Source organism: Chinchilla lanigera, unplaced genomic scaffold (assembly GCF_000276665.1).
Source record: "Chinchilla lanigera isolate Chin_1 unplaced genomic scaffold, ChiLan1.0 scaffold00139, whole genome shotgun sequence".
NCBI lineage: Eukaryota > Metazoa > Chordata > Mammalia > Rodentia > Chinchillidae > Chinchilla > Chinchilla lanigera.
The window spans coordinates 2,149,873-2,275,597 of NW_004955540.1; the positions used below are offsets into that span (position 1 = coordinate 2,149,873).

Genomic DNA, 125,725 nt, shown 5'->3' on the forward strand with positions numbered 1-125,725 from the left:
GCGGGCCGCAGCCTCGGCCGGCCCGCCTGGCCCGGGAGTGCCCGACCACCGCCCTGCGGCGTCAGACCCGGGGGGCGATGCCCGCTACAGAGCGAAGGGGAAGGCAGACCACCGGGCACGCAGCGTCGACAGAACAGCCAGCTTCTCGCGCCTGGCCGGAGGACTACCAAGACAAAGCCACCCCAACTCCCAGTCCGCCGTGGGGGGCCGTGCCCACTGCCCACCGAGAGCCCTGCTCAGGACGCACATCGGAGGAAAGCAAATCCTTCCAATGCACAATTCTCTTTTTTGTCTTTGCATTTAACCAGGTTGTATACCAAGCACTTGGAAACTGTAAAGCTGGGTTAGGCCGCACAGTCAGCCCTTGTATCCAGGGAGATTGTCCAAGAACCCTTAAGGATTCCGGAGTCGGGCGGCTCCTGTGGAAAGTGCCGCAGGATTTCGTACAGCCGGCACGCATCCTCCTGTGTACTTGAAATTACTCTAGATTAGTTATAACGCCCAGTACAATGCAAATACAGTGTAAATCGCTGTTATATGTATTATTTGGGGAATAATGACAAGGAAAACGTCGATGCATATTGAATACGAGTGCACCCAGCTGACATTTTTCTACCTACAATTGGTTGAAGTAAGGATATAGAATCCAAGGGTCCAGGAGGCCTGTTGTATTCCTGTCCTCCAGGAGTTCCCGGTCGAGTGACGGAACTAAACAAACGAACATAAAAATGCATACAGTGAAAGGTGACAAGAGATCAAGAAGAGACTGACCCCTCAGCGGTGTAGGCCTGTGATGAAGACTACTTTGCTCTCTCCCTGCCTCCTTTCCCTCCCTCACCCTCTCCCTCTTCCTCTCCCTCTTCCCTTCCTTCTTCCCTCTTGCCTTCCTCCTCCTCTGCTTTGGCACCAGTTCATGGTCTCCTGCGTCTCGCTAAAAGCTGTCTGCTTGGTTTACTGCAACGCCAGCAGCCCAGAGTCTTCCCAGTGTAGGGTCAGGCCCACAGGGCAGGTTTGTCCAGGAAAACAATTTCAGTTGCGTAGTGCTGAGAACAGTGTCCTCGGCTGAATTGCTGCCAATTATTTGGTACCCGGTACAAAGCATGACTTACCACCACTTGAAGAAAAACGGCTGCAGACTTTAAGCAATATGCGTATATGTTTAGCATAGCAGATTGTGCCAGCCCACATAAATCTGTTTAGAGATCATGCTCACAGAGCAACTTGTTTTTATTAAAATAAACTCATTTATAAAAATTGTAAATATGGCTGATTTTAACAGCTGCGTGGCTCCAAAAGTAAGTTTTTACCCATGGATTGGCAAAATGAAGAGTCTACTTTTTTTTTAATGCATATGTTTTGCAGTTTGTCATACACAGACTAGTATGTCAAAACTTCAGTACTGTGACAGATAAGTTGCGCAGCGGGTTTTCAAAAGCGTGGTGCTTTTACTCTTCAGAGCTTCTTCCACCTTTGGAACTATATATATATAGAATAAGCTTTGAATAAAAAGTTCTAAGCACCAGTATCATCTGAAGAAGAGGCTTCCAAAGGTACTTTTCTGTAGTAGTTTTAATCTGTTATTATTTTCCCTTTTTCTGCCTTTTGTGAAGAAATCTTTTTTAAAAATATGGTACCATGAAACAGATCAGCTAAAAAGACATCAAACTAAGACTCTTTGAACTTTTAAAAATGGTTAGGTGAACTTGAGAATTCAACCCCAGTGAAGAGCTCCAACAGTTTTCTCTAATGGCTACTTCAGAAGGTGAAGGAAAGTGTTTCTGTTAAGAGTACTTTAGCCTGAGCAAACTTTCAATTTCTGGTCAAGTCCCTTCCCGTTGGTCTTAGTGCCTGCTCTGCGAAAATAATGTTATTGACAATAACAACAGTAAAAGCAGTCAGTATTCTTGGTACTTATAAAGTGCTCCATCCTCTACCTCCCCTCTTCCTATATCTAGCATGGGAGTATATAACAAGAAAAATACAGAGGAAAAAACTAATTTCCCAGCATAGATTCAAGGAGTGACATTATGACAGACTTTATATTTTAACCATGGTGTCACCTGGGTTGGTTCACTCATTGATGTGTAACTCTGTTTTTACCAAAAAGTTTAATGAGTGTGTTAAAACTCTGCAGGTCTGGAAAAAAAAGTGCGGTATAGTGTGTATGTGTGTGTGCATGTGTTTTGAGAGATCAAGTTTAGGGCCTCAAGCATACTAGGCAAGTATATTACTGAGCTATACTCCCAGCCCTTTCTTAAACTTTGAAACGGTTTCCACCAATTTGTGCAAGCTAAGCTCAAACTGTGTGATCTTCCTGTCTCAGTCTCCCAAGTAACTGGGATTACAGGGGAGTACTGCTATACCAGACTGCAGTATATCCCTTCTGCTCTAAAATCTTAAGGGACCTGCAATTGTAAAGTGATACTAGAATGAAAAAGTGGGGCTGGGGATTTAGCTCAGCGGCACAGCGCCTGCCTGGCAAGTGCAATGTCGCGAGTTCGATTCCCAGTACCGGGGGGCGGGGAGAAAAAGTGCAATGATTCACTGTGTTGAAAAGTCTTAGCAAGCTGGGCATGGTGGTGCACACCTGTAACCCCAACACTTGGGAAGCTGAAACAGGAGGATCATCACAAGTTCAAGACCAGCCTGGGCTACAATGTGAGCCCGTATCAAGACCAGCCTGAATTGCATAGTGAAACTCTGTCTGAAAAAACAAAAAGAAAAGAAAAGAAAAGAAAAGTCTTAGCAAAGAAGTCCAAGCAGCAGTGCTTAAACTTTAATGTACATGAAAATTAGTGGGGAACTTTGTTTAAAAATAGATTTTCAGAACCCACTCCCAACAGAGTGAAATTCAGGGGGTCTTGGATGAGATCATGAATTTGTACTTAGCCAGTAACCTTTATGTAAGTGAGCTGCAGACCTCACTTTGAGAAATATTGATCTAAATAAATGCTTATAATTAAGGGAAAACTTAGTAAGACAGTCACTAGCACGTCAAGTCCTTGATCCTCCATCACTCGCTAACTTATATCAAGCAGTTGTAGCTGTGTAACAAAGCCACCAAAACTTAGCAGGTTAGAGGACTAAAAAGTTCTGTAACTCGGAGTCTGTGGGTCAGTTGGGTGGTTCTGCTGATCTGGTCCAGGTTTGGCTGATCTGGGTTGGACCTGTGCAGGTGTCTATGGTCAGCAGGTGGCTTGACTGGGGCTGCCGTCCAAGAGAGCTGCATTCATGTACACAACAGCTGGCTCATGCACAGTGGCCTCAGTCACAGCTCCAGAGGTTGGCTGGCTGTTGTTCACATGGACGACTGGGCTATGGGTCTCTCTTGCAGTGGAATATCCCAGACTCATTTCCATGCAAACACGGGATTCTAAGAAGCTTCTTGAAGCCTTGAAGATATCTTGGAGCCCAGGCTCCGAGCTGACACATTGTCATTTCAGCCCCTGGCCCAAGCCAGTCTGGAACATGACCCAGCTTCCACTTCTTGATGAGAGCAGCTGCAAAGTCACAATACAAAGGACGAGGATACAATTGTGACATTTCTGTCATCAATTTACTATACTATGTCACTGTTATGGTTTGCATCAGAAATGGCCCCCAGCCGGTCATGGTGGCGCATGCCTATAATCCAGCACTCAGGAGGCTGAGGCAGGAGGATTGCCATGAGTTTGAGACCAGCCTAGGCTATACAGTGAGACCTGTCTCAAAAAACAAGAAACAAAACAAAATGTCCCCCAAAATGCCCACATGTTCAGAGGTGGGGCTTTTAGAAAGTAATTAGATCACAGGCACTGACCCTGTCAGTAGAGTAACCCATTGACAAGTGTACAGTTGCATGTGTTGCTAGGTCGTAGGAAGCAGTCACTGGGAGCGTATCTGAAGGGTGACCTTTCCCTCTTTTTTATTTTTATTATTTATTTATTTATTTATTTGACCATTCTCTCTTGGCACTCTTGCTCTTTCACTGCTTCCTGGCTACCATCAGGTGAGCAGCCTTCCTCTGCCATCCCCTCCACCGCAATATTTCTGCTTTGGAGTACTAATTATGGACTGAAACTCTGAAATTAGGAGCCAAATTAAACCTTTTCTTCTTAATTTTTTTTTTTTATTTTTAAATTTTTTTTTTACCTTTTCTTGTTTAAATTGCATATGTCATGACTTTTGTTCCGGCAATGGAAAGCTAATACAGTGACTAAAAGCAGTTTTCTTGACCTCTCTTATATCTGCTTTTACTCATGTATAAAACGAAAATAATATTAGCATATTGGAGTTCTGTGTCAAAAGGTTGAAAGCTAATGCAGAAGGTCTGGCTCCTCCTGATTTCTCAGAAAATATTAGCCATGCTGATGCTAATGGTGTCTTCTAGGGCCTCTCAACCTGAGAGGTTATGCATTTGTCCAGCTAAGAGACAAGGCTGATTTTATGTGGCCCCTTGGGAAAGAATGTTGTCTCTAGTTCCCTTACTCTAGATATCATGGGTTCCAGCTAATGTTTCTGGGTGTGGGTTTGGCAACCCACCAAGCTAGCTCAGCTTAGGAGCCAAAGTCCCTGTTTATGCCACATGCCCACTCTGTCCTCCCCTCTGACTCCTTTTAAGACTCCTCTAGAACACAGCCCAGGCAAGTGGCCTCAACCCAAAAACCCAGTACAACTCTGCAGCTCTGTTCATTACAGCTAAACAGCATGAGTCCAAAATCTAGGGAAAGAATTTCATTGGTCCAGCACAGGTTTTCCTGGAAGATCAGTTTAGGGCTATGCTGGAGGTGTAGCTTAGTGCTTTTATAGCATTCATGAGTCTCTGGGATTCTGTTCCCAGCACCATGAAAAGGGCTGTGGCACAGTCTTGAGGGGAAAGAGAAGCTCCACGCAGGCAGCAAGGGTCGTGAGCCAGGGCAGTTCCTTCGGAAGACAGCTGTGAGCCAGCACACATAGTGATTCACCTTTCTTGGACAAACACAGCCTTCTGTCATATTTGAAATTACCTTCCTGTCAAACACTCAAAGTACTCAACTTCAGGGACCTATAAATATCCATCCTCTTCCCTGATGTTTCTTGATAAAGTGGGGCATGGTGGCTATTTTTTCACCAACACTTTAGGTCTCTCACAGGTGTTTAACCTAGGGCTGCTATAAAAAGGTATCGTCAGCTGGGTGACTTAAACAGCAGAGTAATTTTTCTCACAATTCTGGAGGCTAAGAGTCCATTACCAGAGAGGATTGGGTGCATTGAGGGATGGCCGTAGGCTACAAGTCCATTATCAAGGCTTTGGCAGGCTTGGCTCCTTCCCAAGGCTGCAAGGTGCAGGCCTCTCTGCTTGGCTTGTGGACCGCAGCCTTCTGTCTGTATCTTCACACTACTGCTCCTTTGTATATATATATATCGATTTCCAAATTCCATCATCTTCTAAGGACACCAGTCACCCAGGATTAGCCCTCCCCTGCCACCTCATTTTAACCTGTTATCTCTGCAAAGATCCTGTCTCCAAACATGGCCACTGGTACCCCGGGGGTTAGGAGTGTAGCAGAGGAATGCTGGAGAGACACAGTTCGTCCCATACCGGCAGAAACACAGTCACCACTCTTCAGAGTGGAGAGAGTATCTGTCTGTTTGTCTCTAGGTGTCATTGCTAGGCTTGTCTACAGTCCGCATGTGGGGTGTTCTTCAGTGCCGGAGAAGAATCCAGTAACTATTCGCTTTCTATGTCTGTAATTTATGAAGTGTTTTTATAGCTCCACACCCATTAATAAGTTGTCATACTGGATAATTTTTGGAGGCTTTTTATATTATCAGGACTTTGTTTTAAACCAGTGGTGGTGAACCTGTATCATTGAACGCTCTAAAGGATTTGCCACCACCGTCTTAAACTCTTTTTTTGTAAGATTTCATGTAAACAAATAACATTTTATTTGTGTTTGTATTGCCTAAAGCAATGGGTTTCAACCTTTTTAGACAGCAGAACCACCCGGTGCTTTGGAAAAATAACCATATCCAGTCTCACCCGCCCAAAGATTCTTGATTTATTTGGTTTAGGGTGGGATTTAGTCTTTTTTCATTTGTATTTTTTAAAGGCCACACTCTGAGGTCAGGGCTCTGCTGTATAACAGAATATAATTTTTCCAAAAAGTCTCATAAGTTGTGGTACCACATCCTCTATTTTATAGGTCTGAAAACTGAGGTCTGGGAGGATTGGCTTGTTCCAGTTGCGCCAATGATACAGGCCAAACTGCAAAGACTTCTGGGTAGCAGAATCCTGAGTGGGGCTGGAGTTGGTCAGGACTTTTCCCTGGGCTTGACTTTGTAGAGGAAGCCAGCAAGGAAAAAGAAAGACACTTCAGCTGTTGACCACCTTTTAGAACAAATCTCACAAACCCACCTGCACGCAGATTCTTCTGTCACAGCGCCAACATCCACCATGTGAACAGATCACCTCTGTCAGACCAGACTGAGCTCTGCTGCCATAACAAACCCCAAACAAGGCTTAACTTAGAATTTATTTCTCACTCCTGAAGGCTTTGGGAGCTCTTTGTGATGCACCAGGACCACTCTCTTCCAGGTGGTGACTCAGGGATCCAGGCTGTGGCCTCCTTCTGGCCATATCCAGAAAACAGGGGAGAACAAATCTAGGTCTTGGTTGGGAGCAAATGTTCCGCCATGTTACCTTACCAAGAGGCATCACTGTGTCCAAGAAGACTGAACCTATGTTTGCCTCCTTTGCCAGTGCACAGTGAAGTCCATCCTTCTGTGCTTTGGATAATAAAGTAGGAGGCGAATGGAAATGGAAACTCTTTATTGAGCCATGAGGCAAGTAGGTGTTTAGAGGTGTTAGAGATCTAGGTCCACTCTGACATAGTTTGCTGTTTGTTACCTCTTTGGAGGGCAAAGACATACCTCATTTTTCTCTCTCCTAATACCTTCCATAGTAATGTGTATGTCCACATATACACAAATCAAGGGAATGTTTATTGAACAAGACAGCTATAGTCCCTATTCTCATGATTATAGTTAAAATAATAACCCTAATAATAATTTGTGGGGTCTTGTCATTTGTAACTACCATGATCTTGTTTCCTGAATGTTGTAAATTGTAAGTATAGGCCAATGAGCTTGGACTTCTTATTAGGTTAACTTCTCAATCTGTAGTCCACCTCCACTTCTTTCCTTCCTGTGTGACAGCCAGATGAGAAGTACGCAGTTTATACCCAGTAAGGTACGGTGGTGCCTCAGTTCATGAACTTAACTCTCTCCACAATTCTGGTCTCAAACCAAACTGGACGAGAACTGAATCAAATTTCCCCAGAAGGTCAACACTGAACTAACCACTGAGTTTGTTTCAGTTCTCGTCCAACTTGGCTGGTGATCAGATCTGTGGAAAGGATTAAGTTTGTGGCCTGAGATACCACTGCATACTACGCTTACAATACCTCCAAACATTAAACCCTTCTTTCTGACCGCGCAGGTACATTTGCAGACTTCGAACAACTCTTTTAAAATATATTCACCACTAGACAGTTGTGGGACAGTATAAAAATTTAAGAAGTATGTAGTTTTTCAGTTTCTATACAAGAGCACATTTTCCTGATCTTTTTGACTTTCCTTTAGATATTTCAGATTTCATAACCAAAAGCAATCGTTAATTTTTTAAAATTATTTTTATTACCAGAGGAATACAATCACTGCAGAAACTTTTAAAAATAGACAAAGTAATCCATTATTTCCCCCATCCTAGCCACTATTATTAACGTTTCAGCATATTTGAAGATGGGCTATTTTTCAGTGAAAGAAAATGTTAGGTTATCCCTGTTTCCTCTCCTACAAGCATAGCTGGTCTAAGAATATTAGGCGCCTGTCTTTTGGGGCAGATATTTGCATTTAGCTGGCATGTTAGAGATTATATTTCACACCACAGCTGTGGGGTGAAGGTTCAAAAGAGAACAAGGAATTTGTCTGAGTCATGGTGGCAATTTACATTTTCTTCCTAGTGGGGTGGGGAAACTTTGAAGAAATTTAAGGAACAAACAGAAAAGACACATATGCTGTGATCCTAAATATAAAACATGTAAACTGAGTGGAAAAAAAAATACAGAACATAAGATTGGAGATAACTTATTTTTCTTCCTAAGTGATTTAAAGCAAAAGCTTGCCTTTTTACAGACCCTGATTTTCCTAAATATCCACCACAGTAAATAGCTATAATTAGGATTCATCACACATAATCAGTTACCAAATTATTTCATGAATACATTATCTATTGCAGAGAGGCTGGGTTTCTCCCCCAAGTCAGTCTTCAAGCTGGGTGAAGCTTCACAATGGTCTCTCACACCAATACCGGCGGCTCACAATGTCTGCAGGTCCTGGGTACTGCGTCTGGCTCTCTTTGATCCCTGAAGCCTTTGAGCCCCTATCTTTTGAGCGTTTCAATCATCTTGATTCAGCATGTGCCCCGAAGGTATGCGGGTTCCAAGAGCTCCTCGCTGCATGCTAAGTGCTGTTCCCTGACTCCCCGCCAGACCTTGGTGTTGGCAGAGTGACTGCTCCAATGGAATGACTTCGTTTCCAACTTTTGCACACTAAAATTACATGGCCCAAACATTTTTCTTCTTAAAAACAACATTTAAAAACCCCACAGCATTGCAACAAAATACAACCATCTTTAAAGTGGGAAGAAATTTGAAAATAAAATTGTCATGCCATTACAAGTGTTGCTTGAGGAAATTAATGCTGGTTTGTGAGTTTCAATAGCTGAGAAAGCTGAGAAAAACAATTACTGTCGGAGCATTTATTTTCCTACTCTTGGTTTATAAAGGGGTGTCTTAGGTTGGACTCCCCTGAGAAGACCGCGGAGCGCAGGGGTTTACTTGTTGGTAGGGGCGCATGGGGAAGGGGGACAGGGCGGGGCACACAACACATTTCCAGGCTGTCCCGCCCAGAGTGAGGAGATGGCTGTCACCGCCCACACCCATCTCTTGCTTGCACCTGTGCACGGCTGTGTGCACTGTCTGTCTCCTCCAGACAGGAGGAACAAGTCCTCAGGTGCAGGCTAGCAAGGCTGGCAGGAGGCGGCCGTCCACTGACACTGGAAGGCTGAACACCCAAAGGGATGCATGGGGTACCCACAGTGTCTGCTTAAGGTAAGTTAAGAGGAAGGGTTTCTGCTGGGTTTGATGGCATCCCAGCTCAGCACTAGGGAGGCTGAGGCAGGAGGGTCACCATGAATTTGAGGCTGGCCAGGGCTCCATAGTGAGTTCAAAGCCAGCCTGAACTACATCGTGAAACCCTGTCTCAAAAAAGACAATATGAGTTTCAATCACTCAGACCTACTTGGAATCCTGCTTCTGACACTTATGTATGACAGAGTAAATGGCTTCATGTAAGCTTCTGTTTCTCTTTTGTAAAATCAAAATAATACTAGACCCTACCTACTAGGCCCTCTGGGGCTTCTGTAAGGATTCAGACGCATTGCAGTGTGTAAATCACACACAAAGTGAAAGCATTCAGATGTGTAGCAAACAACTGGCTTGGATGCACCCAGGATGTTGTCATTGAGCTCTGGCTTTGCTGCCTTATGACAGGAAGCTCCGGCTTGGCTGCTGAGCTTGTACGTCCTCATAACATGAGTTCCGCACAGCAATGTCTAAGTTATGACCTTGGCCTCTGACCAGAGCTAGCGTGGACATTGGGACCAAACCAATTCTTTTTGTGAGTGAGGGGAGGCCTGGATCTTGGAACTCAGTAGTCCGGCCTGGGTGATTTGGCTTCTCTGAGTCACATTACTGGAGCTGCTTTTCTTCCTCTGACTTGGTTTTTCCAACCATGCACAAGGTAATTTACAGCCTTTTCAAAATGTGCTTTTTTGCTCAAGTTAAAAAGAATTTCTGTTACTTGCAACCTAAGAATGTTAACCAAATAAAATCCATCTGGTATTTGCTGTTCTTTTTCTGTACCAGGGATTGAACCCAGGGCCTTGCACATGCTAGGCAAGTACTCTGCCACTGAGCTACACCCAGCATGGGACTCATTTTTAACCCAGCAATTTAATTGAGGCTGCTTGCTTCTTTCATCATTATTTATATGTAAATATGGTATTTTTTACTTGTTCCCAGAGCCAGTAAAAAACAAAATAAAACCCTGCAACCTTCCAGTTCATCCTGCAGTTTGCTGACTAACAAAGCTCAGACTATACCAGACTAAAAATCTGTCCTTCGTAGCCTTGAATGAGACAGATAAATCTTACAGAAGAGGCTTCTAAAAATATAATGAAGCTAATCTTATATCTAAAAAAACTAGATTTTTTTTAAAAGATGGGCTCTAAATTGTGCAGGCTGGCTTTGAACTTGTGATACTTCGGCCTCAGCCTCCTGCACAGCTGGGAAGACCTTTACACCCTCCTCCCCCAGTACTAGGGATCAAAACCAGGGCTTTGTGCATGCTACGCAAGTGCTGTACCACTGAGTTATCTCTAGCCCTTTAGCTAGGTCCTATTCTGCTTTTCTGAAGTTTGGGCTTTTCCTTGGTCACGGCACTATGCCCTCCATTTTCTATGAACCTCCTGCCTTCCTCTTCTGCTCTCTTATCTCTTACCTCATTAGATGTTTACTCATTTGTTAAACCCACTGTTACTCAGTGTCAACTATGCACCTATTGTGAGTGCTAGACCTATAACCATAGAATAAACTCAGTTCCTGACCTTAAAGAGCCTATGACTTTATGATGAGACAGATTAAATAAGTATTTTTAAAAATATAGAAATTATGAAATGTGTCATGTAAGAATACTGGGAGTTTAATGAGATTAAACCAGGTGTGGTGGTGCATGCCTATAATCTCAGCACTCAGGAGGCTGAGGCAGGAGGATCATGAAGAGTTCAAGGCCAGCCTGAGCTACCCAGTGAGTTTAAGGATAGTATGAACTACACAGTGAGACCTTGTCTCAAAACCAAAACAAAACATGAGAAATTAAAATAGGAATTCTCATTTAGAATGAGAAAGTCAGGAAGGTTCTCTAGGACAGCAACTTTATCCTGAAAACTGAAGGGTAGGATTATGGATAGATGAAAAAGACTGAAGAAATGGCATGAGAAAGCCCAGAGGTAGAACTGAAGGCAGGCCCAGTGTGGCTGGAATGTTGTGAACTGGAAGAGCAGGGAACAGGTGGAGATGGTTCACATCACAAGGCTCTCCAGAGGGAAGCACTGGAGCAGTACAGCAGTGAGAAACCCTGAGTTCTTGAACAGCCTCCTGGCTACTGGAAGGAATACAGCTCAGCGGCACAGTGCCTGCCTGGCAAGCACAAGGTCCTGAGTTCGATTCCCCGTATGAAAAAAAAAAATCCTGGCTACCAGGGGGAAGAATGGGGCACGAACAGAAGCAAGGAGGCCCTGCAGTGGATGTGATGTGGTCATGTGTGAGGACAGGCGGGGTGGTCAGAGCCTGTGTGGGGCAGACTGGGCAGGACTTGGCGATGGCTCCAAGCTTTGGCACTGGGACAGATGTGGAGGGTTTTTTTGTCTTTTTGAGACAGGGTCTCGCTATGCAGTTCAGGCTGGCCTTGACCTCACTTTGTAGCCCAGACTGGTTTTGAACTCGCAACAATTCTCTTGACTCAGCCTCCCCAGTGCTGGGATTAGAGGTGTGCACCACCACGCCCAGCTAGATGCAGAGTTTATTGCGGCGGCAAGGGACTCTAAGAGCAGCAGGTGTCAGGGAAGATCAGTGTATGTTGGTCGGTGGCTCAGAGGAGTGACATGGCCTGGAAAAGGGAAACTGCGAAGCTGAGTGATTGCTCTGTGAATGGTATTTAGGCTTGAGTGAGAGAACATCTGGAAAGTGTAGAGTAAGAATGGAGGAGAACCCAAGACCAAGACCAGGGTCAGCACAGAAGAGGTTGCTGTTAAAATTTATTTATTTATTTTTTGAGATGGGGTCTTGATATGTAGTTCAGGGTGGCTTTGAACTCACTATGTAGTCCACGCTGGCCTTGAACTCATGATGATCCTCCTGCTTCAGCCTCCTGAATGCTGGGACTACCACACTCAGCATGGGTCACCACACCCGGCCATTAAAATGTTTAAAAGACAGGGCTGGGAAACTGCGTGCAGTGACATGCGCCTGTAGTTCCAGCTACTCAAGAATCTGAGGGAGAATCATTTGAGTCCAGGAGTTTGAGACCAGCCTGGGCAACACAGGGAGACTCATCTCAAAACCAACATATTACAAAAAATAGGGCTGGGAACTGGACTCAATGGTAGAACATGTGGCTGGCATGAGCAAGGCCTTGGGCTAAATCTTCAGTGCCACAAAACAGATATAAAGTAATCATATAATGATAGAAGACAGAAAAGGAACAGCCATGGAATCCAGAGGAAATATGTGTAGACATGTCAGAGCAGGCAAGAGAGAGAGAAATGTTTGAAGAAGTCCATGGATACCACTGCATGGGCTGATGCTAAGTGGCAGAATACGGAGACCAGGAAGTGCATGTCTGACCCGGAAGCACAGCTGTGTCCTCAGGCCCCCTGAAAAGGGGAAGAGTGGTGTGAAGGAGCGTTCCTGCAATTGCCGTGCCCTATTATGGTTGTGTCCTTCGTGCTGGCCAGATGCCCTTTGGCTTGGAAATCTGCAGTGTTCCTACTCCAAAGTGAGATCTTCTCCCTCAGGTAAACTTGATTAAAAAATAGAACAAAGTAGATTAAAAAATAGAACAAAGACTGAAAGCTGCTTTTGTGTCCTGACACCTTCGCACAACCACCCTCCCTCCTGAGGTAAACGCCCCTCTGGGGTGGGCTGCAACGGCTGTCCGCTTCACCACCGTCACTTCTGACAACTGTGCCTCCCCGTGCTCTACCACTTGTAACTCTGGCTTTCACACGTCTCCAGCATCGGTTCAGTAATTCAGTCTGTGTGCACTCTGGTCTCCTTGTCCTCAGCAGCTTATAGGGAAAGATGTTTCCTAGAGTGCTGCACAGTAATGCTGTAGCTCTAAGAGTTTCATGGTAAATAAGGAGTTACCAAAATCACTGACTGGGCCCGTAGAAATCAAGGCCACAATAGACACCGTTTCATACTTTTAATAAGCAAGTATTGAAAAGCCCGACATGACACAGTCTCTTCCGCATTACAGAGGCGGAGGAGTGGTGCCACTATTTTGGAAAGCAGGCATCACCTTCACGTACGGTGTGACTGCAGGTGGCTGGGTTTGTGCCTGCAGCCCACACCCCCTTCTTTAGCCTGCTTCACCTCTACCGAGGGTGGCTGACTGGTATGAATTGCAAGATTTACGAGGCAGCTCACAGGTGGGAGGAGGGCGAGTCCACACTGGTTGCCACAGGGTGAGAGGCAGCAGAGTCCACAGTAGCTGTCTGTGCTGAGCCGGAAAACCCTGGAGTAGCTCAGTGAGAGAACGTGGAAGCCACAGAACGAGAGGGACCGGAGTGCAGCACCAGCCCAAGGCCGAAGGCCTGGAAGCTCCCTGAGCCCCTTGTGCAAGTCTCAGTTGAAGGTTGACTAAATGAGACTGATGTCCAAAGGTGACGGGCACCTTCTTCTTTCCCCTTTCTTCTATCCAGGCTGCACACCTATTCACTGGTGCCACCCAATCTGGGTAGGTCCTCCCATTTGGCATCCACAGCCAGACAGAACTCTGCTTCACTAATCTGGGAGGTTTTACTCCAACCAAGCAGCGTGGTTGAAAGACTGCCCCATGGTGGATACTGCGGATGCAGAAACCCATTAGGACACTGAGGAAAAAGATTGCCAGGTGCCATCTTGAAATACCCATTCTTTCTCCATTCTCTTCTTCCCTACAAGGAGGCTGTGGGCAGTGTTCTCTGCTGGAACATGATGTTTCTTGCTTCCATTGTAGCAAAATGTGACTACGTGACCAAGTGCTGGCCAAAGATACAAAGGGAAGCGTGTTTGTAGAAAAGCTTTTCGGAAGCGGAAGGGCAATGGCACTTTCTGTGCCGCCTCCTTTCCGGGAGAAGTACGTAAGCACTAAAGTTTGCCACAACAGCTGGGGCTCCCAATCACCTTGCACCAGGTGGACCTAAAGATGGACGTCACACCTAGTTTGTGATCTGGGAGGTGATGGAGAGGAAGGGAGGCAGTCAGAGCCACTTTTTAAAAAGTTTCTTAGTAAGGCCCACTTTCGAATCAGGGCTCACTAACGACTCGAGTTGTAGACAGGTGCTCCGAAGGACTGGCAGGGACTGGACAGTAGGAAGAAAAGTAGCAGTTTCAAGTATGAGTTGAACAAAATTGGAATCATTCAGATTTTCTGATAGTGCAGGGGCACTGGGGCAGGGGAGAGCAGGAACACTATCTCTTTACAGTTCGTATTTTCCATGTTTGTGGTAGGCTCAAAATGATCCCCTGAAAGATCCTTGCTGTAATCCCTGGAACCTGGGTTAGGTAAGATTAAGGGTGCTGGCGGCGGGGAGGTTGTCCTGAATATCCTTGTGAGCCCTAAATCATGTGTGGCTTTACACAAGGGAAACTGAAGGAGGTTTTTACCCATTAGACAGAAGGTGGCCAGCCAACAAAGCTGGAAGCAAGAATCAGATTATCCCTGGGATAAGGACTGTAGTGCTGCTACTTGGCATTGAGTTTTCTGTTGTAAACCACCAGATCTGTACAACTCCTAGTGAAGTCTCCGCGTCAGTAACACAGCCTTACCTCCAAAAATGTGCAACGTTGTAAGCATAGTGCCTTCTCCTCACCTCAGAGCATTTGTTCACCCCCTCCCTCACCAGCAAGTTCCACTGCCCCACCCAAAAGCCCTCTTGCTTATTACTCTGGACACGAGAGACAGTCCAGGAAGACCGAAGCAGGACCTGTAAACTACACAGTACACCCCCTTGCTCAGTCACGTGTATTTCCTATTGATTCTGTTCCTCTAGAGAACTATAGTAAGACAACTGGGTTTTATATCAAATATCCTTTATAATAAAACGTACCACTTTAAAGTTGTGAAGTAGCTTCAAAATTCTGACGGAGTCCAACCCAGTTCTTCTGCTGGTAGTGTTTGTGGTGGTCAATGTGAGAAATCCTTGATAAATCCAAGGTCATGAGTGTTTGCTTTTGTTTTCCCCTAAAATGTTTACTGTTAGTACTAAGTTTAGGCTTTCGATTAATCTATTTTAATGTGGATATCCAGTTGTTCAAACACCAATAAAAAATACTGCTTTTGAAGACTGTCCTTTCCCCATTTCATAAACGTGGGCATCCTTGTCAAAAATCAATTGATTAAGCCAGGCATGGTGGCACATGCCTGTAATCTGAACACTCAGGAGGCTGAGGCAAGATGATCACCATGAGTTTGAGGTTATCTTGGGCTTCAGTGAGTTCATGGCCAGCCTGAACTACATCACAAGACCCTGTCTCAAAAAATCAAAACCAAAAAACCCAAATGGCCATAAATTGGTTTTCTGGACTTTTCTTTTCCATGGATCTGTATGTCTAACTTTATGCAGGTACCACACTTCTTCGACTGGTATAGCTTTGCATAAGTTTCAAAATTAGAGTGAACCAGTTTCTTTCTCAAGATTATTTTTGGGGGAGGATATTTGGGGTACCTTGCAATTCTTTATGAGCTTTAAAAATGATTTTCCTATTTTTCAAGAGGCAATTATGACTCTGATAATTTAAAAAACTGAAGATTGCTGTCAGGGTTACTGCCATTTTATACCAACATTATGTCTTCTAATCCATACCTACAGTATATCTTTGTTTACTTAGGACTTTCTTTTATCAGCAATTTTGTAGGTACCGTGTAAGTTCAGCACCTTTATTCCTATTTTAGATGCTACAGGTGAAACTGCCTGCTTTCTCCATTTCTTCTTGTATTAGTCATCCTAATGTATACAAATATAACTGATTTTTCTGCACTGATTTTCTATCCTGTACCTTTGCTTAATTCATTTATTGGTGCTGACATGTTTTTTGGTGGATTCTTTAGAACTTTTTACATACAAGATTAGGTAATTTGTGATCAAAGTATTTTCACTTCCTCTCCAATTTGGACAATAACACTTTGCTTTTCCTAATTGTTACAGGTAGTCTTCAGCTTTGGGGAAAAAAAGAGAGTATTCTAACTATGCAATTTCAACAATGCATTTAAACCCTATGTTCCATTGTAGACATCACTTTAGGAATCTGTAGAGAGGATGCCACAGGAAGGACAGTAAATACTGCAGTCTCTGTAGCTTAAGAATGCATACTCACATAAACATTCTCATACCAACAGCATTTTAACTATTTGTCGAGACCTGGTTTCATTAGGTTGTGCAGCGCAGTCTCAAACACCTGCGCTTAAGCAAGCCTCCTGCTCAGCCTTCTGAGGAGCTGGGATTACAGCTGCATGCCACCACAGTGGGTAGCTCAATAGCATCTTAAATTATGCACAATATATGAAATAATTTTTTAATTTGTTTTGCAGTTATCTTTAGTATGTTTTAAAATAACAAAAAATTGAGAAATTTCTACCTTCCAAATTTACTACAAAACTAGTATACCCAAAATGAAATCCTAGTTAGGCCAGGTCTGGTGGTGCCCGCCTGTAATCCCAGCGCTCAGATCACTGTGAGTTCAAGACCAGCCCGGGCTACAAAGTGAGCCCAAGGGCCGGGGAAGCAGCTTAGCTGTGGTCCTCATTGTTAGCACGCGCAGGGCCCTGGCTTCCGTGTCGCGTACCACCAGCAGCAGACACATGTGAGTCCTCACTGCAGGTCACTGGTCCCTATTCTTTGCAGACAAGGTTTCCAACCAAAGCTATTTTACAAACTGAAAGTAAATGTCCACCCTCCCCAGAAAAGAATTTGCTTATGGAGGCAATGATTTTAAGAAATGTATTTTTGGTATTGGTGATACATTTTATATTTATATATTTGTATATAAAAGGTATCTATAGAATATAAGCTACACACAATTATAGAAAGATATAAACACTTTTCAAATACAAAAATTGTGTGCTATTACAGACCTTTAGCAAGGTAGTTACACATTTGTTTTATATATAATTATAAAAGCCAAAAAAATAAAGAAACTTTATTAAGCCATATTAGGGAATTATAAAAATGTTTATCTAAAAACCCTCAATTTTGGTACTCAAGTCGAGAATGTGGTGCGGCCCTGCAGACACTGGGCCTTGGGCGCTGGCTCTCTGTGGCAGACGAGGGGAGCGGGAGGCGTGGACAAGCGACCAGGCAGGGCCGAGGGGTGGCCGCGCATCTGCGACTGTGCGAGCAGGAAGGGAGATCAAAAGTGCTTCATATGCAAACTGCAATGCTGTTCATTATTCTTAAGTTCATTATTGTTATTCTAACAAAATAACTTTATTAAGAGCTGCTAAACTTCCACTATTATATTACAGTGCCTTGTCCAAGCAAGCTTAGCATATCTGTCCGTTATCTTACACGTGCACATAACGGTCAGGGAAGTTAAAGACACTTTTCTGTTTTCATCTTCTCCTTTAAGATGCAGGATTTCATCTTGCATCAGTTACTCTGTGGACACATGAAAGGTGAATGAAATAGAAACTGCATACAGAAATACTCGATGTGAAGACATCACGATGCCGAACTGAAGTTTTCTACCTCTCGCTCCATTTTCTATATAAAGGGTAGGAAATAAAATGAGTAAGTTTTAATATGAAAAAAATGAAGACATAATTTCATTATTTTTTTCCCGATAAGCACCCTTATAACACTTATGTATATGTATAACACTGAAAATAAAAATCCAGCTCAGTATGTAAGACCGACATAAACTTTTACTGATGGGACTTTATGTTATTCACCAGTTGACATAGGGCAGGTCCCATTTTATGTCCTGCAGATAGTGGTAGTGTAGATATATCATCCAGTATCTGTTTTTAAAAAATTAGCACTTTAATAATGTCTATACAGTAGACTGATTAAAGACAAGTAGGTCTGTCTTTAAAAATCTATCTGGGGTCAGGTGTGGTGGCGCATGCTTATAATCCCAGTAACTTGGGAGTCTGAGGCAGGAGGATCACTTAAAGGTCAGCCTGGATTGCATAGTGAAAACTTGTCTCAGACCAAAAAACAAAAAGAACAAAAACTGAATCCTATCTGAAGCTGGGTCGGTGGTACACAACCTGTAATCCCAGCACTCAGGGTGCTGAAGCAGGAGCATCCCTGTGAGTTTGAAGCCAGCCTGGACTACACAGTGAATTCATTTCAGACTAAAACTATGTAGCAAGATCCTGCCTCAAAAAAACAAAACAATCTCAAAAGGAGCTGCACATCCTCATTACAATCCATAACAAATATGGTACCTGAATAAGTGTTGTTTTATCATAGTCCTTGCGATGCTGATAGATACACTGGCTGATGACTGCGTATAAATTCTCCAGCTGAAATATGTTGTAGTCTTCACTTTTGCTAACCACAGTCTTCAGAAGATTCTAAAGGAAAATACAAGTATTGCTGAATGTGAGATAAATTCCTTGACAGAAGCTGACTGTAAAGTTGAGGTGTTTTTAAGGACATAAACCAAGAAGAGGGCACACCAACCACCCGATGGGAGGGGGCAGTGCTGGCACCTGTCATTACAGTGCTCTGTTCAAACACACTGTTTCGGTCAGTTATTCACACATGGATGTAGTGTTACCACTGTTCTGTGATCCTGGCCTTTGGCGTGGTAGTAACTACTGGGAAGGACTCTGCCAATTTCAACTCTAGCCACAAACCTTTACTGACAGCTGTTGGGTGTGGAAGTGCATGCCTATAATCCTAGCACCAGGGAGGCTGAAGCAGGATCACCTCTGATGATCATGATCAGCCTGAGATACAAAGTGAGTTCAAGGCCAGCCTGAACTACTGTATTTCTGTTAAAGTAAGACCTAACTGGAAAATAAGCCTTATCATGATTTTTTCAGATGTTTGTAACATAAACACATGACATACTGAATTATAAATATTAATAAAATTATTGACATTAATATTTAAATAAATAATATAAATTATAACTAAGTACTCGTAAATACTCAAGCAGGCACTTTTTTTTGTTTTTGTTTTTTGGGTTTTTTTTTTTCCAGTACCAGCAATCGAACTCAGGACCTCACGCTTGCCAGGCAGCCTGCTGTGCTGATGAGCTAAAAAACCCCAGCCCCCAAGCAGGCACTTTCGGACGAGACATAAATACCTACACAAACAGATGAACTTGAGACATACTGCTGAATGACCAACTGGAGCACAGACAGTGCTCAAATACTGTGCGCACTGGATAATGACGACGTGGTTGGGTCTAATATGGACCCTCATGGTTCAGCACATGTGTGTTATAACAGATGTACTTAATGCATTCGTGTGAAATAAATGTTTTCTGAGTTCTGGTGTCTGCAATTTTTCGTCGCCTTTGTGTGGACCGTCGTTCGTTTTTGTTGTCACTCTTGTCCTATAAATCTTTAACACTGATTTAATGGCAACTTGTGAAGCCAGCCTGCAGAAGGTCGTGCCTTGGGTGAAGAATTCGTGGGATCAGATCACTGACAGCTGTGTTGCCCGTGCACTACGAGCAGGCGCATGGGCAGGAAGCGCTCACTGAAGGACAGCTCTACTGCTGGGCCTGAGAGACTGGGGCCAATGTTTCTACAGGAAATGGAGTCATGAGAAATTCAGGCCAGAATTCAGGTTGTAGAGAGTTATGATGAAGTTCCAGAAGATGACTGTGTGGGAATAAACGCTGACTTTTGTACATGAAAAAATAAGACATCCCCAGAAAATAAGCCCTACTGCATCTTTTGGAGCAAAAGCTAATACAAGACCTGGTCTTACTCCCAGGAAATATGGTACATATAGGAGCAAGACCCTGTCTCAAACCATCCTCTTCCCTGAAAAAAATCTCTACAAATTTAAAAATACCATTAAATTAGAGGAAAAAAAGTAACTTTTGCTGTGTACTCTATGGCAGTTTAAGTGTATAATTATTTCAATTATGTGAAACTAAAAAAGGTACTAACCACATAATTGGTAAACTACTTTCACACTTCAGGGTTTTTTTTAGTTTGTTTTGTTTTTTTAGAATTTTCCATCTGGGGTGGTGGTATATGCCTGTAATTCCAGCACTCGGGAGGCTGAGGCAGGAGGATCATTCCAAGTTTGAGACCAGTGTGGGCTACAAAGTGAGCTCAAGGCCAGCCTGAACTACACAGCAAGATCCTGTCTCAAAAAAGATGAAGGAAGAAAAAAAAGAATCTTCCAACTATGTGTTTTTTCCCCTCAAGATTAAAATGATAAGAGTCATTCCTACAGGCTTTTAAGTGTTGCCTACTAAGATAAGCCATTTCAACTAAGTAAAAATCAACTGAAATGCCAAGTCATAGACACAAAACAAACATATGGAAAGATAGCAGTGGTGGCACAGGGCTGTAATTCCAGCACTCTGGGAGGCTGAGGCAGGAAGACTGCTAAGTTTGAGCTCAGACTGTCTCTCACAAAAAAAAAAAAAAAAAAAAAAAAAAAGCTATAGATGCAACTCAGCAGGAAAGCCTTGGGTTTACCCCAAGAAGAACAAAACAAAATAAGGTGTGAGAACAATGAGTTAGATAAATACATTAAAAACTATAAATCAAGCTAGGCATGGTGGCTCATGCCTGTAATTGCAGTCCTTGGGAGGCTGAGGCAGAAGGACTGCCACAAGTTTAAGACTTGACTAGATTACATAGTGAGTTCAAAGCTAGCTGAACTACATAGCAAGACCCTGTTTCAAAACAACCAATCAACCAAAGAAATCTCAACATCAAAACTATGAATCAACATGCTCGTTATCTCCAACCACCTGTCTGTGTGAGCATGCATCCCTGGGGGCCGTAACTTGTCCACGCCCAGTGGACGCCCGCACTATCCCGCCGGCCCTGCTCAGGTGGGCTGGGTCACCATAGAAAGTGTTGGTGGAGGAAGTGTTGGTGATAGCCACCTGGATTGGCTCTGCATGGAACACCTGCACCCCGAGTGCAGCAGAGCTGGAGGGGTTACCACAGCCTCCCAGTGCCACGCAGCTGCTACCTCTGCACCCAAGATCACGGCGAACTGCACAAAGCCCATTTTCATAGTCCTGAGACTTCTAAGGGCATTCGGGGCCACAGTTTTTTTTTTTCCTTTTCTTTTTTTTTTTGAGACAGGGTCTCACTATGCAGTTCCGGCTGCCTTTAGCTCATTTTGTAGCCCAAGCTGGTCTTGAACTTGCAACGATCTTCCTGCCTCAGCCTCCGGAGTGCTGGGATTACAGGCGTGTGCCACCACGCCCCGCACGCCACACAGTTTTTAAAGGGACTTTTCAGAGCAACTTTCTTTTGAGGGCGGCTCCAGCCACGCCGTCACCTAGCAGATCTCTTCACTCAGCACACGAAGCTCCCCAAGCTGTTGGGGCAGGTTCCCCTTGCCGAAAAGGACTTCCTCCTAACACACCATGCTCTCAACTGCACAGAGAACTCATCTCTCAAAGATGCTACACTGGTTCTATGTATCAGCAGATCCCAAACACTCAGGCTCATCACTCTGCTATGACCCCGGGGTCCCGCCACACAGCCGTGGGCGGAATTCCTAGCCTAGGGCAGGAGAAAGAAGGGGAGCAGAGGAAGCCGACAGGAGGAAGGCTTTGGTTTCCCTTGCGCTTCCCACACCGCCGGCCTGCCGCTGGGCCGTCTCTGCAGAGCACCGGCGTGCGCAGGGAAGGCTCAGGATCTCAGCCACATACTTTCAGGCGCTCGTGGTCCACCACGAGTAAGGGAGTGGGCTGAGAGAGAATCGCCAGCGCCTTCTCAACGCTGATGAGCTGCTGCTGCTCGACTTGGGAGCGTCTGGCTCGAGTCATTCGCAGAATGCACATTTCTAAAATGAAAACTTAAATAATTATTATGGGTTCACAGAAATGATGCATGAGATATGTATTATTCAAGTTAAAAATAACAGGATCCAGGTGTGGTGGGACACTCCTGTGAGTCCAGCATTCAGGAAGCCAAGGCAGGAGGAGTAATGCAAGTCTGAGGCCAGCCAGACCTTCTCTCCAGGAAAAAGTAAGTTTACAGTGCTGGCTTATTAACTCTTTCTTTGTTTTTTGGTACCAGGAATTGAACTCGCGCTTGCCAGGCAGGCACCGTGCTGCTGAGCTGTATCCTTAACTCTTTCTATTGTAAGATTATAACACCGACACACACTCAAAAATTAAGTACAATCTGAGTATTTCATACTGTACTTCAGGGGGATTCTCAAAAGACTGGACTCGCTTCTGTGTGGGCACAAGAGTCGCAGAACTTGAGGAGTGGGGAGGGACTCAGAATCTAACATAAGGAGTTTGGCATGGTGGCATCCAGGCGCTCTGGGAAATTGAGGCAGGAGGCTCTGAAATTCAAACTCAGCCTGGGCAACTCAGTGAGAACAAATCTCAAAATAAAAGACATAGCTCAGGGCAAAAGGCCCTGGTTCAGTCTCTTATTACTGTCAAAACAAATGAACAACCTGAAGCAGGGGCTGTAAACTCCCACCATGGGCAAACCCCAGCCCACTACAATGAAAGGGACAAGAGCACAGCCACATCCGTTTTACCTACGTCAAAGCAGTTTCCCAGCAGGGCTGAGCTTTTGTGACAGAGGCCCAGGGCCCGGCCTTTCAAAGAACAAGTCCACTGATACTTGGTCTAGAACAATTTATTTATAAATGAAAAAAATGAGGTAAGGAAACAGAGACTTTCTACGATCGTATGTTTAAGTATCCTAAGGGCCAGGACAAGAACCTCCTGATATCTAAGCACTGTCCCTTTTAATAGTGGCCTAATGATAAAAGATGATTTAAGAAAAATCAAATAATTCTGATTCCAAGTAACACCCACTAAACTGCCAGGAGATTTAATATTTACAGTAGCCATTTTAGGGCGGGGAAAGTAGCTCAGTTGGTAGGGTGCTTTGCTATATCTGAGGCGTGTGTTTGATCCCTAACATAACAAAATATTGTTTCTGAGACAAGAGTCTTGCTATATAATTCAAGCTGGTGCTGAACTTACTATGTAGCCCAAGCTGGCCTCGAACTCACAGCAATCCTCCTGCCTCAGCTTCCAAGTGCTGGGATCACAGCCGTGCGCCACACCCGACCAAGCATCCATGCTAGAAAGGGTATGTCCTAGTCAATTGTTTCCATGACTATTCACATTTGAACTCATTTAGTCAGTACTTTTACAATAAAGTTTGGACCCTGCTCCCAATCTTTTCTGTATGACTAAATAATGCGACACTTTCTCAAAACCTGAACAAATCTTTTCAGGGGCAGTACTGAACACAGTCCTCGAGCATGCTAGACAAGTGCTGCACCACTGAGCCCCACCTCTAACCCCTCCAAAATCCAAACAAATCTATTGCCAAAGGGTCAAGAAGATGCCAATGAGGACAACTGTGACCGTAAGAGTGAATACGACTGGGCCAGGGATACAACTCAGTGGCACAGCACTTGCCAGGCAAGCATGAAGTCCTGAGTTCGATTCCCAGTACCAAAAAAAGAGACAACACGAAAGAGTGAATATGAACCCTCCTGAGCTGACTGCAAGGAGAGATAGAACGACAGGGGTGACTAGGACCTGTTCTACTCCACTCAGCAACCACCGCCCGAAACCGCCTACCTTAAAAATGAGAGCAGCCTGCCTGGGTTTTAAAGCTGAAGACCTGGGCCCTGGGTTCCATGCTTTAGATGGAGCCTTTCCATTTAATCGGTAAGACAGCTTACCACACAGCATCTACCTACCCTGGTTTTGCAGATGAGTGAGTAAACAGGCCACCAGGCTGAGTACCTGCCTAAGTGATCTGGGGGCTCAAATCCAGGTCTGTTCAGTGCCAGGTGTCATTAAGAGAACAGCGATTTACTAGCTCAAAGGTAACTAAAGTTAAGTTTTATTTTTTGAAATGAGCTAACATCTGTATTCTGAAAGGCAAGCAAAGGCAGTAAGCCGCTATGTAATGAGGCATTTAGGAACTCTAAGTGAAATGTCTTATAACTGAGACTCACCTTTTGCTTCATTCTCATCAGAAATATCTAGTATCTGAGAGCCAGAAACATTTCCATTGCAAACAATCTTCTCTTTTCTCAGTTCTATACATGCTGCAGCCTTCTTGGATTCCAGCTCATTCTCACTATTCCACGCACCAGAGTTATGATCTCTCAGTTTGGCCTTGCTCTCAGAGGCAAGCTGTTCCTTCTCATTTTCTTCTACTGAAGACTCTCCTGTGTGCGGGTCTGCCCCATTCTCATGCTGGTCTGCACTTGTGTCTCGAGTTTCTTCCACATCGCTTTCCCCCTTGCCATCCACCACGTTCTGGCAATCGTCTTTTGCCTGTGAAATCTTCCTCCGCTTTGTTATGGTGCCTAAGTGCCACTTGGACTTTTTGCGGTTTTTCCTTTTCAACTGAGCTTCAAAGAGTAAAAAAGAAAATATGATCCCATGACTTTCTAAATTCTAAGAAGAATAAAGGAAAGCTGGAGATCTGAGACAATAGAATTTGGTGAATTTTTTGTATGGTTGGAAACCAAAGTGGAATACTGTGAGAAACTGGAGAAGCTGACGAGGCTAAGAGCACAAAATGACCTGCCATCCTAAGGAATTCAGAAATTATTTTTGCAGTTCAGGCTGGCCTTGAGCTCACTTTGTAGCCCAGGGTGGCCTCGGACTTGCAGTGACGCTCTTGCGAGTGCTGGGTGTACAGGCATTTGCCACCACGCCCGGCTTCCTGCCACTTTCTGAGGCTGCTCTGGATCCTCTTTCGTGCATATCTACAAGGTCTGGTCGGACACACAGGGAGTGCTGCTGTCTAGTGCCATGCAACAGAAAGGCAGGCACAGTGTGCCTCAGCCACGCACCACACTGGGCCCTGTGCCACTTCGGGCTCTTCCTCTCAATAAAAGGACCACAAAGGGTAACATCAGGGCAATTGATACTGCAATTAAAGGCATTCATGAAACAGCTCCCAGAACTGCTTCAGAGTGTGACAAGAATGGTAGATGTGTGTCTGAAGAGAAAGGGAGCCTCCTCAGGAGGTCTAATAGCAGCGTGTGACTCCTGAACTTGAGTCCCAGCCCCCCCACTTAATGGCAACGTCTCTCACTGTAAAAACTTTTTAGGTGGTCCTGGTGGTGCACGCCTGTAATCCCAGCATTTGGGAGGCTGAGGCAGGAAGACTGCTGCGAGTTCGAGGCCAGCCTAAAATATACAGGGAGACTCCATCTCAAACAAAACAAAGCACCTTAATATTCACCATATTTTTCAACCATGAAAAAGGGGCCTTCCTATCCTTTTCCATTTTTTTTTTTTTTTTGAGGTGGGGGGGAGGGATGGGAAGTGTCTTGCTAAATCACTACACTGCCCAAGCTGGGCTTGAACTTGCAATCCTCCTCCCTCAGCCTCCCAGAGTACGGAGATTAGAGGTATGCACCATCACAACCAGCTAGGAGTTTAGATTTTATCTTGAATATTTTTTTTATGAAGTGACATGATCTGATGCAGATTTTCAAAAGATCATTTTGGCAGCAGTGTGAGAAACTAGAAGAAATGCAAGACAGAAAGTGCCTAGATTTATTGAGTTTTTAATAAACACTAAGAACTCTTTTAAGCCTGTGAAACAGACTTTTGAAAATTTTTTCTTTTCTTTTTTTTAGTACCAGGAATTGAAGTCAGGACCTCCCACTTGCCAGGCAGGTGCTGTGCCACTGAGCTACATCCCTGGCTCTGTGAAACATACAAACTCAGTGAAATTTTACTTTAACCCACTAAGGTTTGCTACCATGAGCATCATCATATTACAGATAAAAAAATGAGAGCACAGAGAGTATTTTGTGTAGGCCAAATAGCAGAAATGAAAGGGGAAATGGAGGATAAATGCGAGATGAAGAATGTGGATTCCAAAGGACGCAGAAATACCTCAATACTGGGACACAGGAAAGAGGAGGGTGTAAGAGCCGCTCCAGGGTGTGCACTGCCGCCCTGCACAACAGTCCTTGCCGTGATGAATATGATTATTTACGCCTTAAGTGGGACTAGGTGACAAGGGATCCAACTGAGTCTGAAACACATATGGCAGAAATCCCTTCAGCTCCGGACACATACACGCTAGGGTAAGTGGAGAAGAAATTTTACAAGGGAGGGAGTAGCCTTGAAACAAGTGAAAGCAAAGGAAGCAGCCTGCTTTTGGGGCAAGAGGCTGCCTGCAAGCAGAATGCCCTGCACTCTCTCAGGTTTGCCCCACCAGAACTGTAGGAAAGGCCTCTAGACTCGGACATCCACAGCGGCTGCCTCACAGCACACCCTTCCATGACCACTGGAGAGCGTTCCCTTTTATTCTAATAAACACACATCTGAGGAATAAAAGAGATGGGTGTGGAGGTGCACACCTGTAATCCTAGCAGCTGGGAGGCTGAAGCTGAGGCAAGAGGATCGCTGTGAATTTGAGGCCAGCCTGGACTATATAAGCGAGTTCCAGGCCAGCCTGGACTACACAGCAAGACCCTATCTCAAAAAACAAACAAGTAACAACAACAACAACAACAACAACAAATTTTACAAGGGCTAAATAGTTTTGTTTACTCTGAACTTTTGAAAAGCATTCTTTTGGTCTTTTTGAGACAGGGTTTTGCTATACAGCTCACAAAGGCCTCAAACTCCCTTAATGTAGCCTCAGCCTCCCAAGTGCTGGGATTATAGGTGTGCTCCACCATCCCTGGCCTAGTTTGAGATTTGATTGACACATACTAGACATATATAAAATCCTCAAGATATAAACATACAGTGACTATCCACAAACAGAAGAAATCTACATAACCAGCACTCAGATCAAAAAACAACAAGTACCAACGCTCAAAGTTACCCTCAGTTTAGTCATAATACCCAGGGTCAACACCCGATTCCTGGCACTGAGGGTTAGTTTTACCTGTACCTGAATGCAAATATGTATAAAATGTGTCTAACATTTAAAAAATATTTTTAAGCCAGGCATGGTGGCACATGCTTTTAATCCCAGAACTCAGGAGGCTGAGACAGGAGCCCCAAGTTTGAGACAAGCTTGGGCTACAAAGTAAGCTCAAGGACAGCCTAAACTGCACTGCGAGACTGTCTCAAAAAACAAACGAACAAACAAAACCAACTTTCTAAAGTGATTCTACGTTGAGAAACTCATCAACACTGTCCTGAGTGACCGGTTTTAATTACTCTCACTGCTGCACGATGTTTTCTCAGGAAGCCCATTTCCACAGATGTGCTTGCTGCTGGCGTGACTGAAAGCTTTCTATAGCAGAGGCTTCTTGTTGATTCTCCCTCACTGTCCTTTCTTTCCCTTTCGTGGGAGCTGCCCCCTCCCACAAAAGAAGGGCTTCTACTTTAGTGCAAATCAACTGCCCTGCAGAAGATAGATCTGTAAACAGCAGAAGGCTCTGACTTTACGTAGGCTCTGACAAGGCAGGGAGGAACTGAGGCTGCAAAGTGGGAAAACGATGAGAGGCTGAGAAGCTAAGCCGAGCCCGACACTCACGGGCCTCAAAACACAAAAACTAGAACGAAAGGCCTGCCAAGGCGGCCAGGCCTCAGAAAATGTGAGGCTTTTTTCAACTGGAGACCTGGAGTTACACCCTGAGAATACGGTGGGGAAAGGAAACAGAAAATAGAGCAGCATTAGTAGGAAATGAAAACCATTTTCAAATCAAGTCAATTCACAACTGGTGAGCTGAGACTCAGTGGCACAGCATAAGCTTGGACTTGAAGAAGGTAAGGTTCTCTCACTGTTAACGAGATCAGTGTGATTTATTGTATTAATAAAACAGAAGGAGAAAGGACATGGCATTAGAAGAGAATAAAGCTTCCAATTTCATAAATGAAGATTAGCCAGGAGCACTTACTAGGCGTGCTGGAAGCCACAGGAGTAGTGGGTGTCTGTAGTTTTTCATTCTGGTCTGGGTCTGATCTTCTGTCGCCAGAGGGAGTGGAGTTTTGCCGTGGCATCACGTGGTAGTAAGATGGGGCGTACTTGGAGGAGCTACAACCTTACAAACAGAGACGCAGGGCTTCACAAAAGGGTTCCTACACCTCAAAGTCACACCACGGGTCAACTAAAAAGCTCCATACACCGGAAGCATCTTTTCTGATACCAAACGCCTGTCCTACCTCTTTTCTTTCTGGACTCCTGAATCTCTTCACACAGTTTCTCAAAGTCTTCATCAAGTTCTTCTTTGATTATCGCATAGGCAGTGTCTCTCAGGGCACAGGCTCTGTGCCTAATGAGACGATCTAAAAATGAATAAACAAATGCAATTAATTTTCCCCACTCAATAGCTTAGCAAAATAAACTTAACAGATTAGATTAACATACTGTGGTAGTCAGTATAATTCCTTATTTTTACCGTAAATATAAACACCAGGAAAATCCTGACCTGAGGGTGTAAGCACTACGAGGGGGAGCGTGCTTTGAGGCAGAAGGGAGGGGATGTGTGACTGCATGGCTGTGTGGCTGCTGGGTCAGAACCTCTCCCAGGGCACCAGGCTGCCACGTTCACGTTCAGGTTATGGATGAAGGGGTAACTATAGCAATGTAAGGGGAACGCAGCAGGCTGCTAATGTGGCCTGAAGAACAGGACGGGCATTCATTCCCAAAGGGTGCTGCCTGTCAAAAATGCAAGGTCTTCGGCACTGTACCCTTTACCTAAATCATCAGAAACCGTGGCAACTGCGGCCCAGAGATCTGTATTTTAAAAAGTCTTTCTAGAGATTTTGATGCCCACTGAGGTTTGAGCACCACTGGTCCGAAGTAACTGTAGACTGCCTCAGCACAAAAAGTAGCAGCACTGAAAAGCCTCTGCCTCTAGGGCAGTGGGGAGGTGTTCCCAGCTGGCTGGAAGAGATTGCCAGTCTTAACAGTGTCCACCTTGGGAGGAAGGAAACAGAGGAACTGGATTGTTAAATGTTATTAGCATCATATTGTTATGTTTGTAATAAAAATTGTAATGGTCTTAGGTTAAAAATCTTTTAACATCTATTTTGCTATTGCCAGTATGACCTTTCTAAACTTTACCTTCCTCATTGGTAGAATGGGGAAAGGTGGCTGTGATAAGCAGCACTGTCAGTGTAAATTACTATTTATAAGACAGTACCTGACATAAAAATCAATCCTCAGTAAGTTTAATCAGCCCCAACAACCCCCGGAACAACAAAGCACTAATATTCACCTCCGGGATCTCTATCGGGATTGTACTCTAAAGCATTACTACAGATTAGGTCAATATCTCTCAAATAGTCTTTCACAGTCAGATACTTGTGGAGATCAATTTTACTGATTACAGATGAAAGGTCCATTGGTTGCTTTATCACCGTGACATAATCAGGAACCTACAATTCAAGCAAATGATTAAATCACTAAATTAACTCTAAACATTAAAACCATTTGACGTTTCTTTGTTAGGCAATATAATGCATAGAGAATAGAGATAATGATATTGTAACATGAATGCTTTGACTCTAAGGGTGTTTGTCTATTTCTGTTCTTCAGCAGGTACACCCTCTAGTACCCGCCTATTTTCCATTCCAACTGGCACCCATCTTCAACGTCCACCTAAGACCTGACCTCCACTCAGTTCCCTCTGTGCCGCTCATGGTAATACCACCTGGCATGTGACATTCTCAACTCTCGGAATGTTTGGCTTGGGCAGAAAAACTCTATTCTCTGCAAGAAAGGACAATGTATTATACATACAATTAATTAAGTTTCCCTGTGCTTAGGACACTACCTCAATTTGTGTTTCCACATAGAGAAACCCAGTTCCAAGTGCAGCAAGGAACTCCATGAACTGTCCCTGCAGTTTGGAACACATCTGACCAGGTAGTAAATTAATACCTCAACAGGGTCTACGGGCTTAGTAAACGCTCGGAAGCGTTTGTCGATAGCAAGCCTATGTGTGACATTTCTTAAGAAAATCCTCAGTTCTCTGAAAGTGTCTTCCTCTTGCTCTTCCAGTTGTTTCACTTCTTCTGCTGTCAATGGTCTTGGCTCGGGTGGTGGTGCCACTGGCAGGACCTCCAACACCTGTAAAACTTTATGTGAAGGGAAGATCTTAGTTCCTACTCTTGCCACTACTGTGGGTAACAAATGACTGAATAGCACTAGGATCTGAAGGGTTATCTGCAGCCTCACATCTGCCAGGAACCTAGGAACTCAGAATATGGAGGACCACCATGACCTACCTACCTACCTACCCCACATTTCCTCTGGAAATAACTGGTAACTCGTTACTTAAAACAGTAACTCCTCAAAGTCATTGCCTCTGTTCCATTTTAAGATAATTTAAGACACTATTAAGGCCAGCTTGAATTGCATAGTGAGACCCTGTCTCAAAAGGACCAAAAAAAAAAAAAAAAAAGAGAGAGACTAGCTTAAACTCATATTCACTGAGTACAGACAATTATAAGAAGGAATATGAGATCTGTCACAATAACTGGCAACTTACTAAGGGAGTAAGGAACATAATTACGATATTTTGGTGTCTGTTTGAAGAAAAGTAAGATGGGCTAATTAATTCTGCCTACATGAATCAGGGAAGGCCTCATAATAAAAACTCAAATTTTAATAAAAGGTCAAGTAGATCTTACAGGCAGAAATGGGGTCTATGCAAATGTTACTGACAGTGAAATTTAAGAACGGAAATATGTACATAGAGAATATTTTCTAACAAAAACAGGTAAAGGAAAGGGAAAATGCCAAAAATACCCCCAGAAGGACAGACTGGGGCCATACTATGAAACATCTTGTGTACCTTAAGAACCGTATCTGAACAAGAAGCACAGATATTCTCAGCAGCCACTGTATCAATCTCATTACAGAAGCTTTTGAACTTGCACTACTATACAGCTGTCAGTACTATTAACTTCCCAGGACCCGGGAGGCTGAGCCAGGAGGATTGTTGTGAGTTCAAGGTCAGCCTGGGCTACAAAGTGAGTTTAAAGCCAGCCCAAATTGCACAGTGAAACCCCATGTCTCAAAAAGACAAAAAATCCTAAAAAACAACTCCCCATAGTTAATTACCACGTTCTCAAAATTGCTGTATATTAAACTTTGATATGGTTAACTAACCTGCTTTCTTTTTTGATACAGGAGGCTTAGCAGCTTGTTTTAGAATTAAATCTTCAAAAAATTTTGTCCGTTCTTCTTTGCCTGGTAGCTGGACATTAAAAATCTCTCCATAATCATGGGTAAATAATTCTTGTACCTTAAGAATATAATGTAAAAAAAAAAAAAAAAAAAAAAAGAATATAATGTAATATATACAGAGTAAATGCAATGGCAAGCTGTTACATACATCTCTAATAAAATATAATCAATTTCATCAATAATGTATATAATAAGTTGTTTTTAAACAAGTCTTTTAAATATTCTAGATTTATGTGTAACCTATGTATACAATAAATTAGCAACTAAAAACCATACAATTTATGCATAAACATATGTAATAAATTAGGAACCCAAAATGCTTAAAACACAAGCATTCAAACTGTAATACACAGCAACTGACAATATTTTATTTAAAAGGTTTGGGATTAATTCACTTTTACAACCCCATATAACATGTGAAACATGAAAATGAGTGGTTGTTTAATGAAAATTTCAGGCGAAAAATAAACGGTGTGGGCAAGGGTATGGAGCAACTAGAAACACGGACTTCGGGCAGGAATATAAAATGGGGACCTGGCTGAGTGGAGTCACTCGGAGACAGGGCTGCAGGGAGAAGATGGAAAAGCCTTGAGCGATGAACATAGTGGAGACCTCGATTAGAATGAAGAAAGCAGCACACAGAAAGGTGAGCAGGAAAACACAGAATAGGACAAGAGTCGGAACAGCAGCAGGAGGAAGGGCGGGGTCACTGGATGGGGCTGGGCATCCGCTGCGGTGCAACCACGCTTTCTGCTGTTCCAGGAGGGCCCCAGGCCATCCCCCTTCTGCCTCTGTGGAGCAGTTCTGGGGGTTTTACAGCCAGTGGTACAGGACACAAGGACTTTCATCTCTTCAAGGACGGAATTAAACCCAGGTGGGAGATAAGGACTGCGGGTCTCTGCTTTGCTTTTTTTCCCCCCCTTTCTCTTTTATCCTCTGCCAAGGTTAAAACTATTGTAAAGTTGTCTTTAAAACTGCAACACTAGCTGGGTGTTGTGGCGCACTCCTATAATCCTAGTACTCAGGAGGCTGAGGCAGGAGAATTGCTACAAGTTTGAGGCCAACCTGAGCTACACAGTGAGTTGAAGCCCAGCCTGAACTGCATAGTGAAATTCTGTCTCCAGAAAAGGCAAAACAAAACAAAAAACAGAACTGCAACATTACTGGATATATCCTGGGAACTCAATCCCTAAGGAACGGCACTCATGCCACTGTGTGTCTCTGTTGGTTGGTGTTGGGTGGTTTTAATGGTGGCGTTACAATTCAAATGGCATTATTACAGCATTAAAGGTTTTTTTTTTCTTAAACTGACCTTGTTCCCACAAACCTCATTTGTGTGTGTGTGGGTACAATATTTTAAAATAGTGTCTCTGGTGTAAGAAACCAAAAAATGTATATAAGGACCAAAATGTATAATGGATACTGTGAAATAGAGGGAAAATGTTCAAATGGGAAGGGGAACTAAAGAGGAGGAAGTGGGAATGAAGGAAGGAAGGAAGGAAGGAAGGAAGGAAGGAAGGAAGAGAAGGAAAAAATGGGAACAAAGCTTCTGTAAATAGGGAGGGGAAGAAGGGTTGGAAGGAGGGCAGGGGGATGAGGGGAAAACAATCAAGATGTATCATGTACAGGTACAAACTCCCTGTGATCAATTCAATCATTATTCATATCTAAAATGTACCAATAAACTTAATTAAAAAGTAAAAATAAATGAATAAAATGGTACATTTGCTGAAAACAGTGCGACATGTTCTAAGAAGTGAAACAAAATTACTATGTGATTCAACAATTCCATGAAAGCAAAAATTCCAAGGGATGCGTGTATAAATGACAACAGCATTATGCACAACAGCAAGAGGGAGCGCAGTCCAACGTGCATCCCCAGCTCAGTGCACAAGCTGGTACACACACACCGGAAAAGGACTCGGCCTAAAGAGGAACACAGTTTGGACACGGGACACAGCACGGAGGAACACTGAGCCAGAAACAAAGGACGGTTTCATATTCCTCTTGCAGCAGCAACTAGAATAAAGCCCTGCAGTCAGACAGTGAGAGAGGAGTTACCAGGGCTAGGGAAGGAAGGAGCAGGGAGTTGTCATTAATCCCTAAAGGCACAGTGACCCAGTTCTGGAACCATGGAACATAATGCAATGTGTTTTCTTCAAATTCTTGCTCCTTGAGCTTTTCTAAGTAACACATGTAAATTTCATGAAAAATTAAAAAATCTGGCTTCTTCGGTATAAACTGGTTAACAGGGACAGAGTCTCTATGTCAGATTGAGTGGGGTCTGGGGTGAATGAGGTCTGGGATGAGCGAGGTCTGGGACGTGCAGGGGTGACAACACTCAACACGACGAGTGCACCCAATGCGCTCAGTGGGACGGGACGGCAGGCTTGGCTACGGCGAGCACGGCGAGTTCTGTTAGGTGTACTTTAACACACACACACCACGAAAAACTGAAGGCATAACAGGCCTGCAAAGGTATTTCACAACAAAGCTTGAGACCTTTCCCAGCATTGCCACTGTGCTTAGGGACATCACTTGAAATAAATCCACTTCTCGTGTGGTCCAACGTTTACACGATGCTTTTTTGCCCTTTCTGCCTTGCAGGCTCTCCCATCCCCTAAGGTGACTGCTGTAACTCACGGTGAAATGCAATCCCGAATGCTAGGCCACTAATGCTAGAACCTCTGGGACGGAATGAACTGTCTCATAAAAGGGCCAGAGAAGCCTGGCTACTGTGATAAAAACAGCATGATACTGGCAAAAAAAAAATCCTGAAGATCAGTGGAACAGACTACAAGATGCAGAAACAACTCCAGACACACTCAGCCACCTAATTTTTGACAATGTGCCGAACACATTCACTGGAACAGAGACAGCCTCTTTAATAAATGATGCTGGGAAAACTGGCTTTGCACATGCTGAAGATTAAAACTAAACCTGTATCTTTTACCATGCACTAAATTCAAAATGGATCAAAGATCTAAACATTAACACTGAAACATCTACTGGAAGACAGAATAAGTAAAACTCTTAAAGACACTGGTGTAGGCAGAGACTTTATAAGAAAACCCTGATTGCACAGGAATTATCACAAATGATCATCAACTGGGATCTCTTATTAAAAAGCTTTTGCACAGCAAGGGAAACCACCAATAGAGTGAAAAGACAACTCACAAGGTGGGAAAAAATGTTTGCCAGCTGTTCCTCAGACAAAGGATTACTATGGAGACTGTATAAATTAAAAAAAAAAAAAAAAAAAAAAAAATCAAGCCTCCTAAATTTAAAGACCAATTAAAAAATGGGCATCTGAGATGAATACATATTTTTCTGATGAAGAAGCACAAACAGCAAATAAATATATGAAAAAATGTTCAACATCACTGGTCATTTGAGAGATGCAAATTAAAACACTGAGATTCCATCTCACCCTGGAAAAAATGGCTATTATCAAGAAATCAACCCATAACAAATGCTGGCAGAGATGTGGAGAAATGGAACCTTTCTCCACTGTTGGTGGGAGTGGAGACTGGTGCAACCATTGTAGAAATCAGTGTGAAGATTCCTCAAAAAACTAGGATTAGAGGTCCCATTTGACCCAGCTATTCCCCTTCTGGGTATCTTCTCAGAATTAAAAACATTGTACTACAGTGATGTATGTGCACCCATGTAAAGCAGCACAATTTGTAACAGTTAGATCTTAGAAACAAACCAAATGCCCATCAACTGAGGAATAGTTAAAAAAGATGTGGTATTTTTCTACAATGGAGTACTACTCAGCCATAAAGAAGGATTAACCTGGAAACTTTTATAGGTAAATGGATGCAACCTGAGATCAGACTTGCATGCGTAAACATTGTTTTGTTTTCCTAGTGCGAGAAGTTGAAAGAGTAAGATCCAAAATGTACAACAGATATTGGGAAATGGAAACAAACTGTTCAAAAGGGAAGAGAAATTGGGACGAGAGAGAGGAGGAAAGAGGGAAAATAAAGGAATATATATACATACAAGATAGTTAAAGATAGTTATACTACTAATTTCTTAATTCATCGAAAGGTTTATGCTAATATTGTTTGTACAATTAAATGCCTATATCTTATACTCTGAATAACTAATTTAAAGACAACATGTAATGTACTGATCACTGTTACTCTATTATCTTGTTCTGAAATTTTTTTTTCCCTTAAAAAAAAAAACCACGAGGGGCTGGGGATTTAGCTCAGCGGCAAAAGCGTAAGGTCATGAGTTCGGTTCCCAGTACCGGAGAAAAACCCAAAAAAAAAAAAAAAAAAAGATTCCTCTTCCACATGTTACCTCTTCTGGCAGAGAAGAATGGGGCTTGTCAGAAGTTGCAAGCAGTAGCACTGGAGCAAATGAAGGAATATTCTGTAATAATGTGGTGAATGTGGCCTTGAGTGTTGGTCCAACTACTTCCCACCACAAGTGAATATGTGGAACATAAACTATACTTGGTGCTGTCCTTTTAGCTTCACGGATCACCTACCAGAAATGGGGAAAACAAAACAAACAAGCAAACTCACCCTCAGTTGAAGAATAAGCACATCAGTAATGCTAACTTGAGTAGCCTGAAACAATGTTTCACTTCCCAGAATTATCATAGAAAACCCTAAAGTTTTAAAAATGTTTCCTCCCCATTCCCACTACTTCATTTTTAAGTGTTTCATTTTATTTTATTTTTTGGTACCAGGAATTGAACCCAGGACCTTGAGCTTGCCAGGCAGGTACTTGTGCCACCGAGCTGTATCCCCCGCCCTAAGTGTTTTACAAAAGTCTCGTTCTTAGGAAAACAGAATCGCTTCAAGAAAGTAGCAAAGCTAAACAAAAATACAAATATAAAATACTTTTGTATTCTGAAAATTAAATATAGAAATAGCAACAACAAAACCCACAGAGTATCCAATACCTTACTAACGAGTGGTCATTGTTCTAAGTACTTGACTCATTTAGTTCTCACAATAACTGTATTATTGTCATCTCCATTTTTCAAATAAGGAAAACAAGGCTGAGATCTAAACTTTCCTAAGGCCACTCCTCTATTAAGTGGCATTTCTGAGATTTAAATCTATACTCTTTAATGATCAAGCAAGTACACACAGCTCTACTTGATTAACCTGAAATTCGAAATCAAAAGAACAAAAGCCTGGCACACACCGTAATCTCAGCATTTGGGAGGCTGAGGAAGGACTGCTCTAAGTTTGAGGCCAGCCTGGGCCACCATATAGTTAGCTCAGGGGCAGCCTGAACTATAGAGCAAGACCCTGTCTCAAAAAAAACAAATTGAAACGCAAAAAACAACACCCCCCCCAACACAATGTGAAAGTCATAAGGTAATTCTAGTTTTTGTTTTTCGAAGACAGCTTTCTCCTACAGCTGTCTGTTTAGGTAACAAGGAAGTACCTGGGCACATGTTTCTTCAGGGGATGCAGCGCTGACTCCAAAGAGAACGGGAATATCCAGCGCATAGACAGTGAATTTTTCCAAAGTGTGGATGACAGCTGGTGCCAAATGTGAGCCCTGCCCAAATCCTGGTTCTCCCACGATTAACATTCTTGGTCGAAAAGACATGGGTTGGTAACAAGCATTTCTGAAAGAATGATCAATTAATTAGAAAAAACCAAAAGCTTAAATGTTTGCCCCAACTGACTAATTACAAGCCTCTGTAAGTCCAGCCTATAAGACCAGCCAATCACAGTTTCATAATTTCTGGTAACAGCTGACTACCACATATTTTGAACAGTACTTTTAAACTGTGAGAACTGTAACAAAATATTTGTGATACTTTAACTTAGGTAAAAAAGATTGGTTGCCATCTGTCATCCTATCAAACAAATCTTACTTATTTTGGGAAACTGACACCAAAAGATTTGCTTGCAAAGAAAGTATACCTATTCAAATGAAGAAAACTAAAATTTTCTTTTGCTTTATTAAACGATTTTTGAGAAGGTCCATTTTCATATAATGATGGAACATCATCATCACTGTACGCCAAGTCGCTTTCCAGAAGAGGACAGGAGATATCTACAAAACAGGACACATTAGTGAGCTTGCTTCAGGTAGCTTCAGTTAGCAAATCAGCATATCTCCATGAAATTCTTTAAAAATAAAAAATACATTCCAAATTTAAAACAGGTGAATTTGTAAAGTTCCTTCAAACTTCTCAGGAAAAGTACAAACAAACTTTTAACAGGTTCTTCTACAAAAAAACATTTCTGGGATGTATAAAAAATAGTGATGCTAATTATGGAAACTAGCTTTCAGTGCTCACTCAAGTTTTGTACCTGAGTCTAACGCTCTGTGTGCTTCAACTTCTGCATGTGGGAACACCCTCTGCAGTGCGTCTAGGATCCTGCACACAGTGCTTTGCAGGAGCGGCTTCACGATGGCAGACAGGGCCTGGCCAGGGGACGTCACAGCTCTCTGCGAGGCGGGTATCATCCTCTGCATCGCTACCTCAAAATCCTTGGCGGAGATGTTAATGGAAGAGAGATCCAACTGCAGCTTCTCACTAGTAGTATAGATCTGCGGGTAACGTCGACGCAGAGCACATAAAGCAGCTTCAGCGCATATAGACTTAATATCTGCACCACAGTAGCCTATCCAAAGCAAACGGAGGGGGAAAAAAAAAGCGAACAAAAGAAAACCTGAAAAGTCTGCTAAAATGGTCACAGATAAAAAAGTTAAAAATCAACCTACCCAGATATGGCAAAATAGTTATGAGTAACAAAACTAAAACTCATTTATGCAATGAACTTATATGGTGGTAATAGCCAGCAATGAATGAATGAATGAATGAATGAATCAATCAATCAATCAGTGAGTGAAATACAGTATGCGATCACTAAGTACTGCACAGCCTAGGGGTTAAGGGCAAGGGTTTAAAAATCATACTAGGTTGTAATTATTGTTTGTCATTTATTAGCTATGTGATCTTTGGAGAATTAACTTAGGCTCCGCAAGTATTTCTTCCTCCGTAAGCTGGAGATAACACTACCTCACTCACAGGACTGATATGAAAATTACATGCACAAAGGAAGCTGAACACAGTGACCAGGAAAACATAAATAAATACTCTGCAAAGGATAAGAATAATTATCATTATTATCTACTTTCCCCTCAAATTCTCCTAATGGCCAGTGTGCCAGGTATCTCTATTTGACACATAGGACTTTAAAGACGAAAACATGCCACAAGAGAAGAGAAACACACATAATCTGTGTTTCTTTAAACTCTGCGGGATTACACCTTGTTCTGATTTTGAAATGAATGTACTGTATCTTTTAACTGCTTAAAGCCATGTTTACCAACACAGTTTTCTGCCACTTCTTCTAGAAATATGTCCAGTGGTCTGGGATTCCAGTCCCTTGTGTGAATCTTCAGAATCTCTTTTCGAGCCTATGAATAAAAATAATTTAATTTTTTTACAGCTATAATAATAAAGTGCTCTCCAGCTTAGAATAATTTCAGTATAAACTACTGTCTGGAATTTTAAAGTAATTAATACTTGATATTAATAGAAATATAAATAGTCCAAAAGAGGAAAAAGAGGTATTTGTAAGAGTTCAAGGAACTCAGTTTTTGTTGTTAAACAGATTTGCATTTATAATGCCCAGGTTACATTCTTCACCCAAGCACATGAAAAAAATGCAATAATTACTGAAATATTGTTCATTCTGACACATTTTAAAAACAGTTTTAACAGTTCTACCTATATTTTCTTACATGGTTATGAAAAGCTTTAAGTGGCTTTAAAGTAATTGATTAAAATTATTATATGATGGTGTTCAGGAAAAAGTCAAGAATAATGAATTGGCTGAAGACTGACTACTCCTTAAGCCACTGAAGCAAAACTGACAACCAAAGGCTGTGCTTAAATGGCAAGAATTCTAAGAGGTAGGCAGTATTGTACTTACAGAAAAGAAAAATTACCCTCATGGGAGTCCCTTTGAGCTATCGTGATTAGATCTTGATACTAAACTCAAGAATCTTCAAATTTTTATCCTATCAAGACTTGTTAATAATAAAAAGTAACATATTTTGTCAAAATCTGAGTGATGTTATTAAACTCTTACATCTTTATCAGGTAGGCTAAAAAGGAATTCTCTGTCAAAGCGACCAGGCCTTCGTAAAGCAGGGTCGATGGAATCCAACCTGTTGGTAGCACCGATGACCACAATTTCTCCTCTGCTGTCCAAACCATCCATAAGAGCTAGCAGAGTGGAAACAATAGAACTAAATTCAAAAATAAGAGAGAAGAGATTAATACTATGAACATAATGTCATCCCGTGATTTCTTTTTTTAATCAGATTTACTATATTAAACATATGAACAAATTTTCTCAAATACCTAGTTAGTTTTTTCTTCTTTTTTTTGAGATAGGGTCTTGCTATGTAGTTCAGGCTGGTCCTGAACTCACTATATAGCCCAGGCTGGCCTTCAACTCAAAGCAATCCTCCTGCCTCAGCCTCCCAAGCACTGGGATTACAGGTGTGTACCACCAGTCCTGGCTAGTTACTTTCAATGGATTAAAAAAAAACCTGTAAAATAACATACTAGGTAGAACACAGAAGTGTTTCTGTTAATTCATAACAAAAAACATACATGATCTTTAGAGTGTAATAAATAAATCCTGGAAATGATGTCATAAAGCATAATTTCCGAAAGGAACTTAAGGATATAATCTCAAAATATTTCTAGTAGGAGCATGTACAAGGGACAGTTTTAAAAATTATCAAATATACCATTACACATGTATTAAACATAAAACACCAACATGAAATAGAATATACACAAAACGTTACAATACAGGATTTTGAATGTGGAGGTGGTGCTGGGACTGGGTCCACAGCCTTCACGCTGAGCTGTTCCCCAGACCCTTACCCTGAGACATAGCTGCCCAGAGTTGTCCAGGCAAGGGTCAAACAAGCGGTGCTTCTGCTTCAACCTCTTGGTGATGGGAAAATTGGATTTTAATTAAACTGATCTCTATGTTTTCATCAATTCAGCTGAATACTCATCAGAATTTGTATATTTCCACCCAACTGCTTTAAAAATAAAAAACACCACAGCCAGGCATGGTGGCACATGCCTGTAATCCCAGTACTCAGGAGACTGAGGCAGGAGGATGGCCAGGAGTCTGAGGCCAGCCTGGACTATATAGAAACACCCTGTCTCAAAAAAACAAATCACCAGGGCAGAGGATATAGCTCAGTGGGACAAGTGCCTGCCTGGCAAGCACAAGGTCCTGAGTTTGATTTACGGTATCAAAAAAAAAAAACAAAAAAAACCTCAAATCACCAAACAAAAATATCCCCAAACTTCACACATTTAATCCATAAATTTGATATGGGATTTTTAAAAAATACCATCACCCCAAAGTAAATAATAATAATTACCCTCTTTTCAAAAAAACCAAATTGTCTCAAAACAGCCTTTGTTTGTGTAATGTGGTGCTAGGGATCACACTCAGGGCTTCCAGCATGCTAGGTAAGCACGTTACCACTGAGCTTCACCCTCAGCCCCTCTAGTGTCCTTTATGTTTTATTTGTCAGACTAGGATGTTCACACAAGGTGGACATCACATTTAGTTATTTGTCTCCCACACTGTTAACAATTCCCACTGTCTTCACCTTTATCCCTCAGCATGCCATTTACTTGGTGAAAATCTGAGTTGTCTTACAAAATTTCATCTCACATTCTGGAGTAGGGTGATCGCTCCCTGATGCAGTCACTTAACATGTCCCTGCATCTTTCTATCTTTTGGTAAACTGATAGATCAAGAAGCTTAATAGATACAGGTTTACCTATTTGTAGCAGCGTATTTCATAGAAGGCATTTAGGTATCTGCAGGAGACATTAATCTTTATAGATTTTACACTACACTTCAGTGTACGGAACAAAAAACTACACGGTGTGGGGAAAACGGCAGAAAAGATGTTTGTGATATCAAAACTGAGAGAAAACTCAGGTTTTTGAAAGAGACCTTAAAAGTGGACAGCTAGAACATTTTCTAAATCTAAAAATGCATTTAGAAAGTCCTACACTTGCAGTAGACAATTTCATAAGCCATCAGGAAATCTACAAGGAATTTTCCAGCATTATAGCAGCTGCAAAGGAGAATTTTAGTAACAGATTTTTACAGTTCTGTATGAAGACAACCCTGTGTTTTCTTCTCCAAATACAGCCAAATATGAAAAACTTGATCTTTCCTGCTTAAACTAGTTAAGATTTTAGAAATCTGGAAATGGAGCTATTGGAATTTCAAAAAAGTTCTATGTGGAAAAATAAATTCTACAACCTGTGTGCAACACCTGAGAAGATAGAGAAGACAGGGTATGAAGGGAGGACAAGGACAGCACCGTTGCAGTTCAGAAAATAAAATCCTGAAAGCCTGGGATGTTCTGCCACATAATTTTAAGTCAATGCAGGCACTTGAGATTGCTTTTCTTGCTTTGTTTGGATCATCTTCTGCTTGTGAGCAGCTGTTATCACCTCAGAACTGTATCAAATCTGATTCAAGAAACAGACTAACAGATTCCCTCAGTGCAGTGCTGCAGGGTTGTTCTCAAAGCAACAAAGTATGAGCCTGGGTGTGAGAAATTATCAGCGTGCACACAACCACAAAGATCACATTAATAGTCCAAAAGCACCTCAAATGCAAACTTTTACCTTTCTTTTTTTTTTTTTTTTTTTTTTGGTTTTTCTCCGGTACCAGGAACCGAACTCACGACTTTGCGCTTGCCAGGCAGGCGCTTTGCCGCTGAGCTAAATCCCCAGCCCCTACTTTTACCTTTCAATAAAAAGCTGTTTGTATTATTGAAAGCTCTGTTATTGTTTTTCTTTTAAGAAAAAAGATGTTAATGTATGAGTTGTCTTTTCTAAACTAACACCTCAATGTTCAGGTTTAATTGCAGTGTTGGTACTTTCCAATAACTAAGTGGGTTTTGGGTTGCAGTTTAGGGGGTTGGTCTCTAAAAGGTTCGCCATCGCTGCCAGAGGGACACAGTAAGTCCATGACTTATGAGCAAGTTCCAAGAGAATATTCCTATTGCAGATTTGTTCCCAAGTCTGGCAAACTGAGTCTTACACAGTCCACTTGTGCAGGTTCACAACTGGAAGTCTGTAATTCGGGGATTCACTGTACTCATATAACCATGTATGTGGCCCAATTCACAGTGCCACGGGGCTCAGACACAAGACCCACCCACCTCCACCTCCACTGTGGATGAAGAAAACGTGGCATATAAACACACAGTGGAGTATCACAGAGCGGAGAAGAACAAAATTTTGTCAGCTGCAAGAAAATGGGTGAAACTGGGCCTATTATAAGCCACACACTGAAGAAGGGAAAGTATCACATATTCCTAACCTGTGACACCTACAAAAGACGATGTGAAAAGGGAAGCGAGGCTATTCGACAAGAGGAAAGGATGAGGGGAAGGACAATTTAAAAGGGTAGAAAGGGGGATGAATATGATCAAAATACATTACGCATACTAAAATCCAGTATTCTATAAAATTAATAGGGAACAATAAAAACATTTTTAAAAAATAAGGTGCTAGGGGCCAGGGATATAGTTCAGTGCTGCAGCACCTGCCCAGCAAGCACAAGATCCTGAGTTTGATTCCTGGTACCAAAAAAAAAAAAAAAAAAAAAAAGAAAAAAATTTTCCTTATCAGCATTTCTATCTTCATTTAGCAGCCAACAATAATTATTGCTCAGATCAAGGTCTCTCAACCTTAGAACTATTTATATTTTGGGCCACAAAATTATTTGCTATCACACGCTATCATGTACAGGGTTGGATGGTTGAAGAGTATCTCTGAGCTACACCTGCTAGACAGTCATAATCAGCCCCTTCAGTTTTGACAATATAAAATATTGGCAGGCCAGGCGAGCTTGCACACGCCTGTAATCTCAGCACTTGGGAAGAGGATGATTGTGGCTTTGAGGCCAGCCTATGCTACATAGTGAGTTCAAGGCCAGCCTGAACTACACAGTGAGTCCCTGTCTCAAAAACAAAGTAAGAAGTTGCCAGACATCAGACGTGTTCTCTGAAAGATGGGGGTGGGGAGTGTGTACAGGGCAGAAATTACCCATAGTTTAAAACCCCAGGGCTAGACCTACTATTTTGTAACAATCCATTTGTGTTTCTCACATGTGGTTTTCCTATAAAGAACTGCATTTCTTCATCAACTACTGAATTATCCTGAATTATGCTCTGCATAGCACAGGAAGAGGAAATGTTTGATTCTTTAACTTCATCAATTTTCAGAGCCACAAGCCAATGATTCAGAAACCTCTAGGGTGGTCAACAAGGTTTTTAAAAAACCATCACTAAACATCGACAGATTTCTGTGCTGGATAGGTTTCAGTCTACTGTCCTGTTTCTGACACCCAGACTGCCCCACCTTGGTGAATGTGAGCACTTCCTAGCACTGTTACATGAGCCCTGTATTTTCTGTTTGTTGGCCTCACAGGATGTTCCAGGCGTCTCGCTCATTTCCAGTTCTTTGCTGCAATCTGCCACCTTTCTCAAGTTCTAGCATTTAAAGACCACATGCCAGGGACGAGGGACTTAACTGTTAACTGGTCTGTGACTGCTTCCAGGTTGTTTTACTGTCCACAATTAAGAATTACATTTCCCTTACAGAATTTATCTGCAGTTCATTCTGTTATTTCTAATTCAAAGTAAGTATTTTAGAGTTTTAATTTAACTTTGTTTTACATTTGCATCCTTCTCGTCTTAGACTGAAAGTCTTATTTCCCAATGATATTCCCATTCTTGGCATTGCTCTACAATATTACTTATTATGAACAATAAGATAGTAGAATCATACAGCAGATAGAATACAATTTAATCATTTTTAATCTGTTAAATTCTACAAAAAAATAACAAGAATGTCGGATTTAAACTTTTGGCAAAAAACTTACTAAGTTTGTCTTAAATACGTGTTTATGTATTTTAAGTAGCATATTTCTTCTTGCTAAAATGGTAATTTTCTGCAAAAATTCCTCCAATTTTTAAGGAACAATCCCCAAATACAGTAAGTAGTGTACTCAATTTACCTGACTACAGAGCGATGATGACAGTGTTGTTAATGTTCCCCTACTAACACAGTGAGGTATATTTTTGGTTCTGAGTTAACGTCTATACGGTCACTCAATGCAGTATCAACGTGTGGTTGGTAATGACGTGTCATACGTGAGTAGTCTGTGATCACTAACATGCACAGACGAAAGCATTTGCCATGGTACTTGATATTTCAACTTAAGAAGTGAAGTCATCTTTCATCAAGTAAACAAGGTTATTATAGTAAATACTTGTCAAGATCAGACAAGTCAAAATCCACCAGATCACATTACTATTTCTTATTCATCTACAGTACCTAAATATAAAATAACACTGCCACATATACAGGTATGCAAATGTGCTTTAGGGTCAAGTAATTCATGAGACCATTTGAAAAGAACCTCTGGAAAATTAAAGCTGAATTGGACCTCAAGTGATTTAGATTCAAGATGAGACAGTGGCTCTAGAAAGCGTCCCCTTGGATAGGCAGCTAGTCATGGGAAAAAGTCATAGTCTCCCCATCCTTATGTGCAAAAGTGAAACCAGGAGCAGTGGTATGCACCTGTAATATCACCAATTAGGGAGGCTGGGGTATGAGGATTGCAAGTTGATGACCTGGCAACTTAGCCAGGCCCTGTTTCAAAAAAAACAAACAAAAAAAAAGCCAGGGACGTAGCTCAGTGGTAGAGCACTTGCCCAGCAGGTAAGGCCCTGAGTGGTTCAAGCTCCATGGGTGGGTGATGGTGGTGCTAGTGTTAGAATTTCAAACAAGTAATAATTTCCTAACATATTTTGTTTGAACCAGGCAATACCTTCAAAATACATGAAATTAGTCGGCAGCACCTGAGGTATTTAAAATTCTAAATATAGGGGCCAGGGATACAGCTCAGCGGTGTAAGTGCTTGCCTGGCAATCCTGAGGTCCTGAGTTAGATTCCTGATACTTAATAAATAAACAAACAAATAAATAAATAATTCTGAATATAAAGCCTGAGCACAGAGACCTGTTTCTCCAGTCTCAGTCTCTGCACATCAGTTAACGGGAGGGGCGTCACTGACAACAGCTGGCTATGCACTTGTGTGAGGATACTCAGCCCTGTTCCCCAGCAAAGCCTGCTCCTGGCCACTGGCCACCTCACTGGCCTCAATGGCCCACGGACACTTCTTTGTATCACTAAGTCTTCCGTAAGCAAGATTTTAAAGCTGCATGTAGGATACACGAACACTCAAAATAGAGTCACCTTTTCTTTTCGTACTATGTACTAGGGTTTTGGTACCAAAAGGGGCATTATTTGTAGTTTCGTTCACAATGTAACATTCTCTCACATAACATGGATGCTATTGAAACAGGAAAAAGGTGGAAGTGTCACCAAAAGTGTTACCTGTGAATCTGATCTTGCCTGCTTGACCGCACTGGAGCCAGACCATCGATCTCATCAAAGAAAATAATTGATGGGCGCATCTGATAGGCCTAAAAGCAGGGCCAGTGTCATTCACATGTTATCGTAAAAAGCCTTGAATATGTGAATTCAATGTTACCATTTTCAAACTTGCTCCAGAATGTGATTTATAAATATGAATATACACCATTTCAGACTATTGGAAACTGCTTACTAGAATTGATCTGTAAATTTAAAATGCTTGTAATTTATAAAACTAAATGTAAATTCCAAGCTATGTTTTAAGGACCTAGACAAAGCTGTAACATATAGTTTAGTTTTATTTGCATTTTCAGCTGGAAACGTTAAAACACACACAAAAAACCCTACTGAAGCCAGGCGTGGTGGCACACACCTGTAATCCCAGCACTCAGGAGGCTGAAGTTCGAAGACTGCTACGAGTTTGAGGCCACCCTGCGCTAACAGAGTGAAACCCTGTCTCAAACCTAAACAACAACAAAAAACCACAGCAAAACCCAAAATGAAACAAAAAAACACCCCAAAACCCTACTAAAGACTAAGTGAAGACAAAAAAGAGCGACATAGCCTTCTTCCATGTATTTCAGTCAAGATAAAGAACAGAATGTGAGAGAATTCCAGAGATTCAGAAGCAGGTACACAGTACGTCTCAGGACAGCACAACGCATTATCCCACTATGTGCGGTCAACACGAAGCCCCTGCACGGCGGAGTGGTCTTCACTCCCAGGGGAGACAATTCATTCCTATCCTCTAAGTGCAAGACTGCCACCTTCTCGGGAGGTACGAGAGCTAAGACTCAACGAACTCAAACTTATTTCCTTCTCTTCTAACTGTAAAGCTGTGAACTACAAGTCAGTGTGATCTTGACATATGAAAGAAAATAATCTAAAAGATTATGTTTGGGTACAATTCTTCAGTTAATTTCTATGGAAAGTGACTCGATCGGTACATATGCAGACTGGAGATCAATATGAACCGTGACACCATACCTGATCAAACAGCAATCGCAGCTGTCTTTCAGACTCCCCGACCCATTTACTCAGACAGTCGGCGCCCTTCCGCATGAAAAACGCCACTCTCTTATTTCCTTGACTGCACTCATTGGCAAGGGCTCGAGCAACCAGAGTTTTTCCTGTTCCAGGCGGGCCATAAAACAAACAGCCCCTGTGAGACAATGTCGAACAGTTTAGCATTGTATTAAAAAGGAGACTACTGGAACAAAAATTAGAAACCAGTTTCATCAACTTGTTTAACTAGTGAGTTAAAAGTATAAAGCAACTGAAAAGTAGTTATATTCTATAAAGCACAACTTAAAACCTGGTAGTTGTTACTGATATTATAAAATTCACATGGAAACCATAAAGCCTGTCACCTGAAATGTTTTTTCTTTTACTTGCCACACCATATTACTTTCCCTTACACATGCAACCATACAATAAAATTGTACAATTTGATTTTGATAGCAAAGTGTATATTGTAAGGAAGAAAAAACAAAATTTGGGGAGTTTGTTGTCTTTTAAATTCACAAAAATTAGGCATTTCCAATATTCCTATGTTATTAATCTTTTAATTTCTTAAATTATATTTACTTCAAAATTGACCAACGTTTAAGTGTGATTGATTACATTACTTTCATAAGGAAAAGAAAAAGCTTACTAATTCAGTATCTATGTCTCCACACTAGGTGATTCAGAGAGAAAAGCAGGATAAGGAAAAGAGGATTTAATAACGGGTTAAATCAGTAAAGGTATATGAACCAGAAGTAGTGACAGCATAGCACACACTATGGCTAAGATTAAAAGTATAATTAAATTACCTTGGGGGTTGGATTTTGAATTTTTCAAAGACTTCTGGGTAAAGTAATGGAAATACCACCATCTCTTTTAGAGCTGCAATATGACTGGACAGGCCACCGACACTATCAAATCGTACCTGGTAATGGAAGAGAACATTGACAATATTACATTAAAAAAATTTTGGTTCTTTTGAGACAGGGTCTCACTACATACTTCAGACTGTCCTTCAATTCACAGTGATCTTCTGCCTCAGTCTCCCCAGTGCTGGGACTATAGGTGTGCATTACCATGACTACCCCAACAATATCACATTTTGATCAAAATTAAAATTCTACTCTATCTCTAAACTATACCACCCCATTCACAGATAAGACTCTCTTAGTTGGGCCAAAGATTCAAAAATAAAAAGCATAAGCCAGATGTGGTACATACTTGTAATCACAGCACTCAGGAGGCTGAGGCAGCAGGGTTGCAGTGAGTTCAAGACCAGCTTTGGCTACATAGTTAATTCAAAGTTAACCTGCACTACACAGCAAGACTGTGTGTCTCAAAAAAAGAGCATATAAATATTAAAGTTTCTGATAAGAACAAAAAATCCCCTCCCTCCTTTCTTAGTACTGGGGATTGAACACAGGGCCTTTGAACTGAACTACCCCAGTCCTCTCAAATTTTTTTTTTAAATTTTGAGACAGGCTCTAACTGAGTCACCAAGGCTGGACTTGAATCTGTGACTCTCCTGCCTCACCCTCCCAGAGTGGTATTATGGATGTGTGCCAATGCACTCAGCTCACTGGTTTCAACTAAATAAAACTAAAATAAAGAATATTATAGTTTAAGTGTATATTTCAAAATAGAGCACTCACTGAAGAATCCAGTTGCATTGGATCAACATCGGCAAGGCTTGCTCCAATTTTCATTCGATCTTTGTGGATTCCTCTTAACTCATCTTTCCGAAAATTTAATGGGAGGCACCTATTAAAAATATTGTAAATAACACACCCATCAAATCACTCTCCTCCCCAAATTCCATGTTAGAAATAATCATTTTTCTACTAATCAAATGAAAGTGTGCAGTCATTAAGACACCACAAGTACACAAAGTAATTCACCGTGGAGAATTCAGGCAGTAACAGTGTCCATTACAACCGCTGTGTCTAACATAGAGTGATAATCATTTGCGAGACACTCTTAGTTTCAGGTGCTTCCATGTATTCAGTCATTAAGTCCTTGCAGCAGTCTCAGGAGTTACAATTTTCCTCACTGAGGAGAGCTGAGGCACAGAAAGGGTAGGGAATTTGCCTAAGATCAACTTAGTAGCAAGAGGTTTAGAATCAGGTGCAAGCAGTCTGTCTCCAGGCCTCAACAACTCTGACTCCCTCTCAGCAAAACCTTCCAAGTTCACCAGCCAACCCTCTCAAGCAACAAAGCATCACCATTTCCTAGAATAGCTGCTCATTATATAGGCTGATAAACAGACTGGCTATGTTAGAGGATCATAAAGAACGCCTAAGCCAAGAGCAATGCGACTGAACACAAGGACAGGCACACTACACTCGCCTCAAACGTCAGGAGACACTGTATTATTTAATTTTATTTGATGCATGGTATGTTTATAGGGTACTGTGTGATGTTTTGATACATGAATAACTGTGATTAAATCAGGGCATTCAGCAAATCCACCACCTAATACATTTATCACTTCTTTGGGTGGAAGGTTCAAAATCCTCCTTCCTTAGCTACTCTGAGATATTAAAGACAACACAATCTGCTATTCTGTGAGACAGCAGCACTATGAGGCAGTTATGCTATAAAATTTAAGATGCACAAATTTTCAGTTACAGCTTCTTAAAAGCTATTTCTTAATTCTTGAAAAACATTTAATTAAACAATGTAAAATACACAGATTCGGTTCACATTTCCTGAATAAAGACAAAAAAATCCAAGTAGTCTAGTTATAGAGCTTTTGGATGATTTAACCCATTGCTGTACAATGGACACAAAATACAAGGCATGAATGTAACCTCACATTTTCTATTGGCCCTGCTGAACAAAGGAAAAAAACTGAAATGTTAATATTCTATCTATCCTAATATATCAGAAATATTATCACTTCTTGTAGTCAGGGTTTGCAAGGAAAATAATATAGGGCACGTAATTTATAGGATTATTTTAAAACAGTCACCCAAAGAATCATATACAAAAGAGTGCAGGAAATTTGTCTACACACTAAAGACCAAAAGAATCCATCTGAGGGCCCGGAGCCCATGGCAATGTCCTGCACGAACCCAACTGGAGGCTGAGAGCCCAGGATAACGTCTTGGGCAGGCCTGTTTTTATGATCTGTGCTGAGAAAGCCCAAAGGTCAGTGGCAGAAGCTAGAAAGTCTGCACCAGTGGGATGAAGGATCTGCGCCAGCAGGACAAGAAATCTGCACTGGAGCTAGAAAGCTACACTCAAGGTAAGGACCAGAGCTCCCCCGAAAAGTACCACAGCCATCCCGAGTGACAGCAAGGACCTGGGCTCTTCTAGCGATGAGAACAGCAGTTCATACCAGAAAAACCAGTGTAACAAGCTTCTCAGAAAGCTTGAACAGCCCACCATCTTTCCCTCTAGAGCAGGAAGCCATGCTCAAAGTAAGGACCAGTGCTCTCCCAAAGTGAACCAAGCTATTCTCAGTGACAACAAAGTCCTGAGCTTCTCTGACAATGAGAACAGCTGAGTTCGCATCAGGAAAGCCAGCATAACAAGTTCCTCCAGGAAATCCAACAGCCCCAAGAGAACCAACAGCACCTCTTATTCTTCTCCAGTTCTCTTTTTATGCTGCCGGCACCAATCTCCAGGTGGACCTCCCACAGCAGGCACCACACTGATTCAGTGCAGCTGGGTGTTACAAGCTGACCACCAGTTGCCAATCTATGACAATCAACTTGATAACCATACACAGTTCTTTGATCTACGGTCTCTAGTGGCAGATTTGTGAACAGTTAACATGTCCTGGGGTCTGTTCAGATTTATATTAATGTACAATTACATACATACAATTCTTTTGTTTGTTTGTTTTCTGGTACAGGGAATTGAACTCACAACCTTGTGCTTGCCAGGCAGGGGCTGTGCCGCTGAGCTAAATCCCCAGCCTCTATACATACAATTCTTATTGCACTCATTCCTGCACCAAAGGCAAAATATTCAGTGGGTGATCAAAAATTCAAGGTTAAAACACAATACTTTGACTAATTAACCTGATTACAAACATATCTAAAAATAACATTAAAATCGTATTAAAAGAACTATTACAAAAAAAAAAAAAAAAACTATTACAATCAGTCTTTGGTTCCCATTAACTTTTAACAAGGCATGGCAGCTGGGCATGGTGGCACATACAGGTAATCCCAGCACTCGGGAGGCTGAGGCAGGAGGATCTTTTTGAGTTCGAGACCAGCCTGAACTGCATAGTGAGGCCCTGTCTCAAAAAGACCAAAAAAAATTATATACATATAAAATTTAAAAAATAAAAACATGGCATGGCAAGATTAAAAAACAGGGATCTCCCTGCATTTCAAATACATTTTTTTTTTTTTTTTTTTTTTTTTTTTTTTTTGAGACAGGGTATCAGTATGCAGTTCAGGCTGGCCTCGAGCTCACTTTGTAGTCCAGGCTGATCTTGAACTCTCAATGATCCTCCTGCTTCAGCCTCCCGAGTGCTGGGATTACAGGCCTTTCAAATACACTCTTATCTTCAAGTGAAAAGCTTCAGTTCATTTCTCCAATGTTCTGCTTTCTTTCATCCTGGCAATCCTAAGTTCCACTAGAGCCTCCCCTCTGGCCAAGTGCTTCAAATCACTCTGCTGGCTCTTTGCTCTTAATTTCAAACACAGATCTGGCCAAAAGTTCTCAAGAGTAACTATGCCACCAAACCAACAGTAGACTGCATTGAAATTTTTCTGCTAGATTAATTAGTCTTCCACCCTTAATCTCAGTCTTGGGCCAAGTCTCTGGACAAGACCAAAATGCAGACAAACTTTCTGCCAAGCCACAGCACACATTGTCTGGAGTCCAACAGCCAATGCAGTCCTTCTTCCAGCAGAAATCTCCCGAGCCTGGTAGTTACCAGAATGCTGATAGAAATGGTTTTGGTAAGAAATGATTCTTCTGAGCTCTGACCAGAATCTCCCATACAGAACAGCCTAGGCATTCCAGCTCTATTCTTTCAGGCAACATCTCCGATCCTTTCCAAACTCTTCCCACAAGCCATCCCCAAAGGCTCTTGAACCACATGGTCAGGTACAATCACAGCAACAACCCCACTTCTCTGGTACTAAATTCTTAAGTTACTTTTCTCTCATTGCTGAGACAAAATACCTGATGCCCAAAATCAAGGAAGGAAAGGTTTATTTAGCTCACAGTTCATGGAGGTTTCAGTCCACACTCAGCAGGCTCCAAGGCAGAGAGGCACATGGCAGAGGGCAACAGTTCGTAGCAGCAGAAGACAGCAAAAGCACCAAGAGCAAAAAGGGAGGAGCAGCAAGCAGCCATTTTTCCTCCTTTATATTGTATACAGGCTGCCTGCCCCAGGGCAGGTGTAGCACTCACACCCATAATCCCAGCATTGAACCATGAATCAATCACAAACTCTAGAAGCCTGCCCAATGACTGCACGAGGCTTTGGGAGGACGTCCAGATACAAACCATAACATCACTTCAACATATAATCCAGTTATTAAAAAAAAAAAACAGATTTCACTTTCTTTTATTGGGGGGTTAACTTTTTAAAAAAATCTAAACATGTATTTTATACAATGACTGCCCTGCTATTATCTACATTTCAAGCATCAACAGCCACAATTTTAAGAGTGGCTGTTTAAGAGTAGCTGGCTAAGCTAGCTAGTGTCTACTGTATTTGGTGGGCCAGACTGAACATGATATAAGACTAGAGCTTAGGGATACAAAGCATGGTTGTGCTGGGCATGGTGGCACATACCTGTAACTCTAGCACTCAGGAGGCTGAGGCCGGAGGATCATTACAAATTCAAGACCAGCCTGGGCTAACAAAATGAGCGCAAGGCCAGCCTGAACTGCATAGTGAGACCTTGTCTCAAAAAGACAAAAACAAACAAATAAAAAACAAAGCATGGTTCTATGCTCCTTCAACTATTATGTTTCCACTGCTCTGCCGAGCGTTATTTTTTACTCTAGTAATATTTTATTATTGGAATCCAACCACTGCATTCTCACTCACCCACACCTATAAAACTGTAGGGATAAATGGGATCCCCGAGGTAGACTCAGAAAAGGGACAGGGGTTGCTGTGGTGTCCCAACAAGCAGTCTGGAACTGCTTTTGCAACCTTGTCCAGCCGACTCTTGCACTACTGACTCCAAACGCCTAGCAACAAGACAGACAAACCAAGTGGGTGAGGCGGCCCCTAGGGGGAAAGACCACACCTCAACCCCATAAATACAGGACTGCTACCCACACTCAGGAATCACCCAGCTCTGGGGCCCTCACTCCTCAAGGGTGTATCTCTTTCTTCTCTCAAAAAACTTTACTCTCGCTTTGCACTGTCTTCTGATTCCTCTTCCTCTTTCTCCGATGGAGAGAGACAGGCCAGGAAAATCTGAGGGTGGGCTGGAGACCCCAGGTGCCCCTTGGGATGCAACAAATAAGAATAATCCCTGACATGTTTCATATAATTATTGTGAAAAATCAAATGAGCTGACTAGTATATATGGACTTATACAGTTATAAAATAATAAATCTTTCAATTTTAAGAGTTCCAAAGTAAGAATCCATTTTATGTGGAAGAAATATATGTCAAATGAAAAAATATTCCCTCAGGTCAGTGTTCAACAAGCACCACTGTGGGCTATGTAATGGTCTGGCAAGGAATTGCCATCAGATGCTGTAAAGTATGGCTTCAACTATAAATGTCTCCAGTAAGACAGTACTTGGCTCTATACATTAGCCTGTGGTGCAACTTCTTTATTAGCGAAGCTGTTCCTATTCCCAAATTATTCTACTTTCTTACCACTTCTAAAAAAATAGCTGGCAGTTTATTTAAAAAGTAAGCCCGGAGCTCACCTACTGATAGCTCTATTACGGCTCCTTTTTCTGCGCCTCTCAAAGCGCTCATCTTCAGAGGAGGATGATGATGTGGAGTCACTGCTGTGGATCGCATGCCTGCGTCTGAGGGAGGGCAGGAAGAAAAGGCACAGAACGTAAGCATGAGAGATACCTAATGGTCCAAAAGGTTTGTCATAAATTCAGTGTACGTGTAAAACTGCTACAGGAAGCTTTGTTAAATTTTTAAAAAACAATAAACTTAGCTCAGAGAAGAGAGGAAAAGATGGAGGGGCTATGGTAGAACCATTTGATGTTTATTGAGATAATTACCCATGTAAAGTGCTTTCTTAGTTTTGCTATAAATCAGTTATTCTCAAAAAACAAAGGTAAACTGGGTATACTGGCTTATTCCTGTAATCCCAGCACTCTGGGAAGCTGAGAGAAAAAGATCACAAATTCAAGTCCAGCAGGGGCAACTTTATGAGATCCTGTCCCAAAATGAAAAACAAAAAAGCACTGGGGATATAGCTCAGTGGGAAGGTCCTAGGTTCATCCCCTGTACAGAAATAAGGGAAAGAGGGGGGATAGAGTATTACAGTCTTTGGAACTGTAATTTGAAATGCAACTAACTCTCAAAAGATGAGATTAGGCCCTAGTTGGATCCCTAGCACTACCAAAAAATAAAAATAAAAATTTTGAGAAGCAGTAGGAAAAAAGACGCATTTTTTATGTATAGTATATTATCAATCATATACTCACAACTCTATCACTAGTAACTTTGTAAAATGTGGATAAGTTATATCTCCATAGAAGTTTTCTTACAATAAAAGATAAATACATCAAACTCTTAGGCTGGCTGGTAATACTAAAAAAGATGCCAAGTGCTGCAAATCTGCACCAAAAAAAGTCATCATCACTTGTACCAAAGAACTTACAGGAAAACAATTTGGCTGGGGAAATCTTTAATCATTCTACTGGCTCAGAGTCTATTTCCTGACTCTGTGGTATTACTGTGGTATAATCATGGTAAACAGGGGCTGGGGATTTAGCTCAGCGGCACAACGCCTGCCTGGCAAGCATGAGGTTGTGAGTTCAATTCCTGGTATGGGGGAGGCGGGGAATCATGATAAGTATTCAGAAAAAGATTCATAATCTCTTGTCCATATAATGTAGACCTAGAATGTCCTATCTAAAAAAACCTGCCTAACTAAAATGATACAAGGTAATTTATGGTCTCCACTTGTCCTATTTCATGTCTTACTACAGCATTATCAATACATTTTAGAATTACTAATACATTTGACTATGTGGTGCTGACTTAAACACTTTTAATGTTACATAAAGAGGAAAAATAATTCTCCACTTGTCCACCTAGCCAAGACTACTTGTGTGATCCTGAAATAAAATTATCTAGTATAAGCCTGCAATTTTAAATGAAGACAAACTTCTTTATCATTATTAATATTAGTCTATAAGGTATCCATATGATTAGGACACATTTCATAATTAATAAAAGTAACTAACATTTACCGACTCTTCCTGCACCTGTGTAACACATTATCTCAACCCTAACTGAAATCTCCACCAAGCACTTTTAACAGTGGGCTCGTTTTGCCATCATGGCCAACGTGGCTTGCAAGTCAATACAAATTCGCTCACACACCGTCATCACTCACTAATGGTGTCAGATTTCAAACCTCGGTCTGTCCCAAAATCCACACTGAATACAGTACTACACAGGTGATTTCCAGTTATTTCACAAATCAATAAGGTTATAAACAGACAATAACAAAACTTTGTGGACCAACATAAGATTTTCAATGTTTGACTTAAGAAATCTTAAATACCAAAGTACAGCTATGCTAGACACTATTTTAAATGCTTTCCATGAGTTATCTCATACACTATGAAACAGATGCTATGATTCATTCCTATTATACTGATTTTAAAAAAAAGTCCAAAACCCCAAACCAGAGGCTAAGTAACTTGCCAAAGGGTCATTAGGTAAGTGGTGGGCTTCGCTCTCAACCTTGGCAGCCTGAGTCACGGGGCCAGGCTCCTGTCAATTGTTCTCTACTGCAAAACCCACTACTTCAGTTGTGATTTTCAACATACATATCCACATCTGCTCTTTTCCCCACCATTTTACTAAAAACCAATGAAAAACCTGGCATCAGCTGGTGTGGTGGCATGCAGTTATAATCTAAGTAGCCTGGGAAGTTCAGGCATGAGGACTGCAAGTTTAAACCTAGGCTGTCAGCACAGAAAACCTTTTGTTACTCAGGAGAATGAGAAATTATCACGGATTACCTCCTTGGACTTAAGCTATGTAACTTAGAACATCTGACATGGTAGAAAAATAGATGTGGAAAAAAAGACTAAACCTGTATTCTAAAGATTAAATAAAACAATCTATGAAAAATGCTTAACAGAGAGCCAGGAATACAGTAAACACTAAGTCAGTGGCAGCTTTATTATTCAAGCATGGAACAATGAAGTAAAGCACCTTACTAAGGCAGTGCCTAACACTTTCTATTTATGGGGGCAAAAGCAAAAACTAGTTGGTAGTACTGCAAATGATAGCATTAACAGCACAGAGCAAGGCTCTCCCACCTAAGCAATTCTAGAACTCTACACCAATGTACTTGATCCAAAGGTTCTAGAACCCGGCCCTAACAGAGCCACAACTGTAACCATAAAATGATCACAACTTCAGAACCAAACCTGTTCATTCGTTTACAGTAAGGGCTTCTTGGTCCCGCAGAAGACAATCGGTATCTCGGTCTTACAGGAGAAGCTGGGCCTCTGTAAAATATGTTGGGCTTTTTCTGGTGGCGAGGTTCTATGAAAAGACATATGGAGCACAGAAATACATGTAATTTCTCTCTTCATCTATGATCTACAAAGCTGCTACCTTCTGCAAAAGAATGAATTATGCTCACAAACCAAGGTTTTACTGTACCATAAACATCTATAGGGGCTGGGGATTTAGCTCAGCGGCACAGCGCCTGCCTGGCAAGCACAAGGTTGTGAGTTCGATTCCTGGTACCAGAAAAAAAAAAACCAAACAAACAAAAAAAACAAAACAAAAAACATCTACAGTAACTTGTTCTGAGTGCGCAAACATTTCTAGTAAATTTCAACCTGCTTAACAAGCAAAGTTTTACAAGCACTATGTGACACTGAACATCACAAGATCACAACTGAGCCAGTGGTTCTCTCTTTTGCTGCAGGACTATGGGTGACTATCTCCCAACAGTGATGAGATGGAGATCTCACCTGCTGTGGCGGAGGGAAAAAAGGAGGAATCCCTGAGACTAGGGTGATGTGTAGTATGTGGGAAACTACACAATACTGCAGAAAATCAGGCTGGGTATAGCGGCACATGCCTGTAATTTTGGAGGCTGAGGACTGCTTGTGAGTGTGAGGCCAGCCTGGGATACACAGATGTTCAAGTACAGCCTGAAATACCTAAGGAGACCCTATCTCAGAAAACAAATCAAAACAAAACAAAAGCAAAGCAAAGCAAATAAATGAGATAAGGTAGCACCACTTAACAACAATGCAAATGTCGCATTTCTGTGAAATCCTCAAAAGGCAAAACCAAGTGCTGTGGCTAGCTTCCTCATTAAATTGCAAGGAAAGAGATTCCAATGAGCCAGCAGTGACTCCGTCAGTGACAGTGAAAGCCATCCTACACAGTAAGCCTCCGCAAACATCTCCCTCACGCCAGCCATGAAGGGTTTCAAAGGTAAGTGCACGATAATTTGTTTCTTGTTCTTTATATTTTGTATTACCTCACAGTACTGTCATTTTTACATGAATATTTTTGGGTTATAGAATGAAGCATCTGAGTTCTCATTATCTCTTATAGGAAAATTCACTTTGATATGTAAGTGCTTTAGGCTACAAGCATGTTTCCTGAACAAATCATGCTCACAAACCAAGGTTATACTGTACTATAAATATGTAATGCATATTTTATTGTTTGTCTTATCTACAAAGTTGCTATTGAAAACATCAACTGATGAAAAATCAGTGTTCATAATCAACCATCATGAATGTACTGATGCACAGATGATTAACAGCTATAAATGTAAATGTGCACAAGTGTCGAGGTACAACATTAGCAGATCAACAGCAGTTCTACTTATAAAAACTGACAAAATAAATCAAGAAAGCTATGCAGTGTAAAATAAGACACATGGAATTTTGAAACAACTCAATTATTTCCTTTGCTCAAGGCTAACATTCAACTTTTCTTTGCAACAATGATGCCTTTCAAATTTTGAATAGGTTAAGACAGTAATCACAGTAATCACAGCTGGGCGCGGTGGCTAGCTTCCTCGTTAAATTGCAAGGAAAGAAAGATTCCAATGAGCCAGAATACAGTAATCCCTGCACTTGAGAGGCTGAGGCAGGAGGATCACTGTGAGTTCCAGGCCAGCCTAGGCTACAAAGTGAGCTCAAGGCCAGCCTGAACTGCTAGCAAGACCCTGTCTCAAAAAGACAAAAAATAACAACAAAAACAAAAAAACTGGACAGTAATCATGAGTCGGGGACATAGTGGCACAAGCCTGTAATCCCGGCCCTCGCACTCAGGAGGCTGAGACCGGAATATGTTGCAAGTTTGAGGACAGCCTGGGCTACAATGTGAGGGCAAGACCAGCTTGAACTACATGGTGAGACCCTGGCTCCAAAAGAAAGAAGAAAAAAAGACAGTAATCATAAGTATGTAGCAAAATGAAAACAAGAAAAAGAACAACAAAGGCAGGCCAGGTGTGGCAGTGCACGCCTGCCATCCCAGCACCTGGGAGGCTGACAAAGGAGGATCATTGCAAGTGTGAGGCCATCCTGGGCTGTAGAGTGAGTTCAGGGTCAGCCTGAAGTGTACAGCGAAACCCTGTCTCAAAAGGACAAGGAATAAACAAACAACAAAGGCTGGCCAGTAGAAATAAAGGTAAGATAAGTATCTTCTGCAAAAAGTATATACTCTTCCACTAACTTTCCAATGGAGCCTGGTAGTAAACTGTTGCTTTTCTCTGTCTAAGGTAGTAACGTTTCTGATTATCTTCCTCTCCATCTTCATCATCGTCGTCGTCATCATCATCGTCATCTTCTTCCCCATCATCCTCATCTTCTTCTTCCTCCTCTTCTCCGTCCTCTTCCTCTTCCCCATCACCATCGTCCTCATCTTCACCATCATCATCATCATCATCTTCTTGGGGTTCACCCTCTTCAGACGACTCTACAATTAAGAAACACGTGCAAAAGGAGAGTCACCAAACACAGTTAATGACTTTTGTCTCAAAACAAGAAAGTCACATTTACTTGGGGCGAATTAGTATTGTAATTAGGGAAAACAGAGCCAAACGTCTTGAAACTGTATTCCTGGTTAATTTTTAACATGGGAGTCAGGAGGAAGACTCTCTCTTTAAATTTACCTACTCCTAGATCATCCGTAGAATCTGCAATTCTTTTGCACATTAAACAAAGATTTTTTTTTTTTAATTTTTTTTTTTTTTTTTTTTTTTTTTTGGTTTTTCTTCGGTACCGGGAACCGAACTCACGACCTTGCACATGCCAGGTAGGCGCTTTTGCCGCTGAGCTAAATCCCCAGCCCCTAGATTTTTTTTTTAAATGCAGTAAAAAATTATAGCACTAAAAACATCCAGGAAAACAAACAGGAAAAAAAGGGAGCACAGAAAAAATTTTAAACACTATCAGTACCAAACCAAACTTCACAATGTTCCTGTGCATTTTATTAGTAACACTGGCCAATAGACTTAAACTTCCAAAGTAATGTAACAAGTTTAACATCTCCCCACTCAGTGTTTGCCTTTTCAACTTAAGTCTGACATTCCATCTAGCCCTTCTTGCTGTCACTGAATTACACAGAGCACAATTCAGATAATATACTTAGGATAACAGTAAAAGATCCTCATCAGATGTTTAAAACATATTTCAAAAATTCATTTCACTAAAAAAATTATATTACTAAGTCCTAAATGAAACAGCAAAACTTTAATCATTTTATCTAAGCTCCTGAGATACATGATGCAGTCTGTAGATGTATTATACCAGCAAACATTATTTGCTTCAGAGTTACTGATTTTATTTTCTGCAACAAAACATACTACTCCTTAAAGCTCTCCCGTCATCACTTTTTAAAATGATGACCAATCCTATGACTCTCATGAACTACCATATACACCACAGCTCCTGAATAAACAGGCCACTTCCTACTAAATGAAAAGTAATGAAATTCAAAAAAAAGAGCGAGAAAAGACGAACCTACGCTGCCTTCTTGGTTATCAGTTGCTTCTTCATCAGCTCTTTGAATTCCTTTTTGTTTTCCCCTTGTATACATATTAAGATTGTCCTACAAATGTTCACATAAAAGCCATTAACATTTAGTATGTGTTCATCAATTCAGTAAGACCCTTCAATCTTTCTTAAAATGAGTATATTTATAGCTATGTATTCTTAAAACTCCAGGAGCAATTAGTGACTGATCAAATGCTAGACAAAGTAATGAATAATTTAACCAAATAGATTATATACTATAGCAAACAGTTAACAAGGACAGTAAATCATGCTCTTAGGAAAGAAAAGATTTACCTCTTCTGTCTCATTATACACTCTCAAGTCTCCAAGTTTTCTCAGTCGCTGTCTACGCATCTTCTTCATGTCATCCATTTTTTGAAGTACAGCTTCAGCAGTGCTTTAACAATATCAAAAAGTAAGAAGCACTGATTAAATAATGCAAAGATATCTTGAAATGTCTTTGCTTAAATGTAAACATACATATAGAATCATTACAAAAACCTCAAACACTTTCTTTTATACTTCACACAAACTTAATATATTAAATACGTTCAGGATGGTCAAAACTCATGAGCCTTCTCCAACAAAAAGGTTCTGCCACTTAAACCATCTTGAACTGGGAACTTTCACTTACTTTGTTATAAGTTTGTCGAACAGCACAGACTGATTCACAGCACTGTAACGACTTCTAATCCTACAACTGCGGCGAACTTCAACATCACCGTTCTCTGCACACAGGTGTTGCGTGGTCTGAACGATGTTTCTAGTCCTCAATGACCGTGTGATCACTTTGTCTTCACAGATATACACATAAAATAAAGATTTGAAATAATACAAATACGCAACTCGAAATGAACATGAGTAGCTTTTATGTAATTAAGTTATAGTTCTTTTTTCTAAGTTATAGTAACTTAAACTTACTTCTCTTAAAAACGTTAGAAATCAAAAATCAAAACAATATACACCTGCTATATATATGACCTAGCCCTTCCACTCCCAACAGAAGATATGTAATAATAAACTTGTGCAGGAGTATTCAAAGCAGTTCATAACTGCCCCAAACTGGAAACGATTCGTATCTATTAAAAGACGTGCTATTGTGCTGTATATCCAGATAACGGAATACTATCCAGCAACAAAAAGAACATGAAAGAGACTCAGCAATTATTCTGAATGAAAGAAAGCCGACAGGATATATGCTGTATAATTCCATTTATATAAAATGAGATCCTGAAAACTAGTCTTCAGTGACAGACCAGCAGTTGCTTGGGAATCGAGAACTGAGAGGGCCTATGGGCTTGAAGGAAGCTGGGAGGGTGGGTGTCTGCACATCTACTGAGGTGATAGCTTCATGCACATACTTATATGAAATGATGACAAGCTATAGTCTATATATGCAGGTTACTGTAAGTACCTTGATAAACTTGCAAATACAATATTAAATGTATGTTTAAAAAATCTGAAATGGGGCTGGGGATATAGCTCAGTAGCACAGCACCTGCCTGGCAAGAGCAAGGTTGTGAGTTCAATTCCTGTTAAAAACAAAACAAAACAAAACAAAACAAAACAAAACAACAAACACACAACGAAAAACCAAACACACACACAAATCTGAAATTCAGGCCGGTGATCTAGCTCAGTGGTTCAGTGCTTGCCTAGCACACACAAGGCCCTGAGTTCAATCCCTAGTGCCATCAAAAACCCCCCAAACAAAAACTGAAATGCAATCAACATTACTTACCTTCTTTGCACTCTTCTGTTTTTTTACTAGCCTGTTGTCTGGCCAACTGCCTGCATGAACAAGAAATATTCATTCAAAATAACTGACACAATTTTAAATCCAATACTATATGATACTACAAACTAAGACAAAAAGTTAAATTAACTTAAGATAATAAATACCCAGATACTTAAAAGCCCCATATCAGCCCAAAAAATAGCTTGAAAAGATCTATGCTTATATAGGTAATGGCTAAAAAAGTTTTAAGATTCTTGTTATGAAATTCAGTGGTATAAAAGCCAGGGGTGGTGGTGCATGCCTGTAATTCCAGCACTTGGGAGGCTGAGGCAGGAGGATCACCGCAAGTTCGAGGCCAGCCTGGACTACGAAGCGAGACACTGACATAAAACCAAATAAATTCAGTGGTATATGCATTAGCTCTTAAATGAGCAGAATTAATCCAAGTATCTTTCTTGGAAGAAGTGAAGTCATTTAAGTATTTGAGCACAGTTGAACCAAGTGTTGCACAAAACCAATACAACATATTTCACACATCACAGGGATGTAGTGGCCCCATATCCCTGGGGAATTCATAACTATAATCAGAACCAGTGTCTCTTAACAATATGTTAATTGTCTTCTAAGAACATCTGCCAGCAACAATCTTTATACAATATCCATTATCATCATTCACATGTGGAAATAGTCCCACATGGGAATCAGATATTCCACCTACAAACTGGCAGACAGCATCTACTGAAATGGAAAGAACACTTTGCCAACCTTAAAAAAAAGTACCCTTCATTCATCTTTTTTTAAAAATCCACACACTGATCAAATAAGAGTATGACTCATTTACTTATTTTTGGTAATTTAAATTTCCCATACTCAGGCTGTTATCTGTTAATCAACCTATACATCATGCCATTTGCAAGTAGGCCAGTGGACTATACATGTGGACTTTCAAATGTTAGATTTTAAAATAAAACACCACCTTATCTGGGCGAGTTAGTTCATATATTCTCAGAAAAGTCATTAACAATGGATTACCTCTCGGAACCCAGAGAAGAACCAAAACGAAACTAAAAGCTTTTGATCTGTCCATCAAAGTTCATTCAGAATTTTACACCTTCCTCCTAAAGGAGATCCTTCCATGGAAGATGTAGGATGTTATGAACACACTAATTAAATCAGTAATTTTTCCTTTCACTCTTTTTTTCCCCTGCAGGGGAAAGGAAGTGCTTTTATTTTTGTAGGGGTTGGTAGACTTTATTTTGCTAGATAGTAAATATTTTAGGCTTTTGAGCTATACAGTCTCTATCACATCTACTTGACACTGTAGCATGAAATTAGCCATAGATAAGATGATTGGGCATAAATGCAATTATTTACAAAAACAGGTAAGCAGATTTTATCAACCTCTGCCATCTGATGAAAGCTACTGATCTTTATTCCCTACAAAACTGTACACATACACAAGTTTAAACATTACTGCAGAAGATTCATGTATCCCTAAAGACAACAAATAATCACTGGACCTTAGTTAAGAACCCCAGGATCAGTGAAAGATATAGATACCACTTTCACGGTACAGTTACTCAAAACTTTATGTATCTTTCTAACACCGGGTCTCTGGTCTTTCAGGCCATCCCAAAAAAACAGAGGTGGGGGGTGTAAGCAAAAAAGGATAACTAAGCAGCACATACTGGTAGGATTAAGAAACAGAAAGTACACAAACTTGAATTCAAAAATACTATCAGCCAGGGGCTGGGGAATTTATGGCACAGTGCCTGCTCAGCAAGTGCAAGGCTGTGAGTTCAATCCCTGGTACCAGAAAAAAACCAAAAAAAAAACCAAAAAAAAAAAAAAAGAAAAAATACTATCAGCCATTTGATATAAGCCTTGTACAAACAGATTCTGATGTTACCACCATGTAAAATAATAGACAATATTTGTAATAATAATATATGGAATTAATTTTATATAGGAATTCTCACAGAAGACATACAAATGGACAATAAGCAAATAAAAAGATATACAGTATTAGCCATTAGGAAAATGAAAATTACAATCACAGTGAGATACTTCATCCCCATTAAAGGCTAACTCCAAAAAGACTATGACAGGCGGTGATAATGTGGAGAAATTACAACCCTCATTCAGTGCTGGTGGGAATATAAAATGGTGCAGCTGCCTTGAAAACATAGGATGGCCATGCACCAAAATGCCAATGCTGCCAATGACCACCCAATTCCACTCCCAGGTATATTCCCAAGGGAATTAAAAAAAAAAACCAACACAGAAACTTGTACACCAAAAAAGAAACAAAAAACAAAAAACTTGTACACCAAAGTTTGTAACGTTATTCACAATAGCAGGGGCTGGGGATTTAGCTCAGCGGCAAAAGCGCCTGCCTGGCAAGCGCAAGGTCGTGAGTTTGGTTCCCGGTACCGGAGAAAAACAAAAAAACAAAACAAAACAAAACAAAACAAAACAAAACAAAACAAAACACAACAGCAGAAAAATGGAAAGTAGCCCATGTCCACAAACTGATAGGGAATAAACAAGTCATGACCCGTTCATACAACAGAATCTTATTGTGCAACTGAAAAAGCTAAGCATGACAGACAGTGCATGGACAAACTCTGAAAACATTATACCATGTGAAAAATGACAGACACAAATGCCATGTATAACATGATTTTATTTATACAAAATGTCTGTAGTAGACAATCTGCTCAGATGAAAGTAGATTCATGATGGCCAAGGGGTAGGAGACAGGTGGGGGCAAGAGCTGTGAAAGTTAAAGGGGTACAAAGTTTCTTTTTGTGTTTGCAAAATTGCTGTGAAATTGGACAGTGATCATTACAATACTGTTAATAGATTAGAATGACTGATGAATTGTGTACTTTAAAATCATTAAATTTTATGGTATACGAAAAATAATGGAATTCAATGTATTTTAGAGGGATTTGATTAAAATATCAAATCAGATGGGTGAGCGGCACACATCTGTAATTCCAGGACTCAGGAGGCTGAGGTAAGAAGATGGCTGAATTTGAGGCCAGCCTCAGCTACACAGTGAGTTTAAGGCAGTCTGAACTACAAAATGAGATTCTGTCTCAAAACACAAACAAAAACAAAAACTTTTGTGTTACACTGTATTTCAGTTTAGTATCTCAGAAACTGAAATGTGTGGCTGGGCTTGGTGGCCAATGCCTGTAATCCCAGTACTCAGGAGGCCAAGGCACAGCCTGGGCTACAAAGTGAGCTCAAGGCCAGCCTCAACTGCACAGTGAGAACCCTGTTTCAAAAAGACCACAAAAACCCCAAAAAACTTAGGACAAAGTTTCTTACAGCACTGATTACAAACTGGCATTTTACAAGCATGGTGTGGTCAGCAGTCCTATCCTTGCTGCAGGGCGCTTGGTGCCTCTTTTCTGCTGCTTTTGTCACTAAGCTGTCTGGGTTCTCCTGTAACAGGAATCTCCAGTGCCAGGATTTCTGCTGTGAGTTTTCCTACTCTTATGGGCACTTTTTCAGTTGCCATTCTGGAACACGGATTTTCCTCAATTTAGTGCACCCCAGGGGGTTTAATAATCAAAATGTTGGGGCCCAGCACATAGCTCAGTGGCACAGCGCCTGCCTGGCAAGCATGAGGTTGTGAGTTCCACTCCTGATACCAAAAAAACCCACAAACAACAACAAGAAAAAAAAACCCAAAAAGAAACCAACATCAAAATGCTTTATTATTTCACCTCATTATGCAAACTGTACAGCACATGGGCATTAACACCCACAGTATTTAAAATGGCCTAAAAATTGCCACTGGCCAATGGCTGGTCCTCCTGGATGTCAGACACAGTAAAACGCTCATTTTCCACTGAAGTGTCAACAGAAGCACTGTGCTACATGACACCTCACCTCTCCCGATACATACAAAACTAATGTGCTGACAGCAGAAGATCCAAATACTGATCTGTTTTCTATTTGGTAAAAATTCAGGTGGTACAGCCCGCTTCATTTTTTCTCAAAGTGTCTACATAAATCAAGTTTTTCTTTTTAAGTTCATCATGAAGTTCCACTAAGCTGTATCAACTGTCACTCCTATTGTTCTGCTAATAAATATATATACAATTCTTTTAGTACCTTTAATACATTCCACAAGCGTAAGAACACCTCTTGTGGGATTTGATCGGGTTGGCTGTCGTCTTTACCTCTGCACCAGCATGTATTTCTGCACTTTGCTGGTAATGATCTCAGTGTCTGCTGGAACCTGCACCTTCACTCCCTCTGTAGCTGGCTTTAGTTCCTTCATAAGGCATAAGCATACTAAATCTGCATCTTCCTCGAGATGGTCCTAACGTCTCATCTACAGTCAGCTGAAATCTAGAAGTAACACTGACCTGCTGACAAATTCCTCAAGTGAGGCACAGACAGCAGCTAACTTACTTGACTCTCTCTTTTCTAGTTTCGACATTATCAAATCTGATGTAACATACTAAAAATGAAACTCAAGCCAGACTCATAGCAGCACGAAATATGGGCCTTCCCATTCCCCCTGTTGCCCACAATGGATGGTATCTTTGCGACCAGACTTAAAAATAGTGAAAACTACAAAAACTTAGTGCTTTAACACAAAAAAACAAGCTCTGTCGTGTTTACTACTGACGGGTCGCCAGGACCTGACATACTGCATTTTTTCCTCTGTGCAGAGTTGCAGACACTGAGCAAAACTCTCTGCTGGATTAGGTACTCCACGTGGCAGGAGACTAGAGAAAGGCTGAGTATGCGATGCAGACAAATGAAGAAAGTAGCACTTTTAAAAACGTGTTGAGTCCTCAGGAACCATCTGTAGTAGGTGCTGGTTAAATATGCATAAAAACCCTAGTCCCAATAAACTAATTTTTAAAAACCCCAAGGAAAGTTTTTTTAAAAAATCACATATTCTGCCTCTTTTGTAAGGACTACTTTAGAATCACACGAATATACAGAAATTTATAAATGACTCAGAAATGGGGAAAAATTTGATAGCAAGCAATCAGAAACAGAACTGTTTTGAATGAAACAGATTGTGTACAGGCTATGAGACAGAACCACAAGTCACTTCCCAGACATGCTGCTTTGAACAAGAAAACAAAGACAAGCCTGACTGGGTACAGGCATATTTAATTTTAATTTGATAATATTCACTTGTGACAATTTCATTTCAAATAAATTAATTTACAACACGGAAACCTTGATAACTGGCCAAAAATACACTTGAAGAATTAAATACAAATTCCTGGTTTAAAACAATCTGCACGACTTGCCAACCCTCTCGCGTTACCTTGTAAAGTGCCTGCCAATAGCATGTTTCTCCGTTATTTCCGTTTTCTTATGGAAACTAGAATCTGAAGAAGTCTGCGCACTTTTTCTCAAGGACCTTAAAGAACGTGTCTGGTGATACGTTCCGACTTCCTTAACTGAAGATCCATCCTTTAAGAAAAATTAAGAGAGCTATCAAGTCTTTTAGCCAAAACCCTCAATTTAAACTCCTCCTAAAAGTTTTCTTCTGGCTACAAGTTAGTAAAAATTGCTTTTGCTGCAGAATCACTTTGTATCTCTTCAAGAAACATTAGTTGACATCTCATTTCAGAATAAATATCAGCAACCGTCTGGCTACAAGTTAGTAAAAATTGCTTTTACTGCGGAATCACTTTGTATCTCTTCAAGAAACATTAGTTGACATCTCATTTCAGAATAAACATCAGCAACGGTTACAGAATAGCTAATACAAGATGTACTGATGGTTCACAGTTCTATTTCATAACTAGTGGTCTAGACAGTGAAGTTTTCTACCATGGGTTTTTGAAAGTATTTTAATTCCTGTCCTGCTCTCTGCCTACCTTTACCTTGTCATTTAATTGGTTTTGGGTAGCACATCTGGCTGGTTTGCAAGTAAAGTAAGATTTTTTTTTAAAGGTTAGCAGGAGATGGCTAAAGTTAAGAGACAAGGATCTGTCTAAGAAATAGATGGGCATGTCATGAAACATTAAATGATACTCATGGTCTGTTACCACCTTTACCAGTTATGCCTGTATTTAAGGATATTTGAAAAAAGAACACCTATATCTTAGATCACTAGTGTAATAATAAGACTTCCTATGGAATGTTTTAAAGGAACCTAATTCCAGATTCTCAACTCTCTTAAATTCTTTTTTATTTGCGGGGGTGGGGGTGGGGGTGGTGTGGTGTGTGTGTGTGTGTGTGTGTGTGTGTGTGTCTCTCTCTCTCTCTCTCTTTGAGACACAGTCTCGCTATGCAGTTCAGCCTGGCCTTGAGCTTGCAATGATCCTCCTGCCTCAGCCTCCTGAGTGCTGGGATTACAGCTGTGTGCTACCACACCTGGCCCTAAATTCTTTCTCTTAAAAACACCTGCTAGCAGCCCAACACCTCCCATTCATTCGTCCTTCTCATTTCTCACCCATTCAGGACCCAGGGGCCTGAAAACCTTAGTAAAGCCAAGGACAATACTGATGCGAGGTGTCAGGAAGGAAGCTAATGATCGTGACAGATCCTTTCACTTGGTGAGTCGTTTCCAGTTCTTTTTCTCAACACAATTGAGATCTAATAAAGCCGAGTGCTAAAAATAATTTTTGGCAAATGATCTGACACATAAACAGAAAGGCCTAAGTGGCTCCAAAACAAAACTTTCATTACGATCAATTTACTTATATGGAGTGTGCTTACATTTATAAAAACAGTGGAATTGATGCAGAACACTGTCTAGTAGTAACGAACACTCTCAAGTGGATGAACTGAGACTATCAGGTATTTGTGTGTGCATATTCATAGCATGATACTCACAACAGTCAAAACAGGAATCCAAGTGTCCACTAACAGAACAGCGGATAAATAAAATGTGGTATACACAATGGAATATTATTGACTTTAAAAAACAATGGATATTTTAATATGGGCTCTAACATACATTTTGTTTTTGCATTTTTTTTCAGACAGGGTACTGCTGCATAGTTCATGTTGGCCTTGAACTCACATTCCTCCTTCCTCAGTCTCCAAAATGCTAGGATCATACACATGCACCACCATACTTAGCATGAATTACCTTTTAACTCATTAAAATAGCTGGGCGTGGTGGTGCACACCTGTAATCCCAGCACTCGGATCACTGCAAGTTCGAGACCAGCCTGGGCTACAAAGTACGCTCAAGGCCAGCCTGAACTGCATAGCGAGACCCTGTCTCAAAAAGACAAAAAAAAAAAAAAAAAAGACATTAAAATAACAAATTACAAAGAGACAAATATTACATATGATTCTTCTATGTGATTCAGTCAAATACAGAAAGAGCAGAACAGTAGTTGTCAGGGAATAGGGAGGGAAGAACAAGGAGTCAATGTTTAATATTTTGAAAGATGAAAATGTTCCAGAGATGGATAGTGATGATGGTTAGTTACAGAAAATGAATGTGCTTAATGTTGCAAAACTGTACAGTTAGAAATGGAAAATCTTATATTATCTGCATTTTGCTGTAACAAGGTAAATGCTACCATATTCCAGGGGATAATAAAAAACTATCAGTTTCCATAAGAAAAGAAAAAGGGGGGTAATTATACTGGGAGAAAAGAGTCACCGAGAAACTTGGAAGAATCAATCCTAGCATATCAAAGAACCTTAGATCTGCACTGAGTGGCTTGAGAGTTCATTCTCTCTAAGCACCAGGTATGGTGTATAAAAAAACAAAACAGGCTTTTGGAGAATCGTGTAAGTATATATTAGAAAATTTTAAATCTAAATAACTCTCTCTTTTTTGAGACAGGATCTTGCTATGCAGTTCAGGCTGGTTTTGAACTCACAATGGAGCCCAGGCCATCCTGGAACTCGTGATCCTCCTGCCTTAGTCACCTAAGGGCTGGGATTACAGGTATGCACCACCACGCCCAGCTTCTAAATACCTTTCAAAAACACACTTCAAGGCTGGAGGAACAGCTTAGCAGTAAAGCACCTGCCCACCTTGGTTTTAATCTGCAGCATCATTTAAAAAAAAAAAAAAAAGCTCATTACTATTGGAAAAATGAAGAAATGCACAAAAATGAAAATGTCTCCCTTAACTTTAGCCATCACCATCCACTGCTACCTTTTGCTGAATACACCATTCTATTTCTTGCAAACATATGTTCTTTTTTTCCCTTGTGCAGGTGATTGTTATAAGCATGCACTCTTTACCAGCACTCACATGATTTTAAAATTGAACTGCACACATTTGATAACTCTTTCCAGTAATACATTTTTCTGTATCATTAAATATTCTAAAATATTTTATTTTATTTTATTTTTGTTTTTTGTTTTTTTTCCGGTACCGGGAACCGAACTCACAACCTTGCACTTGCCAGGCAGGCGCTTTGCCGCTGAGCTAAATCCCCAGCCCCTCTAAAATATTTTAAAGTGAATGGTGTGTCAGTCATTTGATGAAATATACTAAACACAGTTTTGGTGTGCAGGAATTAACTTCTGATGCTCTATAGCACAGTATGAGAACTATGGCTTTATTTGAGTCATTTGTAGGAAAATAGAAGAACGTTGAGACAATAATGTTAAGTGAAATAAACCAGACATCAAAGCTCAAATGCCATGTGGTTTCTCTTATATGAGAAATCCAAACTATAAGTAATTTAAAGAGCAAAATACAGATAACAAGAAACAAGACAGATCTTTTGCAATGGGAAGGAGGCAGTAGATGGAGGAGCAGGTGTAGGAGAAAGTTAAGTAAAGAAGCATGCTCTGTCCATGCACCAACTCCCCCCCCCCCGTGAGTACACACATGTTCGATAAACATGCACTAATACAAAGTTTTTAGAAAGAACTGGCTTAGCCAGGTGTGGTGTCACATCCCTGTAATCCCAGCATCTGGAGGCCTTGTCTCAAAGAAACAAAGCACTGGTTTAAAACAATTGAGCCAGGAGTTGTACAACACACCTGTAATCCCAGCACTCTGGGAGGCTGAAGCTGGAGGATTACAAATTCAAGTCCAACCTGGGCAATTTGGCAACTTAGACTGTCTAAAAATAGGAGCTAGAGATGTACCGAAAAGTCTGAGTGTTCCAGCCAATAAGAGAAGCGTCTGAAATGACATATACGCCAATTTAATCAATCTGATCACTACACTTTGTATACACAGTGAAATGTCACACTGAACCAAATATGTACCATTACTATGTGTCAAAAATGAAATGTTTGAGCCAGGCGTGGTGGAGCATCCGTATAATCCCAGCACTCAGGAGGCTGAGGCAGGAGGATTCTTGTGAGTTCGAGGCCAGCCTAGACTACAAAGTGAGCTCAAGGCCCACCTGAACTGCATAGGGAGACCCTGTCCCAAAAAGAAAAAAAAGTCTGAAAAACCCAAACTGTTTAATGTATTATCTGCAATTTTTGATGTTATAAATCCCTCTAGATGAATTATCTTATGTACATCTCTTCTCCTAAGGAAAATGAGAAGTTAATAAGTCAGTCATAATTCAATGTCTAATCAAATTAATTCCCAAGAGATAAGCTAAATGTCACCTGTTAAGACTAATTAACATTGTGTGACAGATGGGAACTTCCGTTTTCTATATTTTTATTCACAACATGTATTACTAGAAAAAAGTCCTAAGAAGTAGAAACAGAGAGAAAAGAATTTGCTAGACCTGGAAATGCACCATTTATTCCTTTGCTAAAATCAACTTTAATACTGTGAGGACTAAGGTATTTAAGAGTCAAATTTTGCCAGGTACAGGGGCTCAGCCTGCAATCCCAGCTACATGGGAGACTGAGGCAGGACCACTGCAAACTCAAGCCCCACCTGGGCAATTTAGGGACTCTGGAGAGACGACGACTTAAAATAAAATGAGCTGGGAATGTAGCCCAGGGCAAAGGTCCTACGTTCCATCTTCAGGACTGCAGGTAGGGGTGGCGCTGGAGGTGATGTTTCAAGCAAGGGGAAAATAAATGTTTAAGTCTGCCATGACCCGGCAGACTTGGTAAACCACAAGGAGCAGGCAGTAACAGAACAGCAGAGTCTCTCCTAAAGTGGACATAACTGCGGAAACATTCTATCTTTTCCCACAAAAGATCAAGCTTGTTAAAGCTTTAAATTCATGACAAAAAAAGTTGGAGGAGACAGGGATCGGTGTGGCATTCCTCTAATCCTAGCACTTAGGAGGCACGAGGATCTTTTCAAGTTCAAGGCCAATCTGGATTACACCAGTGTGAGACCTTGTATCAAACAAAACAAAACAAAACAAAAAAAACAAAAAACCCTTAAAGGGAGAAATTAGTTGGTTGAGTCATTTTAAATGTCAATAAAAAGCCAGGTGTGAGGCCGGGTGTGGTGGCACACACATGTAATCCCAGCACTCAGGAGGCTGAGGCAGGAGGATCGTTGTGAATTCTAGACCAGTCTGAGCTACAAAGTGAGCTCAAGACCAGTCTGAACTCCATATCGAGACCCTGTCTCAAAAAAAAAAAAAAAAAAAAAAGCCAGATGTGGTTGCCGGCAGGTGGATTGCCTCAAGCTAGAGGCCAGCCTGAGCTACAAGATGAAACTGCCTGAAAAAAAAAAAAACAACCAAAAACCAAACCAAACCAAATAAGGACAGATACTAATGGTTACTTTATAAGGCAAATGTATGTGTGTATCTACTAGGTTCTGTGGCTAGCATAAAGCAACTGCACTGTGAGTGGTAGTTATTACTATCATAATCTTTTTTAACTGGTTGTTCCAACTCTAGACTGGTTGACTAAAATCCATCTTGAAGGGCCTGGGATATAGCTTAGTGGCACAGTGCCTGCCTGGCAAGTACAAGGTCTTGAGTTCCAGTTCTGCTACCAAAAAAAAAAAAAAAAAAATCATCCCGACCAATCTCATCAGAACCCTGTTCTAGTGCCTTGCTGCTTCCCAAAATAGTAACTTTTTTTTTTTTTTTTTGGATGAGACAGGGTCTCCCTAAATAGTGTAGGCTGGCCTCAAACTCCCAGTGATCCTTCTGTCTCAACCTCCGTAGTGCTGCGATTATAGGAGTGTGCCACCATGCCTGGCTTACAACTTGAAATTAATGTACAGTTTCCACACACACCCTCTACTGTCCATCCTTAAGTGACTGTAGATAAAAACAACCCTAAGCCTGCAGAAATCCAAGAGCTTCAGACCTGCAAAAGTACAGAAATAGTGGCTGGTCTGACTCTGGAGGGAAGCTGAAGAAAAATACCTCAGTCTAAGGTTATAGGATGAAAATGACAGAAAACAAGATGGGTGTGGGGCACATGCCTATAACCCCAACACTGTGGGAGGCTGAAGCACAAGGATCTACAGTTCAAGTGCAGCCTGGGTAACTCAGCAAGATCCTGTCAAAATAAATAAAATAAAAGTAAAGAACTGCAGACAGGTTCAATCCACAATAATGGGAGGAAAACAAAAGTCAAAATGGAGCAAGATCTGTGACAGAATTCAGCAGCAGTGTTTGCCTAGCATGAGCCAGACCGCAGGCTCCCTCATCAGCAGGGCGCATGTGCACAAGCTCCCCAGCCGGAGACCACAGAACCTAGTTATGAATAAATAGGTAACTGTAGGTACCTTCAGAATTTGAGGATTAGGAGTTTTTGAACTTTAACAATTTCTGAGCTGAGTGTGAGGACACACACCTATAAGCCCAGAGGCTGAGGCAGGTGGATCCTCCTAAATTAAAGGCCAGCCTAAACTATATAATATAGAAGACTGCCTCAAAAAATCAAAATAATAATAATAAAGAAAGATTCAAGTCAATGTATTAAGTAAGAGTAAAATGAACCATTTGTGAAAGTAACCTACCCTACCAGGTGTGGTAGTGCACACTTGTAATCTCAGCATTCAGGAGGATCACTCTGAGTTTGAGGCCAACCTGGGCTATACCGGGAGACCCTGTCTCAAAAAATAAAACAAAACAAAAAAGAAAGTAACTTACCCTAAGAAATGCTACAAATATAGCTAAAAGTATTAGGAAATATCCAAATACAATTAGTGTCATCAGGAAGTTAAATTTCTGTAATACATTTTGATGTAAAAAAAGGCAAAGTACTACCTAACCAGTGTAATACATGTAAAGCCTCCAAATTAGGAAATAATTCTCTATTTTCTTTCTTTTTTCCATTACCGGGAATGAAACTCATGACCTTGTGCTTGCCAGACAAGTGCTGCGCCGTTGAGCTATATCCCCGGCCCAGGAAATAATTCTAACCACAAAGGAATACTTCATTTTTCGGTATTAGTGTGTTTGTAAATATTACCTATAACCCTTCAAGATGTATTTCTTTTAATTTAACTTGCTCACTAAGTAACTTCTGATCATCATTTTTGTCTACTTTGGTTCCCTGATTTATAGACATGATCACTTTGGCTCAAAAAAGTATAATTCAAGCCAAACATGGTTGTACATGCCTGTAAATCTAGCACTTGAGAGGCTGAGGCAGGAAGATTGTGAGTTCAAGGCCAATCTGAACTACAGAGTGAGGCCCTGAGTCAAAACAAAACAGGTACACATAGTCTATACCAGTGGTGGTGGACCTATAGCACATGTGCCAGAGCCTGCCATTTATTATCACTGAAAGCTCTAAAAGGTTCGCCATCACTGGTCTGTCCTGAAAACCTTGGCATGGAAAAAAACTCCACCCTACAGCAGGCAGCTGAGTGCATTCTAATTGCTCAACCATCACACAGCATTTCCAGCAAAATCTCTGGATACTGCAGTATTAGGTTTCTCCTGGGAGGACAGGCATGTGCCACCACGCCTGGCCTAAATTCTTTTTGAGCAAAAACAAATACTACCTATCTACTACATACCAGGCTCTGTTCTAGGTGCTGGGAACACACCACTCAACAAAAAGCAAAAATCCAAGACCCTATGGAGTTTCATTCTAATTTGAGTGAGATAAAAATATTTAAAAACTAGGAAATCATAGAATATGCTGCTAAAAGGTAGTACATGCTAGGAGAACATAAAGCTGGATAAAAGGTCATGTCAGAGAGAGTGGTCTGTGATTCTGAACAGGGTGTTTAAAATAGCATCATTGAAATGAAATTTTAGCGAACACCTAAAAGAGACTGCCTCCTAGGTAGGTGCAAAACAGTTCCACAGTTCCAGGATGAATTTGGCTAAGTTGTTTAAGTCTCTGTCTTAGCTTCCTCAGCCATAAAAACAAAAAACAAAAACTTAAATCTCACAAGATTATGAAGACCTAGGTAGTATTTGTGTAATTCTTTTTTTTTTTTGGCGGTATGGGGGATCAAACTCACGACCTTGCGCTTGCCAGGCAGGTGCTTATGCCACTGAGCTATATCCCCAGCCTGTGTATAATTCTTATAACACATTAAGCACTGTGACTTGAGGATTCTTTGGTTTGTTTTTTTATTTAAAAATATAAAATCTGGGGCTGGGGATATAGCTCAGTGGCACAAGCACCTGCCTGGCAAGCACAAGGTCCTGATACCAAAAAGAAGAAGAAAAAAAAGACAATAAAAATATAAAATCTGGCAAAAGGCACGTGTCCTGTAGATATCAGGGAAGAGTGTTCCTGATAGAGGGGGACCAAATATAAAGGTCTTGGTATTGAAGGGGCAGCTAAGCTAGTGGCTAGAAAGGGAGTGAGTTTTGCCAAGAGACAGCTATCATTATAGTGATAAAGGAAGATGACCAGAGGGGGTGGGGCTGCTTCCAAACTCTTAGAACCGGGAATCGTTAGAATTTTTGAGCAGAGGAGGGATCAACTGCTTTGACTTTTTAAAAGAATGACTGCATTTAAAACTGACTGTTGGAAGACAGGCACGATATACACATGTAGTGGTGTAAAAAAAAAAAAAAAAAAAGGTGCCCAGTCAAAAAATCTATTTTAATAACCTAGGCAAGAGATAAGGCAACAAGGGCAGCAATGGAGACACAGGAACTGGCTGGACTCTGAATACGTTTTGGAAACAGAGCCAACAGAATTTGTTCATGTACTGGATATGAGGAGTCAAGAGAGAATCTAACTTCAGGAAAGATAAGAGTGGCCGGGGCTGGGGATTTAGCTCAGCGGCAAAAGCGCCTGCCCGGCAAGCGCAAGGTCGTGAGTTCGGTTCCCGGTACCGGAGAAAAACCAAAAAAAAAAAAAAAAGAAAGATAAGAGTGGCCATTAATTAAGATCAAAGAAGACCTAAAGAGCTAAAAATGCCCAAGTCCTAACTATATATAATCAAGTGCTCAGTTAATCTTACATGTACGGTCACATTTAATGCACACTACCCATGTGGTGGGTGTGGCCCAAGTAACAAGTGGAGAAAGCTGCTGATTACTGGTAAGCTTGGTAAGATGAGATGCTAAATAAACTAACAGTCATCTGCAGGGCTGATGTACCTAACCAGTATGCAATGGATGTCATCACATGGTCACAGAATCTAGCGTTGCCCTTAAAAAAATAAACATTCAGTAAATACTTGAAAGTAGCTTTTCTGATCACAGGTACATAGGTCAGACAGGAATTGAGTTCAGCACAGAATTGTGTGGCCATTCCAGAGCTCTGCCATTTCCTACACCCAACTGAGAAGTCTTTTTTCTCTTTTTGAGGCAGAGTCTCGTTACGTAATATAGGTTGGCCTTGAAATCAAGGTGATCCTCCTGAGTACTGGGATTACCGGCATGTGCCACGACCCCTGGCGAGAAACAAGTCTTGAAAGTCAGGAAACTGCTTTTCAATTCAGAATCGTAATTTCAGATGGAAGGGACTAGTCTTCCAACCTATTCCTCTTGGAGGAGAAGCGACCAATTATAGCATTTCCACAAACGATACTACTTTCATCTAGTGATCATAACGCAAGGTCACGACACAAGACAAAGTCTGTCTGCAACAGGAGACTCTACCATCACTGACACTGCGCGCCTCCCCTGACAGATTCCTAACCCTTGTCTCCAGTCCTGTCTTTCCTGCGCAGTATCTACCCTCCAATCCAACTGTACTATCTGCTGATGAACTTCAGCGCTGCTTCCTCAACTTCTGCAACCTTTTATGAACGCCGTCCCCTCCACCCATGGCTCCCGAAACAGCCAGGGTGGTGAGGCGGGTGGGAGCGTCCTCTCTCTGCCTTAACTGCTCATCAAAACTCCCACGTGTACCCGCGACTGTAAGAAGCACTTCCTGCAGGCTTCCGCCTCTCGAAACCCTCCGCTATCGTCACTGCAACTGCATCACGGTTCAGCAGGCAGGATCCGGGAGGCAGAAAACCTACGTTCCAATTTTAGACCTACCACTCAAGGGTTACTCCGTGAATCTGTCTTTCTGTCACACAAACGCTGTCACTATGCATTCTCAAAGGCTCAAGGGAAGAAAGTGTGCACAGACGCCAGTCCTCGGCCCTACGCATTATGCAACCGGGGATTCTCCGCGCCCCGGTAACAGCCGCTCTGGACCGCAGCTGGAGGTCAGACAGCCGCCCGCGGTCTGTCCTGCGGTGGACGATGCGCGCGGCCAGCGGTCAGCCAGGCGCACAGCAACGCTCGGGGAACCCGGGTGCGGCAGGCAGGCAGCCAGCAGCCAGCAGCCAACACCCGCACCCCGCCCGGCCATGCCGCTTCCAGCGGGCGGCTGGGCTCCCGGCGCAGGAGGAGGGAGCCGCCCGGGTCTCCCGGCCCGGGGAGCCTTTCCCTCCCCTCGGCTCCGCTACCCCTTCCCGGCCCGGTCCGGCCCGGACTCACCCGCTTCGCGGCCGCAGAGACGGCGGCTCTTTCCGAGCGGCGCCGCCTCCGTCCCATCTGCTCCAGGCTGAGAAACTCGCTAGACAGGTCGAGGGAGTCCGAGGACGAGGCGGCGGAGCGGCTGTGCAGCTCCAGGCTGCTGCGGAGCACCACCATCGCGCTGCCCGCGCCCGGCGCGTCCGCGCGCTCCGCAGCCCGGGCCGGCCTTCCCCGCGCTTCCCTCTTCCCGCTTCCGCGCTCCGAATTCTGGCGCCACGGGCTCCGTGCCGGGCCGAAGCGCGCGCCCAGAATCCCTCCGCCGCGCGGCCTCCCGCGTCGCCCGGGGCGCCGGGCTCGACGCCGTCCTCCGCTACGAGGCGCCCAAGTGCCGAGAAGGCCACGCCGACGCGGACTAGAACACGCGCTGACTGAGCCGGGAGCCCAGCGGGTCTTGGAGCGAAAACGCGTTTTTTCCTTATGTAGTTCCGGCCCGCTGAGCTCGGCGGAGGGACACGGCGTGGGCCGCGCGAAGTCCCGTTTGGAATTTTGGCGCGGGACGGCGGGGCGGGGGGAGGCGCCCGCTCTCTGATTGGCTGGCGGCCCTGGCGGCCCCGCCCCGCCCCTCCGGCACCTGCCCACCGCTTCCCGCCATCCAGGATTCAAATGTAGAACGCCCAGTTCCGGGCCGGCCTCTCAGGAAGTACTTAGCCTTCGGCAGGTTTTTCTTTGAGCCAGCTTGCAGAGGTTTCGCCGATTATTGAACTGAAATAAGTTCATCATTCAAAAGAAAGAACACAAGACGAGCTCAGGGTCAGTAGAGCAGCGACGCGGGGTCTGTACCCAGCTCTGCCACATGATCTGGAGCAAATCATTCACTTCTCCGGTGCTAATTCCCTCCTCTGAAAGATAACTGTAATAATAAAACCTGAAATCCTAAAATGCCATTGTTAGATCTTACTACCGACACTGCTCGTGCCAAGACCCAAGTGAATGTTACATCGCAGGATTACAGAAAACGGCTTCTCCTGGGTGACAGCAGTCACTTGAATATTTTGCTACGTGATCAGACTAGAAGAGTCCTAGTGAAACAGAAACAAAGCCTACTTATTGACCTGGACTTAATAACTACGGCTTATTTTTTTTTTGGCACCAGGAATCGAACTCACAAACTTGCGCTTGCTGGGCAAGTGCTGTGCCGCCCAGCTATATCCCCAGCTGGGCTTATTAATTCAACATGTATTAAACATTTATTGAGCATCTATTGACTCCGGTATTATCCTAAGCACTGAGAATCACAAAAAATGCTCTCGTGGACTTTACATTCTAGTGGAAGGAGAAAGAATATGCTGAATTCAGTGAATGTGCTGACTGAGGTGGTCAAGTGTTACAGAGAAACAGAGAAGAAGGAGAGAACAGTGCAACTCTAAATAGGGTGGTCAGAGACATCCTCCGTGAGAACTCTGAAAAGCACCAGAGAGGAGGGGGGCTCTATCTAGGAAAATGAGGCAGGCAGAAGGAAGCTGAGGACTCGGAGAACAAAACTCCCGCTTCCTGGAACTTACATGTGAAGGGCAGGATGTCGATAAACAAGAAAATGAATAAACAAGGTAACTTCAGCAAAGCAAGTAGGATGAAGAAAATAAATCTGGGTTTTGCCTATTCATTTTTAATAAAAATTCTCAGTGTAGCCAGATGTGATGGCACGCGCCTGCAATCGCAGCACCCAGGAGGAGGCTGAGGCAAGAGGCTCATGAGTTTGAAGGCAACCTAGGCCACATAGTGAGTTCAAGGCAAGCCTGAACTACATACTTGGACCCTGTCTAAAACAAGCAGACAGGGGCCGGAGATTCAGCTCAGTTGTACAGTGCCTGCCTGGCAAGTGCCAGGTCCGGAGTTAGATTCCTGACATGAAAATAAATAAATAAATAAATAATAAAAACAAAAGCAGACAAGCAAAACTGAAAAAAAAATCCTTAATAGAGTGTTGAGGGATGGGTCTATTTCTTAAAGATGATGTAGCAATGTTTAAAACCTTTAGCCCAGGAATTGCACTTCTAGGACTCCATCCTAAAGCAATAATCATAGGCATGGACCAAGTTTTATGTACAAAGATGTTGATTTACTTACAGTAGCAGCCTTACTTACAATAGCATAGGATCTGAAAGCAAACTAATTGTCCAGTAGTGGGGAAAATTTAAGTGAGAATAATCTCCCCACACATAGCTGTTTAGGTTAATATTGATGTTTGATTTTTAAAAGTGTTTTAAATATTAAAATGTCTTAGAGTAACATAGTACATGCTAAAGAACAAAATACCCCCCCAAACCCACAAGAGCACAGAAGTGTAAAAATAAAGATATTAGCTGGGCATAGTGGCACATACCTGTAAGTCCAGCTACTCTGGAGGCTGAGGCAGGAAGATCATAAGTTTGAGTCCAGCCTGGGCAATTTAGCAAAACCCTGTCTAAAGATAAAAAAATAAAATGAGCTGGGGATATAGTTCAGTGGTAGAGCACCCCCAGGTTTGATCTCCAATACTGCAAACGCGTACTAAAAAACCAAAGGCACAAGTCATTCTGTGTGATTACTAGAAGGAAAAAGCAGCTTTCTGTTCCACTCAGGTTCCTGAGCCTAGAAAATATGAATGCGGGGCTTCCTATGGCTGCCTGAGCCTGGTGTGAGAGTGAAGCCAAGCACTGTGGAGCAGCGTTGGAGACGGTGAGAAAGAAGGGCTGGGACATGGCCCTGGCTCTGGTCGCTTATGAGCTGCAGCTCCTCCTTTTCAGTCTCTGCTGTTACATGAAACAATGGCAGCCTTTCTGCCTTATCTTTGGAATGATGGGTCATGACTAATACAGCTGGGCTAGCTGCTTTGCTAAAATCAAGATATAATGAGTTGTAAACCTCTGTCAATTAATTCTTTTTCTTTTTTGGGGGGGGCGGGTTCTGGTACTAGGAATTGAACTCACGACCTTGCGCTTGCCAGGTAGGCACTGTGCCACCGAGCTAAATCCCCAGCCCCAATTAATTCTTAAAAGATAATTAATTTAATAGATTTATGGTAAGTCACATTTTTTTCTTAGTCACAAATGGTTATGGGAATGACACGAAGCTTATCAAGGTACAGTGGCATTTGTAATATATGTTTTTTTTCCTATTATGAAACTCAAGACTCAAATATTTGTATTTAATATTTTTGTTCTTTGAAAAAGGATCTTGCTATGTAGTTTAGACTGGTCTTGAACTCACAGTGATCCACCTGCCTCTGCCTTCTGAGGGCTGGGATTATAGGCATGTGTCATCATGCCCAGCTATATTTAATCTTACGTCCTCTCCTCGAACATATTTTGCAAAGATCATTTTTTGGAGGACACTGGGAATCAAACTCAGGACCTTGCCCTTGCCAGGCAGGCCCTTGTGCCACTGAGCTCTATCCCTGGCCCCTACAAAGATCATTAAGAGATGCTTTAGGGTCATACCGTAAAGCTCTTTCAGTATTCTAGCATGTAAGTCCAGACCCAAAGACTTTTAACCCATGTAAGACAATTTAGTGCTTTCTATTGCTGCACTGACCTTCGCCTTTAATTTTCTTCTGACTGTTATTTTACTTATTTTTTTTGCAGCTTGTGCATCATTTTTCTTTGATGGAGAAAATGCAAGTTACAATAGGCTCTGGATATTTCTGTTTTCTTTCAGTTGTCTGATAACAGAATATAGCACAGGCCCAGCCAATGGGCTTATCTCTTTCTTTTTCTTCTTGTTCTTAATATTGAGTATTAACAATACTCCCTTAGGGGCCAGCTAGGCACTGTGCCTAGCTCAGGGGCATAGTGCCTGCCTGGCAAGTGAAAGGTCCTGAGTCCAATTCCTGGTACCAAAAAAAAAAAAAATACTCCTTCAGGAAAAGATTAAAAAAAACATGTTTTAAGACTGGAGTGTAGGGCTGGGGATATAGGTCAGTGGCATAAGTGCCTGCCTGGCAAGCGCAAGGTTGTGAGTTCAATCCCTGGTACCGCGCAAAAAAAAAAAAAAAAAAAAAAAAAAAAAGACTGGAGTGTACTGGTGTAGACTTATTGAACTTCCCCTTACATGCCTGTGGCCTTTCTCATACCTTCCCTTGTTAGATGTCCCTCCAAATTCCTATTTCTAACATTCTAATCTCATTGGATACTACACTCTGAGTGTATCTTTTATTTCTTTATAATCCAGATCATTGGAGTTTGTAGATTAGAATCTGGTTCTAGGCAGTTCTTACTACTCTGAAGCCATATCTCTTTTTATATGTTTGCACTATAAGATCATATGTAGTTTTCCCTATGATCTATTGTTTTTCCAATTACAGAGAATAACTCCTACTTATAAGGGAAAGTTTAAAAGCAAAACAAAAAGTACTGTGTGATGTAGCTGAGTGTGATGGCATACACCTGCAGTCTCAGCACTTGGGAGGCTCAGGCAGGAGAACTGTCACGACTTCAAGGCCTGCCGGGGCTACGTAATGAGTTCATGGTCAGCCTGAACTGCATAGTGTCTATAAGGTGACCTCACCCCTCATTCCCATAAAATGCCTACCCGAGTAAACTAAATCCTGCCAGGGAATGTTACTGATTGCTCTTGTTAACTAACTATAGCCCCTTACCTCCTCCTCTTAGAGCAATTACTAGAAAGGATATATATATATATATATATATTTATTTATGACGAAAGTATAACTCTAAGATAGAAGGAATCTCTAAACTGTACCCGCAACTCTACCTTTTAAAGACCAAGTGCCAAACTGCAACCCGAAACCCACTTATTTATCAAAAGTGGCAACACTGCAATTAAACCTGAATACTGAGGTTTTTAGTTTAGAAAAAACAATTCATATATTAACATCTTTTGTCTTAAAAGAAAAACACAGTAACACATGTGCATAGGTTCACCACCACTGCCCTCTATGGTACCTAAGGCCAAAGAAGAGTACCCAGGGCCTGGAATGGGGGTGCACACCTGTAATCCCAGCACTCAGGAGGCTGAGGCAGGAGGATTTTTGCGAGTTCGAGACCAGCCTGTGCTATAAAGTGAGCTCAAGGCCAGCCTGTCTCAAAAATAAAATAAAATTAAATTAAAAAAAATTAAGAAAGAGTACCCAGAGAAGGACAAATCTGAAACAAGCTCAGAGGCCCTAGATGATGGAGTGGGCTGTCTCCCAGATCACCAGAGACCTATGCTGGTTTAAAGACAGTGAGGTGGTCTGAAGCTGCCTGGCAAAAAGCAGCACGTGGGGAGCAGTCAGAAATCCAGAGTAGGCCTAGGCAAGGGGAAGTTCAGGAAGCAGCAGAGTCAGAGGCCCTTAGAGGGCATGGGGAAAGTGAAGATAGGAGGGTAGAGGGCTGAGAAAGGGCTATCCGCAGGCTACAGCTGCAAAAGCGGGCCTGCGGCTGGAGCTCACTGGGCTCGGGGTTCTCTGGATCACACCCTCAGCTCTGGTCCCTTCTAGAAACTGCAGGATGCTTCTCACACCCCTTCTGCATCGCCCAGCACTCTGCTAGAAGGCTTAACCTCACATTCACTTTAAAGGGCAGATTTAATGGAACTGTTATTTACCATAGAACCTAAAATGAAGTGTGTATTCAGGATGGAGGCAATACATTGATAACTGAGACAAGGGCTCACACTCAAGTCTTCAGGATTTATGGGCTTTGGGACTCTCGTGGTTGAATCTGACTGTGTGTGGCCTATAAACTAAACTAAGAATTTCAGATTTTACAACGGGAAGTTCCCTGTCACTTACACGTGTCCATCGCAAATAAAGACAATTCACAAAGTTATAGAGTATTCAATGTCCATCAGTCACAGAGACACTGTTTAACAATTTCCAGGCTGCCAGCAAATAAACATATGATTAACACAAAAAGAAATACTATACAGACTCTTAAAACTTTTTTGCTTATTCTATTAAAGAGTCAGTAAATCTTTCGGAGCCAGTGTACGCAGATCTCCGAATTTTAAAAATTTAGTTAGACTATGATGAGATTTGCTGTGCGATTAAAATTGGGTACTTGAAAATAAATAAATAAATAAGTAAAATTGGATGCTTGGATCCCTCGCCCCACTTCCGGGGCCCCAAGGCGTCGATTTTCACAGACAAGCTTCTCACCTGGTTCCTCCACAGCTGGCAGGCAGCCCGGTAGGAGGAGTCTCTGAGCTCGTCCCAGGCGCCCCCGGGCCCCGCGGCCGCAACTCCGAGCCGCTCCTAACTCCTCCTCTGCTGCCTGCAGACACCCCCCCACCCCGCACCTGTTGTCTGCGCCCTCACTTCCTCGCGCCGCCGCCGGCCCTGCCCTGGGCTCCGCCCACCATGGCGTGCAGTCAGACCACGCCCCCTAGAGGGTCACCCGAGAGCTGTGTTCCGCCCACCTGGAGCTACACATACAACACTGCCCGGGCCCCGCCTACCAGGGCAAGCGCTGCGGGCCCCGCCCCCTTCGGGGGTCTCCCACCAGGATACCCCGGAACTACGCATCCTCCGAGTTCCGGGCCCCGCCCCCAAGAGCTCTCATTTGCTTACGTCACACCGGATCCGCCCCTTTACCCTGGCTCCACCCCCTCGCCTCCCGAACCGCGGAGAACTTGCCCCGCCCACTCGGCCCCCGCCCCGGTCCCGCCGCGCCACCCGGAAGCTGCTCCAGCCGCTCCAGGCTCCGCCCCGCACGCGGAGCGGTCCGAGCGCTTCTGCACCGGCGAGGTTCGCGCCCTGGCTCGGCCATGCAGGAGGATCCTTCCCTCGCTGCCCCGTGCTACCAGCCCGCCTGCCCTACGAGGGCCGCGTGTGTCTACAGCAGCTGCTACTGGTGAGGGTCGCGGGCGCAGCCTCTTCCTCGCCCCGCTGCGCCGCAGGCCTGGACGGCGGGCCGTGGGCTCGGGAGCGGAGCGGTGGGGTCGGTGCTTGCCTCCGCCTCGCGCTGCTAGGCTGGACCTGCTCTGCGAGTCTCAGAGCTCGGAAGCGAGGAAGGGCGGAAAATTCTGTAGACCTGTGATTTCAGGTTGAGATGCGAGTCATTTTAATTTTGGTAGAGAAGGGAGGCAGACTTTGAGGGTATATTCCCAAGGCGCCCAGCTAACAGCAGTCAGGAATCCAATTCAGGCCCTGTAGCCCCGGATACATGATGTTAACCACTGCTGTCGTAAGGATGGTTACATTTGTACAGCACTGGCCCCGTGCCAGGTGTCGTTCAGGATGGCTTAGGTTGGCTACCTCACTTGCGCTCCCAGCATCCCTAAAAGGCAGGTAGGGACTGTTGGGATTCCCATTTGAAAGATGCGAACACCGAAGCACAGAGGGATGCATGTAATTTGCTCAAGGCCTCAAGCTTGTGTGACTGCATGGGGATTTACAGACCCCTCTGCCCTACACTTCCCCTGCAGGCGAAGTACTACTCTGCCTTGGTCCTCTTCTCTCGCACAGCTCCCCTCCCCTTCCCTGGATAATGACTTCTTTCCCCGCAGAGAGAAACCTCAGGACCTTGTCATCCATCCTCCTCTTCTGCTGCTCATTACACCAGTGCCAATAACAGTTTAACATTTGCTCGGCTTTGATCACCTATCAGGCCCCTCGCCAAGTGCTTCCACCCGTACCTAGGAGACAGGTTCTATGAATGTTATTGACCTTACTTTGCTAATGAAAAGCCGTGGGACGGTTATGTTTGCCCAAGATCTGACCCCTACTGTGTGGCGGTGCTGAGGATCGTTTTCAACTGCTGCATTGTATTTCTGCCTTGCCTGTCTCCTAAATTGGGGGTGGTGAACCTATGGGGCACATGCTGCAGGCTGCCACAGCTGCCACAGGCTATTTGTTATCTTTAGAAGCTTTAAAAAGATTGCCATCACCATCCTAAAGCTTTTCAATTTGTGGCTCTCACGTCCATTCATTGTTTCCCTACTCATTCAACAGATGTGTTTATTAGGAGTTCCCTACATACACTGTTTGCCCTGTGCTGCAGCAGAAGTCCTAATAAAGTCTCTTTCTTTTTCTTTTTTTTTTTGGTCCGGGGAATCAGACTCAGGACTTTGCGCTTGCCAGGCGGGTGTTTGTGCCGCTGAGCTGTATCCCTGGCCCTGAAGTCTCTTTCAGATGAACAAAACACACCATTTTTATTTGGATTGTGTGGTGCACTAGGGATATAGCAGGGATTGAAACTAACTTCTCTGGTAAGATCTCATAGTTCCTACCTTTCGATGAAAGCAGAAACAAGTAAACCCCTGGTAGGCGCTGGTAAGTGCTTCGAGAAAGACGTGATGTTGAAAGACTGTGCTCATACTAGTTAGCATATTTAAGGAACGGATCTGCAGAGGTAGTAGAGAGTGGAGCTTTGAGGGTAATGGAGCAAAGTCTTCAGGCATTGGAGGTGGAGGGGAAGGCTCGGAGGACGAAGCAGGACGAGGAGGTGGGTAAGACTGGTGTGATCTGCTGGAAGGTGACAAGAGATGAACATCTGGTTCATAGTTTCTTTTTTAGTTCCTTCAGCTGTGGGTCAGGGTCTCCTCTGCCATCGCAGAGACTATTCCAGTTGCTTTCTTACAGGCCTTTCTCCCTGGCTCTCGTACCCAGTGGAGTCTTTGCCTTTTGCTGATTTTGCACCGCTCAAAACTGCCCTAAGTATGAGTGTACTGGAGAGTCACACTAGAGCTTGTAAAACTTGCAGATCCTAGGGTTCTATCCCAGAGGGTCTGGACATAGCAGTAGCATAGTGTATGAGCTGGAGGATGCTCAGCTGCTCACATTGGAGGAGACATAGGCACAGACACAAAGTCTGTTTCCTGATTATTGCAGGCTCTCCTAGATCTGGTCACTGTTCTATTTTTGTTTTGAACAGCCCTTCTCAGTTCTACTTCAGGGTTCCCCTGCCCTGTTAATGTTTTGAGCACAGTCATTATGTGGGGCTGTCCCATGGGCTCCTGGGTGTGTAGCAGCATCCTTGGTGTCTTACTTTCCTTGTCACTGGGATGCAATACCTGACACCCACAACTTAGAGGAAGAAAAGTGTATAGTTGGCCGCAGAGCCGCATGCGGAGGAGGAGGCCGCTCAAGGTGACAGGAAGCAGAGTGAGGGAGGAGCCAGGAAGGGAGAAGGGCACCCTTCCTGGTCACACCCACAGTGACCTCTTTAGACCAGACCCCACCTCCAGCAGCAAGCTCGGTGTGGCTGTAAGCCCCAAGAGTCCAGCCACCTTCCAAAGGCACTGCCTACAGGCGTTTGAGGCTCTTGGGGGACATGCAGATATAAACATAAGACCCAGCCTGTACAGGCTGGACGCTGTAGCACCCCCTCCCGGTTGGCACAACCCAACCTATCTTGAGCCATTGCTTAATGTTCTTTCGGGAGACAGTACCACATGCAGCTGAGAACTAACACCCAACCCTAGCTGAGCACATATGGTAGGTACATCTTGCTGCGATTGCTCCATCATGTTCTTCAAACCTGAAAGAAATGCATCTTCTCTCTTTCTGTTAGCATCTGCCCGATGTTACTTATCTTTTCATGCTCTACTTAATGATAATAATAGTAGTCAGTGTTTGTGTGGGACTGTGTAGGGTTGTTTTCTTTCTTTTTTTTTTTTGCCTAGTTTTTTGTTAGCACATATTTGTTATACGTGATGATCACATTCATCAATGGAAATTTGTACCTGTATATAATATATCTTAATTCTTAATTTTTCCCTTTCCCTCCCTTCAACCCTTCATCCTCTCCCCATTTACAAAATCTTTGTTTCCATTTTTCTCTTCCATTCTCTTTTTTAAAATAACTTTTCCCTTCCCTTCCTTCCCTCTTCCTGCTCCCTTGTTCCCCTTCCCATTTGAACAAGTTCTTCCTACGTCCCTCCCTGTCAAGCCTCCAGTTTGCTCCCCATTTACCCCTTGTGTTTCTCACACAAGAGATACAATGCAATATTTAAGCTTGTGTGTCTGATTTACTGTATTTCACTTAAATTTATGGTCCTTCTTTGTCTTTTTGAGACAGAGTCTTGCTATGCAGTTCGGGCTGGCCTTGAGCTCACTTTGTAGCCCAGTCTGGTCTTGAACTCGCAATGATCCTCCTGCCTCAGCCTCCTGAGTGCTGAGATTGCAGGCATGCTCCACCACACCAGGCAAACTTATGGTTTTCTTTATTTTTTACTTTTATTTTTTAAATACATCTCTAGTTTTTTGTGTTTTTCTTTTTGGTACCGGGAATCGAACTCATGACCTTGCACTTGCCAGGCAGGCGCTGTGCCGGTGAGCTAAGTTCCCAGCCCAAACTTACGGTTTTGAGGTACATCCATCTACCTAAAAATGTCTCAACTTTATCCTTTATGGCAGAATATTCCTTGATTGTATAAAAAACACATTGTCTTTACCCATTCATCTTTTGATGGGCATATGGGCTGTTTGCAAGATTTAGTGATTATAAATTGTGCTGCTGTAAGTATGGATGTGCATATATCACTGTGGTGTGATGCTTTTAATTCTTTCAGGAAGATACCTAGAAGAGGAATAATTGAGTCAAATGGAACCTCTAGTTTTAATTTTTTGAGGAATCTCCACACTGATTTCCATAGTGGTTGCACCAGTCCACACTCCCACCAATGGTGAGGAAGACTTCATTTTTCCCCACAGCCCCTTCAGTATTGTTTTATTTTTTATTTTGTTGCCTTTTTGAGACACAGTCTTGCTATGCAGTTCAGGCTGGTCTTGAGTTCACTTTGTAGCCCAGGCTGGCCTCAAACTTGCAGCAGTCCTCCTGCCTCAGTCTTTTGAGTGCTGGGATTACAGGTGTGTGCCACCACGCCTGGCATCAGTGTTGTTTTAATTTGCATTTCTCAAATAACTAGTGATATTGAAGATTTTATCATATATTTATTTGCTGTTTGTACTTCATCTGAGATGTGTCTGCATTTCAGATGCCTATTTTTTTGATTGGGTCTTTAAATTTGGGGGGGGTCTGATTTTTTGAGTTCTTTATATAGTCTAGATATTAGTCCTTTGAAGAGTAGCTGGTAAAATTTTCTTCCCATTTCTGGGTTATCTCTTCAGTAGTTGGTGGTTTCTTTTGCTGTGCAAAGGCTTTTTAGAATGATGAGATCCACGTTGTTGATTCTTTTCTAATATTTCCTGTGTGATTGGGGTTTTATTCATGAAGTCTTTCTTATACCTGGGCATGTTGCTCATGGCACACAGCTATAATAGAATAGGTAAAACTCTTCAAAAGTACCTGTTCTATTTTCCAGCACACTGAGTGTTTCTGTGTTAATCTTTAGATCTTTGATCCATTTTGATTTTAGTTTATTGCATGGTAAGAGGTATGGATCTAGGATTAATCTTCAGCTTGGGGGCAAAGATTAATTAGTTTTCGCAGGGGAGAAACCAGTTTTCCCTGGACCATTTAGGTTTGTTTATTTGTTTGTTTTGAGGCAGGGCCTCACTAGGTCCAGGCTGGCCTTGAATTTACTATGTAACCCAGGCTGGCCTTGAACTTACAGTGATCCTCCTGTCTCAGCTTCTTGAGTGCTGGGATTATAGCTGTGTGCCATTCCCAACACCATTTATTAAAGAGGCTATCTTTCTTCCAGTGAAGATGGTTGACCTCTTTGTCAAGGAGAAGGTAGCTGCAGGTGTTTAGAGTTGTTTTTGCATCTTCTACTGTGTTCCATTGATCCTTGGGTCAGGGTTTTTTTTTTTTCCAGTACCATGCTGTTTTTTTATGATGGTAGTTTTATTATATAATTTCAAATCAGGGATTGTGATGCCCCCTGCTTTGCTGTTGTTGCCCAGAATAGCTAGAATAACTTTTGCTATTCTAGGTCACTTCTGGTTCTATATGAATTTTATTTTATTTTATTTTATTTATTTTTTGTAGTGCTGGGAATTGAACCAGGGACTTATGCATTCAAGGCAAGAACTCTACCACTGAGTGACATGCCCAGACTCCATATGAATATTAGTATTGTTTTCTTTAGTTCTGTAAGTTGTTGGCATTTTGATTAGGATTGCATTAAAAGTGTATAACAATTTTAGAAGTATGGCCATTTTCAGGGGCTGGGGATTTAGCTCAGCGGCAAAGCGCCTGCCTGGCAAGCGCAAGGTCGTGAGTTCGGTTCCCGGCACCGGAGAAAAAGCAAAAAGCAAAAAAAAAAAGAAGTATGGCCATTTTCACTATATTGGTTCTGCCGATCCAAGAACAGGGGATATATTTCCATTTTTCTGATATCTTCTTCAATTTCCTTTTGCAGAGTATGGTGATACTTTGGTTCATGAACTTAATTTGTTTCACAAGGCAAAGATGACCCCACTTGTGTTTGTCACCTAAATCAGAATTAGTAAACAGAAACAAAGTTTTGCCAAACACTTCTGTTTGCAAACCAAATTGTTTACAAACAAAAGGAATCATGAACTGAGGTAACACTCTGCAGTAGTTTTCAATGTAAAGTCCTTTCACTTCCTTTGTTAGATTAATTCCTAGGTATTTCATTTTTCTTGATGCTATTGTGAAGGTGGTATTTCCCTATCTTGTCTCTTAGTTTATTTTTGTGTACAGGAATGGTATTGATTTTTGAATACTGATTTTGTATCTTGCTATGCTGCCAAATTTGGTTATTAATTCTGGGAGTCTTTCCATGAAATTTTTTGTTTTTCTATGTAGCATATCATGTCATCTGCAATTAATGCTAATTTAGCTTCTTCCCTTCCTGTCCATATTCCTTTTATTTCTTTCTCTTGTCTAATTGCTCTGGCTAATGTTTCCAGAACTATATTGAACAGGAGTAGTGATAGTGGGCATCCTCGTCTTGTTCCTGATTTACAGTGAAAGCTTTCACTTTTGATCATTTACATGATTTGATCATGTTGGCTTCGGTTTGTCATAGATGGCTTTTATCAGATTAAGGTCCTTCCATTCCAATTTTCTGGAGGGATTCTTATGTATGGGTGTTGGACTTTGTCACATGCTTTTTCTGCATCTATTGAGACGATCATGTAGTTTTTGTCCTTGGTTCTGTCCTTACGGTGTTGCTACATTTATTGATTTGTGTGTGTGGAACAAACCCTGCATCCCTGGGGTGCATCTTACTTGGTCATAGTATATAATCTTCTTGATGATTGAGGATTTTTGCATCTGTATTCAGAAAAGAGATTGGCCTGTAGTTCTCTGCTTTGCTTGGATCCTTCTCTAGTTTTGGTATCAGGGTAATGCTTGCTTCCAGGAATGACTTTGGGAATATTCTTTAATTTTGTTAACTGGTATTGGATAGTTTAGAGTTTTTATATCTTCTTGATTCAGCTTTGGTAACTCCTGTGTATCTAGGAACCTGTCCATTTCTCCTGAATTTTCCATCTCATTAGAGTATATGCTGTCAAAGTAGGTCTTTGATCTTCTGGATTTCTGCAGGATCTGTTGTGATTTCACCCTTTTCATTCCTCATTGCATTGATTTGAGTCTTGTCTTTCCTTTTTTTGATAAGGTGGTGTTATTAGTAATAAGGGTTTGTCTTATTTAATCTTTCAAAGGACCAACTTTTCGATACATTGATCCTTTCAATCCTTCTGCCTCAGCCTCCCAAGTGCTGGGATTACAGGCATGTGGTACCATGCCTGGCCTTGTATTGTTCTCTTAGTCTCAATTGCATTAATTTCTGCTCTGATCTTTATAATTTCCTCCCTCATACAGTCTTTGGGTTTAGCTTCTTGTTCTAGAATTTGGAGGTGTATGTGCGCATACATTGCAGGTTGGGTAGCAGCTTGTTAACGAGGTTTTACAGGAGTTTCAGGCAGCTGTTGAAGGAGATGTTTAAGGGCTGTCCTGATTTTTTTTTTTTATGTTATCATCAGTCTTTTTGTTCAAATCTGAAAGAAACAGAGTGCTCACTTTTAATTATGTTGATTAAACCATTGTTTTATTTCAGTGAAGAAAATATTTGGAAGCTCTGTGAATACATCAAAAACCATGACCAGTATCCTTTGGAAGAATGTTACGCCGTCTTCATATCAAATGAGAAGAAGATGGTAAGTTGGTGAGGGATTGCTGGAAGGAAATAAGTTTAGGATTGCCAGGTGTGGTGCATACCTGTAATCCCAGCATTGGGTAGTCTGAGGCAGGAGAATCGTTAAGAGTTTGAGACCAGCCTGGGCTACAAAAGTGAGCTCAAAGCCAGCATGAACTACATAGGGATACCCTATCTCAAAAAGACAAAAAAAGAAGTTTAGGATTACCTTAGAAGCTAAATCTGGCATAGGCTAGTGCTGTTGTAAACTGTACCTTTTGAATGTAGCCACATTGTAAAGTTAGTTTTTTGTTTGTTTTGTTCTTTGTCTTTTTGAGACAGGGTCTTAATGCATTAGATTATCCCTTAGTTATTGTGGACTGATCAGGCCTGCAATCTCCCAAATGAGTGTACAGCAAAGGCTTAAATAAATGAGCCAAGTGGTATGATTTTAGGGCTCCAGGTAGATCAAAACCCTCTAACAGAATCTGAGATTCTTTGGGGGCTAAGACAAAGATCTGGGCTGGGGATATAGCTCAGCAGCATAGTGCCTACCTGGCACACGTGAGGTTGTGAGTTCATTCCCAGTGCCAAAAAAAAAGAAAGACAAAGATCTTCTCGCCTATATTTATTTAGTTATCAAAACAAGGAAGGGGAATACTGAAGAAAGTCGGGAATCTGAACAGGACCCTCCAAGGACCTCGGAAGTCTGCTCAAGGGCTTCTTCAAGTAAGACGTTATGTTAATTTAGGAGAACTATGTTATCTCCAAGGTGGAGTGAGATGCCTGCAGGTACAGTCTTTACCTAGTTAACTGAGGTTGTAGCCAGGTGTCCTTACTGTGGCCTTGTCTTGTTCTTTGAGGCACCATGGCTTCACCTACCATTATAGGCCTCAGTAGGGACCAGTGACTCACAGAGGTACACTTAATATGAGTCTGTTGCCCATCTCCAGATGAAGGGCCTAAGCCTTTGACAGACTCACAAGTAAACATGGAAAGCCAATTGGTTAATTTAAATCCTGCTCAGAGCCACTATGTAGTAGTCTGTATCAGTGTCTTGCTATGTAGTTCAGGCTGGCCTCAACTCATGATGGTGATCCTCCTGCCTCAGCCTCCCAAGTGCTGGGATTACAGGTGTGCACTGCCATGCCTGGCTAGTTAGTTTTTGAATGAGGTATTTTCCTTAATAGGGCCCAGTTGAGTTAGAAATATTTAGTACTTTATTTGTAGACTTATAGGTAAGAGACTGTATTTAAGAGACTATGGGATGTTTATATATCTCTTAGGTATGAAAGAGCTTTTTTTTTCTTTGTGCTGTACTGGAGATTGAACCCAGAGGTGCTCTACCCCTGAGCTATATCCCTGGTCCTTCTGTATGTTTTGTTTTGAGATGGGGTCTCATTGCATAGGCTGGCCTGGAACTTGCAGTCCTCCTGCCTTAGCCTCTTAACTAGCTAGAATTACAGGTTTATGCCACCACACCAGATTTAATTTATGTTCTTATGAGCACTCGTTGTTGAGAATTCTTATACTGAGAAGGATTTGGATTTCTTATTCATTCTTTTACCATGGTTGTTAGCTGATTAGAAAGATTGTGTTTCTCATTCGTGTGTTGCACTGAAGTGTCTAGGAGTGGCTAACTGTGGCTTGTGGGATGCCCTGTGTTCCATAGGTGCCCATCTGGAAGCAGCAGGCGAGACCTGGAAACGGGCCCGTGATCTGGGTAAGATGCCCCTCTGCATGGGTGCTCCCCACCCGCTGCTTCTGTGACCTCTGAGGCTTGTGGGCATTGGTGAGGCAGAATCATTAGGGGTGGTAATCATTAATGGCAATCATTAATAAGTGGATCTTTTGAGAAGTACTGGCGTATTTTCTTGTCTTTTATTTATTTATTTTTTTACCACCCTGGAAATTGAGCCCAAGGCCTACACCCCAGCTAGTGTTTGGTTTTTTATTTTGAGATGAGGTCTCTCCAAATTATGACTCAAACGTGCAGTCCTCCTGCCGCACTCTCCAGAGTACTGGGATCAGATGTTTGCCCTGCTTCTTTTAAGTTTTTATTTTGGTATTATTATAGGAATTATTTTATTTTTATTTTTTTATTTATTTTGGTTTTTCTCCGGTACCAGGAACCAAACTCATGACCTTGCGCATACCAGGCAGGCGCTTTTGCCGCTGAGCTAAATCCCCAGCCCCTTATAGGAATGATTTTAAATGGCCAGTATGGGAGATATATTTGTGATCTTCAGGACTCTTCGTTTATGTTATTTTTAGTTTTTGAGACAAGGTCTTGTTATGTAGTTCAGGCTGGTCTTAAACTCACTATATAGTCCAAGCTGGCCTTGAACTCTCAGTGATCCTCCTGCCTCAGCCTCCTGAGTGCTGGGGTTACAGGTGTGTGCTCCCATATCCAGCTTTTTCACGTAGCCTATGTTTATTGAGTGCCTTTTATATGCCAGACACAAGATGGACTAAAACCCTGGGCTTGCACTGCTTTTGGATCCTATGCCCCCATCTGCTCTAACATCAAGCCTCAGCCCAGCCTCTGGGGACCTGGACCAGGGGTTGAAGTCCTCCCTCTGGTCAGCTGTGTGACTGGACAGGTTGTCTGGGTTGTGAGGCTCAGATGAGGTAACGCAGGGGAAGTTTACTTGGGTTGGTGTCTGGTACTCAGGAAGGCCGAGCTGTGTTTGGCAGCGCTGCAAACCCTGATGCAGACTGCTCCATTGCTAAACCACTAGGCTGAGCCCCGGGTGTGGTCTCGTTCTGCTGGATGCAGGGAAAGGACCTGTGGTTACTGCCCCATGAGCCACACCCCACAGCCGCATGGAGGATCCTGCTGCAGTTCATCTCCCCACCTGCCGCCATGCTGAATGGGAAGAGGCAGAGCCCCAAGCACAGGCCCCTGCAGCTGTGCTTTGCTCCCCAGCCCAGACAGCCTTCTCTGGGCAGCCGAGTGAACACAGAGCCCTCTGAGGGAGGCCAAACTCACTTTGTAGTCCAGGCTGTCTTGAACTCGCAACCGTCCTCCTGCCTCAGCCTCCCAAGTGCTGGGATTACAGGCGTGCACCACCACACCTGGTTTAAATTTCTTTTCTTTTTTTTTTTTTTTGGTGCTGAGAATCAAACTCAGGACCTTGCACTTGCCAGGCAGGTGCTGTACCTCCGAGCTGTTTCCCCGGCCTTGCGGTGTGTCAGTCTTGTGTCGATATCTGTGCACCAATACTGGCACCCTGGGGTTTCATCGTCCTAGAGCAGCTTGGTTAACCAGCCACTTTTACTTTCAGGATTACCATGTTGTTCTGCTCCATGTTTCAAGTGGAGGACAGAGTTTCATTTATGATCTTGATACTGTGTTGTCATTTCCCTGCCCCTTTGACACATATGTAGAAGATGCCTTGAAGTCTGATGACGACATTCATCCACAGTTCAGGAGGTGAGGACATTCAGGATGGATTTATTGGTAGGCACAGAGGTTCTTCCCTTTCTTATTTTTTTAATAGTGGGACTCGAACTCAGGGCCTTGCACTTACCAGGCAGGGCTTGTTCCACTGAGCTACATCCCCGGCCCGGTTCGTCCCTGTCATGTTGAATTTTCTTTGTCTTTTTGACACAGGGTCTTGCTATGCAGTTCAGGCTGGCCTTGAGCTCACTTTGTAGCCCAGGCTGGCCTCGAACTCACAGCAGTCCTCCTGCCGCCTCCCAAGTGCTGGGGTTAGAGGCGTGTGCCACCACGTCTGGCTTCCCATGGCTTTTTTTCTTTCTTTCTTTCTTTTTTTTTTGGTACTGGGAATCAAAATCAGGACCTTGTGCTTGCCAGGCAGGCGCTTATGCCACTGAGCTATATCCCCAGCCCCCCATAGCTTTTTACATAGGTGCAAAGCTATACATATATCTCTGCACTGTGAAAGTAAAAAATATACATGAGTAGGTTTGTGTATGCCGTGGAAAATGAATCCATATAAAAACTGAGTTAGAATTTCACATGTGACACTTACCTAATGGACTGTGTTTTGACCCATCTACAGGAAATTTAGAGTGATTCGTGCTGATTGCTATTTGAAGAACTTTGCTTCTGACCGGTCTCACATGAAAGACTCCAGTGGGAACTGGAGGGAGGCGCCCCCACCCTATCCCTGCATTGAAACCGGAGGTGAGGGGGGAGGCTGCTCGGGGTCTGTGATCCATCACTGCTGCTCGGCTGTCCCCTAAGCAGGAACAATTAGCTCTTTGTTTGGATTATTATTATTACTTTCGATGGCAGTGGTGATTGAACCTAGGGCCCTGCACATGCCAGAGAAGCACTGTACCACTGAGCTACACCCTTGGGCTTTTTAATCTGGAAAATTTAAATCTTTTTTTTTTTTTTTTTTTCTTTTGTCCTTACGAGACAGGGTCTCGCTATGCAGTTCAGGCTGGCCTTGAGCTCACTATGTAGCCCAGGCCGGCCTCAAACTCACAACGATCTTCCTGCCTTATCCTCCTGAGTGCTGGGATTACAGGCTGCACCACCACGCCATCTAGAAAATTTAAATCTTGTATAAGAGCAGACATATTATGTAACAGACTTCTAACACCTTGTTTGAAGCTCATGATTGGTTGATTTGTTATACCCCAACTACTTTGTCCCCTCCCACAAACTTGGAAGTGAATCTGAGACAGTGTGTACTTTACCTCTTGCTCTTTCCGCCATCTTTCCGTGCTGCCATAGTGGTGTGCGTGACTGTCCTGGCCGCACTCTCAGCATCAACAGTGCCGGAAAGAGAGGCAAATGCCGGGTCCTTACTAGGCTGTGCTGCAGACTCATCGTCTGGTCTCTAACCGTGATGACGAAGCACGGCTACATTGGCAAATTTGAAATCACTGATGAGCACTGCGCTGGAAAAAATTGCTGTGAACCTCACAGGCACCTTAAACAAGTGGTCAGCCCCAGCTTTGAGGTGCAGTCGAAAGGCCTGGAAAAATGGCAGAATAACCTGCTCCCGTCTGTCAGTTTGGTTTCATTGTATCTACAACCTCAGCTGCGTGGACCACAAAGAAGCAGGACGAAAACATGCAGGAAGGAAAATTCTGAGGTTCTTTTTTAGGGATATAAAACATACAAATGAAATGCCTCAATGGAAAAAACAAAACATTATATATATATTTTAAAAAATAAGCCACAATGCCATTGTTGCATCTAGAGAAATGCACAATAATTCTTTAAAGTCGTCATATGTCTATGTAGTCAGTGTTCACATTTACAGTTATCTCATAAAGCCATAATCTTTTTCTCCCAGTTTGTTTGAATGAAGATCCAAGTGAAGTCTCTATAGTGTTTGCCCAAAGTGTTTCTTAAGAGTCTTTTTTAATTTTATTTTTATTTTTTTGCCTTTTTGAGACAGGATCTCACTATGCAGTTCAAGCTGGCCTTGAACTCACTTTGTAGCCGAGGCTGGCCTTGAACTCATGGCAGTCCTCCTGTCTCAGCCTCCCAAGTGCTGGGATTACATGTACCACCACACCTGGCCAAGAATCTTTTTTTTTTTTGTGTGTGTGTGTGGTACCGGGGATTGAACTCATGACCTCAGACTTGCTAGGCAGGCGCTGTACTGCTGAGCTGTATCCTCGGCCCAAGAGACTTTTTTTAATGTACAGATTCTTTATCTAGTTCTTTCTTTGTTAATTTGTTGGACAACCTGGGTCTTCGGGTAACAGATTGCATTTTGCAGATTATATCTTTATTGTATCCTCTGAATTTCCTGTGATTTGGCTGTTGAAGCCAGTAAATTAGCAGTTTGATTATTTGTGCCTTTTCGTACTTAGCTTTTTATTTTGAAAATTTTAGATTTCTGGAAAATTTGCTAAGCATGACAGAGTTTCTGTTTCACTCAGTTCCCTTACTGCTACATCTTAAATAAGTGACACCAAATATTGATGTGTTATGATATAAAACTAGTAACTTTCAGTCTTCGTTTACATTTTGCAAGTTTCCTGACTAGTTTCTTTTTTCTAGAACAGAGTCTAACGGAGGGATGTCACATAGCTGGTTGTGTCTCCTCCAGTCAGTGATAATTCTGTTCTGTTTTTCTTTACAAGCTTTGTACTTGTGAAGACCACTGGTCAGTGGTTTTGTGGAACACCCCTCAGTTTAGCTTTGTGTGATGTGTTGCTGTGATTAGATGGATGTGCATTCGAGGCAAGGGAACCACGGAAGTGACCTTGAACCATTACCTGTTTGAATAATTTCCCCTAATTTTAGTCTTCTGTGTTGCTTCACTGCTATGAAACCAAAGTTGTGTTTTCAGAACACGTTTCTTTTATGTATCTTTCTAGACTGTAAAATGAACCTGAACGACTTCATCAGCATGGATCCTGAGGTCGGGTGGGGAGCTGTCTACACACTTCCTGAATTTGCACATCGGTTTAGCAGTAAAAGCTACTGAATGGGGCATCTGGATGTGGGACTGTGGAGAACCCCAGGACACGAAGAAGCCATCCTATCCTTTAGGACAGCAAACATGGTACGGTTAGCTTAGCGTTACTTTTTCTGTTTTAATTCAGTGGAGTAGAAACATGGATGAGCACAAATACAAGTGAACAAAATGAACTATTTTGGGCTGGGGTGGAATGCATGTGTAGCATGTGTGAGGCCCTGGGTTCCATCCCAGCACCACAGATAAAAGAAGGCCTTTCCTTCGGTGTGTCAAGTGGAAACTTGGCATGGCGTGTAGCTGCTCTTACGTTAACACATGTGACAGGGGGTGCTGGCATTGCTATATCCAGACAGAGATGTCTCTTCTGCATGTTTCCTGTTCCTCTAGCCACACTGTAAGTCCGTTTTGGGCAAGGCTGTGGCTTACAGACAGGTGAACCTCAGATGTGCCCATCAAAGTTGCCCATACAATATTTCTAGAGACAGCACCGCTGCTTGGAAGGGATTACATTGTGTGCTGAATCAGCAATAAATATTAGTCTTTTTGGACTACAATGTTGTTAATGATTGCATTTCTCTCAGGCTGAGTGATATTTGGCCTACTTATAAGTGATTTTTTGAAAAATACATTTAAAGTTTATTCTGTTGAAGGTTTTGTGTTGTTCTTCATGATCCTAAGACTGTCCCAGTCCTGTATGAGAACTGTCTATGTGCTTTTTAAAAATGTGATTTAAAACACATTTGTCATGTCTGCCTTCTTGGAAAATTGGCTTTAATCATACAATTCCAAATAAAAGATATTTGGCTTTAGTATTGGTTCTCATTCATTCTTCATGGTTTTACTCCATGCCTTAGTTACTTATCACTGAGACATGCTACTTGACACTCACAGCTCTGAGGAGAGGTTTACTTGGGTCACAGTTTGTAGAGGTCAGTCCAGAGTGAGCTGGCTCCAAGGCAGGGTGGCAGAGGAGAAAGAGTTCAGGGAATGGCAGGCAGGAGGCAGAGAGGGATCAAGTGGGGAGGAGAGATATAGACCCTTCCAGGCCATGCCCACAGTTACCACCTCTTCCCAACAGGCTTCGACTCCTAGCATCATACACAGCTATAAATCTACCAGTGGACGAACCCAACTGATGAGTATCACACACCTGCGATCCCGTCACCTCCCCAAGCCCCACCTATGCTTTGTACATCTAGACATAAACCATTACACTGCAAAAACAGTAACTTCTTATAGCAAGGCTATCCAAGCTCTCGTTCTTAGATGAGTTTTCTATCCTTTCTCTCTCTCTGTCTTTCCTTTCCTCTCCTCTCCTCTCCTCTTCCTCACCTCCCTTCCTCTTCCCTCCTGCCCCCTCCCCTCTTCTCCTTTCCTTTCCTTTTCTTGGTACTGGGGATTGAACTTGGCTTCTTGCTTGGTAGGCAAGTGCTCTACCATAGAGCCAAACCCCCAGCCCATTTTCTGCTTCTTTTTTTTGGTACCAGGAATCAAACTCAGGACAAGCAGGTGCTTGGGCAGCTGGGCTATATCCTTGGCCCTCGTTTTCTGCTTCTTAAGAAGCTTTCATTTAGTATGTACCCTGTGCCCTCTGATGTAGAGGGCACCACTGTAACTAATTACTTGAGGATCAGCTAGTCACTAACTGGCTTGCTCAGCTCACCAGGAAGATTCTGGGAGAACACAGGTGAACTTCTGTGTAAGCAGAATATAGGTACAGCCTCTTAAGTTATTAGATCACTAAAGCTAAAAAAGGATCTCACACTTACATATCTTCACTGAGTTTCAGAAGGCCGATTGAAATGTTAATGGCTTAAAACAAAGACAATGAAATTTGGCAGGCTGAATGCTGGAAATACTTTTCCCTGAGCAGAAAGTGTCAGAGGGACCAAAGGATTGTAGTCTGATTTACGGATTGCATTTCTGGAGGTTTTTATTGGCCTGTTTTGTGAATATGCTTCTGATCTGATATTGAGAAGTACATCTAGTACAGACAGATCAGATAGTGTCTTTGTGAGGTAGAATTCTTAAACAGATGTCTCTTTGGACTTTCCAGCCAGGTTTTACAGTTTCAAGCCAGTTACAGTGTCCCAAGGAGCTAAGTGTAGTGGGAACGGAGACTTAGGCAAGGAGGAGGCAGCCTGGGCAACTTAGAGATGTGGTAAGACCCTGACCCAGGATGTAAAAAGAAAAAAAAGGCTGCGGATGTAACTGAGTGTGAAAGCCTGGAGTTCAGTCCCCAGTGCCTTGGGGAAAAGGTCCCATGGTCATAATCATGACTTATTAGAGCAGCAGAGCCCCCACCCCACTTACTGGGTATTGACCCCAGGGATGCTGTATCACTGAGCTATGTCCCCAGCCCCAGCCCCCTTTTTGGGATAGGGTCTTGCTGAGTTACCCAGGTAGGCCTTGAACTTGTGCTCCTATCTTAGCTCCCTGCAGTGCTAGGATTACAGGCCGGCACCAGGACACCTGAGTTTTCTCTAGCAGTGCTCCTGTGGTGCCCTTGGAGATTCTGCATGCACATCTCCTGTAGTTTTCCTGTGTATGAGCAAATCACCTAAACCCATCTGGACTGGAGCCCCTCGCCAGGACAGGTCTGCAGTGACTGGCAGCATGTTCCCTGGACTGCCTGCTGCTGTTCAGAGATGAGCAATCGCCTCCTTGGTGTTGCTAAGCTGGAGTCCCCAGCTTTGGGAGGCTGCAGTGGGCATTCCAATCATCACAGGGAGAGTCCTGACCACTGCACAGAAGAGAGAGTGCCGCAAGAACCCCAGGGGCAGCCGTTCCTCAGCCCTGGGTCAACCTGTGCCTGAAGCCAGCCTCCGCTTCTGAACTTGGCACATCTCTGAACCAGTGGACTCCTTTCCCCTCCAGCTTGTATGACTTGGATGTCTGTCAGTTTGAACGGAAAGTTGCCTTTATAAGCCTTTTTTCCTTCAAAGTTGTTTTCCAGGCTTAGGAACTGTTCTTTGTGTCTTCCTGTGCTTAATTTTTCTTTGAGGTTGGATTTGCTTTTTATATTCAACATGTGTGAGAGAAGTGAACACCATCTATTTGGAAGGAAGAGCATTCCAGAAAAGCAGAGAGTAGAAACAGGATTTGTAAATTGACTGTGAAATTAAGAGAAATAAGGTATTTGAGATTCACCAGTAGGGAAGCAAACACAGAAGCCCGCGGAGGCTCTCAGGTCAGTAGAACTGGCTGTTCCTGATTGGAAATGTTAGCATAGCATCTATGGCTTATATCTAAGCTGTCCCTAAAGTGCTGTAATGATTGATACATTGTGTCAACTCGAGAACTAAGAAGTGTAGAAGCTTAACTAAGTGACTCAGCAGGGACCAGGGTCCTCACTGTGTAAACATCCTGAGCTTGTGGAAGAGGAGGGCACGGAGATGGTTTAGGCATGGGTGGAGAGGTGGTGTACTGCATAAGGGAGGAAAAGAGACTTGCCCTCCCCCTCTCCCTTTTTCTCTTGTTGCTTTTGCTGTTTTCTGCCACCTTGAAGTGTTTCCCCTCACCATGCCACTCTGCCTTTGAGCCAGCTGATTACGGACCAAAAACTCCACACGATTAAAATCAGCCATCTGATACAGAGTGAAACCTCCACAACCCCCATAAATTGAGCTAAATAAACCTTTCCTACCTCAATTTGGGGTGTTGGGTATTTTGTCTCAGCATAGAGAGAAAAGTAACCAAGATGTGCTCACAGGTGTAGCTTCTCAGAGCTGGCTGGATCATGGGTGTGTGGTGATGAGATGAAGGGTATATGGTACTAAATTAGTTCACTGATTGGTTTAGCCTAGTTCTGGGTGTGCTGAATGGATTTAGTGAAGACAGAAGCCCCACTCTGGGTGTGTGCGCCACCAACCAATAGGCTTGTAGCCTGGATGGAATGAAAAGGCAAAGGGAGGCTGTCTGCTTCCTGCCTGCCCTGCCATGAACTGTTTCTCCTCTGCAATGCCGCCCTGCCTTGGAGCCAGCCAACCATGGACTGAACCCTCCACAAAGTGTGAACTGAAACTTTTCCTCTAATTTGTGGGTGTTGGGTATTTTGTTCCACGAGTAAGAAAGTAACTAAGACAAAATACCTTTTAAGAAAATTGGCTTTTGGAAGATGGGTTGGTTGGCAGCAGTAACAAAGACAACCTTTTTTTACCTTCTTAGGCATCCTTTTTTGTGTATATGGTTCTGCTCAGTTTATTTTTTGCAGTACTGGGGATGGGATGCATCCCTGTGTTTAATTTTTACTTAATTCATTAAAAAAAAATAGGTGGTATATGTAAGTTGTCTAATTTCAAAATACATAAAAGAGTGAAAAGTAAATTTGCTTCCCTTTTTTTGTCCAGGTTTCTGATGTCCCTAGCCGGAGACAGCCTCTTTTTCAGTTTATTTCATATCCTTTCAGGGATTCTCTGTGTCCACAGAAGCCTATAGGTACTACATAGCAAATACTACATTTTGTTTTCCCCTCCAGTGGTAGCATGGCCTCCAGGCCTTGCCATCTAGTGTGGTCCTGTCTGGTGTCCCCTTCCCTCCGGGTAACTTTCAGGGACTGGTTTGTATGTCCTGTTCTCACTTTCTCTTGGAGTTGGTACAGGAGCACAGGGCCTTGCACACATTCTTAGCTCTCTGCCATGTTACATTTTTTTCTCATCTAGCAGAGATGGCCTTGAGGCCCGTCGGACAGGCTGGCCATGCCTGAGACTCTGTGCCTGTTGCTGCTGCCCAGTCTTGTTCTGCCCGGTCTGAGTGGACTCAGTGTGTCGGATGCCAGTGCAGATGTGGGACACACTTCTGCTGCTGGCTGAAATGCCTGAAGGAAGGCATGGCGCTGCTGTGTTCCTGTCTGGTTGGATGGAACCAAAAATAGAGTGTAGCCTGCTGGGTACACAGCTTGGGCTCCTGAAAGGGGTCTTAATGCTTGGCCCTGGCAGTACATTTTGCTGCAGAAAGAATCCACAGTTTTTGTTATTTCTCAGATAATTTAACTTACTATTTGTCTTTTTGAGGACCCATATGTTAGATGTGGGGAGTCAAAGCCAACCAAGTCCCTGCTTCTAGACTACCAGTGGAGACTGAATTCAGCCCACTGTGCAGTGTTTTCTCCTCAAACCACCCGGAGTGCTCTTGTAAACATCATAAATCAAATTGTCTTTTTCTTTTAAAAATGAACATAAAGTCCAGGGAGGCACACCTACCTGTGACCCTACCACCTTGGGAGAAGGGTCTCAAATTGGAGCCTGCGTGGGCAGTTCAACAACTTAGTGAGACCCTGTCTCAGAATAAAAAATAAAACGGGCTGGGGAGGTAACTCTGTGCAAAGGCCCTGGGTTCAGTCTGCAGCACCACAACCACAAGCCACCACCACTTCTAAATGGGTTCAACGTATCCTTAAGCTAAAATCCCCTGTCCTTAGCATGGCCGTGGCCCTGTGTGGTCGGGACAGGTGCCCCTGTGATTTCCACTGCACACTCCTGGCCTGTGCCCAGCCTGCTCCTCCCTCAGGGGTTCTGTTCCTGAGCAGGACGAGCCTGTCCCTTCCTTGGGGGCCTAATTCTGCTGATCTGGACGGGGCCCTTTGCTTTGTTTCTTCTGGCTGGCGTCCCTTAGTGTTTAGGTCCTGTGCCCCAGCTCATGGCCTATGACCTTTTGTTCTTTACAGCAGCTGTCACCAACTGAAATGCTCTTGTGTATCTATTTGCTGAAAAGTCTGTTTTCCGTCTCCTTCACGAGACTGAGTTCTCTCTGCCTCCTTCTCCCCGTGGTGCTGGTGTCTGGCGCGGTGTCTGAGGGTGTGGTTGGCACTCCACAGACATTCCTCAAGTCTTTAACAGAGTAACAGTTTCTGTCACTGAAGGAGTCTGGAACACTCAGCCCCACTTTACTGTATTTCTGGACAATGCTGGCAAAGTGCAGCTGAATTTTTGCTTTCGATCCTTCCCCATGATAAACTTCTGGTCCATCTTTAGATTATGTGGTGCTTTTTAGCAGGGTCCTTTTGCAGTATCCTGAGCCCTTCTTCCAAGCCCCGCTCTTCCACCTTAGAAGCACATTACCAATGGCTTTTGCAGGTAGCCGGGAAGCATGAGTTACTTGATTTGTTTATTCTGCAAGGCCCTTGTTTCAGCCCCTGGCCACAAGCATGGGCAGAAAGCCCCTTGCTTGTGTCTGATCTTGATTGTAGCAGTTCACAACATGTTTCCTCTTCTCTAAGCTGTCCATACTGTGGGGTCCCCAGGGAACAGCTTTCTTTTATCTTCTCATCCAGGGAGAATGTGGCTCTGGCCCTGAGTGACAGCAGGTGTCTGTTGGAAGCAGGCTTTTGATAATATCCATCTGTGAGCAAGGAAGTCGTCATGGTGAAATTTTGCTTAGTCATAGGCAGGTTTTTTGGGGTTTCCATGGGGACCTGGAGGTTTAAAGCAGTTCCGGGGAAGAGCACTGGCAGCAGACCGAGGGCAGAATGTGAATACAGTCTCGCAATGCTTTTCTGCAGCCAGGGGTGGTAGAGAGGCGCTGCTCCCTGGCCCACAGGTGTGGAACAGGGCATGGACCTCTAGGGGCCAGGGGTGACAAGATCTTGTTCTGGTGCTCAGATTACAAAAATCAGATGGGAGTTCTTGGCCTCCAGTATGGTTCTCCTTCTGCTAGCTGTGTGACCGTGGGACAGTGGTCTAACCTTCCCAGGCCTTGGTTGCCTCAAGTAATAGTTACATTGAGGATCAGATAAGATTGTGTATGGGTGTGTGTATGTGAGAGAGAGAGAGTAGGAAAGAATCTTGCATATTGAGAGAGGTAATTTTTCGTTGTTATTATTTATTTATTTATTTATTCCCAGTACCGGGAATCGAACTCACAACTTCGTGCTTGCCAGGCAGGCGCTGTGCCGCTGAGCTAAATCCCCAGCCCCTTGTTGTTATTTTTTGAGACAAGGTCTTGTTATGCAGTTCAGGCTGGCCTTAAACACATTATGTAGCCCAGGCTGGTCTTGAACTCTCAGTCATCCTCCTGCCTCAGCCTCCCAAGTGCTGGGATCACAGGGGTATGCCACCATACCTGGCTAGTAAAATGTTTTAAATAGCTGATATTTATGCCTAGTATGCACCAGTTAGCTCTTCTAAGCTCTTTACGTACTAGCTTAATCTCCTAAACAACAACATGGGTAGATATTTCATTTTCCCCTGTTACAGATGAGGAAGCCAAGGGACAGAGGTAGAATAATGTGCCCAAAGCCACATGTGAGTGAGTGGCAGAGAGAGTTTGAGTGCAGGTGTTCCAAGTTCATGCCCACACTCTAAGCTCAAATTCAGGTCACTAGAAAAATGTTCTCTACAGTTGGGAGTGGTTGCTGAACTTCACCATGTCCCGAGTGACATGTCCTTCAAAACTGTCTACTTGAATACTCACCGTTCTGTAAGAGTCTCAGACTCTGCAAGCATGAGATTCCTTGGGAACTTTGTGCTGCCCCTGGCTCAGGGCATCTTCTGCTTGCTAGAGGACAGAACCTTGGCTCCAGTCAGTGGCTTCATTCTCTGGCAGGTCATGCATCTGCACCCCGAGGGTCTGCTCTTCTGGCTTAGGGAGACCATCGTCAAACCAGAGAACCCGGGGTACCAGCACACTGGCAGGATTTGTTTGATGAAGAGCAATGTTGGCATGGGCTTGGTGGTGCATGCCTGTAGTCCCAGTGCCTGGGAGCCTAAGGCTGGAGATTCACCTGAGACAGTGGGTTGGGGCTGGCCTGGACAACATAGTCAGACACTGTCTGGAAAGAACTAAAGCACGGTTGGAGTCAGGTGTCATGACAGTGGATAAGGAGTCCGGTTAGCTGCAAGTGGTTGGCAGAAACATGGCAAGAACATCCATGTGTGGCATTAGCGCTTATTCAGGGGAGGGGAAGCCGTGGTGGCCACTGAAGGTTTCAGAACGGATGGCACCTGGGTCTGGGTCAGCCTTGGTGAGGTGAGGACAGTCGCTGAGCCCACACACGACTCCTGTTGGTCTACATTCTGTTTCTGTCCAGGGTGACAGGTCCGGAGAACAAGGTGCCGCGGATGAAAAGAACAGCAAGAGAAAAAAGAAAAACAAGAGAGGCATAATTCTGGGATCAGGGGGCTAGCAGCCGCTTGGACTGAAGCCCCATTACCATTTTCAGTAACCTTTTATTAAGAACAAAGGAGGCAGCGGGGCAAATGGGAGGGTATCAACAGGTTTAGCAAGGGCAATATAACTCAATTATCATAGGGATGAGACTTGACTTAGTTAGCCATCATGTTATCATTCCTTCAGACAAATCTCAGCAAAGCATCCTACAGTAGGGCCGGGGGTATAGCTTAGTGGCATAAGTGCTTGCCTAGCAAAGCCTGAGGTCATAAGTTCAATTCCCGGTACCAAAAAAACAAACAAACAAACAAACAAAAAAACACCTAAACAAAACAAAACAAAAGCATCCTGCAATCATTTGCTTTACACCAATGCTTTTATTAGACTTCCTCCAGAATCAAACAATCATATGGCTTGGTCAGGCCTGAGGTAATACATTGAAAGATGAACTAAAGGATGTCCTTCTTCACAGACTCCATCCCGGCCACCACGGCCACCAGCCTCATGGGCCCACTGTGGAACCCATGGGGCACTGGGGAGGAGTGGATGCTTTAGTTCTTCAGTGCAGCCTCCGCAGTGAGGACCTTTAGTGAACAACAACTCAGGCTGTGTAGTCAGGTGAGGGCTCACTAAAGGAATGGGTGTAATATTTTAGAAAGATGTGTGGTATATAAAGGATTTACAAGTAAGCTCACAATGGCTCCTTCCAGGGTTGGGGGTGAAGGAGGGCAAAAGGTCCATGTATGTGCTGGAGAACCAGAGGAGCCACTAAGAAGTCGAAGGCCTGGAGCTCCCTGCAGAGTCCTGGGAGAGTCTGCATCCAAAACTGGAGGGTCTTCACAGGTGGCAAAGACCGGAGCTCCTCTCAAGAAGCAGAAGCAGACTTTGTTCTCCTTTCCCTTTTCATTCCATGCAGGCTACAAGCCTATTGGTTGGTGCCACCCACACGCAGGGTGGGGCTTCCCTCTTCAGTAAATTCTTCATCCAGCCACACCCAGAACCACCCCACTAGGGGTTTCTTATTCAGGTTGATACAGCTGTCACAGGGTATAAATATGCTCAAACTCCAGGTCTCAGAAATCTGCATTCTCATAGCCACACCCTCTCGGCCTATCCTTTTCCCCAGCTGTGATTCCACTGCAGGCCTTCCTTGGACCACACATTATGAAACAGGGATTGAGGTCTAGTGCTGGCTTCAGGTGTGATTAGGCCATTGTACTGGGGCAGTAAACTCCAGCGCCTTTCCAAAGCAGATGCCAGTGTGACTCATTATGAGACTGGGGTACGGGACAGAAGCTTTAGCTGGGGCGGATCTGCATTTGCCCTCAACTGTGCTCCTACTCCTGATTGAGGGATCTGGTCTTTGAGGAAGATCGTGGTGGGGGATAGGAAGATTGTGTTGGGGGTGTAGGAAGATTGTGACTTTCTCACATCTCTGAATTTGAAGAATGTCTTTAACTCTGATGCCTTAAGGCAAGGCGGTGGCCTTCCCAAGAGCCCACTAACTAGTTAGCTGCATCTGCAGTGCCTTCAGTGCCTATGACATTCCATGTCAGAGGGTCCTGTATCTGACACTAACTGTATTTCTAGATAAATGCTTTTTATCCTCCTGCCTATTCCTGATGCTTTTGAATATTGGGAGAATTTACATATTACAGGGATTTTATTTCAAAACTTGGAATGCAAGATGTACTTTGTTGGCTTTTTTTTTTTTTTTTTTTTTGGTGGTATTGGTACCTAAGGGTGCTCTACCACTGAGCTACATCCCCAGCCCTTTTTATTTTTATTTTTATTTTGAGACAGGGTCTTGCTAAGGCCCATGCTGGCATTAAACTTGAGATCCTCCTGCTTCTGGCTCCTGAGTAGCTGGATTACAGGTATGTGCCACCAGGCCTGTTCCTGAAATACATATCTTAAATATTTAAAGCAGCAGCAAATAAAATCACAAAAATGTTGTACTGCAGAAAGCAATTATTTCTATCAATCAATCCTCCTGACTCAGCCTCCCGAGTACCTGGGACTTTTTTTTTTGTCTTTTTCAGACAGGGTCTTGCTACGCAGTTCAGGCTGGCCTTGAGCTCACTATGTAGCCGAGGCTGGTCTCAAACTCACAGTGATCCTCCTACCTCAGCCTCCTGAGTGCTGGGGTTACAGGCGTGCATGCACATACCTGGGATTATCAGGGTGCAACACTACAGCTGAAGGAAATTTATGTTTCCTAACCTGAGTGATTATTTTTCAAAACATCTTTTTATCTTAAAATTATAAATATTATTTTGCATGTGGTAAATATTTAATAAGATTAAATTTAAAAAACAAGTGAAAAATATGTATTAAAAGAGAATATGTTTGTACTGAATACCTAAAAGAATAGCTTAGCTGGGGGTGGTGGTAGACACCTCCAAGTACTGGGAGGCTGAGGTAGGATCACCTCGAGCTCAAGGCCAGCCTGGGCTACATAGCGAGATCCTGTCTCAAAAAAGAAGACACCTCCACACAAACCCCAAAAAACAAGAAAACAAAAAATAAATACATAAATAGCCCATACCTGAAAGAAGCAAACTGGGTGGTTAGCACCAGGGGAGGGAGAGAAACATCACTGAACATACTCCTGTGTTGTGAGAGTGGTGAGCCCTGTGGGCAATATTATCTTTTTAAGTAGCATTAAAATAAAAATCAGAGAGACCAACCACATATTGCCTGACACATATTTGTCAGCACAATTTTTTTAAACAAACAGGTATTAAGAAGTGCAGTTTACCTTCTTTCTGTGGTTCAAATTGCATTGACTAAGCATAAGAAGAGCCAGAAGGGGTTTTTTTTGGTTTGTTTTGTTTTTTGTTGCATTACCCTGAGCCTGTTTGCTCATGGTTCTAAGCGTTGGATTCTGCTGCTGTGAGTCAAGGCAAGATATTTAAGTAGCAAGGAGCTGTCTGTGTGCTGGCCACACGTGTCTTTGAGGTGCCATTTGGTGCAGAAAAAGGCTCAGGAGCCAGTGAGCTCATGCAGGGAGGAAAGCTTCACAGCAGATATGTGAGATAGGAAAGAAGAGAAGGGAAAAGAAAGAAAGGCAGGAAGAAAGCAAGCAAGCGGGAAAGTCTTCCTGCCTGCTCCACTCTGCCCTTGTGTTCCTTAGCTGGAGGGGCGGAGGGTGTCCCTGCAGGCCATTCACTTCCAGTGCCACCAGCTGTGTCTCCTAGAAGTCAGTCAATTCTAAGCCTATTGACTCAGTACCCTACTTCAGATGCCAGTCACAAGCAGTGGTTGTCTCATACGCTTTTGACTGACTTGCTATAAACTGGGTTTTCCTCTAGGACCCTCTCCTCAGGATTGATTAACTTGCAAGGACAGCCCACAGAACTTGGGAACATTCACTGGCTTACTCTATGAGTAAAAAGTGTGCAAAGCCAGGCAGAGAGCTACATAGGGTGAGACTGGAAGGTCTTGAATGTATGAGTTTTGTCCCTATGGAGTTCAGGTGTGCCATGCTGCTAGCCCACCTGGGTTCACCAACCCAGAAGCTCCTTGCACTCCATAGTTCAGCAGTTGTCCAGATTAACTCCATTTCCAGCCCCTTTCTCCTCTCTGAAGAATGGTAGGTGGGGGTGGACACACCAAGCTTCTAAACATGGTCTGATCATTGTAGTGACCAGTGCTCACCAGGACCTGTCAAGAGTCACCCCGTTAGAACAAGAGACACTCCTATAGTTTCAAAATTTCCAAGGGTTCAGGAGCTCTGTGTCAGATGCTCTTATCACTAGGAAAATTACAAAGGTCTTAGGAGCCCTGTATCAGGAACTAGGGTCAAAGACCAAAGATGAGAATCAGATTCTCCTAGTGCCCCTATCAGATGTGATTGGGCGAGCTCAGGGTGGTATGGCGGTAGACTCCTAGTGCCCCTATCTACAAGGAGCTCTGTTTCAGGAACCCGGAGGGTGGACCATAGATTAGGACAAGTTTTTCTCAGCACTCCTATTGCTCAGGAAATTACAAGTGTTTTGCGAGCTTTGTGCTAGGAACTGAGGATAGAGACTAATATTTATGTTTCTTTTATTGCATAACCAATGTCTCTTAAAAGGTCTTAAAGTAGCACCTGACAGTCTCTGTAATGATAGCTAATGTTCACTGGGTACTCATTTTGTGTGGGGCACTGCTCAAACTTGTATATAAATTATTAATCCTGCCCCAGGAAAGGGAGGGAGAGGAGAGGGTAGGTGGGGAAGTGGAATAGAAAAGATCAAGATGCGATGCCTTTGGGGACCACTTCCCCAGGATGAATGTAATTATTACCTATAGCAAAAGCACTCATAAAAAAGAGGTGCAGAGGCATGGGGGAGCATTAAAAGAAGGAAAAGTAAAAAAAAAAAAAAAAGATTAATGCTTACAATAACCCTATGAAGTAGGAATTATTATTATCCCAATTTTTCAGATGGGGCAGTGGGCATAGTTGCTGCAAAGTAGCACCAGTAATACAGAGGAACAGGATTTGAACCCCGCTGTGACTCCAGAATTACTCCTCCTAGAAGGAAGATACAGTCACAGCAGAGCGAATCGGGCGGTGACATGAAGGCATTGCTTTACCACTGGCCTTGGGTCTGCAGAGTGGGTGGCTTGGAGAGGTGAGCGCCTCTGACCTGTGATGTCTTTCCTACTGGGGAACCTCGAACCATGAATGAGATTTAAGGCAGAATCTTGTAGGAACAAAAGGGGGCCACAGTAAGCTCTCAAATATGGGATGAGGGAAAATAGCATTTTGCAGGCTGTCCTCCGTCGTCCACAGGCTGGGGCCGGCAGAGTGGGGAGCCTCTGTGCACACATGCATGGGGGTCAGGAGTGCCATCAAAGGGTGGGTGGATCTAGGAGGCTTTGTTTTAAGGATCTGGTAGAACTGGAATCAGCTGAAGGTCCGCAGGGAAGCAAAGAACTGTATGTACTGCCAGCAGAAAGGAGGTTGCCCTCATGTTTAGGGGCATTGGCACTGTGAGTGCTCTGCTCACAGGGTTTCTGTCATTTGTGCCCTGATCCGGTTCTTTCAGGTGGTGAGCAGAAAGTGTTGTACCCAACTGCCTTTCTCCCTCTTCCTCACCTAAGGGAAGCCCTTGAGACTCGGAGAGGCTTTCCCTGGACTCCAGGGCTTCCCTGGACTAACATGCTTGTCCCTGGCCTGGGGATGATGGAGGTGTGGAGTTAATGTACCCTGGACCAGCCTTCTGTTGCTGACAGGAGGGAGTCACTAGAGAAACGCTTGCACTTCCTCTTTCTTCCGAGGGTAAAACTCAGAGCTGGGTGCAGTTCCATCTCCCAGGGAGCCCTTGTTGGGTGGATCCCCAGCTGCCGACCATGGCATGCCCATGGGTCATCTACTTAGTAACCTGACTGGCTTCCTTACTCTCTTGACTTTCTATGTGTGCCCCCCAGGATTGACTCTCCAAGAAATTATTTGTACCAAGTCCTCTGTTTCAAGGTGTGCTTTGGGGGAACCTATCCTAAGGCCATTTATAATGATAATTAGGCCCAGAGAGGGTATTTTATTTGAGTAGGCTCACAGTTCTAGCATGTGGCTATCTTACTTTTCCTAGCTGGAAGAAAATTCACCCACAAGTTAAAGGAGGAAAGGTTTATTTTAGCTCACAGTTTGCAGAGGTTTCAGTCCATAGTGTGCTGGCTCCAAGGCAGGAAAGTATGGCAGAGGGGCCTGGCAAAGAAGAATCAGTCCATGGCACGGGAGGCAGGAAGCAGAGAAGCTTCTTTCTTTCCCTTTTTATTCACCAAGGCTACAAAGCTATTGGATGGCGCCAACCATACCCAGGGTGGGTCTTCCCTCTTCCGTAAATCTATCGTCCACTCCCATAACTATGCTAAGCCAATCAGTGGACTAACCCAATACAATCCATGATTCAGTATCACACACCCATGATCCAGTCACTCCTTGTTATGGTTGATACATTGTGTCAACTTGGGAGTCTAGCGGTTTGGGTAAGTGCCTCAGCAGGAAGCCAGGATGCTTACTTTGTATACATCCTGAGCCTGTGGAAGAGGAGGGCATGGAGATTATGTGAGAGCTACACCGCCCTTAGGTGGGGCTAGCCTGTTTACAATGTAAGGCAGAGAAAAAAGCTGCTTGGCGCCATTCCTCCTTTTTGCTGTGGCTGCATTGCTGTTTGGCTGCCATTCCCCCCTTTGCTCTTGTTGCTTTGCTACCTTCTGCCTTGGAGCCAGCCAAGTATGGACTGAAACCTCCACAAACTGTAAGCTAAATAAACTTTTTCTTCCTTTATTTTGGGCCTTGGGTATTTTGTCTCAGCAACGAGAGAAAAGTAACCAAGACACTCCTGAAAGATGAGGCTTTGGGAAGACATCTAGATATAAGCTATAACAGTAGCAAGTGTGGTATTTTAACCCAGACCACCTTCATCTGAGCCAAATCTTCTTTTCTGCTGCACTGTGTTTAATATCTGCCATAATGCCACCCTCTGACGTGTCTGGCTTGCCTACTAGAGTCTGGCTTGTTAGATGATAAATTCCTAACAGGGAGATGGTGTTGCCTTGATAATTTTGTATACTCAAAGCCAACAAGAACTGTATCTTTCAGAGCAGATGCTTAGTAAGGATTTGTCAAAAGAGGAATGGTATGAAGGAGGAGCAAGAAGCAGTTAGGTGTCGGACACTGGCATGTGGACAACAGTTGTCAGACACCTTGACGTAGTACATGGGTGATTTGGCTTGGAGGAGGCCAAGGTTAGTGTCAAGAGCAGAAAACTCAGGAGGCTCATGGAGGAGCAGAAAAGTTGAAAGAGAACTTGAAAAGTCCATTTTTAGTGTATATATCCCTAAAGGGAAGTTTTTAAACAATAGTTTTTATTTTTACTATTTGTAGGAAGAATATTTAATGGGTCTTCACCAAAGAGTAAGTTTACAAATCAGATACTAGAGGGCGGGGAATCATCTATGGAGCCCTCTTAGAAGCTTCCTCAGGAAGAGAGGAATAGGTACTAAGACTGCCCTCTATTTAGACCTCAGCTGAGCCCCCTGCTGAGTTTTGACTGCATTCTCTCACATAATCCTCCTGTCCTTTTTGATCTAGATCCTCTTTTCATCTCTGCTTCACACATAAAGAAGCTAGTGCTTAAAGGGATTACCCAGTTCAGGTGCAGCCCAGGGCTGTTGCAGTCCCCAGCCCCTCCCAGCCATGCCGCCCTTCACCACACTAACACTCACTCTCTGAGCCCCTGCAGATCATATTAGGGCACAGGAACTGTGCTGTTGGTTGGGGATTCAGAGTGGAAGGGTAGGGCTGGGGATATAGCTCAGTGGCACAAGTGCCTGCCTAGAAAGCACAAGGTCCTGAGTTCAATTTCCAGTACCAAAAAGAAAAGGAAGGAAAAAAAATGTGCAGGCTGGATGGCTTTCTCTGAAAGTCAGGGAGTTTTCTCCCTAGGAAGGGCATTTGAAGCACATTTGATGAATGGCTCCTGCTCTCCTGGTACACAAGGGGGAGCATCGGGCCCAGGGATGAGGCCTGGAGAGAGGAGCCTGCTTGCTCACAGTAAAACTATGTTTTTTCCTTCCTGAACAATTTGAAAGCAAGTTGCCAACATCATGAGACTTCACCTATAAATAGTAAAGCAGGATTGCCTAAGAACAAAGACATTATTCTACTTCATCACTATATTATTATCATGGCCAAGAAATTTAACATTGATGCAAGTGTTACCTGATATACTCCATACTCAAGTATTTGTTTCTGGATATCTCCAAGATGTCCTTTTTTTTTTTTTTTCCTTTTTTTAATATCCAAAATCAATTTTGTATTTTCTAAATATCAGATTATTTTTTTGGAATGTTTTGGTATGAAAAAAGTATGAAAAGTTTTTTTTACTGGCTATTTAATATTCCAGAAGGCGGATTTGCTAGAATTTATTAATACATTCCTTTCTTTGGTGGTTATTTGTTCCTATTATAAATACTACAGGGTGTTGAGGGGGGCTTTGCCTTTTCCAGCTCTGACTCAGGCACCAGTAGAGTAGGGAGCAGAATCCATAGCAAGTGTGAGATTGACAGTCATATACAGAAGTCATTAAGAGTCGCTCACCACTCAGGGTCCCTAGACAAACTCTGCTGAGGTTTGCATATAGAGGTTTATTGAAGAGTGTCTTGGGGGCTACACCAGTGGGGGATCAAAAGCAACAGGAGACGGAGGAGGTGGGTGAGCTGTGATGCAGTCACTACATGGTTCTCAGCCAGGCTCTGGGCGTCTCTGGAGCTTGCATGGGCTTTGGAATCATCCCTTTTGAGGCAGGCGCCTGGGTCTCTGACCTCGGGCAGGGGCCAGTCACTGGATGTGGTCCCCTCTGGGGAGGAGATGGGAACTTTCTGGCTCTCCAGCTAGAGCAACTTTCAGAGAGCTTTGAGGGCGGGGATGTCTTGAAGACCCCAACATTCACCACACTGGAAGTGCACACGAGTCTATTGCTGAGTCTTGGGTCCCCTCAGCCAGACCGACTGCATGGGTGATCAGAGTGGGGCGCAGGAGGAAGGGTGAGGGGTGTGAGTCCAGGGGCCAGGGCAGAGGATGCCAGCACCTTCACCTTCCACAGGAGCACACACAGAACTTGAAATCCGTCTTCTCTAGTAGGGAAAGGAGGACCAGCTAGAGGGTGCTCCCTGGGTTCTGAGGGGAGCAAAGGAAGAGAATGTGTCCTGAGGTCAAAGAGTGGGCCCCTGGGAGACAGTACGGAGCCAGGACAGGTTTGGAAATCTTTTATTTTGAAATAATTTAATCTGAAAGGGTTCCTGCAAGCACTTCATCCCCTTCCCCCAGCACACAAGTGCGTCTTACCTAAGCACGGCCCATTTCTGGAACTAGGAAGCTGGCGCTGATATTGGTACAAATGTTACAAAGTACACTATAGACCTTACTTGATTTTTCATCAGTGTTTACATCGTGTTTGTGTGGTCCTATAAAATCCTGTCACACACACAGATGTGTGTGATGGCCACCACCCCAGGACACCTTCACCCGGCTCATGGCTACAGAGAAACTCCCTTCACAGTACTGCTGTGTCAGACTCCACTGTCAACCCAATCCCTGGCAGCTGAGGACCTGTTCTCCATCGCCAGAACCTTGTCATTTCAAGAGCACTGTATAAATGGAATTGAATGCATGCAACTTCCTGAGACCAGCTTTCTTTTCTCATGTAGTGTGACCCTCTTGAACTGCACCCATGTTGTACCAATAGTTCATTCTCCTTTTTTTTTTGTCTTTTTGAGACAGGGTCTCGCTACGCAGTTCAGGCTGGCCTTGAGCTCACTTTGTAGCCCAGGCTGGCCTTGAACTCACAACGATCCTCCTGCCTCAGCCTCCCGAGTGCTGGAATTACAGGCGTGCGCCACCACGTCTGCCTTCATTCTCTTTTGAATCTTAGAGCAGTCTTGCATGGTGTGCATCTGCACACAGTATACTTACCCACTCTGAGGCGGAGTCACTTTGAGACTTGCTTGGTAGGACCGGAGTGTGCAGGAAGCCAGACAATGAGGTCTGAGGGAAAAGAATTACCTAGGACCAAGACCTGAAGATGAAATCTTCTCCCTTGTCCTGAGAATGAAAACTGGAAAAGCTGGGCATGGTGGCACATGCCTGTAATCCCAGCACTTGGGAGGCTGAGGCAGGAGGATCATTGTGAGTTCGAGACCACCCTGGGCTACAAAGTGAGCTTAAAGCCAGCCAAACTGCATAGCAAGACCCTGTTTCAAAAAGACAAAAAAAAAAAAAACGAAACAAAAAACAATAAACAAAAACTGGAAAGGTCCCCAGAGAGGGAATTGCCAAAGATCCCATATAAAGTGTCACAGTGAGAGGCAGTTTTATTATTGCTACACCCTGGGAGCAGGAAGCCACCTTCAACAGTGTCTCAGAAGCCAGTTAAAGTAGCTCAGGTGTAACCACTTACTTTGGCCTTCTTCCACTCTGCATGGGCTCCGAGACAGCACTGGGGAGTGGAGGAGGCTTGTGCGGCAGAGGTCAGGAGAGAAGAAACTGTGTGGGAGCCCCCACTTCCCCTCTCCTTCCTGCAGCTCAGGTCTGGCTAAGAAGGTGGTGGTGAGGATGTCTTTTGAGGGAAAACTGAATATTTGACTAGGATAGGGAAGGGATGTGTTGAATTGTCTCTGTAAAGACCATGTTTGTGACTGGATGTGATCACCAGACTGTCATTATGGGACAGTGACCCCAGCAGCCAATCATGTTCAAGGACCAGCTCCTTCCCTCATACTGGCTCTGTCCCCGCAAACCCAAATCGATTTTAGTGGGATGATGGGAGAATAGCAACAAAGTTGTGTTTTGATTATGTCAATATGGCAGTTACATAAATAGCTTGGAAGTAAACATCTTCTATACATAAACCAATTTTTCTTTTATAGTATAATTTTCCTAGAGCAAATTCTGGAACTAGGATTAAGAGGTCAAAGCAAAGGAACATTTTATGGTTTTTAAAACATGTCAGCAAATTGCTTTTCTGAAGGTTTTTGCCAATTTATATTTCCACCAGAAATTGTATGTGTGTTTTATCACATATTCAGTAGCACAGGATAATATAATAAAACTATTAGAGATAAGAATTTTACTTTTGTGAAGTTTTCAAAAGAGACAGGGTCTCACTATATTGCCCAGGCTGGAGTGCAGTGGCCATTTATAGGCATGATCCCACGACTAATCAGCACGGGAGTTTTGACCTGCTCCATCTGACCTGGGCCGGTTCACCCCTCCTTAGGCAACCTGCTCCCAAGGGGGTCACCATGTTGATGCTGAACTTAGTGCGGACACGTGATCGGCGTAGTGCACTGCAGTCCAGAACTACTGGACTCAAGTGATCCTCCCACCTCAGCCTCCTGAGTAGCTGAGACTACAGGTGTGTGCCACCATGCCCAGCATAAAATTATTAATGTGATGGAATTTAAATGCTATTTTGATGCTTGGAATAATTTTATTTTATTTTATTTTAAGTTATTATGCCTTTATTTTGTAACTTACAAATTTTAATTTGTCCTTCAAAATTATAATTGATGCATTCCTTAGATTATGTCTTTCACATCCAAAAATGGGGAAGAACTCAGTCCTTGATTAAAAAACAAAACCACATACAGGAACACACACACCAAACCTGACTACAAATAATCTTCTACTGTTATGTTATTGCTGTGAAACTTCCACGCTGCTTTTTCCTCCAGATGTTTTCTTTTGATGGCATGGTAGCCAGTAGTTTTATATTTACACAAAAATTAATGCCTCTCTTTCACTCATAGATTCTCCCAGGTTTCTGTAGCACCACACCACCTTCTGCCATGGCACTTTGTAAGCGTTTTATTGAGTGTGCAGCTGCTTCCCAAGAGGTTGGTTTGTAGACCATTAAGCTGATTCCTGCCTCTAAGCATCGCTGTGCCTGCACTTGTCCTATGCTCTCATAAGCTACCACATTTCTGGTACTAAAAGGTGCTGTCTAACAGCCCACTCACGTGTGGACGCTGACACCACAACCCAGCCATTCCAATGCTCAACAAGCACTTCCATGTGATACTGAGTCCTTATAACTTGCAACCTGTGCCATAATTTGCAGGAGGGTCACACGGTCCCCCAATCCCACTCTTTCCTGGCTGCACCTAAGACCTCCAGATTCCTGGGGTTTCTGTTGGTCAACTCTGGGGCAACAGCTTCATTTTCCACAGGCTCCGAGTTGGGCTTCACCACTGGCGTGGAGCGGTTGAGAGAACTGCGAGCCGACACTTGTGCAGGCACTGGGGAGTACCCTGAGAAGTGGAATGAGATAAATAACCCAGGTTTCTGCAGATCAACAAATTCCAGAACCGTGACAAAAAAACGCCATCGCTGAGAGGAGGCCGGGAGAAAGCACGGAAGGCCTGCCTTCTTTTTGTGACCTGAGCCTGAACAGTTGACCGGCCTCACCCACGTTGCATCAGGAGAGAGGATGCGGACTGCGGCGCGGGAGCAGAGCCCCTGCTGTCCGGACGATGCTTGGAATAATTTTAAAGATATAATTTTAATAATATAATTTTTGTCTAGGTCTTTTATCAGTTTCCTTAAACTTGGGATTCATATCCCAAGTACAGAATGTCACTGAAGGTCTGATTTCATAAATTAAGTACAAAGTATTCATATCCAGCTTTCCTGCAGCATTTGGAAGCAGACTACACCCTGTGGTGTGGAGGAGCACCTGGGGAACTTTCCTTGAAAGAGGAGCAATTGCCTCCGTTTTGGTTGAGCCTGACCCTACTTTCATGTATTGATATGTATTGAGCTGGCTAGGACTTTTCCTTACCCCTTCAACTGGTTTTAAGCAATGCATATTGGTCTAGCCTAGGTGCTGGTGGTAGTCTTTGGAGATGGCAGGCTTGTTTCCCCAAACCCCTATTGCTCCCTGGAGTGAGCTGGGATGAGGTAGGATGTGTGAATCAGTGTTCCATGTTGTCAGCTGGGACAGAGCCATGGGAATAGAGGCTATGACTTCTGGGGCTTCAAAGATTACACATCAGAGCTGAAACACTGACCCCAAAACATTAGATGCTATCTCAGCTGTGTCATGCAGATTACTCTTTCTGCATATCCTTCTCTCTGCATGTGGTGGAGGTGATTTCAGGCCTTCTACCTAGCCCAGCTGATGGCACTCACCTACTTCCCAGGATTCTCACAGTCATTCATTCTCAAACCACTCCCTTCTTCACAAATGAATAAAATCTGGGTTCTATCCTGCATATAGGACTTTGTTCCAAATAGCCATCCCTATGGCTGGTCTTAGGACCCCTTCGTTCCCCATAACTACAAATAAGCCTTAGTGTCTTTATTCTTGCCGTGGGTTGCACTGGAAGTGGTAGATTGGAATTAACCTGCTAGGATTCCAACACTGTTTCATGGGATTACAAAGAGAAACTTCTTGGGCCGTGAGGAGCACTGGGAAGGGCTCTCTATGTTGTGGTTTATGGAGATGTATTGTGCAGTGAGTGGAAATGTCCCCGAAGTCCACACGGCGGAGCACGGCTCCCAGGCCGTGGTATGCTGAGGGGCCTTTGGGAGGTTATGAGTGTGGTCGAGGCAGGAGAGTGTGAGCCCTCATGATGGGGTTAGTGCCCTGAGGGGAAGCAAAGGGAGACAGGGCCTTCCATGCTGGTGTGAGGCAGTGAGAGGACGCCCATCTGTGAGCCAGGACAGAGCCCTTACCAGGAACCTGGGTCCCTGCCGGTCTTGGCTTGGACTCTCCAGTTGTCAGAGGTGTGGGAATAGATTTCTACGGCTGAAGCCACTGCCTGGACTGTGGTATTTGTTATGACAATGTGAACAGATGACTATAAGGCATAAAGGGACTACACAGCTGCCTGTGACCTCAAGGTCCTGCGTGAACTTGTCATTCATGACCCTCTGTGTACTGCTCCGTGCTAGAGGGTAATGCTTGAGGAGATGGACACACTGCATAGCTGGGGAATGAGAGGAACAAGGACTCCAGGGCGAGAGTTACGGCCCAGTGTCTGAAGCAGGGTCTCTGGGTGCACTCCATTCTCTGGCCGAAACTAACGTTTCTAGCATTTCAGTCACTTAACACTCCACGCAGAGACAGAAGATAGGGCAAAAGAGAGGTGGCATTGCTTCTGTGAAACACAGACTAACAGAGGAGACCCTCCAAGGATCCTTACTTGTGCAGGCAGACAGAGTGTGCACAAGTCAGTTACTGCTGTGCTTTGCAGTTATCTGGAGAGAGCTTTTACTTCTTCGTGCTGGAGTGAGATGCACTGCCGGGGGAAGAGGCAAGGAAGGATTCAGCCTGGCTGATGCCTCGATCTCACGCTGCCAGCCTCCAAAACTGTGAGTGAGAGAAGGAATTTCTATTGTTTTAAGGCCCCAAATTCGTAGCTGTTTTTTATAGGGTCCCTTTCATAGCAGCTGCTCCCTCAGCTCCACATGATGAAGGGTTTTAATTCTACAAGAGACGGGGCGTCAGATTACGTAAGAAACCCAGCTTGTGATATTCATTGTGGTAAACAAATGATTTATGTTTGAGCTACCTGTCTATTAACCTGAATATAGTTCCCACTCCATAAATGTAGGTCAGTTAAATATATGTATACTTTTTAAACAAACTTTTTACTTTGGGAAATTTTGGAGGATTAGGGAGAAGTTGCAGAGTTCCCATACAGTCCCTTTCCCAGTTTTGCATTCCTTTCACTTTGAAATCTTACATTACTATAGTACTTTTGCCAAAACCAAAAAACTAATGTTGGTGCATTGTTATAAGTTAAGCTCTAGGCTTTTATCGAATTTCACCTTTTTCTGTCCTATGAACCAATTTAAGATGCCGCACTGCATTTAGTTGTCATGTGTCTAATGCTAAAGAATACCCCAAACTAAGATGTGTGGTCATGCTGACATGCTTGTCCCGCCTTACTAAAGCAGACGGCTGTAGGTTAACTGCTGGCTCCTACGCACTTCACGTACATCACCTCCTATGTTGCTTATTCTATTGTTTTCCTACATGGCCATAAAAAACAACTACAAATCTGATGCTTTAAAACAGTAGAAATTTATTCTCTCATTCACAGTTTTGGAAGCTGGAAGTGTGAGATCATGGTGTCAGCAGCGCTGAATCCTTCCTTCCCTCTTCCCAGCAAGCCTTGGTATGCTTTGGCTCGCAGCTGGGTCACTGAACCTCTGTCTCCGTTTGGCACTGCCATCTCTTTATTTCTCAGAGTGTTGTCTCTTTTTATAATGACACTGTTGGACTTAGGGCCCACCCTTATCTAGTATGAACTTAGTTATACCTACAAATACCCTATTTCCAAATAAGGTCACATACTAAGATTATGGGCAGACATAAATGGTGGGGCATGTCCTACTCAGCTTGCCACACTTACTAAGACTCTTTTCCTGTTGAGACGGCAGAAACTGACCTAGGTCGCAGAAAGTGACTGAGCTGAGTTTCCATGTCTGCCCTCAACCCTTAGCTTAACTGTCTTCCCATCTTCCTGTTCCCCAGCCATTGTTCCTTTCCTTCCATTACTTATTGTCTCAGTCAAAGATACCCTGGATCTTAGTTTACCTTCATTTCCGTGGTCAGAAATGCCTGACATGAGTGGGGTTGTTAGTCACTGAGGTGGACAGATGGGACGGTATGCAGGGGAAAATTGCTCTATCTCCTTGAGAGTTAGTTTTCTCTTTTTGCAAAATGGGGAAAGTGAAACTTATCTCACTTTGTGGTAGTGCATATTCAGTGAAGTCAGTGTGTGAGGAAATACTTGGGAAAATCATCCAAGGTGTATAACCCTGAGGATTTTTATAAAAAAATTTTCTCCTTCTTTCCCTTCTCTTTTCCCACATCCCAGAAGCCCTTTACTCTTCGGTGGTTTCCTATCATTTCACAGTGTCTATCATACCTCCGAGTTTAACTTAACTCTTTCAAGTTTTACACTAGTGACACAATGCGGTGCTTGCACATGTATGTTTGATTTATTTCACTTATGAGTATGGTCTCTAGTTGTGACCATTTAAATATAAAGGCCTCGAGTTTATCTTTCTTTACAGCTGAGTAATATTCCATTATATAAAAGTACCATAATTTTCTTATCCAATCCTCGGTGGATGGACATTTGGGTTGCTTCCACATTTTAGCAATTACAAATTGTGCTGCTATGAACATAGGTGCACATATATCACTGTGATATGATGTTTTTAGATCTTCTGGGAAAATACCCAGCAGGGGGATAGCTGGGTTGAATGGGACCTCTAAACCTAGTTTTCGGAGGAATCTCCAAACTGATTTCCACAGTGGTTTCACCAGTCTGCATTCCCACCAGCAGTGGAGAAGGGTTCCTATTTCTCCACAGCCTCGCCAGCATTTGTTATTGGTTGATTTCTTAATGCTAGCCATTCTTACTGGGGTAAGGTGGAATGTATATACAGGATAGATAACATGGTTGTTCTTCTATCTGCTGTTTCTATGCTGAAAGAAACTGTCAATGAGTCTTTGGTTGACCAGTATTGCATGTCTATATCTGTTTTCATGAGAAGCCACTTTGAAGATATCAATATGTAATACAACCACCATTGTTAATTCCCTACCACTTTGTTTGTAACTCTGTATTGTCTGTATTGTGCTTGTGATATGTTGTAAAATGTTGTATGTCTGTTAATGTTTCCCTCCTTTTATCCTTAAAATAAAAAAAAAATAAAAAAAAATAAAAAAATTTTCTGAAAGTGAATGAGTGAATTATTCACCTAGAATATTGACTGATTTATTTCCTTGAGTTTCTACCTTGGTGACATGCCTTGAAATTTTAGGCATATGAGCAAGGAACAGAAATAACCTAGCACAGATATTCAGCATTCTCCATAATTTTACTGAAGAAGTAGTAATGTTTTAATTTTCTCTGGCTAGGTTACAAGAAAAATTGACATCATAGCTCTGTCACTTACCAGAAATGTCACCTTTTATTTAACTTGATGTCTTCAGATAGGCCAAAGAAAAGAACACATAACCTCCTTGCATAGTTCCTGCACATGATTTTTTTTTAAAAAAATCATGTTATTATTATTACTATTAATATTATGAGTATAATTTGTATTCAGAGGCATGGGATTATACAGGCTTGGTTTGTGAACATATTTGTTATTTAAAAACTTTTGAAATATTTTGAAATGATTTTAGACTTAAAGAAAAATTATACAAATAGTATAGAGAACCCTCATATACTCCTCATCCAGGTTCCCCTTGTGTTAGCTTACATAATATAAGCACAAAATAATGACTAAAAGAAGAAATTTTTTTAGTGTTTGGTTTTAGTTTATTAAGGTATTTTGTAGGAATCTTTGACTTTCTGAATACATATTATTCGGAGGTACGATGCATGCATAGTCTTTCAAATGCCTTTGTACAATTTCATCTCAAAATAACGTCATTCACAGCATACACAGAAATCTAAAAGACGGATGATATTTATATGATTTAATAAGTTCTTGCTGCTTTAATGAAAGAAATTTTTTTTTTTTTGTCTTTTTGAGACAGGGTCTTGCTAGGCAGTTCAGGCTGGCCTTGAACTCACTTTGTAGCCCATGTTGGCCCTGAACTTGCAATGATCCTCTTGCCTCAGCCTTTTGAGTGGGGGATTACAGGTGTACACCACCACACCTGGCTTAAAAAAAAAAAAGAACTTTACATTGATGCAACATTGCTGTGTAAATAATAGATCTCTCTTGAATGTGTTAATTTTACCATTAACTTTTTTTTGCTACAGGATCTAATCTTGGATCTCATAGTGAACTTGGTTATGAGAAGGAGACTAACTTAGTCTACTCTAACTTAGTTCTCCCTTGTCTCTCATGACTTCAGCTCTTCTGAAGAGAGCTGGTCAGTTACTTTGGCGCAGGTCCACCCTTTTCAATTTTCTTTATTAAGCAGAAATAAACCCAGTTTTAGCCCAAATATCTTGGATGTAACGTAGCGTCAGTCCTCTACACATCCTATCAGGGGGCACATTGTCAATATATCTTTTTTTTTTTTTTTTTTTTTTTTTTTTTTTTTTTTTTTTTTTTTTTTTTTTTTTTTTTTTTTTTTTTTTTTTTTTTTTTGGTTTTTCTCTGGTACCGGGAACCGAACTCACGACCTTGCGCTTGCCAGGCAGGCGCTTTTGCCGCTGAGCTAAATCCCCAGCCCCTTGTCAATATATCTTATTACTGTTGACATTAACCTCGACCTCAAGGTTGGAATGGTGTGTGCCAAGTTTCTGCATTGTAAATTACATTTTTCCCTTTGTGATGGATAAATACCTTAGAGATACTTTAAAACTGTGCAGATCTCCTGTTTCTCATACTTTCACTCACTAATTGTAGCATCTCTGGTTAATTTTTGCATGCAACAAGGTGTTTGTCTATTAGTGATTTTCTAGATCCTTTATACTTTCTCCATCTGTTAACTGGAATTTTGCTGTAAGGAAGAGAATCCCTTTTCTCCATTCATTTATGTATTTATCTATATCGACGCAGGTTTAGGCACACTTATTTTATGTTAGGGATCGTGATCTGACACTGTATTTCATTGCCTAAACTGTTGCAGCCCTGGGCAGTGGGAGCTGAGACAAGTGGACTCCTGTGTCCCTGTAACACACCCAGTTATTTCTGAGTACTTTTCCACTATTTGTCATTTTTAAATTTCAGACTTGTGTTGTATTTTCTTTACCACAACTCTGGAACCAAGCTTTTCTCCAGAGAGCTTTTAATTCTTCTTATTGGAGAATAGATTTAGAAACTGAGATCCTGGCACTGAATGCACTGTTGGCATCTCATTTCCTCTCAGCAAGCAGAGTCGAAAATACATAGATGTGTGCTAAGACACCAACGTGCACCTATATGAGCATTGGAAGCTGCATGAATACTCTCCTTCCGAGGTAGAGGCGTGACACCGGTCAGGTGTTTGTCTCCCAGTAACAGAGAACAGATACTTCCCGGTGTTGCAGGGCTGATCGTACTTGTTTACTTTCAAGTTTTATGTTGCGATTCCAGTAGCTGAGGATGTTGGAGAAGAGACCTGATCTCAGGTAATCCTGGAGGCGGAAATTAAAAGAACTCATAGAAGCACGCAGTTCCACTTCCTAACTGGTGCTCCATGGAGTGCTCTTGTGGAAGGTGTTAATGGGAGTGTTTAATGAAAGAATTCTGTGCTCTAGTGGGTTTAAGAAACTCAACATCCCAGATCCTCCTCATCTGTGTAACGTTGTCCGTGGGTTACTGAGCAGTTTCAAAAACTGTGTTTAATTTATGGAGAGATTAAGAGTAAATGTGTCCAATCTGTGTGCTTTGTTCTGCACATTTACTTAGGGCTGCATTTTGTTCTGGGCAAAGACTGAAAATATTCCTGCTGCACGTGACCACATTCCTTATAGAAGGAAGCTGCCTTAAACTGTGCCTTCAAGTGACTTTTAAAACCTAGGGGGAAATTGTATTAATTGTATATCAAGGGGCAAATAATGTCTTCAGAAAAAATATTCTCAGTTCTAGCTGTTGAAATATGATTTCACAGGACTTAATGGAAAACTAAAGACAAAACAAAAAAAGTCCTGCTTCAAAGTAGTTATTTTGTGGCAAAGGTAGAAACCTACAATCTCTCCTCTGCCAGAGCATTTCATATTTAAACATTCTATTTTTAACCTGATGGTAGGACTCACAGCTAATGCTTATGAGAACTATGTCTAGACAGTTGAGAAAAACAGGAAATGAATTACATTGTCATAGTTTCAGAGAATTTAACCTTATGTCTTCTAGCTCCATGCTGGGCCTTCTTTTTTAAAAAAACTTTCCTTTCCTCCTGAGAATTTCAGGGCATTTGAGGAACTGTAATAATCCAGGCCTCTTCAGGGAGCACAGATGACTATTTTGGTGGCAGAGGAAGTGAGAATATGAGTTCACTGTGCCTAGACTGCCGATTGAATGCAGCTACTTGGAGAGACCTGTTTCCTGTCCTCTTCTGAACCTCAGGTGTGAGTGTATAGCAGGCTCTCATGTCTGCTCCTAGAGGGAAGGAGTTCAGCCTGGCGACTTTTCTTTCACTGTTCTGGCCACACAGTGTGATGCACCTGGAAGAGCCCATTAAGGAGAGGTAGCAAGTGTTTACGCAGCACTTTCTGTGTGCCAGCCATGGAGCAAAGCATGTCACATGCATTATCTCACTTTTTAAAAATTTTTTTTATTTTAAAGATAAAAGGAGGGAAACATTAACAGACATACAACATTTTACAACACATCACAAGCACAGTACAGACAATACAGAGTTACAAACAAAGTGGTAGGGAATTAACAATGGTGGTTGTATTACATATTGCTATCTTCAAAGTGGCTTCTCATGAAAAC

The 125,725-nt window shown here is 42.8% G+C and overlaps 3 protein-coding genes and 1 pseudogene across 6 annotated transcripts; 2 read left to right on the plus strand and 2 right to left on the minus strand.

Annotated features, from left to right (window-relative positions):
• On the plus strand, positions 1 to 1,261 carry LOC106147290 (basic proline-rich protein-like; the record flags this gene model as incomplete). The annotated part of the gene is given in 1 exon segment (XM_013507912.1): positions 1 to 1,261. A coding segment is annotated over 1 exon segment (476 nt), but the record flags the coding sequence as incomplete, so codon positions are not given.
• Positions 1,262 to 16,835: 15,574 nt separating this feature from the next.
• Atad2 (ATPase family, AAA domain containing 2) lies at positions 16,836 to 78,205 on the minus strand. 2 transcript variants are annotated; one of them, XM_005410928.2, is made up of 28 exons: positions 77,333 to 78,204; positions 66,925 to 67,073; positions 61,617 to 61,666; positions 60,510 to 60,669; positions 60,170 to 60,272; positions 59,843 to 59,930; positions 58,554 to 58,796; positions 56,273 to 56,390; positions 53,567 to 53,671; positions 48,352 to 48,460; positions 47,509 to 47,624; positions 46,682 to 46,856; positions 45,656 to 45,744; positions 39,273 to 39,432; positions 38,505 to 38,595; positions 37,482 to 37,796; positions 37,089 to 37,221; positions 36,601 to 36,787; positions 35,497 to 35,682; positions 31,105 to 31,240; positions 29,872 to 30,068; positions 29,207 to 29,366; positions 28,149 to 28,271; positions 27,884 to 28,027; positions 24,011 to 24,412; positions 21,717 to 21,850; positions 18,295 to 18,423; positions 16,836 to 17,605 (listed from the first exon to the last, which is right to left on the minus strand). In XM_005410928.2, the coding sequence occupies exons 1-28, from the start codon at positions 77,486 to 77,488 to the stop codon at positions 17,564 to 17,566; spliced, it is 4,200 nt and encodes a 1,399-aa protein (XP_005410985.1). In that variant the 5' UTR covers positions 77,489 to 78,204; the 3' UTR covers positions 16,836 to 17,563. The 2 variants fall into 2 exon arrangements, with proteins under 2 accessions (XP_005410985.1, XP_013363381.1); XM_013507927.1 differs by lacking the exon at positions 35,497 to 35,682 and having other exon boundaries at positions 77,333 to 78,205.
• Positions 78,206 to 83,923: 5,718 nt separating this feature from the next.
• On the plus strand, positions 83,924 to 98,532 carry Wdyhv1 (WDYHV motif containing 1). Of its 3 annotated transcripts, XM_013507929.1 has the most exons (8): positions 84,055 to 84,144; positions 85,351 to 85,501; positions 91,229 to 91,328; positions 91,943 to 92,035; positions 92,979 to 93,029; positions 94,594 to 94,742; positions 95,335 to 95,459; positions 97,622 to 98,532. In XM_013507929.1, the coding sequence occupies exons 3-8, from the start codon at positions 91,326 to 91,328 to the stop codon at positions 97,729 to 97,731; spliced, it is 531 nt and encodes a 176-aa protein (XP_013363383.1). In that variant the 5' UTR covers positions 84,055 to 84,144; positions 85,351 to 85,501; positions 91,229 to 91,325; the 3' UTR covers positions 97,732 to 98,532. The 3 variants fall into 3 exon arrangements, with proteins under 3 accessions (XP_013363382.1, XP_005410986.1, XP_013363383.1); XM_013507928.1 differs by lacking the exon at positions 85,351 to 85,501 and having other exon boundaries at positions 83,924 to 84,144; XM_005410929.2 differs by lacking the exons at positions 85,351 to 85,501; positions 91,943 to 92,035 and having other exon boundaries at positions 83,927 to 84,144.
• Positions 98,533 to 117,119: 18,587 nt separating this feature from the next.
• Positions 117,120 to 120,957, minus strand: LOC102012474 (annotated as a pseudogene).
• Positions 120,958 to 125,725: the final 4,768 nt, after the last annotated feature.

Bases quoted from the DNA above. Each gene is read 5' to 3' on its own strand.
- Atad2 (XM_005410928.2), bottom strand. From the start codon at position 77,488: ATGGTGGTGCTCCGCAGCAGCCTGGAGCTGCACAGCCGCTCCGCCGCC. The intron at 59,931-60,169 runs GTAAATCTTTTC...GAACATTTGTAG, and splicing joins TGTATAATGAGACAGAAGAG to GACAATCTTAATATGTATAC. The intron at 18,424-21,716 runs GTATGTGGCTGA...ATTTTCCTTTAG, and splicing joins TGGACCACGAGCGCCTGAAA to AATCTTCTGAAGACTGTGGT.
- Wdyhv1 (XM_013507928.1), top strand. From the start codon at position 84,059: ATGCAGGAGGATCCTTCCCTCGCTGCCCCGTGCTACCAGCCCGCCTGC. The intron at 84,145-91,228 runs GTGAGGGTCGCG...GTTTTATTTCAG, and splicing joins GTCTACAGCAGCTGCTACTG to TGAAGAAAATATTTGGAAGC. The intron at 94,743-95,334 runs GTGAGGACATTC...ACCCATCTACAG, and splicing joins ATTCATCCACAGTTCAGGAG to GAAATTTAGAGTGATTCGTG.